General features: G+C 44.1%; 2 protein-coding genes across 11 annotated transcripts; one reads left to right on the forward strand and one right to left on the reverse strand.

The window, feature by feature from the left end:
• The first annotated feature begins 13,282 nt into the window (after positions 1-13,282).
• STK25 (serine/threonine kinase 25) lies at positions 13,283-34,634 on the forward strand. 3 transcript variants are annotated; one of them, XM_065673804.1, is made up of 12 exons: positions 13,283-13,551; positions 14,322-14,448; positions 20,241-20,471; positions 21,865-21,921; positions 23,028-23,136; positions 24,350-24,507; positions 24,778-24,963; positions 25,179-25,324; positions 26,197-26,311; positions 26,603-26,674; positions 30,356-30,492; positions 32,461-34,634. In XM_065673804.1, the coding sequence occupies exons 2-12, from the start codon at positions 14,398-14,400 to the stop codon at positions 32,498-32,500; spliced, it is 1,302 nt and encodes a 433-aa protein (XP_065529876.1). In that variant the 5' UTR covers positions 13,283-13,551; positions 14,322-14,397; the 3' UTR covers positions 32,501-34,634. The 3 variants fall into 3 exon arrangements, with proteins under 3 accessions (XP_065529876.1, XP_065529875.1, XP_065529874.1); XM_065673803.1 differs by having other exon boundaries at positions 13,283-13,546; XM_065673802.1 differs by having other exon boundaries at positions 13,283-13,432.
• Positions 34,635-35,343: 709 nt separating this feature from the next.
• On the reverse strand, positions 35,344-109,483 carry FARP2 (FERM, ARH/RhoGEF and pleckstrin domain protein 2). Of its 8 annotated transcripts, none has more exons than XM_065673810.1 (28): positions 109,399-109,483; positions 104,670-104,903; positions 85,763-85,867; positions 84,336-84,378; positions 82,155-82,233; positions 80,430-80,527; positions 78,144-78,258; positions 70,054-70,201; positions 68,607-68,696; positions 68,042-68,205; positions 67,827-67,895; positions 66,655-66,712; positions 65,105-65,345; positions 53,739-53,917; positions 49,672-49,761; positions 48,464-48,597; positions 47,396-47,477; positions 46,632-46,869; positions 45,457-45,587; positions 44,567-44,635; positions 44,100-44,189; positions 43,701-43,721; positions 43,347-43,429; positions 41,908-42,026; positions 41,063-41,226; positions 38,711-38,818; positions 37,790-37,941; positions 35,344-37,041 (listed from the first exon to the last, which is right to left on the reverse strand). In XM_065673810.1, the coding sequence occupies exons 2-28, from the start codon at positions 104,871-104,873 to the stop codon at positions 36,951-36,953; spliced, it is 3,165 nt and encodes a 1,054-aa protein (XP_065529882.1). In that variant the 5' UTR covers positions 104,874-104,903; positions 109,399-109,483; the 3' UTR covers positions 35,344-36,950. The 8 variants fall into 8 exon arrangements, 7 of the variants coding, with proteins under 7 accessions (XP_065529882.1, XP_065529877.1, XP_065529878.1 ...); XM_065673805.1 differs by having other exon boundaries at positions 68,601-68,696; XM_065673806.1 differs by having other exon boundaries at positions 68,601-68,696; positions 109,394-109,475.
• Positions 109,484-109,965: the final 482 nt, after the last annotated feature.

A 109,965-nucleotide genomic window follows, 5' to 3' on the forward strand; every position in this document is an offset into this window, starting at 1 on the left:
TCTCAAAGGTGTTGATACCCAAGTACAAGCTTCACCACTGCCGGTCTCAAAATTGAGGGATAAAAACTGAACTGCATAAAAAAAGCATTATGATACGATGCATCAAATACTGTGGCCAACATCCAGCACACAACTCACGCACATGTCTTGACACATAGCATGTATTTGTCTTCCATTAACTGGATTGCTGGAGACTGCTTTGCTGCTTTGGGAAAGGGGCTGCAAGGAAGACTCTTCTCCCTTCAACAAAAGACCCTCTTTCTGACCTGGCTTCTTCTGAGAAAGGATCAGGGTTAATGAGAGGTACACAGTGCAGTCAGCAGGGGCTGCTGAAATATATGATGTGATCATATTAAGTTGGCAACAGTGACTGTGTATCTCCAGTTGAGAGAGTTGGGCTTGTTCAGCCTGGGGAACAGAAAGCTCTGGGGAGACCTTAGAGCAGCTTCCAGTGCCTAAAGTGGACGACAAGAAATCTGGAGAGGAGTTTTTCACAAACACATACAGTGACAGGACAAGGGGGAACGGCTTTGGGCTGACAGAGAGGAGATTTAGATTAGACATTAGGAAGAAATTCTTCCCTGTGAGGGTGCTGAGGCCCTGGCACAGGTTGCCCAGAGAAGCTGTGGCTGCCCCATCCCTGACAGTGTTCAAGGCCAGGCTGGACGGGGCTTGGAGCAGCCTGGTCTAGTGGAAGGTGTCCCTGCCCGTGGCAGGGGGTTGGAACTGGGTGAGCTTTAAGGTCCCTTCCAACCCAAACCATTCCGTGATTCTATTTGCTCAAAGCTTCTCTCAGATACTTGTTTTTATGCACCAGCCTCCCTCAGATTTAAATGCAGTGACAATAGATGCCTGTCCCATAGAAGCTGAAATCAAGATTCCTGAGATCCTGTGCTCCTGCCCATCGCTCACCCACCGCTCCTCTGCAGAGTGTGCCTGATGGTCTTTTGGAAAAATCATATTTGTGCCTTTGCAACTCTGATGGCTGAAAAAATCATTAAAAATTATGCCTTAGCTTCCAGCAGCAGCTGACAACTTGAAACCTGAGTCCTATTTAAACTGTCCCTATTCAGAAGGGCTCTGAAACAAAGATGAATGCTTAAATATCAGTTTCGTTTAACTAATTATGTTTCCCAGAATTCTGGCAAATATGCAAGTGTCACGGTGCCTCCCAGCTCTCTGCGGATGCCAACCCCATCCCACGTTGTTCCCTGCAGGATGCAGCACCTGCTTAACTTCCACCCTGCAGCAAACACACAAAAACTGGAAACATGAAGGCTGTGTATGATAAACCAAATGTTATATATAAAAAAGCCCCATACAGTGGTGCATGGTATTCTGGTTATATTATTTACACACTAAAAATACAGCTTCACACTGAAAGGTAGCAGTAAAAATAGGTGAAATCACAGCACGAAGTGTTCAGCTGAGCTCTAAAGAACAGTGTTACAATCCTGTCAGTGGATTGAGCTGCCAGTGTCATCTGAGCCCCTTTTTCCATAGTATGTTCAGGCTGTAACACTTAAGAGGCTGGATCTATACTGGAAAACCCTTGTGGCAAAGAAGTATCAGGAGACAGTGCAGAAACAACTTTTATCACCCCAAATCACTGTTCCCAAGGTGCTGGCATTACTGGCTTGAAGAACAGGATCCACACCACAGTTCCTGCCACATTCGGTCACCCACATCTCATATGGGGCGACCAAACCAGCTTGGAGCATTCATATAGCTTTCATCACAGAGGTACCACTACATTTTATAAGTATGTCAAGTGGAAACAAACCTAGGAGAAACCACATCAGCAAGAACACAGCAATAGTCTAAATGCGGGCAGCTTATGCGCAATATTAAATAACTTAGCTGTTAGAGCTAGCTGTGAGCACACTAAGCTTATGAAAGCCTCTGCATGATATGGTTTCCTGCAAAAGCACAAGAATAACCCTGAGTGCCCTAGGAGGGAATTTGCAGCCTTGTTCGCACAGCCTGGTTTCTATCAGAGGTATTGTTTTGTTTCACCTCTCAGTGCCAACCCCAGCTACTTCACACAGCCTACAACAACTCCAGCAGGAACTGCACACTGTAACACAGATCCGATGTTCTAAACCACCTGCAGAGTAGGGACTTAGAAAGGCAGAGGGATGCCAGAGAGCCTGGGAACGAAGCCCGCTAACCCCTGCCTGCTACAGAATGTTTCCCTTCAGAGAGAAGATGCTCTGGCACTGTAAACAAACCATCCCTGAACCTTCTGCATTATCTCACCCAGTTATATCATACTTCTTTCCGCTGCCTCTTTCTGTCTGATTTTTGCAGCAATACTTCAGTTCTGTGTGTGTGAAGTTATCGCTTTCCACAGCAAAAACACCTACGATGTCAAGCTTTAGGTTGCAAAACCATACAGGAGGAACAGGGAGGCTGGAAGAAACACTTCTTTGTGTACAGAAATATTCTGCCAGCTGCAACAGGAAAACAATACATGGAAGTAGCAGCTTAATGGGACCCAAGCAAAACACTGAGGCGTTTTGAAACTTTCTCTTGCTTCTGAAGGACTTTATTCAAAACCTCCTAAAAGCCAAGCAGTTGTTTGTATTACAGGTGATAGGAACACCCTGGAGCACCCTTCCTGGAGCAGGATTTTGCAGTGCCAGGTGTCACATCCCGTACTAAAGAGGCTGTGTCACTGTGAACGTATCTTCCACAGCCTTTAGACGGTTCTCCTTCATGAGAATATGGGTGTAGTGACTTAAACACATCAAATTTAGCTATCAGTCCACTACTTAGATCTCTGACAAAGATTAGCACTGATACACAGTATTTTCTTCTCTTAACCCTCTACAGTGCTCACTGCCACTGTAGACACAACTTCCTGGTTATACGTATGTTTTGACAAAGGCAGAACAAAGATACAATGTACTCCAGAACTGATGGACAAACACAGTGAAGGGGAAACCACAGCATGAATTTGGTGTTTTGTCTCATTCTAGCCATTTATCACCCACAAGGTTTGGGGATCATTTCACGCTTACGCACAAGATACGCACACATGGACAGGTGAAGATAGGCAGGTGCCTCTGCCTGCAATGACCCTAAAATCTCAAGAGCCTGAAGTGGGTGCAGACACTTCTGCACTAGCTCAGCAGCATTTATGAGCTCTGACGCATTTATCTGCTGCTTTGAGACACGTGCTGTGCATAGACATGTCCTACACAGGAATATGAATTTCTGGATCTGATAATCACAAGGTAGGACTCTTTACCCTGCACACATCTTCGTGCCCTAAGCATGCTCCAAGAGATTTAGACTCAAATTTTGCATACCCAGAATGTAACACTACTTTTGATTAAACCCTTTACTGATTTCAGAAGGGCCCTTCAGGCTCTTCACTCTTGGCCTCTGGTGCTGGGCAGGGCAACAACTATGCTTTTAAAAAACCCTGTCTTTTCAAGTTGTCAGACAAAGAGGGTAGGCTGATGCCTCCAGTCTGCACAAAGCTTGGAGTGTGATTGCTTCATACGCAGTTGATTAAACCGTACAGCATTTAGGCCATTAGGATGGAGTTCCACCCTGATTGCCAGCAAGGTGTTTCTACACACTTGATACACCTCAAGACTTTGTGGAGCTCCATGTTGACAAAATCTTTCTTCAGGATTGCTTTGATTGACAAGATTTACCCCTCTTACTCAGTGGGGCAGTACAGGGCTTTTTGTTTGGCAGCAGTTAGCTAAAGCAACCTTCACATCCAGCTGCTCATACCCATTCCCAAATTGTCCTTCCTCATTACACTGCTATAATTTTGTGGTTCCTGGCTTGCTGTTTTTCATCCAGATGCAATAAACCTTCCATCCAAAGAACATCTGCAGATAGCGTTGAATTAATATTACCAAGGTAGCTGCAAGCAGAAGGAAACAATTTCAGCTTTGCCATCAAGACAAGCATCCATGAAACTGTAGCACTAGTATGGTTTCTGCATATAAAAATGCAGGTGTGGTAATCTGGTCCACTGCAGAAGATGGAGAAATGCTGACAGAGGTTATTGACAGATCCTTCTGCAAGAGCAATGATTGCTCCTCATGGGTGGGTTTCCCACCTCTTTCAAGATGACAGCTTTCATGGCTTCTGATGAAAGAGATTTTAACGAAGAAGTGCAGGGGAGGGAAGAAGGAAGGGGGAAGGGGGGAGACATATAGCAACATTTTGTTACCTGACATTGAGATACCTGGATCAGGCACATACAATAGGAATTCCTTCCTTCTAGCTGAAACATGAGCTTGATCAAGCAGGTATCCAAATCAGGGTTGCCTTACATTTGTTGGCTTTGAAATCCATCATCTCCCCTCCTTCAACTGGAAACCTTTGGGTCAGAGTGCTTACATGTCTCTGAAAGACAGCTGGGCGCAGTAGCTGCTCTAAGTGTTCGGGATGAGGTGAGGCATGTGCCTTTCCCTGGACAGGGAAGGAGGAAAACACCACTGTCATCTTTAATGGCTCCTTCCTAAGCTCCGCGGTGCATCCTAGTCATTTTTCTGGGCTCTCAGGAAAGATCTGCTACAGGTCTTGAACCATCAGTTCAGCAAGGAGGCTCATAGTGCTCTGCTTCTTGCCTAGCCCGCACATCTCTTCCAGTGCATCAGACTCCAGCACTGGGCATGGGCATGACAGCAGCAAACATCTGCTGAATGTTAAAAGACACTGCAGAAGATGGTCAGAATGGACCCACTTCAGTCAAAGCGATCTAAGTCAATTTTAATCATATTTAAAAATCAGCAAGCAGGAAATGTTGCTTGAGGTCACAGATTTTAACCTCAGTTTATATTTGTTTCTAAGAGAGGGTGAGTCTCAGACTTGCAGGAATTAAGACCTGTTTATTTGCATCTGAACACAGTTCAATGCTACAGGGTTTCTTTTTCTCAGCTGTAAAGTGATGTATATGTAAACAATACTACAGCTGATACAAATCAGAGAGCTGAATGTGCCCAGGATGTTTTCTATTATGTAGGCTACTTTTACTCCACATTTCTTGTGTATGACCCTTGAACATCCATAAAAATGCAGTTTTAAAAAATATAAATGAAATCATGTCTTTATGTGCTACATTAAACTCCCAAACATGATGTCGGAAAGGTTTTCAGAATGCAGAAAAGCACCCAAGACAAAAAACAAAAAGCAAAACAACAACACAACGCGTCTCCTTCAGCTGCTGAACTGAGTCAGCTTTCGAAAGGGATAAACAGCTTGAGCCCAGTAGCCTTTTCTGGGGATGAATGCAACTTCTCTGAAATTCTGGCATCTCAGAGAATTCTTTCTTACGGAGCTGGTTCAGTTCAGAATTTGATTATGGAGAGCCAGCAACGCAAGGGGAGGGGGAGAAGTAAACCTACAACACACTGGGCAAGGCCAGTTAATATTCACAAAAAGCCTGAAGAACAGCCTCAACAGAAGCAGTTCTAGTTGCTTGTATTTTGCAAGACACTCACACTTTGCTGTGCTTTATGTGACTTCAGAATTTCAACATATGCTCTCAGTTCTAATAGGTTTGTTTTACAGCAAAGGGCTTAAATGGGACACGATCTTGAGGGTCTTTTCTAACCTAAATGATTCTATGAAATAGTAACTTAACTACATGAATAAACGCTAAGAGAAAACTTGCACTAAAAGTCTCCTTTAACATTCCAGAAATTTCACCCGCAGATGGTGCACATGAACTGGCAAGAAGAATGCAATATCCCACAGGTCATACAGGGGAGAATACTCTAGCTAGCTTAAATCTGAATTCTCAACAGCAAGGAAGAGGTTGATCAGTGAAATTAGAATTAGGGGAAGTGTTTTCAAAGAACAAAGTAGAAATACCTAAAACTGCAGTTCTGGGGAAGAGAGGTCTCTCATTCAAGTGACTAGTTTCAGCTGAAGTGTAGTTCAGAACTTGCAAGTGAAGGGTTAGTGGTTGTAAGAGGAGTCAGTGGTGTTTAGCATCACTCTGTGTGGCAAAACCAGTGAGAAATCATCCCAGATAGTGCGCTTTCCACTCCAGCCAAGTGAGCAGTTAAGCACATGGCCTCTCACAGCCCTCTGAGAGGCAGATAGGCAGACACTGAACCCTCTTTTAGGCTTCCTGCCAAATGTTGGTTGCTAAAGGGACAGAGATGTCCCTTTAGTAGAAGTGGCAAAGTAAGGTAGATGTATGGTGTGAGTCATTTAGCAGACATAGCTTCTTGATTTAAAAGAAGTAGATGGTAATCATTACGAGCTATCAGCGCAAAATCAGCTTCATACAGACCTGCACAAGGTCTGTGCCCTATTTGTCTTACATACTCCCAAAAAAGCATATTTTCACTTGAGGTCTGGTTTCTCATTTCCTGGTAACCACAGAGCAGTTTCTCTGGATAGAAGCCAAAGCAGCACAAAATGTCTTGCTGGCACTAACATACCTATAGCATTTTGTTTGGAGAAATATAATCTTAGTGATTTAAGGAGAGCTTCAGTTCCAGAAGCAACCATGAGATCAGGCCACTGCAGTGTGAGACTGGTCAAGTGATTATCACAGAACCTTGAACGAACACATGTAAGGGAGCCATTCATGGTAGGTTTGGTTCAGAGAGTAGAGGGCAAGGAAGTGTTCATTAATAAACAGAAGTTTGATACTAGCATTAAGCCCCTCATCAGAAAGAGGCATACAACCAGGTAGCTGTTTTACAGGAACCTTCTGTTTTACAAGAGGACAGAAAAAGCTTTTCAGAATCCTAATTCAAGCAACTATGCACTCAATCAACTGCATCTTCCTGGTTAAAAATGTCTCTGGAAAAATATGGGCAAAGAGGAATTTTTCCTTAACAAAACATGGATTGATATTTTTCCCTTCCAGAAAGCATCTTGGATGCACAAGCATGGGAGATTCTTTCTCTGAAGTACACACATCAAAGTAATTGGTTTTATTTATTTAGCGCTAATTTAGAGTTATATTTTAGTTTGATGGCATGATAAACACGTACTCCAAAGAAAACATTTCCATTAGCAAGGGGAATAACAGCTGTCAAGTCACCTGGGGAGAGAAAAAAGGGTGTTTTCTCTGTAAGACCTTGAGCACTGAACTCAGACCCAGGGATCAGCACTGCAATGGGTTTACTCCACTGTTGCTCTCAGCACACAAATGGAATTGTAGGTTTCTTTTCCAAGGAGTGTCCAGATGGCTCCCACACACTGCAGTTGTGCTCACAAACCAGGTCAGCACAGACAGTAAAAGCTTCAGAAAGGTGCAGTGAAAATTTCACAGAGGAAAGCTTGAACACGGAAGGGCTCAGAAGCATCTCAGAGGAATGAGTTAAGCATCACTTTGAATTGCAGAGATCTCTGTAAACACAAGTGTGAACACACTGTGGTTTTATCGAAATTACAGCTGACTATTCCTGTTCCCAGTTTGGACATGGGTGAGAAAGCAGGTGTTTGGCTCATCTGCAGTGGCAATAGGCAGGCAATTAAACAGAGCTTTTTTTCTCTAGCAGTTCTGGATAGTGCCATCTCTTTCTCCCCATTTTCTTGGGTGGATAACTGAGTAGATTCAACCGCATTTAGCAGCTCCAGTTTAAATGCAGGTAGGGAACTGAAGCACAAAGTCACGCTACCAGTTCTAGCAGAACATTTTGTTCTATTTCAAGGAGCATTTACATTAATTTCCATAGGTACTCTATGGATAGTCAGAAGAAACTAGCAGGAAAGCAAACATCTCTCCAGGAATGACATTAGTCACGTATTCCTAAGCCCAGCAGAGAGGTCTGCAAGAGCCCAGGATTCAGCTTCATCACCTTAAACTGTCTTCTACCACTAGAGAGAAACATGGCTTGGAAGAATAAGTAGTTCATGCTCTTAGCCTGGAAGAACTCTAGTTTTATTTAGGGATTAGTCGCTGTGGGAAGCAAAAGGATGCTGAGCCAACAGGGGAGTCAGCTGCACTCTGAGCTTTACAGCTGCAAGCGTCACTCTCACTTATTCCACTTAGCCAGCAGAATTGGGAGATAAAGGCTCTTTTCTTTGCTGAACACTCAAGACAGCCTTAAGAGCCATAATATCAGGAGAAAGAAAGCCCCATGCAGCCAATATTGCAAGATTTGTAGTGATACAGTCTGAAAGCAGGAACAAGACTACTGTGGCTGTAACATTCTGCTGCAGCCTCCAATCAAGCAGGGATCTCATGAAGAGCTGCCATCAAAGCAAGTGGATTTCAACAGTACCAGCTCAGTCAGATCTATCTTGTAAGGGTATGGGCTCCTCTTTGAATTCTCCCTTGCATTCCTATCAGGAGCAAGGTTTAAGGCCTGGAGCAGTACACTACTGCCAAGACAAAGCAATCATTTTATGCTTATCAGCGGCTGTTATGCATGAAGGTAGAACAGAACTTATCAGCCCTATGCCTCACGCTGAAGGGAGAAGAAATTTAGAATTAGAACACTCTCTGCTACTCCTTTGCTAAATTCAAATAAGGTACTTACTGATACAATTCAAGACCTTCACCAAAAAGAAAGGTGAAGGAGAACATCTCCATTTCCATATTTATAGTTGTCAAGGTAGCCTGCAAGTTCAAGCAGAGGCTGCTTTGGCATGAGGTCGAATAGTCGAGTAGCATCTGGTGCACAGAAGCTAGTATACACAAGTGGCCAAGACCAGATGCAAACCGTAAACCACAGCAAAGAGGAAAACTGCTGGTGAAGTCCAGCTCTTGCTTCTTTGTGAAAAGTGCATTCTTTCCTAGGGCTTGAAAGCTCCACTTTGCACTGGGCATATGCAAAAGCATATTCGTCACCTTGGGAAGTGACAAACTGAAAAGGATCTTCTTGATGGAAAGATAACTTTCCTTCTATTCTTGCAGTGTTTCTGTTTAACTGCATAATGCAGCAATAGTGCTCTCCCACATCACTGATCTCCAGAAGTACAATACAGAAAACCACTTCAACCTCTTGGCATATTAATGGGGCTAGAAATAGCTCCTCTGCAAACAAGCACTGCAGCATTGAGGGAGTTATTCTGTTGCTCATTTGAGATTCAAGCTTTAACCCCTTTATCCTACTAAGGAACTCTACCTTCAGGGGCAGCACTTAACACCCAGCACACTCCCTAAGGCTAAGTGCAGCGCTCCACAGCTCTGCGCTTAGGAAGCACTACCACTTCTAAGGGCTCTCCAAGCTCAAGGTGCCTAAGCTGCTGCTGCAAATAGTGCCCCATAACGACTCCACAGAGCAGTACAGAAGAGGCTGAGGTGCCACACCTGATGTCACCCAGCCACCACTTTGCAGCTATTTCCATCTCTGTGCACAGCCATTGTCACCCTATGTGCCACACACTTTACTCTCTATTTACCTTCAGTGTGCCTGAAGTACTAGTATCATACCCTGAGCAGACATGAGATACTGAACCAGACTTGGCCTCAGCCACGCAGCAGGACACTTCAGAATCCCAAAGTAGAGGTCTAGTAGCCATCAGCCACCACCTTCCTTGCTCCTCAGCCAACCTTCTCCTTTGCAAGCAAGATCTGCATACTCCAAAGCTGAGTGAACAGGACTGAGTTAGTGGCTATGAGCACCACTTCAAGGCCAGGCTTGACGGGGCTTTGAGCAACCCAGTCGAGTTGACTAGGGTCTAGCTGAAGGTCTCCCTGCCCATAGCAGGGGCTTGGAATTGGATGAGCTTTAAGATTCCTTCCAACCCAAACCAATCTGTGATTCTATGATTCATGCACCGCCCGAAGGGCTGCAGGAGGCAGATGCCGTGACCCACTCCGGAAAGGAATAAGCAGGAACAGAGCAACGGGGATTCGGCAGGAGCGGGTGCTGCTGCGCGCTCCTTTCTGCAAGGAGCCTGGGGCTGAAATGCGCTGTTGCCACCTGGTGGCACCAACAAACAGCAAATCAGGTCTGCTCCCAAGCCTGCTTCCGAGCCCCGGGAGCCGCAGAGCCCTCAGACAGCGCGCTCTGCCTGGCGGCGGCGCTGAACAGCCTGCTTCCGACGCGTGGCAGGGAGAGAACAGGGCGCAAAACCCTGAGCTGCTGCAGGCTGAGCCAGCCCCAGGAGTCGGAGAACAGCCCCAGGCTCGTGTACTTACAGACAGCTGCCACACACGCCAGGGACCAGAGGACACCCCACAGCAGGCCGTACCCCAGCGCTCTGCTCAGCTCTCCAAGGGATGCTTGCATGGCCTCTGGTGACAACAGGGCTGCAACAAGTTTCCAAACAGGTACAGAACGATGTGAACCGCAGAACGGTTTGGGTTGGAGGGGACCTTAAAGCTCATCCAGTTCCAGCCCCCTGCCATGGGCAGGGACACCTGCCACTAGATCGGGTGGCTCTAAGCCTTGTCCAACCTGGCCTTGAACACTGCCAGGGATGGGGCAGCCACAGCTTCTCTGGGCATCGTGTGCCAGGGCCTCACCACCCTCATAGTGAAGAACTTCCTAGTATCTACTCTGAATCTCCCCTGTGTCAGCCCAAAGCCATTCCCCCTTGTCCTGTCACTACAGGTCTTTGTCCAAAGCCCCTCTCCAGATTTCCTGTAGGGCCCTTTAGGCACTGGAAGCTGCTCTAAGGTCTCTGTGGAGCCTTTTCTTCCCCAGGCTGAACAAGCCCAGCTCTCCCAGCCTGTCTCCACAGCAGAGGTGCTCCAGCCCTTGGAGCATCTCTGTGGCCTTCTCTTGACTCGCTCCAACAGCTCCACATCCCTCTTGTTTTGGGGCCCCAGAGCTGGCCACAGGGCTGCAGGGGGAGTGTTTTGAGTAATCCGTGTGGTTTGAGTAATTTGTCTTTATTCTGGATGTTTACGCCTCTGCTTTAGCAGAATAAGTAGAGAAGGGAGAAGAAAAGAAAACCAAACAAAAAAGCCAACCAACACTAAAGCAGCTTATGCCTGTGAAAATAATACAATAGAGAAAAAATGACTTTCTAGAAGTGAGAAGAACCCCAACAGCATACACAGACATGTTTGGTTTTTAGCCTCATTTCCCCACAACACGTAATTAACTCTCTGCTGCTTGCCTCTAGCAGAAATACTTCCTTTTTTGTACTTGCTTAACTGACTTCTTTTTAAGCACAGATCTCTTGGAAGCAGTGACTGGGTTTTCTTGCTATGGAGGGGTTGCTCTTAGCACAATGTGCAGGTAGCTTCTGGGTGCAGAAGCCACAATTATATGTATATATATGCACATAGTCAGCGTGGTTGTTCTGCAGTCACAATTGCTAACGCTAAGGAAAAACCAACCCAACAAAAGAGAGAGAACTAGATTGCTAGGAATACAGCACTGACTGAAAAACGGGAGCAAGGAGAGTAAGAAAACACTTCTATTTTCCTTTGGCTCCAGTTGATACATTCTGGGAATTAAAAGGAATTGGTAATGGACACAAATACACATCAACAGTCATGGAGAAGGCAGGGCAGCCTGCTCCCCAGGGACAGCAATTTGTTCCTGCATTCTTTTGGAGCACATTAATAACCCTCTCCCCACACAAGAAAGTTACAGAAATAACTGCTTTACAGCACAGCGGTCATCTCCAGACCTCTGCGTGCAACATGTCCAAACCACAGTGACCAGCCACTGACCAGCATGTGGCTCCTTCAAGGTGGCGCCCAGACCACACACTTCCCATGCAGCCTTTCCTGCCTGCCCATGGATGCTATTGCTACAAGGAAGGCTGCCCATGGGTCCCAGATGAGGAGGAACACCAGCCTACATTTGAATCCCCTCCGACTCCTCTGCTCCTGGGGCAGCTAGAACATCTGGACAGCATTTGTGATTTAAGATGGGCATGCCACGCTAAATCCCACATGCTGATCACCTCTATTAAAGACTTACCCTAAATTCAGCTGACAGAACAACTGAATGCCCCATCCTTGGCAGTGTTCAAGGCCAGGTTGGATGGGGCTTGGAGCAACCTGGTCTTGTGGAAGGTGTCCCTGCCCATGGCAGGGGGTTGGAACTGGATGAGCTTTAAGGTGCCTTCCAACCCAAACCATTCTGTGATTCTATGAATTGCTGTCCCTCCCTGCAGCCACTAGCGGCTCCGCATCACTATTATCTCGACACTGTACTAAGGTCTACGGGTGAGGTTAGTGCAACAGCTTTTTGGTGTATACTCAGACTTGACATATGAATTAACATAAACATTGTTGATGAGACTTTTGCCCTCTTGCCTGATGCCAAGAATGAAACTACCCAGCTAAATTAATGAGTCTCCATGGCTGGAGGTAGAGAGCTGAGCCACTGGGGTGAAAGGACTCATAAGTAACATACGCAGGAATTCACAACTTAGCTCCTGTGTGGGGATTTGTACATGTGCAAACAGTGAATGGTTCACCATTGGTCCTCGGGGCAGCAGAACTGGAACGGAACTCCATTCTCCTTTTCCTGCTTCACCAGGAAGCTTTGATCCTTCTGTCTGCTCCTAGGTCTCAGCCAACGTGTTGTGCTGGAGTAGGGACGTTTAGAAGACACGATCACAGTACTCTGTGGGCCCGGACGGCTGGTCCTGCAGCTATCAACTCAAGCAACCAGGGATTCAACAGGCAAGAAGACGTTTATTGAAAACCCGACAACCGGTCATTTAAACACACACGTATCATCTCATCGCAGGGGCACCCGATACCAGTCCTCCATCTCACTGACGCTTCTGAGGCACCCTGCACCGCTACAACGCCAACGCTGGGAGAAGGGCGATGAAAAGCCCTCGCACCCCGCGCCTCACCCCTCCTGCGCCCGGGAACCCGCCCGCTTTGCACCGCCGGGCTCCTCGCAAAGGGGTGGTGCGCACCGGCCGCCTCGTGCGGTGTCGCGACCCTCACGGGGCCAAGGGGCAGGAGACGAGCTGGCACCGCGACAGGACGAGCGCAGAACGGCTCGGGGACACCCGGCCCCTGGGGGGGCAAAGGGGACCCGTCCCCGCCCCGCCGGGCAGGCCCGGCCGGTGCAGCCCCGCCCGCTCCGCGGTGTCCTCTGGGATGTGTAGTCCCTATCCCACGGGCTCCGCCGCGCTGCGCGCACAGGAGGACTTCCCGCCCCAGAAGCCCCAGCACCAGCGCCCCGCCCTCCCCTTCCGCCACGCCCCCTCCCGCAGCCTGCCGGGCTTTGTAGTCCACAGAGGAGCCTCCGCGGTGTCCGGCACTGCGCGACAACTACGCCTCCCGGCAAGCAGCGCGGCGCGGCCTGCCCCCGCCCCGCGGCCTGTCCCCGCCCCGCGGCCTCTGCCGCGCCGTGTTGTTGCGCCCGGCCCGGCCCGCCCCTCCCAACCCCTCTCCCGGTACCCCCCGCCCCCCCCCCCCCCCCCCGCGGCGGCCGAGCTCGGTGTCCCAGGGCAGCCCGGAGCGGCAGCGGCGTGGCGGTGGCTCCGTGTGCCGGGGTCCGGTATGGCACCGCTCCGCCCTTCGAGCGGGGACTGCTGGCCGTAGGTGCAGCGGGCTGCCCGGGTAGGTGCGGCGGTGCCCGCAGCCGGGAGGACCCCGGGGGCTCTACGGCCCGAGGATCCGCCACAGGAGCGCTGAGAGGGCCTTGCGGGGCGGAGGGAGGCTGTGGACGGGCTGGTATGGTGCGCTCTGAGGAGGCCGTGATGGGGCGGGAGGGTCTGAGGGGACGGGGGGGGGAGCCGAGGGAGGGTGAAGGGTCCGTGAGCGGGGCTAGGGGGAGGCCGTGGGACCACCATGGCCGGGATCGCTGGGGGGGGCTGAGGGGGCCGGGCTGGGCTGAGGTGTCTCGCTGGCTTAGGGCTCTGGTGTTGCTGAGGTGCAGGGGAGCCCTGCGGGGAGGGTTGCTGAGGAACACGGGGTCTGGGGAGCACTGGTGGGGGGTGCCCAGGGGTGGGGTAGGGTTGGGGTTGGGTTGGGGTTCCTGAGGAAGAAGGGGTGCACGGGGCAGCTGAGCTTTGCAAAGTGGGTCTGCTGGGGAGAGTGGGAGCAGAGGGGGGCTCTCAGCGAGAGGGTTCCTGGGGAGCGGTAGGAGGAAAGGGGTGTTTGAGGATAACGTGGGCTGTGCTGGGGAAGATGCTGGGAGCGGTGATGAGGGGATGGTGCTGTAGGGACAGCTGTAGTACTGGGGAGCACACTGAGGTGATGGTGGGGAAAATGGTGCCTGAGGCTTTGTCAGTGTATAGCATTACAGTGAGGTTCCCTGATCTGAAAGGCACGTCTGGAAAGAGCTGGGAAGTAGGGCTTGCGAGGAGGGGCTGGCTTGCTTGGAATGGGCTGGTGGGTTCAAATAGAACTGCAAATTAAGGGCAAAAAGATGCAGGTAGCTCAGTTGGTGAATGAGCTGGGCTCTGAGGATGTCAGGTTAGAGCTGTTGTGTTCTTGCTTGTTGCAGTTGACCAGTGGATGAGAAAGCATCACTTTTCCCCTGTGCTACGACATCCCAACCCTCCCTGATTCTGGAAGAGCGGATGTCTGACCATCCTGTAGGCATGGCTCACTTGAGAGAATTTGCCAGCCAGGTAAGTGGCAATTAAAAATTAGTGTCAAACTCTTGTATCAAGAGCAAACATTCTTTTGCTTGTTCTTGAAAGGAGTTAAAAACAAATAACCAGCAAATCATTTTTTGACACTCTTTATCTCTTTTTTGCACATGTCTCAGCTTACTCCTGTTAGGCAGTTGATTTGTGTCTTATTCCGTGGTGGTGCTGCACTGGTAGTGTTAGGTTGCCAGCCACATAGAAAGGGAATTCTTTCCCCAGTATCATGCCTTTGTCTAAGGTTAACTTTGCTCTTAGGAGGACAGGAGCCATTGGCTCTCTTGAGTATTTTTTTGGAGGGGAAGCCTAGAAATGGGGACAGAAGAGCTGCGTGTGCAGGCTGTGCCAGACACACCTTACTGAAGTGTTCATAACAGCAGCCTGAGAAAACAGTGCTTATAACCTTCATGGGTAAGAATGATATTTGATGCTGAATGTTTAATTCTTCTGAGGGAGACACCAGCCTTGTGGATGTGGTTAAATCCTGTTTGTTGTGATGATGTTTGCACAAAAGGAATGTGGAAGGATGATGTCATGACTAAAAGCTAAACCACATTAATGATATTGGATTGGATTTTCTTTCTTCTGATTTGGCTGTGGGGTGTGTTTGATTATTGGCAGATGTCAGTACTGAATGTGGGTCCTGTTAAACCACGGTTTGTGTGAATTTTGGGGATTTTCCTGTTCTGCTTCTAGGTGTAGCATTATGATACTAAAAACCTTAGCATTTGAGATGATTCTGTCTCCAAGCCTTTTCTGATTTAAAACTGATTTGCAATGCATCTTATTTTGCATGCTGGCTTTCACATAAATTATTTCCCCAAAGTGTGTATGGAATTAAATGCAAATACAGTACCTGAGTGAGTCATTGTACAGGGAAAGAAATGAAAAGGAAAGGCTACTGTCTAGTTAGGGCTGAGAACTGAGTTCTGTAGTTACAGAGGAGGTTGCCCTAAAGCTTTTTGTATACAACATTCACTAACGAAGCTTATCATGGTTCCAGTGGTCTTGTCTCTGATTGATTAAGGAAATGTGAGGCATTTTCAGATTCTGTCATCCCATGACTCTTTATCTGGTCGTGGAACAGGAAAGCAATCTGTGTTGTCCCTTTGTCAGGTCTCTTTAGGACTCCTTGATGGGACCTTGCAAGCTGTGTAACTGAGGCTTGGTGGGAGGGCAGCGGCAATTGGCCTGATGTTCTGTTCAGAGTTCAGGGAGTGGTGGGAAGTGCTGTGAAAATCTAGAGACTAATACTTGGATTGGAATGTCAGAGGCTTGACTTGTCTTTGATTGCCAGTTCTGCTGCTGATCTGCAGGGTTACCTGAGGCAAATCCCCAGGTTGCTTTATGTCTGTGCCTCCATTTCTGTGCCTCAGCTAGTTGGCTCTCTCTTTTCTTGACTCCCCTTTGCTGTGTAAATACAGCACAGTGGGCCTCCGGTCTTTCTGCTAGATGATGTGTTTGTGTTAACTATGTGTAAAGTTCTGATCTGAGCTCTGCTTCTAGTTTTGTTGTTCCTTTTGTGACCTTGAAGAAGCAGTTCAAGTTCTCTAGCTAAGTAATGTTTCCCTCCCTTGAAGCAAAAGAATGCACTCTGTGGAGCAGGTTGGGGCTCAGACAAATTCATGTGTTTCAAAGTGTTGAACTCAAACTTCTTGTCTATACTTCAGAAGTTCAAAACTCTCTCAGGTTTGGCAGTTGAAAAGAGCTGTGCACAGATTTCATAGACACAGGGAAGCTTTCAAACGTTTCCAGATACAAAGCTGATATCCCCAAAGAGAACACAGTACCTGCTGTGGATATCTCTGCTGGTGGCCCAGAGGTCAGCAAGTAGCATGCAGTGTGGGTAAATGAGTGTAGTTATTTCACCTTCTTCTCTAGTCTCCTCTCAAAAGCTATGGATGTCATGCCTCTGCAGCTGGAGGTGGCAGAGCTGCCAAACCCATACTTTCCCCATGAAGCAGCTGGTGTTACTGCCAGGCTTGCCTCAGAACACGCTGCAACTCTTAATTCCTGATGTTTGCAGTGAGTCACTCTGTTTTAAAACATGGCATCACCAGTCGTGATGGCAAACACCCCCACACCTGTCATGACGGAGCATCCTTCTTTCCTGTGCTATGAGATTAGGTCCTGGAGGGCAGAAGTGGAGCACATTACCAGTAGATTGTCCTCATCCCTCTCATACTTATTCCCTCCCCTTCCTGCATGTACAATTGAGATGATGCTTTGTGTGCCCTCCCTCCCAAGGCCTGTTCATGCCCAGCTGAGCCATCTCTAATGTCTGACTGTTCTCAGTGGGGAGAAAGAACACGAGGCTTTTTGCTCCGGAACTGCTGTGTAGCTGACAGTCAACCAAAAAGGTGTGAGGTGGTGACCATCTTTTAAAGGCTTCATGCATTGCAGTAGAAGAAGAATCAGCAGATGGTCAGCTAGCTCTTCAGGCTCTGGCCTGCAGCTCCATTTTGCAGCCCTGGTGGGTTCTGTGAATGTGGAAGAAAGTGGAAAGACCCCAAGCCGGTGAGCAGTTGCACAGTTGACAGGTGCTAATAAGTTGCTTTGGGTTAGCCGTGCTCATTTATGCGGGTGTAATGTTCATTTCGTCTAGATTCTGATACTTTCTGGTAATAAAGTTTTTCAGGTGTGTTTGTAGCTGTGCAGTCACAGAACATGGATCTGCAGCCAGGATGGTTCTCTTAACAACACTGGCACTGAGATCAGTTCATATTTAGAAAAAGGACAGATTGTGCTGGTTACACTCCTCATTGCAGTGTCTCTAATTTATTGGAGTAGGGGTGAGTCAGGCTACACAGAATGCTGCCTTCTCCTGCTCTGCTTCTACTGCTTGAGCCCCCTGAGTGTGGCAGTGTTCTCTTCTGATGGAGCAGTGCTCTTGCAATGCTCTCCATTCCTGGCATAACTGCACTTGTCCTGCTGCCTGGTGAGTGCTGAGGCTTGTGTGCCCATTGATCTGAATGTTTGCTCATCGTCAGCAAATTAGCATGTGGCAGCTTAAATAGGAACCTTTTGAATGGACAGTTGAGCAGAGGTCCTGCAGAGGAGCATAATTTTATCTTATTTTGTCATGGGAATTCAGGGTTGCTTCCACAAAAATGCCAACTGGCAATGCCTCTGCTGGGCAGACACTGACCTGCTTGAACCAGGGATGAGCTGTTTCCTCCTCCCCGTTTACAGAAAGTGAAAAAGATTCCTTAGCAGACTCTGGTCCTGCAGCAAGCATCTAGGAGCATGTAACCATGCCTGGAATGACTCTTCCACTTTGCCCGTACTAGGTTCTGGCTGTTGCTAGGTATGACTTGTGTGATTTTTGGCAACTCTGTCAAGGACTGCACATCCTCAGGCCTTCCACAGAGTCATACTCTTGCCCTGCCACCTAGGCTCTGAAGCATTTCCAAATCAGTTTTGAGGTGACAAGTACTGGGGTGGTAAATCCAGTACTTACAAACAAAGGTTCCTGTTCCAGTTTAGTGTGGTAGTTCTCTCTCCTTTTCCCCCCCAGAGTTATATCATCTTCCTGAGTCCCCTGGGCAAAGTTTCCATGTGCTTGTTAGGAAGGTTTGATTCCTTCACTTTGTTCCATAGGAAATGGGATCAACTGACATCAAAGTATGGAAGCTTGATTATAAAGCTGTCTGTCATTACAGAGCTCCGTACATAAAATAGTGGCTGTCCCAAAACCTGCCTGCAGTAGCCGGTGTTCTTCTGTTTGATGTTGCGTTCTTGACAGATCAGTCCTGATTCTTTGATGTGCCATGCTAGCGTGAGGAGGGACACAGTAACTTACACCTTGTCATTTCTTTTCTCATGGCAAAAATACTTACATGGGGGAGGAGGAAGGTTTTCTCGCAGGGTTGCTTCCCTGCAGGATTCATGTGGATAGTTTTTTTTTATCAGCTGAGCCAGGTACTTCTAGGAGATGACCCTCTTGTTCTCCCTTCTCCCTGATGTGTGATGGTGGCTGCTATGATGAGCCACATTTTTATGGTGCAGTAGTGACTGTGCAGGGTAACACCTGGGCCACCTTGTTGCCCCTTCCTGTAAGTTGGTTAGGAGGTGGAAACTGCTTCTGGCCTCTCGTGAGCCTAGACTAGCCAGACTGTTCTCCCTGTGCTGCAGTCATCATTCTTATGTGGTCTCCTGGCATTTCTCAAGCTCAAATCCTCTTCCTTGCCACCGCCTCCCTCTTTCCAGTCCCTCTCATGTATCTCCAGTTGCTTTCATCTCTGCATATCCCCTCCAGTCTGTTCCAGTGCATTTATTCAAAGTACAGCCTGTTTCAGTGTTGCCATGGATGCGCAAGGATATTTGGTTATCCTTCTGTATCTTGGACTGGAATACATGGGGAAATCCTGTTGAGTGAGCTGACTGTAAAGCTCATTCTGGGCCTGGCTTATTCCATATAGAAATGTACGGGGTGCAGAATGCAAACAACCTGTAATGTCTGACTGGCTTAATCATTAAGCAGCACGTGGGGCTGCTCAGTGATGGCTCTGCTGCTGGAACCTGGTGTTAGATGGAGGAATGCAGCTCCCTGTTCTCAGATAAAATATCTGCCAGCTCAAGGTCCTCACAAGGGAGCGGTGCTCTGGGTGACATGTTGGAGGTGAGACTGAGATGTTCTGGGTGTGGGAAGCTCACTGTAACGGCTTGGCTGCCTCCTGGGCCAGGCCATGTTTTACAGGTTGGTTTTTTAATAGACTTGTTTTTAAAGAAGACAGACTAATCACAAAGAGCCTTTTAGTGGTGAAGAGCCTGAAGCAGAGCAGGACATCCTGGTCTGCAGCTGGAGAGAATGAAATAGCTTCAGAAAATGATTCTGATTTCTTCCCTTTCTTGTCCATACTCGTCTTAATAAACAGTTAACTTTGAAGCTGCTGTTACAGAGTCAGTATGCCTCTGATGATTGTGTCAGTAGCTTCCCCGCTAATGTGCTTATCTAATGAGGGAAATGCTGTTTGCTTTTGCATCTGGGTGTGCCAGCCAGAGGAGAGGCTGTTCCAGAAAAGCAGGTCTGCAGACTGGATGTCCATTCAGCTCTCGTGTCCCCTCTGGGGCAAGCAGGTGCTCCTTGCTGCTGACCTTCCAAAAGACATGAGGCTCCCTGTGCAAACATCTGAAGAGAGCTGGGCCTGATGCTGCCTGGAAATCAGGCTGCGGAAGAGAAGGCAGCTAATGTGAACTGGTCTTTATATTACTGTAGTATTTCACCTTCTAGACAAGTCGGAAAGGGTTCAAATCTTTCAAATCATTCCATTCTTCAAGTGCAGGAAGGCAGACTAGGGAAACATTTCTGTGAACTTCTATGGCTTCTTGCTTGTGCACATTTTCTCATCTGGCTCTTCAAAAGAAGGCTGGTTCTGGTACACCTTTGCCTGTCTTTTTATTCCAGTGTGAACAAGTGCTTGCTCATGGAGCTGCTTGGGTACCAATTTAGTGCCTGGAGTTGAGCAGTCTTCTCCCAAAGGAGCTGACATTTTCCATAGAGATACTTGCTGACATTCTCCTTCTGGGCTTCTCTCCCCTTCTTCTCCTACTATGGGCTGTAGGGGCAGAAAGCCCATCCAAGAGGTTTCTTGAGTTCTAATCTTGGATGTGTTTCTCAGCATGTGAAGACCTTTTAGGATATGTGAGTTTTGGATGAATTAAACAACACAGTAGATGCACAAATAGGGAGATGAGCTGTATGTGTGTGCATGGCACTCTGCAGGCTGCTGTAGGACTTAACGGGCTTCTCCTGTCTCTGCTTTCTGGTGTAGCACTCCAGGGTTGATCCCGAGGAACTGTTCACCAAGCTGGAGCGGATCGGCAAAGGATCGTTCGGTGAAGTGTATAAAGGGATTGACAATCGCACCAAGGAGGTAGTTGCTATCAAGATCATTGATCTGGAAGAGGCTGAGGATGAAATTGAGGACATTCAGCAGGAGATTACAGTGCTCAGCCAGTGTGATAGTCCCTACATCACCCGGTACTATGGCTCCTACTTGAAGGTAGGGCAAAGCTGTGGCAATTCTCTTGCCAGCAGTTTGGGAATGGGGTGGGCTTCTCTGTGGGTGCTGCAGCTGATAGTAGCATGCATCACTGCAGAGTGTGCAAACTGTGAGTGTCAGTGTGGGAGCAGGCACTGCAGTGGCTCTGCTCACTGTGTGTATTTGGTCTTAATAGGAGCCTGGGCTTTAAGACACTTGGTCCCAAAAGCAGGCAGTGCGCTGGGTAGAAGATTATTTGTTGAAAAAGCTGACCTCTCCCTGGTTTGACCATTCTTGAAAGGAAATTTGTGGAATACTTTTCCAATATACCACAGTTTTAAGGGCTTTATGCCTGTGGAAGGAAGTGGAGTTTGACGCTGTACTTTGTGATCCCAGGGGAGGGCCACGAGGATAAGTGGGTTGGAGCACCCGCTATATAAAGAAAAGCTGAGAAAGTTGGGGCTGTTCAGCCTGGAGAAGAGAAGTCTGCATGGAGACCTCATAGCAGCCTTCCAGTATCTGGAGGGGGCCTACAAAGATACCAGAGAGGGACTCTTCATCAGGGACTTAGTGATAGGATAAGGGGTAATAGGTTTAAACTTAAACAGGGGAGATTTAAGTTGGATATGAGGAAGAAATTCTTTACTGTGAGGGTGGTGAGACACTGGCACAGGTTGCCCAAGGAAATTGTGAATGCCCCATTCCTGGCAGTGTTCAAGGCCAGATTGGACAGAACCTTGAGCAATCAGGTCTAGTAGAAGGTGTCCCTGCCAGTAGCAGGGGGCTGGAATTAGATGATCTTAAGGTCCTTTCCAGACCAAGCGATTCTGTGATTCTGTGATCTTGTGATGATCATTTCATCAAAAATCATGAAAAGAATAGGAACTGATTCTTTGGAGGCAGACTGGTACCACTTGCATTGAGAACAGGTTTAGGAATTCCAGCAGAAGCCGTTAGTAGTGAGGACCAGAAGAGGTATCTGCATGCCAGCTGCTGGAGGGGCTGAGTCTGTAGCAAACAGCTCCTGAGCTCTATGGATCCTGATCCATGCACATTTTTCAAAGGCTGTAATGCATGTTCTCAGCCTTGAGCTAAAAACAGCAAGCAAGCTGAGGCTTCATGGATCTGTGGCTTATCTTCTACCAGGACCCTGTGAACCTCAGTCTGGAAATCTTTTCTCTGACGAGTAAGAGAGCGTCTTGATGATTGAACCCTTCAAGCTGGCAGGTCCATTGCTGTAATGCTGGATCATCAGAAAAGACAGAGCTGGGAGCTCCCTTCTTAAGCCTCCGAGAGCTGAGGTGTTGTGGATTGTGTACAGGCCTACTGATGTGTCTTGCTGCCTCTAGGGTCTTTGACTTTTCTGTCTGGTTTTAGTATTGTTTTTGATCTTGATTTGTGCTCTGGTTTGCAGGGCACTAAGCTCTGGATAATTATGGAGTACCTAGGAGGAGGTTCAGCCCTGGATTTGGTAAGTACGTGGTAAGCTTTGGACCATGAAAAACATTGGCTGAAGCCTTGGTTTGTGAAATGCCCGTAAGCCAGACACTCACTTGCCGCGTACCATCTCTTTGACAGCCATGTTCCTGCAGGGTATGTAGTGCAGGACAGACACACTGGTTATGCATATTCTTGAACAGCAGAAAGATTTGCATGGAGCTCAGCTGTCAAAGCACTGTTCCCCAGTGTGCTCTGCTGCTTTACAATAGGAAGATCCAGTGAACTGAAGCGTAACAGCAGTCGGTTGGTTTTGAGTAGTGCAAATCCATACGTTACCTAATAAGAATCCATGGTGTTGTTCAGTGCTTGCATGGCATCAGGCTCAGCAGGGACCTGGTCTGTAATCCGGGTTCTCAAGTGTTTGATGATACAAATGATGTCTAACGAGTTACCCCAGATTTTAAGGGAATACAGATGCAGAATAAACACAGGAGTGAAGTTCTGCTGTTCTGTATTCTGTCACAGGATCTTGGCTTTCTCCTTAGGACAATAAAGCCTGTTTTTCTGGAGCAGTAACTAAGGTCATGTAATGAAAACTGCTGAGCCTGCACTGACTTGAGGAAAAGTGTATTGGGGGGGGGCTGTCATCAGCAGAAGTCATCATAGTGTGAGAAACTCAATTATTGCACTAAGAAGGCAAGACTTGTTGAGAGGAGAACTGATGGAAAGGAGAACTCTGATATAAGACTTCACAGCCAGAGGGTAGAAGTTGTCCTCTGGGCTGTTGCAGTGGCTAAAATTCAGTTCTTGCATGCTGGCAGAGAGACTTGAACAGGAGAAACTGTTAAAATGTTCTGTTCACCAGAGTATTTCCAGGCCAAAGCTGGAGATGAGCATCCTGCTGTTTGTCTAGGAAGCCTTTAATAGACTAATAGAAAACCCCCAAAGATTTTTCTATTTAATGTTGCCAGGTGCCGAGTCCAGCATTCTGCTTGCAGAATGAGCACCAGGCCTGCAGTAGGTGCTTCCTGCTGAGTGTGACCTGCTCGGCCAAAGTTTCCAGGAAGCAAACTGAGAGGCTGGAAAATCCAAGGCATCCATCACCCTCTTTTAAGTAATCTTTCTGCCCTTTATCAGCTGAAGCCAGGACCCCTGGAGGAGACTTACATAGCTACTATCCTGAGAGAAATCCTAAAGGGTTTGGATTATCTACATTCTGAGAGGAAGATCCACAGGGACATCAAAGGTAAGCAATGGAGAGCTCAGCTCTCCTTCTTGTAAGGGATGTTACTAATATCAGATTTAGCAGTATTGTACAGCAGTAATCTGAGAAGTTTCAAAGAGTTTCTCAGTGCTGCTTTCACCGTTGGGTGGCTTGTTTCTGAATCTGATGCTTTTCCTTTTATTGCAACTCATGGTTTTCATGTCTTTAGGGTTTAGAGTAACAGTAAGGATCTGTAGCTCTTCTCTGGTATTTGCAGTTTGGGCAGGCAGGGGACTAAAGGAAAGGAAATGAAAGGCATGCTCACATACTAGCTGACTGTTATGTCTGGACAGTTGCTTTACTGCTGGACCGCAGGCGTGTGTATGCTGATTATAACTTACTGTGAAGGTGAGCTGTCCTCATGCAGGGTTCACAGCACTAGAAAATCAGGGCAGCTTGTGTCGGCTTATCCTATTCCTGATTTTCATAGTCATTGGCTGTATGCAGTGAGGGGAGACCTGGCATCTGTCTCCCAAAGAGCGGTCTACGCCAAGCACAGAGCATCAAAGGACAGCAGGGGGGTGGGAGGACAGTGCTGTGAAGATGTGGCTAGTGTTGGATGCTGACTGCTCTGACCCTCTGCAGGAGGGGATGTGAACAAGCAGAGCAGAGAAACCTCATGCAGGGGGCATATGTTGAAAAGATTCTGTTGCGTGTGTGAGGCTGCACATTTCTAGCAGGTTTCTAGCTGTGCAGGACTGCTGGCTGCCAGCAGAGTGGGGAAATGCTGAAAGCTTGTAGGTAAGGTCTGCCTCAGAACGAGAAGTCCTACAAAAACCCCTCAACCCAGACCTGCACAATATCACTGTCTTAAGCTGAGTGAGTCAGGAGCAGTACAAGACTAGGACTTGAGAGCTCTTTAGAAGGATCTGCTGTTTAACCTGTGCTGATGCTACTCTGAAAAAGAAATAAGACCTTTTGAAGTATCTTGCTGCCCTCTGGTCTTTGTGTGGCCAGGGACCACATCTAGCAGATTGTGTGGCCCTTCACGTCTACTTCTTGCTGCTACTCTAGAAATATTTCCTTTCTGATCCAGCCAAGTGTAGGAACTTGTTCCATGTTACCCAGCAGAGGTAAATTCTGAGCTGAGGGTTTTCACTGGGGCAAAGGAGGATATCACAGAAGGTCCATTCTCAGTATTCAGTTCTGCATGGGCTGGACATGATTCAGACTTAATGCTTATTTGTGTGAACAGCTGCCAATGTGCTACTTTCGGAACAAGGAGATGTGAAACTGGCTGACTTTGGGGTGGCTGGACAGCTGACGGACACACAAATCAAGAGAAACACCTTTGTTGGGACTCCATTCTGGATGGCGCCAGAGGTCATCAAACAGTCTGCTTATGACTTCAAGGTGAGCTGGGAGCAGGAGGATTACTACTTGGTGCTACTTTATATAAGATGATGCTAGGTTTAATACAGAGGTTAGAAGTGTTGCTTATTGCAAGAATGATACTTTCCTGTTATGGTTCAGGATCTGTTGGAGAAGTTTGTCTGTTGGACCTGAAACACCTCACCTGATTTAATGTGATCAGCCCTGCAGCTGTGCTAGAATTGCATGCTCCCATGTTGCAGAGTTGCTCCCTGCTGTTCTGTGCTGTCACTATTCTTGCTCTTCTTTCAGGCAGACATCTGGTCCCTTGGAATTACAGCCATTGAACTAGCAAAGGGAGAGCCTCCAAATTCCGACTTGCATCCTATGAGGGTTCTCTTCCTGATCCCCAAAAATAACCCTCCAACACTTGAGGGTCACCACAGCAAGCCCTTCAAGGAGTTTGTGGAAGCCTGCCTCAACAAGGATCCTAGATTTGTGAGTATTGCTGTCTACCGGTGAATTTGGGTCAAGTAGTGCAGAGGTCAAAGACTTATTTAGCAGAAGACCTTTTGGTGCTAGGTTTCTGGAGAGAAAGAAGTACTGAGCTTACAGTATGGACAGGCAAGCCTGGCAAGAACTGAAATCAGTGCACTTGCTTGGTTAGTGTGCAGAGATGGTTACATGTAGCATGCTTTCCTTATTTGCTCCAGAGGCCAACAGCTAAAGAATTGCTAAAGCACAAGTTCATCACACGCTACACCAAGAAAACCTCATTCCTAATGGAGCTGATAGATCGATTCAAGCGCTGGAAATCAGAGGGCCATGGAGAAGATTCCAGTTCTGGCGATTCTGATACGTATGTACATGCTCTGCATGGAGGAGTGCCCTGCTCTATACCCTTCGTGCCCTGGGGTAGCCTGCATCAAACAGCTTGGGTTCTTTTCTCCACCTGGGTTGGAGCTCTTACAGTAGCTCAGGGGGAAACATGAGAGCATCTGTTTATGGCAGTAGGTGACTGCTGCCTGAAGAAACAGGCTGTTACCCAGTATTCTATTCTAGTATTAATCTGTGGAGCCTCTTTTCTTAGTGTATAGAATCAGAAGTACTAACAAGAAACATCTAATCTGTGCATAACTAATAACCAAGGCTCGTTGCCTGTATTTTATGGACATCCAGTTAAATAAAAGACCTGCAGGGTTTAGTAACTGTGGCAACAACTGTGATTGTGTGTTTGTGTATTCATGGGTAGAGTGCTCTGCTACTGATGTGGAGGATGAGCTTTGGGTGAGGAAAGGGCACTTCGTTGCCAAGCTGGTGTTGCAGAGCTGCTCTTTGCCTGTAGTGGGAGGACTCAAGTGAGCAGTGAGTCTGGGAGGTTAGTTTGCAACGTTTAACCCTAACCCCTCAAATTGTGAGCTGTGTTGTCTTAAATTCTCCTAAATTTAACTCGCACTTTAAACTGTGTTTGAGCTGGCTAGAACAGAAAGGTGGTTGTGGTGATTTAGAAACATGATGTAGTAGTTAGCTCATGTCTCTGGTGCTCTGTGTGGGCTGTAGGGACAGAAGCAGTTTCTTCTTAGGATTTTTTTCTGGAAAAGGGAAATACTTGGAGCCCTGTGGTGGTACGACAGGCAGGTGAGGGGGAGCTTGTGACTATGGGAAGGCATGGGTAAAACACCCGGTGTGTGGAGTGAGGCTTATTCTTGATTTTCTCCTTTTCATTTGCAGTGATGCAGACACAGAGGATGGAGACCAGGGTCCAATCTGGACATTCCCACCAACTATTCGCCCTAACTCCTTGAGCAAGCTGCACAAAGGAATGGCTCTTCATGGTTCCCAGAAGGTCTGTTTGCTGTCTGTTCTTTCAGAAGTGGACTGAACTAATACAAGTTTCAGAGGGTCTCGGGGAAGCTACCAGTCACTTGTGTTCTGTCTAAAATCAACTGTAGTGTGGCATCAAAGGCTAGTACCCAAGACCTGCCTCTTCCACATCGTCAGGGTACTGCAGTTTGTGGCTTTTCTGAGATCTGGTGAGGGGACTGCCATGAGATGCTGTGAATTTACTAAAGACTTTTTAGTTTGTGTGCTTTAGGAGCCTTTCTCTGCACTTGTAACTTCTCATCTTGCTTTCTAGCCTGCTGAGCCCATCAAGAGGCAACCGCGGTCACAGTGTCTCTCCACGCTTGTTCACCCAGTTTTTGGGGAGGTGAGTAGAACCTTCATGGTGTCTGTGATGGTTGGAGAAGAAGAGATACCTGACATGGATCAGTAAATGGGAAAGATTTAGGGAAGGGAGGTGCAGTGAGGTACCTAGTAGGATTAAGGGACTATGAAGTACTTGTGCCTCTGTTCAGAGGTTTATACTGAGGTATGTTGGGAAAGTAAGTATGTCCCTGGAGTGTCTTCTCCAATACACTTGTGTTCCTAGAAGTATAGCACTACTGTGTTGTCTTCTGGTGAGGATACGGTAGAGGAGTACCTGTTCTGTATCTGTGTTAGGTTTGCTAATGCCTTGACTCTGGACACTGATGTCCCCAGCCTCTGTGGCTGAAGTTCAGCTCCTGTTAGGGCAGGCAGGTACTGGAACTTGCCTGTCACTACATGTTCCCTGCCCTCGTGCTATGTGCAGTTCTCCACAGCAGAGTCACTGAGGGGAATGTGGGTGGGTAAGAGCAGGAGTTGGCTTTGCCAGTTACTAGGCCATCTTCTTGATTTGTATATGCCTGCTATTACTGGCATACCAAGGCCAAGGAGTTACCTACCTACCATATGGCCTGTGGCAGGTAGACTAAGAAACTGTGTTTGGAAAATCCACCCTGTTTCCTTGCCTCGTGTTCTGGGTGGGGATGTGGAATTAAAAGCTACCATTAATGATGATGATGGGATAGTGCCTGTATCAGCAGAGAGCTGAATTGTCTTTCCAGCTGGGTGATGTTTTAAGGGAGAAGAGGATAATCATAAGGAGGCTACTGCCTGTGGGCTTCAGCTGCTGTTTCCAGCAGGAGTGTGGGAGAGTGTGGGAAAGGAGGTTCTGCTTCAGAAGGAATCACTTGCAGAAACACTGCATGTCAGGGCTCTTTTCTCGGGGTGCTGGGTCACAGAGACCCTTTCTTTGGTCCTGATTACTTGCTCTTTTCTGGATCCTGATGCTATTCCAGGGGTGGTCCAGCAGAGTGCTGTGCTTTTTCAGGGATAGTCTCTGGACTTAAATCTCTCTCCTCAGGTCTAGTGCTATGTGGAAAGAGGGTTTGCTGCAAGGCAGAAAGCAGAGCTCATTCTGAAAAGCGGGCTGCTGGGACAGCACACCTTTAGAAACTGAGACTTTAGCTAAGCAGCCTCTTCTGTACTCCACTGGGCCTGGCTTCCAGAGGTTGGAGCATAAGACACGTGCTCTGGGTCTTGTAGGCCTGGGCCTATGAGGTAGAAGTGGATATAAATCCCATTGGTTTCTGATGCAGGCAGTTTGTTCGTGCAGCATAACAACTGATACCTGGTTCTCAGTCCTTTCGGTTTAGGAGCCTCCTGGGGAAGGGAGTGCTGAGCTGTGAGTTCCTGAAACCAATGAGTGCTTCTTCATGCTTCTCCTTACCAAGCTTGCTGCACCAGTTCCAGGCAGGAAGTGCCCGCTTGGACCTTTCATTTCTGTTGGTTTGACTCCCTTGCCCCCGATTTGCTGATCCTCCTTTCCTTTCATTAGACTTCCCTGCCAGGTTTCAGTAAACCTGGCACATTTTCACCTCTTTCTAGAAAACGCTTGAAGCTGGGCTTTGTAAATTGAAATCTTACTGAGATGCTGTTCATCTTTTCTGTGCCTTCCCTGCATGTGTATTATTGGAGTTGATAGGCTGAGGAAGTTGGGGCTGTTCAGCCTGGAGAAGAGAAGGCTGCGTGGAGACCTCATAGCAGCCTTCCAGTATCTGAAGGGGGCCTATAGGGATGCTGGGGAGGGACTCTTCTTCAGGGACTGTAGTGACAGGACAAGGGGTAACGGGTTAAAACTTAAGCAGGGGAAGTTTAGATTGGATATAAGGAGGAAATTCTTTCCTGTTAGGGTGGTGAGGCACTGGAATGGGTTGCCCAGGGAGGTTGTGAGTGCTCCATCCCTGGCGGTGTTCAAGGACAGGTTGGATGAAGCCTTGTGTGGGATGGTTTAGTGTGAGGTGTCCCTGCCCATGGCAGGGGGGTTGGAACTGGATGATCTTGAGGTCCTTTCCAACCCTAACTATTCTATGATTCTATGTTAATATTGAAAATGACCCACGGTGCTCACACAGATGCGGGCAACTGCAAATCTAGAAGCCCGTTTGCCCTTCCTGGGCAGGGAGGAAAGGTAAGGTATTTGGGCCTGAAGGGCCAAGCAGTGAATAAAAGCCAGCGGAGAGGCTTTGTGCAGGCCCCCTGCTAACCTCCAAGGAGCTCTTCTGCGGTGGGAAGTGACAAGATCAGACTGCTCACATCACAGGTTGCTGTCAGTGGCTTGGTTGATAACAGACTGGCACCTTACCTGCAGGACCTGTGTCTCATTTGGCTCTGGGGCAGGCAGTCTGTGATCAGGTAGACGTCAAATCAAATCCTTCGCTTCGGCATCACAACTATTTTTGGCCTAAGAAATCTGTATCCTTGATGTGTAATTGAGTTGCCCTCCATGCCTCTTCCCCTGCCCCCACTGCTGCAGGAGCAGAGGCAGAGTGAGTTACTCCCCCAGCTGAGGCTTTGTGTTGATGAGCAGCTGCCCCACTGAAGAGGCAGCAGCTCTTTGTGACTAGGAGCCATTTGCTTCCAGTGGGTGACATGGAGCACAGGGACAGTGCAGTTGGGATTAGCATTCACATTGTCCTGCTTTCTGTACCATGGAGAAAAGGTGAGCTCCAGCAACAGGAAAGGCTGATCCTAGAACTGCAGGCAAAGAACTGCGAGGCTTATGTAAAGCCCATTAATCAGCATAGCCTAACAGGAGCTTAATCAAACTTGACAGTGGTAGCTGGCAGATAGTGCTTGTTCCACAAAGGGTTTTCATCTCTGTTCAGCTCACTGTGCAGTGATGCACACTAGGGAAGGGGTTGCCACATGAGCTGCTTGTGTGAGAAGCTGGGGAAATGCTGCAGAGGATGTGGCTGGGTTTTCCAGTGACAGACTCCTTCAGGCTCAGCATCAGTGACCCGTCAGGAGCTCCTTCGTGACAGAGGTTTACCTATTTCAAATTAACAACTGGAACCACGTGCAAGCAGACCTGTGGCTGGTGAGGCCTAGTTTTGGCATGCACTGACCATGATAATGCAGCTTTTCACCTAGGTCAGATGCTGCATGTGGAGGTCTTGCTGCAGGGGTTTCCTTCCTCTATCCCTCTGGAAGGGTCTGTCCTGGGGAGGAGTGGCTCAAAATCCATAGTGTGCCTCTTCCTCCCAGTCACTAGAAGCAAGTCAAGCTTTGTTGTTGTTACTCAAAGTGGTGGCAAGTGGCCCCTGGTGTTAGGGTATTTTCTGCCCTGCCTGTCTGCAAGCCTTTAGCCTGGGTGCTAAGTTGTCATTAGCAGCAAAGGTGACTGTACTGGTTCAGATGCAGCAGAGTTCTTTGTTCTGTTACGGGTTTTCAGGGCTGTTGATCCATTTCTAGTATTGTTTAGTTAGTTTAAAAGTACATGAAGGCCTGTTTGTTAAGGACTTTAATTGTTATTAGTACCTGGAGGAAAGTCTGAACTCCAGACGTTGGACTTCATCTTCTTGACCTACGAAAAGAGCCCTTCTTGATTGTATTCAGAAGAATCCTTATGCCCTTCTGCACCCTTGTGGAGTCACACTACAAGGGAAAGGGACTTAAAGTCTGTCCTGCAGTGCTTGATCAGTGCTTTTCTGAGATAAGGAACTAACGCACTGTTTCTGGGTTGCAGCTTAAAGATAAGCACAAGCAGACTGGAGGCAATGTGGGAGCTATGGAGGAGCTGGAGAACGCCTTTAGCTTGGCTGAGGAGTCCTGCCCAGGCATCTCTGACAAACTGATAGCACACATGGTGGAACGGGTACAAAGGTGAGTGTCCTCTGGGGTGCGACCTGGGCTGGAGCGGGCAGTGAACCGATCCATGGTCAAAATCTGGAACTGAACATTCAAGACAACCAAAAAGTGAATGTTGATGACAGGGGTCTATTAGGTCAGCCAAGTCACTTCTGACTGCTTTACATTTAATGAAGCAGTTCTTCCTGCCTCAAGTCCTTTTGCACACTGAACAGGTTTCTGTAGTGTAGACGAATGTTGCAGAGCACAGCAAGGTGCTGCTGTTCACCTTCCTCTTGCAGACAGTCTGAGAGAGCTGGGCTTTTTCAGCCTGGAGAAGAGAAGGCTTTAGGGAGTCCTCATAGCAGCCTTCCAGTGCCTAAAGGAGCCTGTAAGAAACCTGAGGAAGGACCTTTTACAAGGGCCTGTTGTGACAGGACAAGGGGGAATGGCTTTGAGCTGACAGAGGGGAGATTTACATTAGATTTAGGAAGAAATTCTTCTGTGTGAGGGTGCTGAGGCCCTGGCACAGGGTGCCCAGAGAAACTGTGGCTGCCCCATCCCTGGCAGTGTTCAAGGCCAGGTTGGACGGGGCTTGGAGCAACCTGGTCTGGTGGAAGGTGTCCCTGCCCGTGGCAGGGGGTTGGAACTGGGTGAGCTTTAAGGTCCCTTCCAACCCCCTTCCACTCTGATTCTAAGACATACATTGTGTGTGTGTATACATATATGATGTCGTGCTAGTCCCATTACTCAGGCAGCAAGGACTATGCAAAATATCATAAGATCACTTCTGGAATAGGGAGTATCTGTTTCATTGCACGGAATGTGCTTCACAGCACTACGTGCAGCCAGTCACTCTGCTTGCACAGCTTCAGGTAGCAGGAAAGGGTATTTTTCCTGGAGTGAATTACTTCCTAAACCAGTGAAGGAGTATAGTCTAGTAGAATTAATTCTTTGCTGCTCAGCAGGTGCTGCATCAAAATTGCCTCCATTACTGGCACCAAGTTCAGTCACATCCATGCAGGCAGCAATGTCAGATCCTGATCACGCATTTCTCAGGCTTTATTTAACACTAATGTGACTCACGTCCCTTTCACAGCAGGCTGTCCTAAATCTTGCCCTTTTCTCCCTGGCCGAGAAACTTAATATTTGCTGCCTCACTGTTTAGAAGGCTGGAAGTATTTCGCTATACATATGACCAAAGGAGCCATTCTCTGCTCTGGTTGCTAATGTAAATGCCAGCCAAGCTTTACAGTCTTTACACCCCTGAGCTTGGGCTTTCTAAGCATTTATTTCTGATGGGTTTATGCTGGTGTAGTTTGTGTTGTAGCTCAAGTATCTGTTGGATGCTGTCAAGCAAAGAAGAGCCTTAGATACCAGGCACTGAAAATACCGGCCATTCTTTAGGGCTTCTAAGTTATCCAAGCTCCCAAGCAAATATGCTATGGGTATGTTCATATCCCTCATCTAATAATCACTTAAAGGTGGAAAGAGAACACTCTTGTCTCTTCTGATTGACCCCCAGAGGTCACAGAAAATGTCCTGGTGATGCCTGCAAAAACTTTAGCCTCTAACTGAGCAGGAGGTACTTGTAGATGTGTTCTGGGTGACTGCAGGGCAGCTGTTGCGGTATCATTTGCTTCTACCAGCCTAGAAATGGCATTACTGGATGGTGCAAAGGGCAAGACACTGGGGTTTTGTTTTGGAGGCCTGCAAGAACCCAGAAGCCTTGGTTAATTTCTTCTTGTAAAACACCAGTGCTCAAAATTTGTTAGCCTAAAATTAGGTCTTAAAAGTCAGCAAAACCCCACCACACCTTGGCTTCTTGTTAAACGGCTTGGGTTTAGTTTCAAGACTTCTTTATGTAGAAAACTGTCAGTGGTGATGGGAGTGGGGAAAACCACATCCACTTACCCCTTCACCTGCAGTTGCATGGGTCCGTGCAGTGCGTGGGGCTTGCAGTGGACAGCAGTGCCCAGTTCCATGTATTATTCCTTCCTGCAGGTTTTCACACAGTCGGAACCACCTGACCTCTGCCCGCTGACACCGACATGCCCTGCTGCTGGTTTGAGGGGGGAAGGATTTTTTCCAGCTTCATAAGAACTACATCTCTAATCCAGACCACCATCTGCTGTTGGATGCAACATTGTGTTACGGACTCCAGGACATTTCAGAGCCTCCATATTACACGTTTTCATGATAACCCAGGGTGGGGTTTGCAATGCAAGTACAATTTAGACCTTTTGCAGAACCCAAGATGGGTGGTCTAATTGTTTTTACAATGTAATCAATGCAGTTTTTAATTGTTTCCCTATGGATGTATCCATTTTGGCTTGGTTTGATTCACAGCTTGTTACTGGTAAATGCCCAGCTGCTGGAAAAAGAGGGAGATTCTCTTCCATTAAGGTATATTTTAAAGGCGAGTCCAATGGTTTTAGCCTCCTACGCTTCCTAAAAAAGTGTTTGTGAGCAGTAATGTGTATGTGCAGGTATGTTTGGAAGCTCTTCATGCATGGAAAATTTCCGTGCCTCTGGAAGTTTGAGCAGCTCTCCAGTTGTTCGGGAGGTTTGCTTCAATTCCTTCACACACTAGTAGTGAAATGCTGTCAAGTACAGCAGCAGCTGAGCTAATCCACGGCTGCTCTTTCCCAGCGTGTCCTTTCACAGGAGGATGGGTTTGCTGACTGTACTTTTTTTGGCTCTGGGACACATTTTGTATTAGGCTTCGGTTCACCTCATTCAGGCAACGGCAGAACTTGCCTTGGGTCTGCAGGGACTGGAAGGCAAAGTGGTTACACTTGTTTTGGGAGCTTGTGGAGTTCCTTTTCTTGGTGCTTTCTGCAACTTGAAGCAACTAGATACGCAGTGCTAAGTCTCTAAGTGGAGCAGACACCCTCTGTGCATGCACAAATGCTGCAGAAGGGTTAAAAAAAGGGGGCAGGAAGGGACACAACTGCCGAAGATGCTGACAGGGCGTCAGTTTAAAAGGCAGCTTGCCACTGAGGCAAGAAACCTGTCCTCTACAAAAAGGTATCAGTTGGATGGCTAAGCAGCAACGGTATCTGTGTGGTTGGGGGTTCACAAACGCTTCCATCAACTTTCCCTTCTCAGCTTTCCCTTTCTGGCTGTTCTTCAGTTTGGGATTGGAACTTGCTGAAGCCAGGGCTGTGATTCAGTTGCCAAGCTGTGGTGGTGTTTGCTAGTGGAGAAATCAAAGCATTGACAGCCCTATTGGCTGCTTAAGGTATTCATTCCAGTGGAGCCATCCCTAACTAGCTTTGCATTCTGTATAATACTAGTTTATAACAAACACAGATCTTTAATCCAAGTAAATGCACAGATCTTAAAGCTATGGTAAAGGTCTAGAAAACAGACTTAGGAACATAACTTTGATAGCTGTTTGCCTAGAGATCTGCTCTCTAATTGCCAGGATATTCCCATTAGGTCAGCAGGACCTTAGCTATCCAGATCTTTGTTTGGGTGTCCGGGTGTGAATGATGTGGCTCTCCCAGAGCCACTGAGAATAAAAGCTGTAGCTGTTCAGCAGTTTTTTAAAGATAGGCCACTTTGTTAGGAACGAGGCGTGAGTTTTGGTACTTTGATTCAGACCTGCAGATTGTAAGGGCTGGGCTAAAAGTAGCTCAAAAAGACCCTACATTCCCTAACCCCGGTGCGTGGTGTTCACTTTAGCTTATGACTATCCTTTTCTCTTCATCTCTGATTGATAAGTTCAGGCTCAGCAAACACTACGAACAGGTCCAGTAGAGAAGAGGTGCTGCTGTATGATCTTGCTGGAGCTCTGCTGCAGCGTGGTGTTTCTCTGGGATGAGCCATCTCAGAGCCTTGCGTTTATGAAGAACAGACCAAACCCATTTTTTCCTCAGGAGAAGGAGTTAACATGGAAAACAGGAGTTACTGAGGCCAAAGGCAGAGGCTGCAGCCCAGCAGAAAGGCAGCTGAAGGGCTCCTGCTGCTTTTGAAGTTGCTGTTTCATGATGGTAGCAAATTATGTCAATAAGGTACCTTGTAGTATTACTCACATGCACTGCAGTGTAATGAGTAAACTTTTTAAAGGAAACAATCCCCACAGACTTCATCCAGTATTGAAAGCAACAATGGGTTTAGTTTTTAAAAACGTTGAAAGGGATCTGCCACTTTCAATAAAGTAATAAAACAAATGAGGCTGCTGTAACATTGTATTATTAGGGGAAAAAGTATGGGTTCAAGCTGCTTTTCTCTGCATTCTTTTTTGGTCTTCCCCTGCATCTTCCTGCCTCATGTAAGTCCAACAGTGCCTTGTGAGACAGACCTGTTGACGTACTTGTGCAAGGAGGGAATACAGCAAAAGACAGATTACGTTAGTCCTTTGCTGGTAACTAGATGAGCTTTAAGGTCCATTGCAACCCAACCCACCCTGTGATTCTATTAATTTCAGGCAGTGTTTGTCAGTCCTGGTGCTGCTCTCGCAGCCTGGTGGCACTCACAGGCCCACCAAAGGTGGCCCTGCCATCTCCTCCACGTCATTCTGACTTGGTGCTTTCCCTCTGCTGCTTGATGCTGTGTGAACCGCAGACCACAGTCTTGCTGAGTAACTTGAACACTCTAAAAAGACAGTATGTAAAATCCTGGTGCTAGAAAGCCCTGCTCCTGTAGGTGAGTTCTCATGAAAGAGGAAAACGCTCCTGCTGACAGCCTCCAGTATGTGACCATGAAAAAACAACTGTCACTATCCTCCAGGAAAACCACTGAATGCACTCACTGATCAAGTGTGAAACCTCTTCCCTCAGTCCTGAGGAAAAGCAATGCTTCTGTATAGGTGCCGTCCATTCTTCCATGAGCGTGGCCATGGATGGGGATGATGGGCTCAGGAATAAGAGGCTGAGAGAGTTTTATACCAAGATGCTGTTTACTTCCAACAGTCATATTCAGCTGCATTATAACATATCTAAGCAATCCACATGTATACACCTACAACAGTTAATAACATTTTTAAAAAGACACTAATAAATTAGGTACATTTAACTTACACAATGGTCATTGTGACAGTGGTGGACAAGGCTGGATCTGATCTTCTCTAGGATGTGAATGCCAAGTGAGCAGTCTGGAAAATCCCTCTGGAACCCACAGTCCTCATCCCACACGTTAGACCACAACCTGAAACAGCCTTGGAGAATGCACATGCTGGCCTCTGTAGTTCCTGTTCTCACAGGATCTCCACATTCCTCCATCCTCCCAACGTGCGACACTTTTCTTTCACTGCACCATTGCATTGTTCCTTCTAGTATGCAAATACTTTTCTCTCTAATACAAAAGCAGAGTCCCTAGAGCCCATCAAAGCCACATCCAACAGCATTTTGTGGCACTTTGCTTATTTCAGTCCTTCTGCGGAGGCAACCAAATGTAACAGCTTTACAAAAACAGAACAAACCGCCAACATTTCAGATTTAATACAGAGATTTAATGGAGTCCACAGACACTAATGCTCCACCTGGAATCCAGTGACTTTCACACCTTCATGAGAAACAGAAGATGGATCCCGCCCCAAATTTAAAGGTAAGAATAGGGATTTTCAGGAGTCTTTGCGTGACACAAGCACAAGTAAGTGACTTTCAGAGAAGCTTGTTCTCCTGTATTCCTTAAATGCCTTGAAAACATCACCTGCATCAGGGTGGAGAGCGTGTTCGTCATCCCATGGCTTAAGTAACGCCTACTACAGGATAAAGAAACTCCGGAGATGTGAAATGAGAATAGTGACTGACCCTCTCAGCATAGAATCATAGTAGAGTTCAGAGGAAAAACCATCACCCTACCTGTACCGACCCGCAATGTAGCAAAACCTCAACAGCTCAGCAGAGGTTCATTCCTCCCACTTCCCATGGAAAACTGCTGCCATGGCAGCTGCCAGAGAGCAGAGCTGTTCTACGAGAGCTGCAGTTTCTGATCAACATGGACTGTGCTTAAGCTAATACAACCGTGGATCCCCCGTTAGTCTGAGCCAACTGTGCCAGCAGGCTGACATGAACAGCAGCAGTACAGCCAACCATGCTGAGCGTCAGGGGAAAGGGAACTTCTGGGAGCCAGGAAGCGCTGGCACCAGCAGCTGCGAGCCAACTGCAGCGCTGGCTGCTGCTATTTTTCTCCCATATATGCTGGCCATCCAGTCAAAAAGTAAAACCAAGAGGCATGTGCCTTCAAGGCAGGCAAGGGTGTTACTGTACAGGTACAACTGGAACAATAAACCTTCCGTGATGTGTGCACACTGAAGCTCTGCAGCTGTTAGGTTCTCTCTTAAGTAGGTTCAACTGGAGCAGACCTGACCCTCTTCCGTACCATTGGTAGTGGATGTGATCACCATCTGCAACTCCTTCAACTCCCACTTTCCATACCAGGTAGAAATGAGGCTCCTGGTTCTTTGCTTTATCAGCTCCAGAGACTCCTGTTTCCATCTGCCTCTTCTGTTGATGTTTACACCAGAGATCCAGCTCTGCCCCACGTCAGTCTGTGTGACTGTCCTTCTCATCCTTTGGAAGCAGCAGGCTTGACCTGGCTGGAGAGCTGGTGGCTCTCTTGATCACCTCCATCCACCTGGCAAGAAAGGACATTAGAAATGCTCAACCCCTCACTCACAGATGCATCATCTCTTCCTTCCGTTATGAGCTGTACCCCTTTTGCTAACACCACAAAACATCTACTTTTCCACCTTTCTTTAACAAGTCTTTTAGGAAATTAATTCTTCAAATGAATAGCTTGAGATGTGGTAAATACACTGTGGAATGTGGCTGCCTGTCCTAGCAACAGCTCTGCAGTGCTTTGAGCTCCAGAGAGCTCTTGTAAAGAGCACACTGTATTCTCCTGTAAGGGTACATCCATTGTGAATTAGACATTCTCTCCTTCATTGAAATCACACGAAACCAAGGGATTAAAAAGCACTACCCTGCTCAGGTAGCTGATACATACATTGCTTATGAAGGTGTGATGCTCTCCCAAGGAAGGGAGAAGTATGTGCCACCTTCTCCATAAAAACACACTCCAAACCAGCCAATACTACCCTGCACGGCAGGACACAGAGCAAGGGTTTTCAACAGCCAATGTAACAGCAAAGCTTCGTACATGATGTATTTGAAACATGATTCACTTTGGACCATGTGTGGAAGCTCCAACAGTGCTGCTAAACATTGTTACAGGGAAAGTAAAGTGAAAAGCAGCACTGCGCATGTTGCTCTCAGCCTTGTGTTGCAGCTCCTGTTTTCAGGAGGAAAGAGTCGGATGATGAACCAGTGAGTTAACAGTATATTGTCATATACCTAGACAGACAGAGAAAGCAGAAAATTACCTCTCAAAGGTGTATTTGCTCTCAGCCCTGAAGAAATACACATGGGACTTGAACTGCAGCTTGAAGACATAATCCTTCTGAATACCGTCTGCCTCCACAGGAGCACTGACTGCATAGCCAAGCAGTGGGAGACTGGCCAAGGGATAATCGTCCTGGAACAGCCCAACAGCCCAGCCCTTAGTGCAAGGCATCCCCTGCCACCCAACTCATCCCAACCTGCACTCATTCTTGTGTATCGTACAGCTAATACCTTTGTATTGTTTAGGAGCAAACAGGAGGAGAAGGAGCCTTTATCTTTTGCAAGGCCTCTGACAGCTTATAAGGAAACCTTCCCCCGTTGCTTTCACTGGTTTTATAGTTACTTGCTTCTATTCCCCTGCCCGCTGCTGCCTCCCGGGCTCCCCCTTCTTCCTCCACTCCCTCTCTCTGGAACTCCAAGCACAGATCTGACACAAAAGTTAAAATATCCCTCCCAAAATAAATGTGCCCTCAAGGCAAGAAACCTGGATAAAATAAACACAGTTTATGGGGTTAATAAAAGGAAGAGGCACCAGTTGCACTGCAGCACCGCTCCTTACGAAGCAGGCACTGACTGTTCCCCAGGCACGAAAATCCCTGATGCCTGTTTAAGTGCTAAGCCCAGCAGGGAGAGAAATGGACAAAATGCTGCTGATTCCCTCACCTCCATTAGTCACTGCAGGAGGTGACATTTTCCCCCCCACTCACAGAAGGTCAGTACCATCAACAGAACTGGAAATCACAGAATCCCAGACTGGATTGGGTTGGAAGGGACCTTAAAGCTCACCCAGTTCCAACTGGTGCCACGGGCAGGGACACCTTCCACTAGACCAGGTTGCTCCAAGCCCCGTCCAACCTGGCCTTGAACACTGCCAGGGATGGGGCAGCCACCCACTTGCTCACCTGGTGTGTTTTGTAGAAGAACAAGCAGAAGTTGGTGAAGACGACCCACAGTTTCTGCCAGCCGTTGCTGTTCTTGAACTTCCTCAGCAGGTATCCAGAGAGCTGGTTCTAGCAGAGAATGAAAACTCCTGTGAAACCATGGGCCACTTGTCCTTCAGGAAGACAGCAGCTGCCATAGATAAAAAGCTTGAGGCTCCAACAACTGCTCCTGCACTCGCTCCCCTGTTGTGAAAGGCCTCCCAGATATTTCACATGGCAACTGAGTGACTGTATCTTCAGTTCACTAATTCACAACTAACTTCTTATAAACCAGGCAATGATTTCTCTCCATTAACAGCAAGTTCCCCTTTATGTTAAGTTCTCGCTGTATCTCAGCGCAATGTCAGGAGGGTGCTGCACCAACTCATCTCTCCAGCAACCACTCTCCTTTGTGGTCAGGGGAATGGTAACAGCCATGACAGTGTCCATCCCTTTAGCCACCCTTTTTATGTGCAGAAAAACCACATAGAGCACACTGCATGAGAAGGAAAATTAAGCAGAAGAGGAAACAGAGGGTGCCATGTGGCAGCTGTGCAAAGCCAAGCCCAGCGTGGTAAGCAGGCTGCAGGGAAGTTGAGCACTGCTGGCCTAGAGTCAGTCACCCAGTGCTTGTGCAGTGGGATAAGGAAACCTATGGCATGGACTGACAGCAAATGGATTTTCTAATTAGAGAAGACAGGATACACAGTAGATTTATACATAGAGAACAATTTGGGGAAGCATAAACAAGAGGAAATACTATATCAAAGTTATAACTCTGCTGCTGTGACATCCTCACACCAGCATATGTAGGCTCACTGAGCAATTACAAACGGAGCAGCAGTACATTTTCCTTGGCATCTCATGGCTCCTCCCCACCAGCACAGAACTTGACAGGCATTTTACCTGGATCATGCACAGGTAATCAGACAGGGCTAGGCTCTGGTTCCGGTACCAACAAACATGGGTGATTGTGTTGGGCCGTTGGGCCTGACCCAGCAAATAGCGAGGAGGAAGCTCTGGAGAAACAGCAAGAGAGCAGAAAACTGAGCAGAGAAAAGGGGGAGAGAAAGAAAAACAGAATGTTAGGATAAGAGAAGTGATGCAAGAAAGGCATCTGTTAAAGGAAAATGGATTGTGAAAAATAAAAGATGGATTAGAACATGGAACAGATGAAAGTGAGAAGGAGCTGCAAGAACTCACATGTTAAATCCCAGAGTCTGTAGCAGGGTTAACTAGTTATCCAGATACGGAACAGTAAGATGGTGCCTTTCACAAGGGTATCAGCAGGGAAAGGAAGGCCTGTTCCCCCCAACAGAAACCACTTTCTTTGCCAGCTAGAACACCTAACTTCTGTATCCTAAGCCAATCCCTAGGACCTCTTTAACTGAGCGGATAGATACGCTTTCTACATTATGAAAACCCAGGAGCTTCAGTGCCCAACTTTTAACTCCTTCCATTAAATAAAAAGTGCCTTAACAACAGGGCAGGGAAGGTAGAAAGGAACAAATACAAGGATGCAGCGCCCTGCCCCATTACTGTTTGTCTAGTTAGTGACCTCCTTTTTCTCTTCATGGTATATAGGGTCTTCCCACTTCCAGAAGTCTTCCAAGCATTCCAGCCTCCAGAAAGGAGTCCTACCCAACAGACCTTGCCAAACTGCCACCTGAAGTGAAACTGCAGTTCTGGTGCAACCAGCGCTCTGCATAAGGAGCGCTGAACAGACATGTCTGTTGAAATCTGTAGGATTCAGTGCGAAAACATGCCAGCAGTGTACCATGAAACCATGCTGAGTGGTAAGACCCACAGTAACAGCAGATTAGCAGACACATATTAAGTCTCTGTTCAGCATAACACAACACTGCTGCAAAACGGCACTTTCTAATGCTTGCTGCTCACCCCTGCCAGTGAGGGAAGGACAGAGAAGTCAGATTCTCTTCTTAATTCTAGAGTAGCAGAGTAGCTAACCAGACCTCAGTACAGCAGAGTCAATCTCTAAAGGCAAAGATCATGGGTAGGTAACTTATCCTCCAGCAAGGCTGATGAAACCCAAAGGAACAAGTCAGTCCTAGGATAGCCTGGGTTTCCTCTAATATTTGCCTCCTTCAGTGCCTCTGTTGAAGCAAAACCCTGCTGCAAGGAGACAGGAGCAAGTGTATGCAGACACAGACATGCACAGAGGACGGCAAGCATGCAGTGGCCTTTTAATAGCCCATGCTCTCCCATGGATGCAGAGATGCTGCCAAGGCAAAATGGGAGGTGGAGTGGAGGATGAGCAGTGGCTGAGAGAGCCAGGATGGACAGTGAGACGTGAGAGCTGCTCCCTGCAGGTACCTCAACAGCCACACTGTGGTCAGTCATGGAGACGCTCGTGTTGCGGTACCAGCACACGTGCATGGTTGTGTTGGCACGGTGGTGGCTCTGCCTGTCCAAGGAGCTACGAGAAGAGTGTGTGTCATCTTCGGACTCCTGTTCTAGAGAGACCTCATCAGAGGATCCTGAGGGAGGAGAATTCAGTACTGGTTTAAGAAAACTGTGCAATACAAAGAGCAAGAGAAGCAGGGATTCCTGAGAAAAAAACCTATTTTAGTTCCTATGGTCCAGGTTTAAAATACATGAACTTGGTTACACAGCTCCAAACGACCACTCTGAGCAGACTGTTGTGCCTTGCATTACTCAGCTCTGCTTGGGGCAGCTGACTCAATACTGTGTAAAACAAACAAAATACCCCCCACATTTCATCTTCAGTTAATCCTCAGTGATAAATAGGAAGAAGTGCTCCAAGAAGGTATACAACATGTTTCAGCACATCCATAACAACACCAGAGACAGGCACAAGAATGCTGGACTATAAAAGCTGATCTCCAAACCCACCCCATTTCTGGGCAAGAAAATGTACTACATCTTTAAATTGAGAAAAATCTATGCAAGAGATGAATAAAGGACATTATAAAATCAACAGCTCTGTAACAGGAGCATCTCTGCTGCATTGAAAGTTACCAGGAACATCAGTCTAGGAAGACAAGCATATTTCTTTTGATTAAAACAAAAGCACAATCAACTCCCAATTACCATACAAATTACAAACCCACACCATCCGTGTAATCAAGTTCACAATAGGAAAGATGAAAAGTACATGACAACTGATGCTTTTGAAGAAGGCAGAGAACAGCACTTACTGTTGGAGCGATTGCATACTGAGTTCTCCAGAAGCATGTCAGATTTCTCAGTAGATTTCTTGGCCATTTCAATTGCCATGTTTAGGTCTTCCATCCACTTCCCCATCTCCAGGCGGGTACTGCAAGATGAACAGTGCAAACGGAGATCACCTCAGCCTGGAGCTGTGACAGAGTGCTAGTGTGCTGATGGCAGGCACAAATCACTGCCCACGACTAGGAGCAGCCCCTTTCCATTGAACAAATAAAAATAAAATACAAATTCCTCCAACGCATGAGCTTTCCATACAGAAGCTGTCCTCATACAGCCTTCACCTCTATTTTCAGCCCTTGAAACAAGACTAAAATAACCATTTAAAGCCTGGAGTTCAGAGCAAAGAGAACAGACAGCCAAAGGGTCACATATTCTCTGGAACTATCAGCCTCAGAAGAGGAGTTACACGGTCTAAGGCATCACTGTTCTTTATGCAGACAGCTTTGTAACTGATGGGTTATTTCAAACATGAAATCTTGTTTTCACTCCAAAAAGCATTTTGGAGATGGGTGGCATGACCATCCTGGACATGATTTTTTTTCAAGGATAAGAGGCAACCTGAAAGACAGTACAGCTTTTAAAGGGGACATAGGATTTATTACATGATATCTTAACCCCACATAGTTTCCATTACAAGATCCATGGCTCAAGCCATGATTATGTCATAAGAGCTTTACACCTCAAATATATGTATCTATATTCATTGGTATGCAGCAGCATAAGGTTTTCCTTTAGAAATGGCCACAGCATTTCTTTTTTACCTGTGGCTACATTCCCTGTGTGCACAACTGCTGTTTGAAGTGCTATATGCAGTTACACGCTCTCATGTTTGCTGATCCTGAGAGAACAGGCATAGTAGCCACCCTAAGTATATTTCAGATATAAAGTAATAAAAGGCACCGAGCTCACAGTACAGGGACAAGTTACACTGAAAAGAAGTCAGTTTTCTCTCCAAATCAGCCTTTAATTTTATCTCTCCCTTCCCAGCTTCCTTCCTGAGATCCATGCGGGAACTTTCCCCTCCTTATATCCATCAGCATGTTCTTGATTTTAATTCTTTTTAGGTCTCTCAAATATTTCTATGTTTAGATATCATTTTGTCTCCTGCTTTATAACAGTTTAAAGGACTGCACTGTTAGCTAACTAGAAAACAATACAAGGGCAATAACAATACAAGTGTTATTTGCTGCTGCTGTGTGCTTAGTAACACACTGTTCCGTGAGGTAAATTATTTGTTCCCAAAACACAACACTGATAAAGGAGTTGTGAAGCATCCTGTGTTTGAAGTCATGCTTTCCAGAGGATGCACAAAACACCCCCTGGCTCTGCAGCAAACAACTGAAAAGTAACTCCTTGGAGAACGTATCTATCAAACCTACAGGCAACCAAGGAAAAGAAATGTTGTTACCTTGCTGCCACCACTATGGTTTTTTGTGCTGAATAGATGGTGAAGCAGTGTGGGACAGCCCATTCATTCTCACTCTCCTCCACCTGCACAAAAAGAAAAGGTTTGTCTCATCGCTGCTCGGTGACTGATAAACACTAAACCTGCCCTCCTTGGCTAGCTAGGCATTTGAGTCAACCGCTTGCAGTAAGTGCAAAACAGCTACGTTTTTATGAATACCACCTATTTCAAGTCTAATTTGGCTCTCTATGAAAATCTACATTGCGTGTTTCTACTGCCGCAGCTCTAGCAGCACACGACCACATCCAACAGGGCAAGAAAAAGAGGGTTCTGAGCAGGATTCAGCTTATTACTTACCGGTGGGTCGAGCACTATCAGCTGCAAATCAAACACAGAAAGAACAGTCCCATTAGAATAAGGGGGTGGGCAGACAGGAGGGCTGATTAGATGCCTAGGTGTGTGTACAGGGAGAAAATGCCAGGACAAATCCCTATTTCCAGATCAGCCTCTTTCAGCAGCCTGAAAACGAATGGTCAAAAGGTGTGCTCAAAAGGTCAAAAGGGTGTGCTCCAGCTGTTTTGCTAAGGATGGAAGGAACATGCTTACTGCCTGCAGACAAGTGTTTGACACACAGGCTGCTGTCACTGGCCTGGGAGCAAGCAGTTCATGGCTCTGGACCTCATGCCCTGAAAGAATGCCTCAACCTGCTTCAAGGTGAATTTCCCTAATGTTGTAATGCAACTGGAAAGCACTTACCAACATGCCATGCAGAGGAAGATGTCCATGAATTTTGAACTGATTTGTCCCTGTAACCCCTTTGCTTGTGTACAGTAACATATCCGAGAACTGAAAAAGGCAGGAAGAATACAGTCAGTGCTCTGGAAACAGCACGCAGGGCCAAGTTTTTTTGGTATCTTTTTAAACAATCTGTTGCTTAAAAGCCACTGTAAACCCATGAAAAAAACCCCAACAACTGCCACTTCTCAGTCAGTTTGGCCCCATTTCCTTAAAACCACTCTTTACTTAGAGGAGAGGCAATTAATCCATAAAATTCCATTAAAACTACATGCCGTTAAGAAAACGGCTGAACAGACAGGGTCATCACAATCACACCCGCTCTAAAAATCCCATAGAGTGAGCTGTCAGTTCTGGTTGCTGATTTTCATCACACCTTCACAACAACTTTATCTTGAAGAGTTTGGATTTATGAAAGCAACACCCACCAGAAAGAACATCCGCTGCTGTAAACCTTTTTTAGTGAGCTTGTACAAGCAACCTTCCCGGATAAACTCCTGCAGTGGAAAATGAGAAGTTAGATAAAGCTTCACCTTTCCCAAACACAGAGAATTTTAATAGTTCTTTTTTTCGTCCCAGAGTATACAGATGTTGATTGGTGCCCAGCAATGACCACTAAACAGATTTGTTAAATGCCAGATGACACCTTTCCTTCTGTTTTGTAACATGAATCAGCTCCTTGCTGCAGCCAGCATTTAAATCAATGAAGCAAGAGAAGGAAAAGGAGCGGAGTTCCTGTTGGACACCAGCAGTTCACCTATCACACTTACATCCCACTGCAGTGGTTGCCATACCATCCCAAAAACATACGCGATGCTCCTGTACTTATGCTCAGTATATCTATCAAAAACAGAGAAACAAAAAAACCAAGCAGGAACTAGACAAAGTACTAGAAAACAAGAGTCGCTGATACCAGTTTTGCCCAGTGACGTGGCTCTCACCATCGTTATGTTCTCCATGCAGTCTCAGTACATAGACAGAGACTGCACCAGACAGACATAAGCCGACCTGGCAGTGGATTTCCTACAGAGTACATGACATACTGCTTCCCACCCAAACACAGAGCACGGTACCCCAGCGTACCCAGTATCTGTGGCACTGGAAACACAAAACTATAGCCAGAGTCTAAGCAGAAGCATTTTTGATCTATTTCCTAGGCCATCAAGACCTCCATGGGACCTACTATGAAGACAATTATATAAAGCCTTTACAGTTGTTCCATAATACAGAGAGGCAGTGATGGCAAGTACATCATTCAAAGGCACTTCCTTGGACATAAAAATAATAAAGGCTCTGTAGACTATGCAAAGGTACTTACTCTACCAGGTGCTGTGAGATTATCTATACCAATCAAGTCATGCTGCAGCTCTGTGAGCTTCTGGAAATTCTCCAGGCGAATGAGACTGTGCTGTAGCTGAGACGTCATTTCTGTGACTTCCTTCAGTGCATCTATAAGGAAAATGGCACCGAGGGGATGAGAACAGAGCAGACAAACCCAGGCCGCCAATTTTATCCCTGGAAAACTGAATCTGAAATTTATAGCCAAGTTTAGAACAGGACAGAATAGTTTGGAAGAGACCTACTGCCAACTTCTTAAAGCATATTTTATAGCTACCTAGGGGCAAAATAGAGACCAGCAATCAACTTCATAGGGCTCCTATACTTCTTATATGCTTCTTCTTATGCTTAACTCATAAACAAAGAAGAGTTCCTAAAAAACCTGCACACACACACCCTGCTGAAAAAGGGGACAAGAAAAGGACTGATTTCCAGCTTTAGCCGAAACACTAAGATCCATCAAGATTAGCCATGAGAAAAACACTTTGAATGTTCAAGGCTGAGCAGGCTGGTGCTCTGAGCAACCTGGTCTAGTGGAAAGGTGCATGGGGCCCCCTGTGGCATGGGGGCTGGAACTGGATGATCTTTAAGGTCCTTTCCAATCCAAACCAGCCTGGGATTCTATGAATGCCAGAAAAAGCATTAATTCCATGCAAAGAGAACAGTCCATAGCTAAGTTATCTTTTGCATTTTCCAAACCAGCAGTTAAGGCAAATTTCTATCTATTGCAAAAAGCTTAGAAGCCCTGCACCGGAGCATAGTAGGAGAGTAGGGAAACCTGGTACCAAATCCTTCAAGGAAAACAAAGTTAATCTTGAAACATAAGCTAAACACTATTTTTTTTTTATTTTTTTTTAAATTAAGCTGCCTCCTGCCAGTTTTCTGCTGTTCTACTTGGTATATTCGAGTTGGGTTTTTCTTTAGGATGTTTAAATTACAGTATTCACTAAGCAGTTGTGTTTTCAACAATCTAAATTAAAGTTCCTGTGTATTCCATGAAGTTTCATGTGAGAGTTAGAGGTCCTGAATGGAGAAAAAGCATTTACATTGAATTTGTAGATGTAACGCTTGTCTCTCCCAGGGTACAGGCAGAACTTAGTGTGTACATGGGAATCGGTTTCTGCCTAGCACATATACAGCTGAGAGCTCACTCACTCCGGCAGTCAGCAAAGTCCCGGTGCTCTGCTGTGTAGTGCTTGCAAAGCCTTCCCAGGATCAACTTGTAGTGCATCAGTCTCTGAATTGGTTTGAGCAGAAATGTGTTGAGGGGCAGGTAGCAAACCTTCTGCAGCTCAAACTCCTTATACACCATTTCCAGCTTCTTTAAGCGTTTTGTTGCTTTCTCCAGTTCTGTCAGGACCTCATCATGCTTCTGCAGATAACTGGTAAACTCCTGTTGAATCATACAAAAATTTACTTGGGTCCAAGCAAAACATTAATGTAATAAGGAAAAGCAACCACTCCCTGATGTTTATGGAATCATTACTCCACTGCGACAGCACAAGTGTTACTTGTCCTATATGAAGGCACTCCAAGAGAAGGTGACCTCACTTCAGAAGCTACTCTGCAGTTAAAAAAGTGTTCGTATTTTGCATTAAGCTCCCTTATGAAACAGTGTCTCCACTGGGGTGAGTTCAAGCTGTGCAAATAGAGGAGACACGGTGAAGCTAATTAAATAATTGTACTTTATCTTCTGCTGAACAACCTTTTCTGTGGGTAAACATAGGTGGTTAGATAAGCAACAGTGGTATAACACCTTACTGTAAGTATTCACGGGGTTTTTACTTGCTTATCAACAACAATTACTTGCAAGTCAGTTCAGGTTCAGTGGAAGTGCAAAGCCTCAAACGCCCATCACTGACCAAATAAAAAACTGACTCAACAATTCCAAGAGTCCATTGTGTTAATCCTTTATCTACCTTCAGAGTACGCATATTCCTGAGCATGACGTCCCCGATGCGTTGATAATCTCCTTTCACATAAGCATTGGTTCTTCCTTCCCTGCAATACACATAAGGGGAAAAAATAAGGCAGCGCAGTACGTGGGAGATCAAGAAATTTTGATTTTCTCCCTCCACCTTCCCCTGTTCTTCAAGACATAAACTTTAACAAATGCTTCCTGGGTATCTGTGCGTTTGAAGGACTCCTTTAGTAAAATTAAGGGAAGCAGTACTAACATTAACACCTCCGCTATCCATTCTTAGCCACTTGACATTCCCATCTCACTGTTTGGGTTGAAAACTTGGTACAGAAATATGGAAGCTGCATGAAATAACAAACAAAGGCATGCTTAGAAAACCGTGAAAGGAACAGAAATGAACTTGTCTGAAACAAAAGTCTGTTTGGGAGTTCAACCTCTCAGACTTCTGAAAAAATATCGTATCATGATCCCACCCACATGTATTTCCCTTCATACTTTGTCAGTGTTAACTACTCCCTTTTGAAGGGCAATTGTATTCTAATACATTACATCTCAGGTCAGGAGAAAGTAACACAAAGATTAAAAGACTGAAAATATGCCCTTCGAAATAAATTGTGCTGCAAGAACTGAACTCAAGTCTTAATTACAAAAGTGTTTCCTAGATTTCACCTGAACATTCATTAACCAGGTGTTGAAAAACACACACATCTTTTTGGCCTTGTGTTTCCTCTCTTTTCTAAGGGTACAGAGACAACACCAGGTTATACTGATGGTTGGACTCAACGATCTTAAGAGTCTTTTTCAGTCTAAGTGATGATAAAAACTTTGGTCTGGTTTACAATTCATATGATTCTATGATATTATGTACAAGGCAGTAATTGAAAAATGGCCTTTGAAAAATGTATTCAGTACCTTTTAAAAAACTATAATGTATTAAAAGACTTTTTCCTTGATTCCACTTACACAGAAATACCAGTTCAAAAAGAGATTAAGTACAGTTTTGAAGTGAGGACATAGGAAAAGGTCACCCAGCTCACTGCCCATGCATCACACTATTAATGCTTACCAGAGCGATAGCCTTTGCTCAATCTCTTTCAGAAAGCCTCGATGAAACTCATAAATCGGGTCTATGTTAGAGAAGAGCAATGTCATCAGGCCCTCTGGCATAGCATTCTCCTTGATGACTGCACTGCGAAACCACTGCCGGAAAAACCATACATGAGACACGTTTCTCCGCTGAAGAAATTAATTGCTACCATGAAACTTCCTGCTCCCGCAGCAATGGGGGAGGAGAAAGTGTGTGCAGAGGGAAACAGCAGGAAGGAAGGAGAAATATTAGGGAAGATGTAATTTGGAAAAGCTTAAAAGTCCTGTGCAAGGTATTCAGTAGCTGGAGACATCTTGTTGCATGTCACACACTGCACTTCTTTATTGCTTTCCGTTCCCTTTCTGGGAGGAGTGAAAATACTTAAAACCCCAAACCTCTGAGGTACCAGATGTTCCCCCATCTTTCAGGAGAAGTGCTGGGAAGCCTCTAGGAGGAATCCGAGAGAAATGATGCTCATTGAGCATGCAGAAAATACCTCAACTGAAGACATACAGAATTAAGGGACTCATGCTTCTCCTTGATGAAATTAAAACTAGAACTTATGGGGATGCAACAGTCAAAGTGTTCAAACCTGGACTACATGAACAAAGGCTTTTAAAGAAAGGGAGTTGGAAGTTCAAGCTGTCCTCCGAACAAGGATTCACTTGTCCATTCTGGGTAAAAGGAAGGGAAAAGGAAGAGAAAGAAAAAGAAGCAACAAAAAAAGACAAAACTCCTCAAAGCCCTAAGGGTCATTAACACCCTCTGCAATTGCCGCCTGCTCTCACAATCTGAAGGGACAAAGACAACAGCTCCCCAGGGAATTCTGCAGAGCTGATAGAACAGATTACAAGCAGAACTGACAGCAATGACTATCACTGAAGTTGAATGCAAAACATATTTGCACATTTGTATCCTCTTTCACAATTTTCCAAGTGAAAGTTTGCCTAAGACATCAAAATGACACGTGATCTAGCTGTTGGAACTAACCACGGAGGTCCAGAGAAGGTACTGCTCCCTCACATGAGGGCCTATGTAACAAGAAAGGTAACAGCTACATGGCCCATGGATTATGCTTTATCATAGGACTTCCTTCTTCTGATATCTGGAAGGAATTCCAAGTTTTCCCCAATTAACAATTACAAATCTGTTAAGGAAAATCATTAAAGAACGTTAAACCCCCTTACCACTGTAATAACTTCCAGATCCTTTAAATACGTCCGTTCTGTGGCAAGAATCTCCTTTGCTATGAAGTATGCCTTGTCAGCTGGGCAGCGCTGGATAGAATACACAGTAATCAATCAAGTATTAAAATACAAATGTTCTATTTATTACTAAGCACAAGCTCAAACCTTACATACATTTCCCTTTGCCGTGTGCAAATGGAGCAGTTGATTACTAACATCTCTGTATTCAGTATCATATTCTCCAATACTGACTTTACTACAAAATACTATTTATATTACAAGATTATGAAAAAAATAGTCAATTATATATCAGTTACGTGAACTTTCAAAAATCAAAGGAGCACTTTATAAAAATATGGAAACAGTTATTCCAATCTTCCGAGGTTTTAAACAATTCCCTAATCAAAGAAAGTACAGCAGATTTGCAATACACTCCTCTTCCAAAACTATTCTATTTCCACTTATAGCTTTCACTCAAACCCTTTGAAGACTGTAATAATTAGCTAACAAAACACAAAAATCAAACTACATCAATCGCAGGCTCCAGGGCTGCTATTTAAAGAAAAGAGAAGACAGAATGGACAAGGAAGCACGAAGGAAGGAAAGAGTGAAAAGAGATGTTCTGCAGCTGCAGTGAACCAAAAGCAGAGCTAGCCTGAAAACATACATTATGAAAGCAACAGCAAAATAAATCACATAACTAAGGAAATAATCACATTTCAAGCTAAGATGCTGCTTAGTCCCTTCAGTGCACTATGTTGTGCTGCAGTTTTGTGCCACATCCTTGCTTGGTGAAAATAAATGACAGCAAACCCATTTGAGTTATGTCAAAATTTGGCGTCCATCTTAGCTCCTCCTGAGGGTAACAAAGCTTTGACTTTTTTTTCTCCCTTTTCCTTGTATGAACCAAGTTAATAAAGAATTCGTTTTTGAGAGATACTTTGAGATGCCCCTTAGCACTGTCAGCACAGCTACTCAATGCTTCCAAATCCTCCATTTCAATAATGCTCATGGAGGAGACGTTTTCCCGGTTGCTCAGTGATACATCCATTGAGTCCATCTTCGTCACATAGAATCCCTGGAGGTGTGTATCCTCAAATAATTAATTTTGAGAAACTATCCAGCCAGTTTCAGGTTATTTCATGAAAGATTCCATGTCCCAACATCAGCACCCTCCCTAGAGGAACCAGAGGACAAACTCCCACATTCTCACTTCTATTCACACCATAGCCATCCTCTTAACTTTAATGTACCTGTCTCAGGTACATGGTGGAAGGGAAAGTCCTAACTCATCTTGGCTTCAGGTATTATCTTTATTTTCTTGGGCTATTTGCCTGACGGTAGTGTCAAAAACCTTCAAAATCCTGTTTAACCTCACTTAAGGACTTAAGTCCTTCCCAAGCAGACTCTTCCCAAAGGACAGGACCATCATCTTCCTGACCTCCCTGGAGACAGGTGACAGAGCCATTTTATCTTGCTCACCCCCTTCCTCGTGCACACTTACCTGTCATGGAACACCCTGCTAATAAATCAACAGGACAACACACACTGGCCTGGCTGGAACTTCAGAAGTCTCTTACCTTATATGAGAATTACTGCTTATTGTTTTTGTGTAACACAGCTCTGCGTACGCTGCCTCCTGGGCTCTGCAGAGGATACTATAGCACACAATGCCCTTAAGGGACTAACTTCCATGGAAAACTTAAGAGCTTCCCAAGGCAAAGCAAAACTGGGTATGGAATCAACCACAGGCTGTGACAACAGATCACAGGGAGCCTCATCTCTGTAGCCACAGCAGAGATGATCCAACTGCAAGCTCTGAACTACATCACTGCACACATGCATATCTGCTCGTTTCCTGTCCTCAGCATCATCTCTCCACTCTGGGGACTCCCCAGCAGCCTCCTAGCTCACCTGCACCTGCCACCGTCTCTTACTCATTTAAACAACTGCTGAAAGAGTTGCTCTCAAGTGATGTACATCATTCACTACATCCCTGAGAACTCCGGAAAAGACCCTGCCTGTCCCCAGTTCACATCTTGTCCTTTGATCCTCACTTGATTGATTTTTTCCCCCCTCTCAAAAACATTTTTCTGTATTGTTTCTTCCTTGAAAACATACAGAGTGTGAGGGCGCGTGCAAACGCACCATGCCCACAGCCTCACACTTCCCATAGCTTGCACAGGCTATCTTTTTCATCTCCTTTGAGCACTTCTGCACATTTTCACTTTATTCTCCAGCTGACTGCTTGAGGCACAGAGATGCTTTTCATCTCCCCAGCTCTTCTTCCTTTCTCCTTCCCCACTGCATCACCCCTTTGAGTTTATTCCCTGAAGTTCCTGCTACTTCCTTAATTGCTCCCTGCTGAAATCTAATGCCCTTAATTTTCTTTTTTTCCAGTGTTTTGGGTCCTAACTGAACCCCCTGTGCTGAGTCCTGGCAGTAGCTGTGAGGCAGACCCTGTACCAGAAGCACCAAGAAGTGGAAGGCTGTCACAGTGTAACAGAGGCCCTGCCAAACAGCTTCACTACTGGCCAGGCACTGCCAGAGGAAAGCAAATCAATTCATGACTGAAAAAAACAAACACAAGAACTCTCTAAGGAATCAGTCTGCTTCCAAAGTCCAAAGAAAACATTCCTACAGCCATAGCAGGCATCTAGGCAAACATCCCCACTTGGAAAAACTAGTGTTTCAACATACTATGTACACACAATCCTACCTGGAAACCTGCAAACACTCTCTAGATGCAGCTCACACCAAGTGAACTGCTTGTGTTGAGTGAAAAGCTCTATTCAGAACTCATAAAGGCCAAAATCAAAGGGTTATGAGACTAAGAAAGACCATCCTGCCTGCCTTGTACACACATTACAATGTCACAAAACCACCAACTCTGGAAATAAACAAATAAAGAGTAAATCCATGCACAGAAAAACTGCTCAACTTTTGACTTCAGCAGTCATAAAAATATCTCTGGGTGTGGGGAACTCACAGAAAAAAACCTAAACCAAAACCAAACCAAACCAAAAAAAACCCACACCAGCTTCTGTGCACTTTCCAAGTAGATCGCTACAATCAACCTCCATTAGAAAAGGAGACATTTACCAGTAAAGTGAAAGAAAACAGTGACTCGAAAAGTAACAAAAAACTGCAGCTTTCTACAGCAACAGCAGCATCAGGGCAGCACGGAATGGAAAGTCCACACGGTAAGAGCTGAAGAGTTTATATACAAATGCCCTGATTAACCAGGTGGAAATACAGTGGCATCACTACCCTTAAAATCTGTCCCCTATTAACAGAGCTATTGTTAAGATGTTTTCCTTGTACAATAAAGCTGCAAAACTGCTGAAATTCAATTGGTTAAATTTAACCCATTTAACATCAGTTTCTGCCTGGGCTTAAGTTAAAATACTGTACTCTAATGGGCATCAATGCCTTAGAAGTCTCTGAAATGACCAAGCTTAAGACCAATTAAAATAAAAAAGTTCTCTTTCAAGATTCTTTTATAAATTCATTTCAGCCTGAATGAGAACTCAAGCTGCTGAAATATCACACTGGGCTTCAGCATTTAGGAGAGACAATGCAGTCACTGCATGTATTTTCCATGTATATCCCTGCTATAAGGATAAACAAGAGGAGGTATTTAAAAAAGAAAAACCACTGACAACTAACAGCAGAGCGATTTGCCAATGCTATAAACTCTATCTCAAAAAGTCTAAATGAGATAAGGAGGCTGAAAATTGGGGGTAGGTGGGTGGAAACAACCCACAGAGTTGGATTGTTTCCATCTCAAATCTCAGTTATTGGTTAAACCGTCCTCTCTCCTACAAGCACTTAAGCACACTGGTCCCAGCAGCAGAAGCCAAGACAAGACCTATGCCAAGACATCAGTGGAGATTGCCATCACAACAGTGAGAAACACAGACCTGACCAAACCTTCAGCACTGGAGTTTTTAACACTGACAACCAAACACATCTGTTCTACTACAACATATAACGCAATCAATACTAAGTGACCAGCAGGCACAGCTCCTCATCTGAAACCATCACTTGTCACATTACTGTCTTACCTTACGTTTCATTTCATCATCCTCTTCTACCCTGGCACCACCAGCATCACTAAGGACAGGACTCAGAAGAGGAGATGAACCCTGGCCAGCTGCATTCAAGTTCACCTGAAATGTCGGGTTCAAGCCTAGGGGATTCTTCAGCACGAGGGAAGAGAGCTGAGAATGGTCCACTGGGAGGCCTGGTGGGAAGAGAACAGGAAGATGGAGTGGAAAAGGAGAGAACACGGTTTTGAACATAGTTATTGTAAAGCATTAATTGCAATCACATTATTAAAAGGCAAAAACAAAAAAGAAGGAAGAAGACATACACATCCAAAAACTGAAGTATGTATCTCAAAGCAAACTGAATGTTCCTTGCAACTCAAGTGTTACCTGGCAGCACAGAAAGGACAGACACCTTTACAAGCTCATTTAAGGTAAAGGATAAATTGTTCAGTGTCTCAACAAAATGCTTACATTCCACTAGATTTTGCTGAGCAGCACCAGGGCTTGCAACATTGGATTATACTGCAGTAACAAGAGCACGGCTCTTAAAAATGAGAATTACTTTTCCCTCCAGCAAAAAGCTGGGACAAATCATTCAGTTGCTTCTCCATTCCAGCAGGTAAAAGTTCATTATTAAAAATACGTTCAGAAATCTCCAAAATCGTACAAATGGGAAAGGAAAATCGATGGCTATACAAAAAGGGAGTGCGCAAGAGATATGATTCCTGGCTGTTCTAAGTATTTGATCAGAATAATCTACTGATCTCAAAAGGACAGCAATTTTGCAGCACTGAGTATTAATTGGATGGACACAATCCTCCTGCATGGCACAACCAGTCTGAAGCAGGAGCAACCTGTCCTGCTTTGCTTTTATTAATTGTCAAGATTTTTTATTACTATTTCATTTGTGGACCCTTTGGAGATTTCCGATACCTAAGGTACCACTACAGTGAATTTAAGCCTTGGAACAGGAGCTGCTCTCCTCTCTTCTGCAGACTTCCCTTGGGTGTTCACTGTGAAAATAACTTTTCAGGAATACCTCCTGCCTTCTGTGACCAAACGAAGGTCACAGACACTCCAGGTACTTCCACAATGCCCTCAGAATTCCTACCTAACATCATCTATGGGTTTTTTTCCTTATCTTCCCTAAGATAAATAGACAAGCTTTGTCAGATCAGGCCACTGAACGGATATCAAGCACTTCAGTACCTACAGCTTTCACTACCCTGCTCAAACGCTCAGCCATGCTCACAACCCTCCCCACCATGATTTTGTTGTGTGCTACAAGCAGGAGCAAGGGCTAAATCGCCTGCCCAAATGAAACCCAGGAAAAATCAACAGCGACGCAAAACCTGCCAACTCATCATTTCCCAGACCTGCTACAAATAATTCCAAAAGGCTTTAAATGGAAAACCATTAATAATCGGCCCCTATAGCTCTCCAGTGTCTCCTGACACATTGACAGGGCATGCGTGCTGGAGGAGAAGGAGTTAGGAGCTGTTTGATTCCTTCCTGGCAGGAGCTGCTGCTGCTCTCTGGCTCAGGAAGCAAAACCACCGCAAGGCGCCGGCAGCTTGACAATGGCGAGGGAGCCCGAGTGCGTGTTTTCACATTGACAAATGCAGGAAGCTAAACAGTGCTGCACTCAGTCACCTGGAAGAGATTCAGATCACCGAGGCGGAGGAGTTAACTATTAACATACTGGCCGAGCACAGTCACTCTGGACCAGATTTTTGTGTCTGCCTGAGCCTTTTCTTTGTTCCCACTACTTTTAATATTACCGCTCCAAAGCAACAATGTCTGGCATTTGTTTCACGTCTGTGGGGACAGGAGTGGATTAGAAGTTTGCTTTTACATGCCAGAGATCCTGAAACAACAGCTTAAGAACAAGTAAAGCAGCAAGCGAGGAGCTTCTTTAAATTCTTGGAGTTTAACACGATGTTGCGACATGTTCCAGAATTTGTAACTTGAATTGCTTCTGGACAAACAGAAGGTTCAGATAGCAGGGGAACAAAAGGGATGTAACTTGCTCCAAACTCCGCCGCCTGCCTATTTCAATCAAGTTATTCTAGTTTTTATCATCTCCAACAGAAGTTGGCCATTAAACTCATTTCAAACACTTGCTCATTTGCATCTGACAGCAAGAACCCTGTTGCTCAAAACCAGAGTGATTTATGAGAGGCACATGAAGCTCCTCAAGAAGCCTGAAACAACCACCAGCACCCAAGATGCCAAAGCACAGGGCTTCTCCTCCCCACCTGAGAGGGGGCAAACCTACAGATGCAAATGCCTATCACTTCTTCAGGGACAAGAGTGCCCCTCCCCTGCACACCAAGAGTTAGAGGAGGAGACCCTGTACCCTGATGTGTACTTCCCTAAGACAAAAGCAGTAAAGAATTCAGGAGGGAGCTGTGACAGCTGCAACTTAAAGCTGTCAACTTAAAATAGCAAATTCTGCAAAGGATCTTTCCAAGGTCCATGTGACTTCTGAAAGCTGTCTTTTCTAGAAAGGACTATAAAACGTCAGGAGCAGTTGGGTTAGCTTCCTGCTAACGTTTAAGTGTTTGATATAAACTCAATCTGATGGCGTATCTTGGCAGATGACATTACAAGCGTGTACTGAAATTTTCATTCTCATAATCCAACAGTACTTCTCCACTAGAGCAGCAAGAGGGGAGCTCCCAGTCAAGCAGTTTAGATGTACAGCAAGCCTCTATTCTCCTGAGGAAGGACGGCAAAGGAAGAATCCATGTAACAATCAGAGCAGTCGTAGCCTCTTTCAACTGCTGTCAATGTAGAAAGCTTGTAGAATTATTTGTGCAAAGATGAAAATGCAGGAATTATTTCCTCTGACATCAAATCCTGGTGCACCAAGTTCTCCCCTGCCTCGCAGGCACCAGCATCCTCCAGTATATTAAAATGGGCTGTTCTTCAGAGGGATGTTTCCATGTTTCAACGTATTGCACTCTCCAATCTGAAGTCAATCTCTACACAGAAGTTCGGATTTGAGTGCAAACCTTGACAAAAATCAAATGCAAGTACTGGTTCTGTAAGCTTTATGCCTGAATGCGTAAAACAATTCAAAGACAGAAAACAAAACAGTATTCCAATAACAGAGCATTACTAGATGTCCTAAAAGCTATGTGAAGTTCAGATTTCGCTCCTTATCAGAAAGGTGAGCCTCTGGTTGATTCCCCTTAAAGATGTAACTTTATTATTACTACTACTACTTGTTCAAATAGATGACATTCTTTTTATGCTAAAGCAGTGGCTGATGTTGAGACAATGGGAGCCTGCCCAGAGTTCCCCTGTGCCCAATGCCCTGCTGAACCCATCGCACACACAGACCAACTATTTCTACAGTGCAAGCATTCTGCAAGCTGATGTCACAGAATCAAGAGTCAACTACAGCTGAAATCATGGAAAATCCCTGGTCTTATTTCAAAATATCACAACTAATACATTTTTCCTCTGCAAATCTTCTCTTTATGAGGGATAGTTGGGAGTTAGAGAATCTTAATCAAAAACAATCTACGAGCCTAAAAAATATCTAAAATACTTCAAATTCAAAGATCTCCTTTTTTTTGTTATCCTAAAATGATCACATTAAATGTTAAAGCATGTCTATAGCACTTGACATGTGCCCCAGTAAAACTGTATGTACCCATGAAGATATACCTCCCTGTGAGATGCTGTAGGAGAGTCCAGTTTTACAGTTGTGTCAGGACCTGAAATGACCACCCTTCTTTTGCCACCTTCCCCTCCCCATGCAGGCAAGAAAGAAAGTGTATTTGTTGTTATAAACTGCAGATTGTAAACTTTTTACTGACACAGTGAGTATTCAGTCTGGCTGCAATAGGGAAAATTAACTCTATTTCAGACAGACCCAATACAGCAGGAATCTCTCAGTGCTGCACTGACAACTTTGATCTGCTGGGGCTCAGATTACGACTGCACAAACTTCGTTTGCAGCATCACTGAAATGAATGGTTAGGGTTTCAACCTAAATTAATTCTCCACTATGAGGGTGCTGAGGCCCTGGCACAGGTTGCCCAGAGAAGCTGTGGCTGCCCCATCCCTGGCAGTGTTCAAGGCCAGGTTGGACGGGGCTTGGAGCAACCTGGTCTAGTGGAAGGTGTCCCTGCCTGTGGCAGGGGGTTGGAACTGGGTGAGCTTTAATGTCCCTTCCAGCCCAAACCAGTCTGGGATTCTGTGATAAATCACTTACTTATGTTAGCTACAGATTTTCCTTGAGTCTATACAAAAGTAGTTTAATTTTGCAACCAAAACTATTGAAGTTTATCACTCTATTACAGGGTTTGAATTTGATTTAACTTGCTATGTTCTAAAATGTCCTTATGTCCAAAATGAAGTCAGAGACAATTCTGACCCATAATTCCTCCTTGCTAAAAAGCAAAGTTTTTAGGAGTCAGTGTTTTCAGTGTGTTATAACTCAGGAAACAGAATGTGGAGAATAATTTAAAAAGCATAATAAAAATTCTCAATTCCAAATAGTCCAGAAACCTGCTCTGTTAACGTAGGCAAGTACTGCTGACTTTTTTTAAGCAAATGTTTACATGATTCAGAAAAAGAGGATTTACCCATACATTGTTCACAGACTCCTGAAGGAGAACTGTCATTCTAGATAACACGCACGTGCCTCCATACCCTATGCTTGCAACAAAGGACAGGCTTCAGTAAAGCCAAATGTATAGGAGAGAGTCTGAGGGACATACCCAGCTTACGAGATGTCTCCATAACAGACATAACTGTGATAATGAATTCTGAAATTCTAGTCCCATTTGTAACCCAAGCAAAAGGTATGCACAAACCAGTAATTTGACAACCACACACCAATATTTGCCCCAGCTGTGCTCTGCTTTCAACAAAGGGATACAGGAGGAAAACTGTCTGAAGAAAACTGGTAATAAAACTCTAAGATGCCTTGGCTAGAAGAACAAATATTTATTCTATTTTAAACACAAGGGTAATGAAAAATAAAGCTAAAAAGCCCATGTTGTCATTTATATCAAAGTTGTCCTTATTTTATTGCATAAACAATTCAAATTATGAATTAGTACAAATCTGTAGGTTCATAACCGGCAATCTGAACAGACACAAAGAGAGTAAAAATCCCAACAAGTAATTCATTAAAACATTTATGGTATAAAGAGACAAAGTTTGAGAGATCAAGAGATCAATTTAAAAATTCCAGCCCTCTGTTTTCTTAACGTAACCCTTTCCTGAAAAGAGTAGCACCTATTTAACTGGGGAGTCGCTCTAACCAAGGCACCTGTATGTACATGGTGATAAATGGGCATTTGGATCCCTACTGACCCGTGGGCATTTGGATCCCTACTGACCCGCAGGACTGTCACAAGCCGTGCTTTCAGCGGCCATTGAGCAATGGCACGCTACTGTGACCTTGGAAAACTGAGAGAAACACCTTCCCAGAAACCAGGTCCAATTAAACATGCTCTAAATTTGAAACCTGCAAAGCTACAGCTCAACTGGTGGACTAACCCTATGAAAGCCCAAAAGCAGATGACCAATAGTGAATGTTATGGTAGGTTTGGAACATGAAGTCTCCCCATATTCATACAGAGAATGTATATGTATACCCATACATATACACACAGCATTTGTGATAAGTGCAATGTAAGATCTACTAAAAACTACAGGTAGTGACAGCTAGAGGACTACAATGAAAATTGTACTGTATACCCATTTATTCCATTAATACTGGATAATTATGGCTTAGAACTTTTTGCAAAATGACAATAATGGGAATGACTTACCGACAGGTTTGCACCAAAAAGCATAAAGTTAGAATGACTTTTATTAGAGTCTCCACAAAGTCTTACCTTTATCAGGACTTGCAACTAAACAAAAACTACCACCACCAAAACAAAAAACCCACAAAGAAACCCAACACCAAACCAAAACCAAGGCACCAACAAAACAAAGCAAACTCAAAAAAAACAAACAAAAAAACCCTGAACAAAATCACTTATGACCACAATACAAATATACACAGGAAAAAAAAGAGATCAATACTTGGTATTACCCAGCAACTCTAAAATTCACTGGAAATTAACATGAAAGTTGAGAGCAGATCCATACATTGCCCTATTCCATCCTAAGATAAAATATGGTAAGTCCTGGAAAATACACAGCATGTATTACTTTAATAATGAATGAGTACTTTAAAATCACAAAGTCTACATGCCATAGGTAACACAGGCTAGTAAAGTTTACCCAAGTTTAACCGGGTGGTAGACGGTTCAGGGAATATTCTACAACCCGTGTCTTGTGCAAATTAAGAGTTCCACTAACTGAATACATGAAAATCAAAATTGCTCTGATGTAATGCTTTACATTTCATAAATGTGTTAAGCATAGAATGGTTGTAAGTATACATATATATAGTGTGTATTTTACACAGATGCAGAAACGAGGTGCAGATTTACACAGGTGCAGATTACGTTACCCACTCAAGACACAATTCTCAGTGTCTTTCAGTTGCACTGCAAGAGAGCTAAACCCTAACTCATTTTGAAAAGCCACTAATATTGCCATGCTTTCTATGGCTACATGTATTTGCTAAAGTAGGAAAACAGAGAAGTGGAAGGATGGCAAATAGCAATAGCTCCAGCACGCTCCCTTCACTGATCCACCACTGCAAGAGCTGGTGGATGCACAGTCTAGAGCAGGAGAACAAGCCTGGCAACCCCAGTGGCTGGCTGTACTGAAGAACCCCCACACTAAAACCTGTACCTTGACTAGAAATATAGGTACCTATATATGTTGTCCCCCCCCAGCCTCCCACAGATGGGGGAAGAAAGCAAACATGAAAGAACGTACCTGCAGAAGTGAGTGTTGGGGAGAGGAGAGGATGACCACTCACTTGCCATTGACAAGTGAAGGTTTGCACCTATGTTTTCATCTACTCCTACCACAGAAATCAGTACCAGGAACTAAGTTTTACTAGTATCAACACCATAAAAAGAAACCAAAACAAACCACAAGGAGTAACACTGAAAGCTTAAAAGCATGCTGGCACTTGGGACAATAACCACACTGCCCCAAAGTTCACCAATTCCCTTAGACTACCCAAAGACAAATTATATGGGCAGAGAACAGAAAGCCTTTCCTTCTCTCACCTTCTCTGCCACCTCAGGAGGCAGCTGGGGAATAAGAGGATGCCTGGCATGCCTCTGCTGCACTAAAGTAACTCCCAATTGGTACTCAAGTTCACTGTGAAGCACCAAGCTTCATCTCATTCCCTTAAAGGCAGGCTGGTTTTCTCTCCACCTCTATTGGAAAGCGAACCTGAACTTAACACTTTAGAGGAAATGATAAAGAACCTTTTCTCACAGCTTTCTTACTATAATAAAAAAACTCTGCTTATAAACTATGTTTTTTCCCCTTTTGTGCCTGTCTGGGAAACCATGAATAAAACAACAGGGCTAAACATGCAACTATATCCTCAGAAACCACATCAGAAAAGCCCAGAAAGAAACCACGACAACTACATGCTATCAATTAGCAACAGCAAAGATATAACAGGCAGCAGCACTGAACTCTCACACAGCCTGGAAGTACACCATGGTGTGCACTCCCCACAAAGGTATCAGCTTGTAGGTGCTGACCAGCATTGCCTTTGCTCAAGCACCTTAAATCCAGGTATACAGAGGAGTCAAGATGATGTGAAGGATCAGTGTTCCTGGTGACACCGTAACCAAAACCTTCATCTGAGCAGCTCTGTACACGTACATCCTCACCTGTGGATCCACACATCTTGTACTAAGATCAAGATCCTAGTCACACCCATTCCTTTAGAAAACAAAAGGGGCATTAAGACTCTTATTACCTTGTATTTCTTTAAAAAAATCCCTGAGATTTAAAATTGCCAATAAAAGATCTGCACAGTTGCAAAATACATGAAGAAAACACTACATACGCCTTTTCAACTTAACTGTGGTGCAAGACAGCATACAGGCAAGCCGCCTCTCAGGATTGCCAAGCACGGTTTCTGAAAATACAGGCGGCTTCTTCCTAAGATCCTTTGAAAACCTAGACAATTCAGTTGGATTTATTCCCACACTAAACAATTCCAACACATTTAGAGAGGATGCTTGTGACTTAGAACACAGAACATGAAATGGAGGCAGACATGATTATACACAAATAGTGGAATCCTGATTCTTTTTCTAAATACATTAACGGTCTTTCTTGGAATCTTTATCCATGTATCTGTCCCTGGCTCTACCACCTGTAAAAGAGTCTGCGGGCAGATTTCTTTCTTCTGTTTTGTTTTCCTTTTTAAGTTACACAATGTAGTCGTGGGAAGGAAATCAGACAAACCACCTAAAACATACTTAAAGGTACCAGCTTCGGGCACAACTGAAGACCTCCTCCAAGCGCCTATTTAGAAATGCCACATTACACATCCACAACATCACCTCCACAGGTACCAATAAAGCCACATGAAGAGCCAGAACACACATTCAACAGAAGAAAAAAAAATAACAAAAATAAAGTATAGCACTTAAACAAAAAAGAGCAATCAAAGTGCTGCACATTCCTGTAGGTCCAAACTAACACTTTGTGCTAAATGTGCTTTGATTTCCTGTGCCACTGACAAAGGGGACAGGTTTCCCTGTGGAACAACAGTGGAACCACTCAAACACAGCAACCACAGTGTAAAAGTAAATGCTATGAAGAATAATCATACCTTGGTAAAAGCTAAACTGGAAGAAATGGGCGACTAAAGGAGGTTTTACCTCCTCATGTTCTACCACTCACTGAGAGGAGTTCTCTTGCAGTTATCAGAATTTTGAGAAAGAACAGGATTTTTTCAATGTTTGAGCAAAGAATTGAGGTCTTGTAACAATATACCAAGTCCACATTTAAGAAAGCAGATATGAATAATATGGAGCATAGAGTTCTGCTTGTAACTGTAAACTGCTTATTTTGGAGGCATTCACTGTACTAGTATGGCACTCTCTCTGCAAAAGACTGAAAACTGGGCAACAGGGAACCCCAAAACCAAAGTGTTGAAGGAAATGAAGCCTTCCATCAAAAGGTTTCAGACAAGTGTTCTATATTTCATGTTCTTGCTCATACAAAAGCAAAGCACTGTAAAAAATTGCTATTATAAGCTGCAGCTCAGAATTTCACCCCTCCAATCCATCAGGTTGGCAGGCAGGAAGGGCATTTCACAACTTCTAGTGTTTCACCCCAATAATCATTGCTAAATTAGATGTGACTGGTTCAGTAACTCTCTTTTCAGTTACACTCTCAAACTTACAGATCAAGTCTCACATCAAACCACCTGACCAAAAAAAAAATCATGAAAGCAGTAAAGCTCTGTTTTCTACAGTATTGGCTCCTCCTCACACCTCAATTGCTCAGAAAGATCACGGTATGTTTCTGATTGTAGCCCAAATTTTGAAGAGAAAGTTAAAGCTATCACTGGGTTTACCACCACCATCTGTCTTCCACAGATAAAGGACACTTTCATGAATTAATCTGTAAGCATTTTATGCAGAGTGATTAAATAAAGGTGAGGCAAAATGCAATGGGGATTAAGTGCTTTTATAGTCTATGCATATATCTCCAAACTGCTGCAAAGCAGAAGGGTACTTGTTTGTTGCTAGACTGCTGAAGGCACTTTGAAGTCAGAAAATACACTGATTGTCTTCACAAGATGTTTTGGCTCCTTTCATTTGATTGCATACACAGTTGCTCTTCTAAACTACCACGTAGGTTATTTATTCTTCGAAGTATACCACAGAGACGTTGCATAGGTTGATAGTTTAAAACTTTCCTTCATAGCTGAAGATTGTCCTTTTTTGGTTTTTGATTGTGAAAACAAGCAAACAAATAAAAAAGCCCCAAAATGAGGACTCTCACCACAGAGCAGGAAAACAGCTGACTTATGGGATGTGTCTGCCTGTTAACAATCATGTGCAAAAGTTACTGTTGTATTCAGATGCTGGAGGAACAGTGTATTATTCCAGACTCTTACAGGTACATTTGCAGTCAAAGAAGTCCTTCAATATATTGCAGTCTGTGATGGCTACATGTGCCAGTAATGACACTTTCCTGGAATCAATGGGTTTTCATAAAGGCGGTATTTTATGAACATTGTAGCCTATGGTAGCACATTCTGGATGCAGTGTGAGGCTTTTAAGGCAGCACCAAACCTAGGATGCTTTGAGGGAAATTGAGGAAGTACATGAAAATATATAACTAAAAATCAACTATGTTATGCAATTACAAATCCAGTCACTGGATTAGAGTTTTCTTGCTTAAAGTGACTGACATCACACCCTTTTCAGTTCTAAGCCTGAACAGCACAAAGGGATCCATCACAAAAATCAAGCATCAATTGACATGTGCCTTCTCTGCCCAGTCTTCTTGAGTGAGATTTTTTAAATTGTTCTGAAAGTCAAAAGCAAAGTTTTCACTGGTGGCTTGAGCAAAAGGGTTACTAAAGAAAAGGTTTACATCCAGCGGCGCAGCAGTTTCAGAGTCCCAGGAATCCGTGTCTGTGCTGCTGGAGTCTTCTGTGGTGGTAGGTGGACAGCTCAGCTGTTCCAACTGGTCAATAATGTCTGTGAACTGAAAGGCTGAGCTGGACTCGGAGCGCACCGAGTAGGCAGGGAAGTTCACCATGGAGCTGGCCTCCGAATGGTTCGCAGAGCTGTACGCATGCACGGAGGATGCGCCGTTCAGCACCAAGTTATTGAGGGAGCTGCTCTCGGAGCGGTTGTTAACAAGTGAACTCGTTTCGGACGGGCTCAGGAGGCTTTGCATTCTGCTTGCTTGAGCCTTCACCTTGAACAGCTCCGAGGTATCCGATGGTCTCTCATTGCCGTTGAAATCGCTCCCTTCTTCAAATTCAAACTCATCTTCCATATTCATATCTACAGCTTCAGTTGAGTATCTGTCAGGGCTTGACTGAGGAGAGACTGTATTTTGCTGAAGGGCATCTGTAGTTAAGCCAGGCAACTCTGACATATGCTTAGAGAAATCAGAGCCTTTTAACTCTAAACCACTGTACACATATGAAAATGCCTCAGAGCCACCAGCAAAAAAGGAAATTTCTGCTGGGTCATCATCAATAAATTCCTCTGACACCTGTAACTGTGAATTTGTCAATGTGAAAAGAGGGGCACCCCGACTGCCATGCTGATGCTCTTGTTCAGCAACGAAAACACCTGTGGTAAAGTCATCCTCATCATTGTCATTTTTACAAACAGCAACCCTGCTCTCCTTACTACTCCTCTCTACATCTAGATCTAAATGGCAACCATTCTCAACAACAGGACAAGCAGGGTTACAGTTTCCTGCAACACTACCAAACCCAACACCTTGGAGCATGGGAGATCCAGGCTGCTGCATCAGTTTCCTCCCAACTTCTTCGGCTGGTGCTGCAGTGTTCTTTTCTGGAATCCTTGTGTATGGCTCTCGGGGGTTCGAAGAGGAAGGGCTGGTTTCTGCAAAGATGGGCAGGACAGGAGTAGGAGTGGCTGATGAGTGAACTGAGTGGAAGGGGGCAGCCGCTGAGGCAGGAGACCCTGGGCTTCTCAAGCCCTCAATGAATGGGACACTCTAAGAAGAAAATTAGAAACACAACAGAAAAATAGTTTTACAATACATAACACCAAATGTAGCATCCAGCTCCAAATGCAGAAGGAATACATGCTTCAAAAGAGCTCATTTTACACTGCATACAGAAACAGATCCGGCAGCCCTAGTAAGAGGCAAGATCAGTTTTCCTGAATTCTGATAACTGGATGGAAGATTAAATCCATGCATTTTATAGCCTCTGCTGAAAAGGCATACACAAGGGGAAGTAGCATAAAACAGTGACAGCATAACCCTGCGATGCTTCCTTAACGTCTTGCACGTAAAGCAACTGCATTCAACTTGCATCATTTGTTTCTCGGAACTGACTATGGAAGGCATCTATGCAATAAACTTGAGACTTCCCCAGAAAGCAGTCAGATAGTACTTAGAAAGTATGACATTTTCTTTTCAGTTAAGCTGAACTCTGAAAAGGAAAATATGACCATGAGCCAGCAATGTGCTCTTGTGGCCAAGAAGGCAAATGGCATCTTAGGGTGCATTAGAAAGGGAGTGGTTAGTAGGTCAAGAGAGGTTCTCCTCCCCCTCTACTCAGCCTTGGTGAGGCCGCATCTGGAATATTGCGTCCAGTTCTGGGCCCCTCAATTCAAGAAGGACAGGGAATTGCTTGAAGGAGTCCAGCGCAGAGCCACAAAGATGATTAAGGGAGTGGAACATCTCCCTTATGAGGAGAGGCTGAGGGAGCTGGGTCTCTTTAGCTTGGAGAAGAGGAGACTGAGGGGTGACCTCATCAATGTTTACAAATATGTAAAGGGTAGGTGTCAGGATGATGGAGCTAGGCTTTTTTCAGTGATATCCAGTGATAGGACAAGGGGCAATGGGTGTAAACTGGAGCATAGGAAGTTCCACGTTAACATCAGGAAGAACTTCTTTACTGTAAGAGTGACAGAGCACTGGAACAGGTTGCCCAGGGGGGTTGTGGAGTCTCCTACACTGGAGATATTCAAGGCCCGCCTGGACAAGTTCCTGTGTGATGTACTGTAGGTTACCCTGCTCTTGCAGGGGGGTTGGACTAGATGATCTTTTTAGGTCCCTTCCAACCCTTGGGATTCTGTGATTCTGTGATTCTGTGATTACTCTCCTTACACTCCACTGGCTACAACTATTGAAATTGATACCGCTCACAAAAAGAAGATGTGCATCAGGGACAAAGATCAAACAGTGAAAGTAATTCCAGACAAACAATTGACTCAGAGCACCTCTCCTCCACTGTTATCCCAGAAAGCTGTTTGCCAACTTCTGTGACTGCAATATAGAGTGCTGCAGAACTGACCTGCTTTGGCACATCTGTGTTTGAAGCACGAGTGGACGCTCTGACTTTGCTGTGCCTCCTGCAAACAGAGAGCTTTCCGTGAGTATCCAAGACATGAACCAGCCTTCTCCCTTCCCAACTCAGCTACTTCCATTCTAGCAGCCAACAGAAACATCTCAAGCTGTATTTTATCACATTTTTTAAAATCTTGAACCAGCCACAAGAGTTGTAAATTAAACAAAGCAAGAGTAAGAAATATACAGAAAATGGAATAAAGAAAGATCCAGATCATTCATACCACTGAAGGAGAACTCAAAAGCAACTTGGGGCAGAAGACTAGACTAAATAGTACTCTTAGTTTAACTTCTTCCTTTGTCATCAGTATAAACATCTACAAATGAATGGCTTCAAGAACAGAATGAGTTAATCTGCAACAATTTTACAAACAAGTTACAATTCAGTTAACCATATAATTTATGGCATACAAAATGCTATGTGGTATCCTGCATCACACTCATGGCTAGAGTAATTCTATGTCAATAATTTACAAGAAAAGAAATCAATCTTTCATATTAAAAAGGAGCTCAGCTGGAGTCTAAGACATTAAAAGTACATATTAATAGTAGATAAACAAAGTTTTATAAATTCCCACGAAGTTCCTATAATCTTTCAGATTGAAGACTATAAGGAATTTCCCACATGTAGACTGGATGGTTTAATCATTAAGTAAGTAAATGGCAATTTTATAATTAAAATGCACATTCTTAACTTATTTAGTTATATGTTTAGAAATTCATTAGTATTTAAGGGCACAGTTTGAGGCTTGCAGCTCCAAAGATCGGTTATGCGCTCTACCACTGGCTACTTGCGCAGCTACAGTGACATACAGACAAGTCCTCACTGATTTCAGTGAATCTTCAAAACAGGAACTGAAGATGCTAACTCACACATTGTCCATGGACATTAAAATGTGATGCTGAAACTTTCCTAAGCTCCATAAATCATCACAACAGTATAATTATTTTTTTTTTCAATTTATTTCAGCTACCTTAAATCTGAGGTAGACCTCAGTAACTGAGAACTCAACCAATGAATATGCCTCCAAGCATTATTTGAAAACACTGAAATTTAGGAAATAAGGGCACCATGAAAGTGTCAAATACATTTCACCTTAAAAAAGTACTTGTATGTACCTTTCATATGGGGTTTTCTTCATCCCACTGTCCTTAATATAATCCACTAGCTGCTTCTGTGTTCGTCCGCTGTGAACCCAACAAAAGTACAAACATTATGAAACACTGGATCAGAATGACAGATGGAATGACTTTAGAATACTTTTTCTTTTTGATCTCATTTTCTAAGATATAAGGAATTCAAGCTTTAATGAATCTGTTATGTTTCTCCCTACCTGTATCTGAATGATGACCCTCTGGTGAATAGCACTGCTTTAGCCTTTGGCTTTGGCTGATCAAGGAGCCTAAAGAATGTGTGATATTCAACACAGATTTTCCAGAAGTTTTTACACTCATCCCTACTTCCCAAAAGGAACTCCAGCGTATCTTGATATGGGCCCTGGGAACAAATCACAGAAGTTAAGTAGCACACAAAATGGCAATGGAAGAGAAATGGAAAAGAACAAATAGGTACAAATAAAAATGCTCAGCATTTTCAGAGTAAAACTACTGAGACAGGATGTACCAAATACGTGGTTTTAATTTCTTTTTCTATCTTACATTTACACATGCTTATGCCTATGTCAAGGATAAGCTTAGGCTGATACACACAAAAAAAATCTAAGAACACAGACATGGGGTGAGAAAGGAAAGATTTTTACTTGAAAACTGAAGCCAAGGCTGCCCCACTGAAGCTGTTTCATAGAATTACAAACTCTAGAATTTTCCGTAATAAAACTAAGTGTATGCATTTTTTTTCAACACCGATCAGCCTACTATTATATTAAAACTTACACAGACCTCTGGGTGGAGTTTAACAAGGAATCTTTTCCTCTTGAAGCTTAGCTTACGGACCTTCGACCAGTTGAAGGTATTGATTTTCGTATTGCCCTGAATTAAAATGGTAACAATTAAAAATCAGCAAAACTTTCTAAGAGCAACAAACAAAGTGTCTGTTCTGCAGGTATACAGACATGTGCATGCAGACACACATCACCCTCCCCAGTCTATTCTACTGGATTTTTATTTCTGGTGACAATATTCCCTTAAGCAATTTTATCTTTCAGTACAAAGACAGCTACAAGTGCGTGATGCCTGTGATCTCTGTGCAGACACTTAGAAAACCGAATGAAAACCTAGAAAACCAGATGGGAAAGGAACATTTCAACTCCATCAATATTCAGGACATTTTATGGTACAAGGAAGATGGTTTCATTTTATTTCACTTGCTTGCCTTCTGCTCTGGACAGAACTGCAGACACCCTCCTCCAAGCTGATTTTCATAATTCAGCAGTACAATATATGGAGGACTACTTGCAAAATGTGCAAGGAATCCTCCTTGCTCACAAGCCTGCTTCTTTGGCTAAAACCAGGATAAAACCAGACTCTGCCTTCAACCTGCTGCCCTACATCAGACATCCCTTCTCTGTACCACTGACTCCCGAAGCCTCAGGGAAGGACCCTGTCAGCACTCACTAACGCAGCAATTCTGTTATCCTCTATAAGGAAAGGGAGAGGAAAAATGGGAGCTCAAAAGAAAGACCCAAAAGAGCTGAAATGATGGAAAATTTGGGGGGCTGAGAGGCCACTGAAAAGGACTGAGAGGAACTGCAGTGGCTGATGCATCTCCAAAGAGAAGCTGACCCAGAGTAACAAGAGAACATGAGACACAAAATGAATGGAGAGTTAAGTGTCCAAAAGGAAATATTTAGTAGGTAAGCTGTCTTGTGTGTTCTGGAGGAGGAAAATAGTATGATCGCATTCATAAATAGAACTCTGATCACTGAATTGCTTATTTAATACAACAAAACCAGTACTTCTAAGTGGTCTGATCACTTCAATGAAACAGCAGTTCTGTAAACTAAGAGCAACACTATCCCAGCAAAACCACATTGTAACATTAAACCAAGGGAAACTGAACCAAAATTCCAGAATTACAGACTTGAGTTCCAGGGCTGTACCAAACAAGCTGATGATTTTCATTGAACACATACATAACTTTCAAACAGGCAACAAAAACCCTTCTACTTTGCTGTCACTGTTGGGTTTGATACTGCTCTCTCTGCACCAACACGGACAAATTGCACCAAACACCACCTGGGTGGCTTAACTGACACTCCCTTAACCATAAAAATTTGCTATATTTAAAAATAATTAGAGACACCTGAAGTTATAATGAGAGACTTACTCCCAAGAGGTGCCAACGGAAAGGCTAACACATGTACCCAGCCTGCCCTCCCCACGTTACCTGGAATACCAGCACACCCATGTGTGAGACAGCTAGATTAATTTTGGTGCCCTCACGGTCAGATGCAAGGTGAAATCTGATGCCATACATCTCCAGTTTCCGAGCAATTTCAAGCACTTGAAAGTCTGATTCAGCAGGAGTTTGACCCCTATAATGAGGAAGAAGAATAAATAAAGTATGAAGAGCAATCCGATTCTGCAATATTGCAAACATTGCTAATGCAATGTTAAGACTTAAGTCTTAACTCTGGCACCAAATGAGAATTCTCTCTCTCAGTTAGGCAGTTTCACTCCAAGTATCACACCAAAACTTTTGTAATAGGAAAAATATGCAACAGCAGATGACCAAACTAAAATTTATCTCTCAGACAGAGGCACTGAAACAACTAACTAGTCCACAACTTTCAGTTTAGATTCAATAAGTTTAACAAACCTGAATTCATTCCACAATGCTCCTTCTTCTGCTTGCTTGCATACACATCAGTATTAACCAGATAAAAGTAGAGATGAAAGAGCTGCACACCCAGCACAACAGAAGCAAAACAAATACCGCAACAGAATGACCCATTTCAGGTGGGGTTTCGGGACTGCATCAGAATTCTTATGCTAGTACTACCGGGTGCAACGCATCCCCCCAGTCTTTGGCTGTGTAATTTCTTCCTTGCCAAGGAATCCAGAGAAGGATTTTAAAAAAGAAGTCATCTGCTGTTGAAATGCCTTTGAAAACAGGAGGAAGATGTACACACATGGAGCACCCCTTTTTGAGCGTGCACAAAGCCCAAGCAATCAATACAGCGACTGTTACAGACTCTGGCTCACACCAGTCACAAATTCAGCCTTCCTTTACCTCTCCACAAGTCTGCTGAAATGACACAACTGACATTTTGTTCTCCTGCACAACAAAACAGCTCCTTCCCCCACCCCTCCACACCCATTTTTTTTCCACGAGGGGGAGTTTACTGGATTACAGTGCATTTTCAGCTGGTGCTCAGGGAAGGGAGGGGTGGCCATGGACCATGAACTGGAGCTAAACAGCAGAGCCTGCACACAGACGGGAGCCCGCGTGAAGACAGTCCACTTGAACTAGCTACAGCAGGAGACCCTTCTCCTTTGCTAACTCCACAGAAACACAAGCAGCACAGGACCTGCCAGGACACTAGCACTGGTGACACTGCTTCAGCCACAGTTGTATAAAGTGACCCCTGCATCTCCACTGAAAATGATTAGAAATAATAAATATTATGTTTCTTCCACGAGCCACCTACACCAGTGCATTGACTGATTTTTTTCCTGCATTTCCAAGTGCATTAGCATGTAAGGTACAAGGAAGACAAGGGGAATGAAAATTATTCCTCTATTTACAACCAGCTAGTCCTGAAACCAGATTAGATCCTGCAGAAAGACAAAGTTTAAAAATCCTGCTTTCCAGAAAATGTCCTTCCTTCCATAAATCTGTGTGTCATTTCATTAAAACAGATGATGAGCTACTTGTAGTATGATCTATTTTCACGCCCTATGTAGTGCCAAGCATAACGTCGGTACTACATACATTTTCCTGCTACCCTGACTTGCTTTTCTAGGCATGCTCCTTAAAAAATACCTCCTACTTACCTACAGTCATTTTTCAGACTAAGCAATCTTTTTGCTCCATAGAGATTTCTTTTAAATATATATTGAGAATATTAAAGTGAATGATTATTACATTTGAATTTATCAGAAACAGGGACGCTGACAATACATACTACCTGCATGTAGGAATGAATTATGAAACTTACTTAGTATGTTAACGCTTGAAAAATGGGAGCTGTTAGCAGAAACAACCCTTCTTTGATTCTTAATAAAATGCTCCTCAGACTACAACTCATACACACACAAAAACGTACTGAGAAAGTATGCCTGAATTGACATACACTTCACGACAGGATTTCAACAGTTTTCTATTGCCTTATTCATTCTGGAGGGGAAAATAGTAATCTAAAATACTACAACAGGAAATCCAAAATGTATTTTGCCAACCTCAGAAAGCAGGGATTCAGTGAAGTTCCTATCTTTACAAGTTCAGCCCATATGCCAACCTGTCCAAACACCAGTGTTATATGACCATGTATGCATAAAGGGATTGCAAAGAACAAACACAGAGGAACAAAAACCCGATCTTAAATGGAAAAAGAACTGCCAAACTACATAGAGATTCTTGTAGCTGCATTTCTACCAGTGTTACCACATGAACTGGGTACGTTGAAAAGCTTAAACAGGTAAAGCAGATTTCACCTCCTGTTAATGAAATGGGTAATGCTGGAATAAGTGTTTTTATACTGGCTTTACATGTTACTAACACAATTTCTCCCATAGACTCCTTACCTGCATCAAAATAGCTCAAATACCATGGTCCCTGTTTATTAAACACTTCTAAGATAAAAAAGGTAGATGATAGATACTAATTTTGGCCACAGCTTCTTAGAGTTACACTCTAAGAGCACTGTGTTTAACTTCCACCCACACTAATTCCTGCTGTAATTCTTCTGAAAAGAGTGACATTAAGAATGAAAGTGGTGCTTTGTCTTTTAAATAGGGTACTGCTGATGCTAAGGTCGCTGAAGGCTGGGACGGGAAAGGAAACAAAACTGGTGACTAGAAAATTGGAGCCATATAGTACTAAAAGTTCTTCATAAACAGTCAAGTGATGCAGAACCACTGACGGCTATTTTATGTTCCATTAGATTTGAGCCAAAGCACAGCGCATCTCAGAAAGAACTAAAAAACCACCCCAGATTTAAGAGTGTTTTTATGCACAGGACCTGCCTGTACCTACCAAACAAGGAAGAGCCTTGAGTGGGGAAAGCTGGTAGCAATGTTGGGCACTCACCCTGCATCACAAACAGTTACAAAGGAGAAACAGTTTGAGAGTAATTACCCTCAGATGTTTGCTGCAGACTAAGCTGCACAGACCAGCCTGAAAACAATCTGGTCTAATTTTGCTCATCCATTAAGCAGATAAATCTACTTAATCTTCCCCAGGTCAATGGACAACAAACTATCGATTACATGTGTTTTCCAGCAAAAACTGCTGTCAATGCAATAGGTTTTAGTTTAAAGGTCCCTTACATGCATACATACATTTAGACAAATACCGACTGTGTGCTACAATACTCGCGTGGCAATGGATTCAAAATAAATGCTGTTAAACGGTGATTTACACAACATTTAAAACCAGTGATTTATAGAGAAGTTTAAAGATACAGTGTCAAACACTGCATGTGTAGAAATTGTTCAGACTACAGAGCAACCCGAAGTTATCATTTTTCTAATTTACAAACAATTTAAAGAATTTAAATCACGGACAACTAGGCTAACAAGCCGTGACAGGACATGAGGGATAACAGTAAAGGTAAACATAAATCTATCAAGCCTTCAATTTCTTTCCTGATTTATCTATGTACACACAAACAAAAACCCCACAGCCATCTGAATGCAAGCAAATCATGTTACCTTTAATTCTAGAACACACTCCCCTTGAAGCAAGTATTCTACTCGCACTACTTGCAGGACTGCAAAACCACTGCATTTTGAGTGTCCGGGGTGCCGGGATTTAACTGCACCACCACCAACACACCATCTTCAAAATATAAACGACTTTTTTCTTTTTCTCCCTTTATAAACTACAGAAATAAAATCAGTAAAGTTAATTCAGGCTGAAGCAACCAGGTAATGTGCTATACCAAAACTATAACTCCTCCTGTTTACTGTCACTACGTTTGCAAATTTAAATGTAAACCTCATCTTTCAATATTTGTGGAATTAAAAGAAAGTATTTGTACAAGTGAAAGAAACAAAGTATATTTAACAGAAAATAAGTTTTCAATTCCCATCTTTATGAATAAACATTCCTGATGTATTTTATCTGGATTGGATACACACATTCTGTTTTTTTTTTCAGGTTTATGTTCTTCTGCCATTTCTAACGGTAGCTACAGTGAAACAATAAAAAGAATAAAGATTAACATCAAACCACAACTTTCTAATGTGAAGAGACACTCCATAGCATCATCCAAAGGGCCTGAACACCCTCTGCAAAGCCATACACATCCTCCTGCTCCTCCAACTTACGTACAGCACCGGAAGGATCCTGCTGCCACTCTAGCCCAAGAAAGTCAAATTGAAGCTCCCGGCTTGATACAACACAGAAACCCCCTGTACACTGGTGTATGAGTAAGGGTGTTCAAGGCAAAGCAATGGCTGCTGAGGAGGAAAACTGAGGCAGAAATAAGACGATGCAGTCGCAATGTAGAGATGAGCGATCCTACCAGAAATGTTTTTTTATCCCTGTAGGCTCTGTTTATATAAGAAGCCTCTGTCAAAAGCAATCATCAGTGGAAGAAAACACCAGTCTTCTGAAGCTAGAGTGGGGAAATAATGTCAACTGAAGGAAATAAAGATAAAAAAAAAAAAAGGAACATGATGCACAGGGATAATGAGAAGCATTTTGTCCATTTAACTGAACCGCCCATCACCAAGGAGGCAAATGCCCAAGGTCCACGCTCCTGCTTGCTCCTTCTAACAGAAACAAGGGGAAAAAAAGTGGATGTGCTCTGAGAAAACACAGGACCTTCACAACTACTAAAAATGGAAAAGGGTGGCCAATACTCCCTGGGCAAGGGAAGCGAGAGGAGACGTGTAAGGAAGTCACAGCTATTTTTAGGACTGCAGTGCTTCCAAAATTACGTCTCTCTAACAAAAATTTTTCCGAAGGCGCAGGGCGATTGGAAACATGAGTTCAAGATACTCAGGTATCACTAATGTTCTGTTGTAACTGTTTCTAACCACACACGTCAGTTTTTAATCTTAACATGGTTTGAATGCACACTTCCAAAACACTGCCTTAAAATAAGATTTGCAATCATTTTAATAACATGGCTGTGTTAGATGCAATTCTCATTAAGCTAATGAAAAGTACACATACAAAACATGGAATCTTTTTGTATTAACCTTCCACTGGCTTCTTCCTGACAGGCAAAAATACAAACTTTCCTTACTGTAAAGAACAATTAGAAGTCACTTGTTTGAAGCAACAGCTCGACCCTAATTAGTAGAATTACCAGTCCCTCACTGACTCAGAAGACAGTCACGACCTTTCCATCAAGAAAAGGAAGCCAAGAAAATTCCCTGCGAGCAAAAGCAACTCAACCAGATCTGGGCACATGCTTAACAAAGGGCTGTTCTGTGGATGGTCTGGATGTAACTTACCCCAGAACTACAAAAACCACATTTCTTCTCAACTTTTAAAGCAATCAGCCTGTACTGCATGATGGTGCCTAAACCTTTCATGAAGCCATTTGTACCTTTAGACTCCGCAGCATCTTGAATCAGTAAGTTTCACAACAGTCTTACGAGCTGTATGAGGATGCAGTATGAGATGAAGTCGTTGTCTAATTGTTTCAGTACTTTTGACATGAGAAAAATAATGAAATATTTCTATTAAATTAGTGGTTTCCTTTCTCAAGCTACTGTCTCCTAAGGTGAAGAGTCCCAGCATACATCTTATTTTACTTCAAAATCACTTCAAAACGTGTTTGTTCCTTCACTGTTTCCACATGCACCTCAAAGGTTCAAAAGCAGAAAAAAAAGTAGCAAACACTTGATTTCATCGAGAATTGAAATGGAAATCACATCAGTACTGGTAATTCAGTATAACTGAAAATGAGTGATCACAAAAAGAAGTTATCATTGAAGTTCTTAGGAACTGATTTTCTAATAACACAGTATGTTTATTAGCCTTGACACAGATGCTGCCCTGAATAACGTCCTTGTTCTGTCTTAGAAGAAAGTCAGCCAGCAACAGTCCCGGAGCAAAAGGAGAATTTAGATGTCTAATATAGTATTTGGATTAAAACATACAACCGTAAGAAACTGTGCAGGTGGATATTTACAGCTAACAAAAGCACTTCAAACTGCTGAATCCTAATACGGAAGGTCTCAAAAACTACACTCGATGGGTGAAATCAAACCTCCGTCACCATTTTATCAAACACTTTATCTTAATTTAACCTATTGCCTCCAAGAACTGCATAACCAACGTTAGGGCAATTATGGTTGGGAACAATCAGGAATTTCTCAGCAATATTAACCCTGTGTGCTTAAAAGCTGTGGCAAATATAGAATGCAAACCCTAATCTTTCAAGTAGTATTTTGGTCACAGCAGAACCTCCCTGGAGGTTGACTACCCTTCCACAAGCATATGTTGACTTGTCAGTCTCACCTTGGTGCCTGGCAAGATCATAGAGCAGATCCTCCTGGAAACTATGATAAGGCACATGGACAACAAGGGGCTGATCGTGACAGCCAACAGGGCTTCACTTAAAGGCAAATGGTGCCTGACAAATCTGGTGGTCTTCTGTGATGGGGCCACAGTACTGTTGGATAAGGGAATAGCAACTGACATCATCTACCTAGACTTGTGCAAGGCACTTGACACTGTCCTGCATGGCATCCTTGTCTCTAAACTGGAGAGGCATGGACTTGACAGATGGCACACACGGTGGATAAGGAATTCGCTGAATGGTCACATTCAAAGAGTTGTGGTCAACAGCTCCATGTCCAAGTGAAGATCAGTGAGAAGTGGTGTTCCTCAGGGGTTGATATTGGGACTGGTGCTGTTCAACACCTTTGCTGGCGACAGGGACAGTGGGATTGAGTGCACCCTCAACAAGTTTGCCAACGATATCAAGATGTGTGGTGTGGCTGACACACTGCAGGGCAGGGATGCCATCCAGACAGACCTGGACAGGCTGGAGAGCTGGGACAGTGTTGAACCTCATTTAGTTCAACAAGACCAAGCTCAAGGTGCTGCACCTGGGTCAGGGCAATCCCAAGCACAAATACAGGCTGGGCAGAGACCGGATGGAGAGCAGCCCTGAGGAGAAGGACTTGGGGGTGTTGGTCAGTGAGAAGCTCAACATGACTTGGCGGTGTGCGCCTGCAGCCCAGAAACCAACCATGTCCTGGGCTGTATCAAAAGGAGCGTGACCAGCTTCTGGTGCTTAAAGGGGCCAACAAGAAATCTGAAGAGGGGCTTTTTACAAGGGCCTGTAGTGACAGGACAAGGGGGAATGGCTTTGAGCTGACAGAGGGGAGATTTAGATTAGATATTAGGAAGTTCTTCCCCTTGAGGGTGCTGAGGCACAGGCTGCCCAGAGAAGCTGTGGCTGCCCCATCCCTGGCAGTGTTCAAGGCCAGGTTGGATGGGGCTTGGAGCAACCTGGTCTAGTGGAAGGTGTCCCTGCCCATGGCAGGGGGTTGGAACTGAATGAGCTTTAAGGACCCTTCCAACCCAAACCATTCTATGATTGTCTATTCTAAACCTGCTTACTTATCAAGCTTACTTACTTACTTACGCTGCATGCACTGAGTAGATCTTCACATTTTAAAGCCAGCCAAATTAGACTGTGAAACACACGACCTTACTATATATTGAATGTGCACAGTGGATGAAGTTGGCATTTCAAATCATAAAGCATTCATTTATGCAGTTCCTGACCGTGTGTTGGAATGAATTTTATATTTGTGGCAAATAGTTTCTTTGTCCCAAAGAAACTTTACTTATCTAAAAATACTCCAGCTGTAAGATGAGGTATTGCATAAACTCTGATAAAAGCTATTTCTCTACCACTCCCTCCATCCTTCTACATCTTCATTATGCTTAATACATAGAATGAGCACAATGTAATTGCCTTTTCATAACTTAGAAAAAAGCAAGGCCTATGCATTTGATGACAAGCTGAACCTAAACTTTGTAGATTGGATACTCTGAAGAATGATTTTGCCTAAAACCATTCTTATAAGCTCACGATAGCTCTCTGTGATATGTTATTAAAGGTAAACTGAAAAAAAATCACTTGAGAGAAATTACTGCCCAATAACTTGGTCCTAACTATGTAACTATCATTACACCCAACTTTATTTGCTAGGTGTAACTAGTATTTAACTTACACAACCTTAACACCATCCTATTGTGCAGCATACTCAACCTCCACCAAGCCCGTCCACCTGCTTGCCAGGAGTACACAGTAAGGGTATACATTAATTCTGACTTACACATGTTTCCTGTGGAACTCCAGAATCTTTCCTTCAATTCTTTCCTGGTTTGGAAAATACTGGTTTGTTTTAAGGTGTTCTCGATCCTCTGATTCATCAAAATCTCCTATTTCAGCTATTACAGAAAACAAAACCATGTTAGAATACTAAGAAATAATGGAAAAGGAACAATGACCGAAAATACTTGGTAAGGAATTACAGAGATCCCAAAAGCCAGAATGTGTTTTCCTTTAAGTGCTACAAATCTGTGCATCACACTTTGTATCCAGCTTCATTTTACAAAACATCCACATTTATCCCAAGCAGACTTCCTGGGGATTAAAGCAGCATTTCAACATTGTTTGGAAAATTCAGACTTTGACTTCTTTACAGTCAAAGATGTGAGACTTGTAGAAGACCTGCGAGGTGGTCTAAACACTTCTTTGTTACAGATATCTCATACCAAACCAGCATATTTCAATTTAAGTTTTCTAAATAAGATGTAAAATAGTTATGAACAAGCCTACTTGGCAGGAGGGCATATTGCATGTTGAGTATTGTATAAAATAAATACATGGCAAAAGAGAAAGCAGTGTTATGTGACTGTACATTCCCACAGTGCCTACATCTTGAATTTTGGTCTCCCCTTCACACACCCAACCTTTCAGAAATTATGCTGTGGATTTAGGAAGAGGTTTACAGAAGAAAAAAGCACACATCAGAAGTGCAGAACAGCTTCCATCTGGTAAGACGTGAAATGACCAGAAGTCTTGGGAAAGAAAAGCATGAGGCAGGCAGAATGTATGGCACATGTATATAAAAACTACAAGTTGAATAAATACATTTTAAAAAGCTATTTATATTTCATTATCAGGAAAGTGTAAAGTTACAATATTGAATTAAAATGCAAAAGTTTTAAAAAGACAAAAGGATATACGTTATCCTACAAACCTCACAAAAAATTAAGCTGTGAAGCTCATTAGCATGGAAGGATGCCAGAAACATAAGCAAATTCAAAAGTTAGACAAATACATGGAAGCAAAATTCATCAAGGGCAACTTGAAGAGATGCAGAGTCAATCTTCAACTTACAAAGGCCACATGCAAACATTACAGGATGGACAAAGCAAAGGAAGTATTGCCACACGCTTGCTCTGTTTCGGAGGCCTTCCCCATAACATCTGCTCATCAACTACTGTCATAGAAAGGAGACTGGACTATGTGAACTAATAATCCCATCCAAAGCAGCTGTTCTTTAAGAGAACACAGCAATATCCTGCTTAAAATCAAGCCAACATAGGAAACAAGAGAGAAAATTGAAAGGCACTTCTGTAAAATAGTTTATCTTAAAAAGAATCATATTCTTTCTCACTTCTGATTTTCTAGTATAGTAGAAGCAAACTAAGCAAGGCCAGAGACTGAGATTTGCTCACTAGCTCCACACTGCACTGCTGGAAAATCATGAGCAAAGTTTAACCATGTCGCTCACTGACAGCATACAAACAACTTAGATTTGCTCTCGTAATGAAATCACTGTAACCAATATTATTATAATTGTATTATTATATTACAATGCAGAATTAGATAATTAATAACCATTTAGCAGCACAGCTCCAGTTTGAACCTAGCAAGGAGGCACAAAACCCCATTTCTGCAGCTCAGGTTACAGATTTGTAAACACTATCATTTTGCAGCTGCTCTGGCTGATTTGGTGTCTGAACACATTCATGTTTTTCAACCTGCTCATCTTAAAGGCCACGTTTTAGGTGTTTAGGCATGTACAGACTAAGCAAGCCGCAATATGGGGAGCTCCCAAATTAATTGCTTCCCATTTCCATTTTCACTCACAGCAAGGAGGAAAGCTGCTGACGATCCTACTGTTGAACTTGTCCTGGCACATGTCTAGTTTTACTTCAGCCTAGTCTCTTTACGCTTATCACCCCCAGCCACAGGGAAAGAAAAACAAAGCCAAGGATGCACAGAGGCAGATGGGAACAACTGTCTGGAAGATAAAGCATGCTAGTGACCCAGTTTGCAGAGCCAGGGAAAGCAGACAACATGCAAGGTGTTTGGTTTCGTACAGTCTCCATAAAGCCAAAGTGATCTCATACATAAGCATCAGCTGTTCTTCACCACAGCAAGCCCTGATGAGAATCCCAGTGCTCAAAATCAACAGGTTTACTACACGCAGAGAAGGAATTACCCTTGAGAAAGAAAATGCTTCTAGTTATGAAAGATTCTGTATGCTATTTAACTCAGGTTAGCAATGGCAACATCACCTGATGTCAAACACAGTTGAGATACTCACATTGGAGAAGGTGAGAGACCAGAAGAGCAGCTGTATTGTCGCTGCAGGTCAGTCGTTCCTCTGCCAAGTCTCTCTTGATTTGCAACGCAAACAGGTACCTGAGAGAGAGTTACAAGTACCGGAGTTATACGTACCACCCTGACACATGAAAGAACAATGGAATGACTGAGCAAGGTTTTATAAAACCAGAATCTCCTAATTCTTCCTCTCTCCAAAAACAAGATAACACAGAAGTCTTGCTTGCAAGAATGGCCATATCAAACCAAATAACCCGTGACTAATCCAATGCAATTTATCAGCACAAATGAACACACAGGAACAAGGAAGCAGGAGCACAGTGCTTTTAACAAGTTTGATTTTTGAAGTAACAGCAGCTGTCATTTTTAGCTGGAAAGAAACTTAGCACTTCACCTGATTTTATCTATTGGAAAAAGATGGAAGAACATCGCTAATTCTAATACTCCGTTAGGAAAAATAATAAGCACTTCTGCTAGCACTCAACTAATTTACTCGTATTTTCCAAGACTACAATGTCCGCAGCCTACAAAGACAGTAAGAAATGAAATTTCCTTCTCTTATACTCCTATACTCATTTAACTAAACTATTTCCCAATCAGTTGTTAAAGAGGAATAGATCTCTGTCAAACAGTTTTGTGTAAGTAATAAATTGCCTGCAAAACATACAAGGATAGAAGATGAAAGAAGAACATGGAAGAAGATAGAAACATGGCAGCCTTGAAAGTATGCTGGTAAGGACCAATTTTGTAACCTAAACTAATTTTAATATATTTTTATGAATGTATGAATGAATTCTTCAGTATAGTTACTATAAAGTGTACATAACATTAACAGCATTATGAAACACACAGATGCTCTAAGCACAGACCAGAATTCCACAAAAAAATGCTTCAATAATGGGCAAAAATACAGTTCCTGTTCCCAAAAGCTGTGTTCCTAATTAAATTCTTACAAGAAACACCAATTAACATAAGAAAATTGGGAGCAAATGAAATATTTAGGTATTATTTATCATTAAAAGAGACAATTGTACATATCACAGCAGTTATCATGCTTCTTTGCTCTAAAGTCAGTCTGAATGATAATAAGGAACCTCTGCAGACCCCTAAAAGGAATTCCAATTAAAAGTAGCACAACTGGGAGAAGCACTAAATGAGTTCTTTAAACACTAAAATCCTGAGTAATGTCCTTCTTAGAGGCACAGACTTCAAACCATGTTCCCAGATGCTAGCAAGCAGATTAAGGTCTGCTTAATTTACCAAAGATTAATTGCCCATCAGCAGAAGTTACTCATGATGAGCACCAGCAAAAAAAGGTGAACAGTAAAGCATGTTTGCTAGTTGTAGGATATTTAAAGTATGGACTTCAGAAGTTTAAAGATAACTCATTTATTAAAATAGGTACTGATTATTTTATATATGTCCTGTTTATAAATTTTAGTATTTCCTCTATATCCTGTCTCTTTTGACACCATGGTGTTTGGCAAACCCTATTCTGGCCTGTTTTTTGTTTTGAGCAATATTTTTTCTGGTAATGGTCATCTGCAACATGTGCATGATAAATCTGTGACACTAACTAATGAAAAGTGCTCTTTTGCTCTCACTTCAATGTAAGTTTTGTTTAGCAACAGATACAATATCCCTTTGCCCTTACCTTCCTTTTATTTCAGTAAGTAATGCAAATCAACTTCTGCAAAAAATACTTTACCTAGTATATTCCTCTTGCAACTGACCCGGGTCTGGAGGGAAAAACTTTACAGCTAGACGAAGCATTGTAGTCTTTGGTCCTGTAAGAAAAGGTTGTAATTTCACAAAGAACTCTCCTTCATAAGCACATGCATATTATGTTTTCCAGCAAGCAGAGAAATAAAACACACATGAAGTCTAGCCAGCTTTCAGCCTGCTGGCTAACTATAGCGGGACTATGGGGTATAGATTGTCCACATCAACAGGGATGCTGCAGGTAGTTCCTCTAAAAACTACCCATACTACTTCCAAGGTAAGTCTGGAGTCTCAATGCTGTAAAAATACGCTTGTGTACCACTAAAGCTATAATAATACCTCAAAGCAACAACTTGACTCCACACAAAAGCACTGCAGTGAGAAGTTCCCAGAAGGGGAGGAAGGTGGAGACACATCCCACAGACTCTCTCAGCACCAACCACCACCACCAGAGTGGTTGATGAACTGAACCCACAAGTCTGGCTGGATTCAGCTGGCTCCACATGGCTCCCAGCATGCCCGCTAATACCCATATCCTCCCATTTTTAACACTGCCCTTGTCAACCCTGACTACAGGAAGAAAACTAATTTATCATTTTTATCTGAACAGAATCCTAAATAACTATTTGGAATAGTCGGTAGTGTAACACTTTGCAACAAGAAAACCCCATATGCAACTATGCAGAAGAGCAGTCATAAATTTTAGCACATCCCCATTGTTTTAGACCATTTTAGAGCAATATACCGTCGTATATACCATCAGGAAATACATGGACATCAGCCTATGATCTAAAGCCAAGTTTTCCCAGTGCCATTCTATACCACTTATATGGTATATACTTATATATATAATTTATATATTTATATATAAATATATACCATTTATATGGTATAGAAGAGGATATGGAAACAGTAATCAAGCAACATTGCAGACCATCAGACCTTTTGACTAAGACATAATTCTTTCCAGCCAGGAGCACTGGAAAAACAAAGCAAGCCTACTCTGTGGAGTATATAAAAAGATGCCACTTGAGTTGAACTAGAGTTCATTTGAAATTGGGTGAAAATCAGAGTGGAAGTATTATATACCCATTCTAAGAAAGCCTTCTTCTATAGGTGGTTTAGCTCTTTTGCTGAAAAACAATGTCATTAAGAGTTAAAAATATGACCTTAAAGTTAAAAAACAAATCTAGGTGGAATTGGTGATATTTTTATTTTCTAGCAATCAGTTTTAGGCAGAAGAGTAACTCAGAACTACCTCCCAGTACTAATTTTCCACATTTCTCAATTAAGATTTTGAAAGGAGTAGGAATCCATCACACCTCTCCTGGTCTTGTTCTTCCACAAAGCCCTACACAAACAGAAAACAAGGAAGCAGCCTAACCCTGTTCTAAGGGGAAAAAAGAAAGTTTGATCTAATCTTTCAATATCTGAAGAACTATCATGCTGTATTCTTTAACTATTTTTAGCCTTTAAAGTGCATCTTGCATTACTTTTTAGAGCAGCATAAAGCAAAGATAGCACTGCTATTGCAATATCCTCCTGGCAAAAGAGCAGAAACAAATTTCACAACCAAGGCAAAGAGGACTCTGAAGCTGCAGCCGTGCACAGGGTGGGCAATCCCTACCTCTGCTCTCTTAGCAAAAGTGCTCCAGAGCACACTGAGAGAGTTTTTGAGAATGACATGGGAATACCCACCCCACCGAAATTCCCTGTGTGTCAGCAAGCTCTGAATGCAGTTTTGTTCCAGCCCTTCTGAAAGGTGTATCAGCTCTCAGACAGGATTTCACTACTGCAGAGGCCGTCTCCTCCCATACAATGGGTGTAATAAGCCAGAATATTCCTTTTTCTTTCCACCATAAGACAACACAACTTACAAAAGCTCACAAACATCAAGTGTTATGTTTCCCTTCAATGTAACACCAGCTGATCCAATCTATCTAGATATCACACAGAAAGAAGCCTACCTTCAGTAAGTTTCCATTCCACCCACCACATACTACATATTAAAAACATCAGGTTTGCATGCCCGAACAGGAACCACTATCACCCCTACCAAGTACAATTTTCAAGGAAGCATAACCAGTAAATCAAGTAGTAATTGTGAAAGCAACCCACGTAAAGCAGATGCAAATTAAGGAAAACTTCCTTTTTAAAAAGTACTTACGTCGTACTTGCTTAATAACAGGTTTCATAGGCTCCAGCCAAATCTGAAATTAAAGAGAAAAAATTACAAACTGACATTGCTATTTGAATACAATATGAAAACATCAAAAGGAAATTCAAATCAAGCAGAAATTTATGCGTAGGTATTTCTTCCTCACTGCAGTATGGCAGCAATTCCCTTGCTTTAAAAAAAGTGTACTTATCTATTTGATTTGACATTTATCATGCACCAATAGAAAAACCACCGATCTGTGCTTAAAGCTCATCTGGACAGAAGAAGAGCCAAGTCAGCAAAAGCACACCAGCCCTGCCAAGAAGACAGAAATCGTGCCAAAACACACTGTGCACAGGAGCCAGGCTACAGAATTACAGAAGGTCTGGAGAACATGATGATGTCCAACTTTTTTTTCCTTTCTATCTCTCTTACTGGCTTAAGGATTTTCACTCAGTATTAACTTCCCAAATTTTTTTCTCTTCTGACAAGCACATTCTTAAAGAAAGACAATTGCTGTTCTTGAAAAAGAATCATCCATAAAACTAATACTGAAGTATTCTGGATGTTCAACTTTCCCTCCATCCCTCTAAACCATAAATTGTAACAAGACAATTATGTTTGGTCCTTACTAGTTACTTCTCTCTCTGAGAGAGAGGTGAGGATCTGAAGAACATTATTAGATGCAGAAACACTTTGGATGCTCTGCAGAAGAAATAGAAACTAAACAAGCTTTACTGTATTTCCTTGGCTCAAGAACAGTGTGTATTAATGCTATCAGCATTTTTTATGTTTCAGTAACATTTCCTGCATGTGAGTCCTAAAACTAGAAAAAGTAATAGGAAAAAAAGAAGACAAAGACACAGTTTAGGAACATTTTCTAGTTTAGAAGCCACATTGTCCTCTTTGCATGGTACAGTATAAGCAACTAGGAGGCTTACAGAGTGTCAGTATTTATCTAGATCAATGATTTTAAAAGCTTGCAGGTCTATGTTTGCTGAAGTTTGCATTTATTAGAAAAGTGCTTCATAATGACTCTTTAGGGAAATTAACTGAAGACTCAATTAACTGAAGATACATACAAACACTACCAAAATCGCACATTGTAATGCCAGTTTCTAAGTGCTCCACAGACTACACTTTGAGCTACGTTTCCCCTGTCAGAGGGAAGGAGGATTTTATTCATGTCCCTAAAAGGGGGAACACCAGCAACTACTTAACTGCTTTATACATTTACTTAAGATTTAACAAGCAGGAGAATCTGATTCCTCACCTCTGCTTTGTTAGTTGTTGTTCTGGTGAGCGAAGCAGATTTACAAGAATGAAAGCAATAATCCTACAGGAGACTCCAGCAGGCTTTGAAACTATTGACATGCAACCAACCACATTCACCCCATCTTTGTATTATACCAAGTTCATCAGGGAACTGTACATACCCAATATGACTGGATGTTCTGGAACTCAATCCCAAAGTAGTCTGATTCAATCAAATTCAGATGCTTGTAAACTTCAGCCAATAAAGCCTGACCATAACATTTTGACTGAAAAAGTAAAAAAAAACACAATAAAAACACAATGAGATTAATATGAGTAAGTTTACAGCAAAACAATAATAAAAAATTATAGCATCTTTAGAAACTACAGAAAAATCTCTCAAAGGTTTTTCCCTTTATTCTTCTTTCTGTAACATGCAAACATGCAATACACAGGCATGACCCCATGCAAGCCACTTCCACAGAAGGACTCAATCTGGAAGGGGTCACTGGAGGTCTACATCCAACCTCCTGCTCAAAGCTGGGTCAGCTATGAGACCACACTACATCAGCTGCACACTGTTTGCAGCTCCTTCCATAAACCGGCATCATTTGTTTGTGTAGACAGACAGTGTAGCTCTCCCCCAGTTACAGTGGGCTGAAGCAGGGGCCAAAACCCCCTTGCTTATACCAACATCAGGGACCACATGGCCCCCTGCAACTTTCACACCAGAAAGACTTGAAACCTGGGCAGATGCTCTGAGAGCATCCAAGACAGCCAACAAAGGCTGGCACAGGGCAGTTTGCACCCAAACAGGATTTCACTGCTGACCTAGAAAGCCACAGCCGGCCTCAGAGGAAAGCAAGAGCTGCACAAGCAGCCTCCACAGGACCAGCCTGACCACTGCCAGGGACCATGAGAACTACGCGGAGCTGCTCATCACAGCACATTCAATGCCTTTGTTCATAGCACTAGAACTCGGCTTCTGCAAGAGGAAGTGGCAGTGTGCACTTGCAGCCCAGAAACCAACCATGCCCAAGGCTGCATCAAAAGGAGCGTGACCAGTCAAGGGAGGGGATTCTTCCCATACTCCAGTCTCAAGAGACTTTTCATAACGGCCTGTAGTGCCAGGACAAGGGGGAATGGCTTTAAGATAATAGAGTGGAGACTGAGATTAGATATTAGGAAGAAGTTCTTCCCTGTGAGGGTGGTGAGACACTGGCAGAGAAGCTGTGGCTGCCCACCCCTAGCAGTGTTCAAGGACAGGCTGGATGGGGCTTTTAGCAATCCAATTTCGTGGAAGGTGTCCCTGCCCATGGCAGGGGGCTGGAACTGGATGAGCTTTAAGGTCTGTTCCAATCCAAACCATTCCATGATTCTATGAACATCTTAGAAATACCCTAATTTTTTCCTTATAACAGTGTTCAAGAAAAGCCAAGGTGATAGTATTTATTCTGTTAATAACAGGAAGGCTACAGTTCCCTGCAAAGAAACCAGTGGGAACCTAACACCGCCCTCTCACACCGTGATTTCCCTGCAGTCATTTGCTATGAATCCCTCAAGAAACTATGAAACTAGCCCTGTTCACAGTCAAGTTAAGGGCAAAGTCACAAAGGCTACCAGGGTACAGTGGGAGGTAGCATGGTCACTGATACCCATGTTCTACCTTGGGCCATGGAAGTAACCCTACAACTGTGGCAACTCCTCCCTCCAACAGAACATGCCTCAGGCATTCATGCCACTGAAGTCTTGTTTACTTGAGAAGTCAGAGTGAGGGAAGACTCTATCATTTTCCCATCAAAGCAAGCACACAGCTCTGTAGTTGAGTCTTTAAATGCAGAAGTCTTTAAAAGTATGAGGCAGTATAATAAATTAGTAATAGAATTAGAATAAATTAATAAAATGAAACAATCTAGTAGAGAGAATGGACCACGTCAGGTCAGAACAAAGAGGGTTTTAAAAAATAAAAATGATGAAAGCTGTGGAAATAGTTTCACATTACTGAGATGCATAAAAATTCAGGAGTAATTGCTTCTTACAGGACAGAGATTAACTGTTGATGTTTTTAGAACTGTGCAGTACAGCTAAATACCTCTGTACCACTTAAAAAAGTAAAAACTTTGATGAGGAAAAAGCATGACAGCTGTGGGGTACTGCAAACCTGACATAGCTTTGGTAGTCACACTGATGTGAATGGAGCTGTCTGAATCCAAGGCTATTAACCATGGACGAAAGGACAGAAACAGGACAGAGAATAATAAGAGATTGGCTCTTTCTTCTCATACCTTCATAAGTCATGGTTATCTGTAAGGGCAACCATGGGCGTGAAGCATAGATCAGGCAAATTCACCTGGCATAAACGCCATTCATTCAGAAAGCTTCTTGGTATCATGCTATCATCAGGCCCCTGATGCTGAAAACCCCAAACAAAACTGCAAGTCAGGAGAAACGATACAGCTCTTCATCACTTCAGTGGATACAAAGCTGTCTGGCTGGGAGGTGACACAATGGGATGAGGAGTGCTCTCCTCTTTCTGGGCAAGTTTTGTAATGTCTAAAATGCCTTTTTTTTTTTTTTTTGTAAGAACACAATTGAATTTTTTTAGCCAAAATCTGTGCTTGAAGAAGAGTCTGTTGGTATGGGTTTTACTTCTTCAATGACAGCAATGAAATGAGGAATGATATGGGCAATGGTAAGCTGCATCTTCAGTAGATAACATTCTTGCTGTTCTGTCTACAGGCACGTTCCTCAGGCGTGTTACAAACTCTGTACCACAAGACACACATGCTCCTGGAGAAAGGCACTTTGAAAATTAAATCCTTAACTTTCAAATGAAATACATTTCTTGCTTTGCACTTGTGAATAAATCTTAAAACACTAACCAGGAAAAAAAAAATCCTTAAATACAGTAGCACCTTTCTTTTTTTTTTTTTTTTTTTTAAGGTACTTATACCCATGCATTTATTATTACTGTATGTTCACGGGCACCAGAGATTTGAGAAAGGAATACTTTTTAGCCAGCAATATTTGTGGGGATGCAGCGATACCATGACCCACCTCACATACTTCCACCTGCAGAAGATGGGGCACGCCAGTCTGGCTTTTCATAGATAGAGCTATTAATCCCTAGAAGCGATTGAACAGATGTCTTGTGACCTCAAGTCTCTGGCTTCTCATTTGTGAAATAAGCAGTAATTCTGGTTCCAAACACCTTCTGTTAGCACTAATAAACTTGGATTAATTTGTGAAAGTCGTCTGCTAACAGACAAGTTTTACAGTCAACTGTGTGCTCTGTTGATTAAGGAAACCGTGTCGTGTCCATGGCTAGTTATACACAGGCATTAATATCAGATAATAATAAACGGGTTTCTCCCATGTGCAGCATTTAAACAGAGTTACACGTCTGTGGCTCCATCAAGTTCCATGCCTGATGACAGTCCAGCTACCTTCATTCTCCCAGGAAGGGAGCCTGTATGGCATACATACCCCTGGCACCTCTCTCCTTCCATTAGACATGAAGAAATTAAGATGGTTGGAGCCAGGAGCACTTTGAAACTGATTAAATTACAAAGGTGTCATCCAAATGCTAGGAGTGTAAAATTATTTTGAATGGTCCATCAGCAATGATTTTGGGTTTTACTTACAATAACAAGTTAAAAAAACCCTCATTCTAAGTTGACTATGATTTCATAGTACTTCCTTCAAAATATAAAGCAACAATACCAATGTCCCATTTTAAAAGAACAGTATTGATTTGATTTTATTTTAAGATTAAAATGGGTTGCAAAAGCTTGAGACAGAACACAAGCTGTTATTATTATGTCTCAAGTGCTGTGGGAAAACTCTTCTTAGAGCTGTTTAGTTCCTCAAATTGCTTATTACATTTATAACCACCCTTCCCAAAAAGCTTTAAAAAGTTTTGAAGTGGACAAAATGAAAGTTACAGAGTGGGCAGCTCCACGTCACTGTTTAACCTGCATGAAAGCAGCACAAAGCAAAATCTTTCCATTAAGTACTTAATTACTGTAAGTCTGACGTCAGGGCAAGAAGCTGCATGAATGTGTCTCAGAAAGGTCCTGTTTTCAATACAAATTCCCAACGCGGCATACTTCCCATTCCAAACTTCTCAATTACTCTTTATATTCTGCCAAGACAGCAACAGCTGATATTACTGAATTACTCATTTATTCCAGCTAAAAAAGAAACAGGGGAAAAATTAAATAGGCAGCTACCAAAAGCCTCCTCTAGTAACCCAGCTCAATGGCAATTCCCTACCTGCACACAGGAGGAGTAATGCCTTAAGACCATACCCAGTGCTAAGCCAGCGTCAGGCAGGAATGGAAACTAATAGGAACAAACATTTCAAGCTTATATTTCTGGACTGAAGGAGGTGTCTGTAGTTTTTACTCAGAAAAGTAAACACATTCATTGTTAACAATCTGTAGCACAGAACAGTAAAATAGAAATCATAACAAAATAAGTTAAACAACAGTTATTTTTATCATCCCAGTTATTTCCTATTTGCCCAAATATCACTACCTACACGGAAGATCCTCCATCTGCCATAGCATTTTAGTTTAGGAAAGACAGAAAAAAACCCTAGGAATGCACAGCCTATGATTTTCAGTAGACCATAGTTCAGTATTATCAAAACCAATTCTTTCTCTGTAACTCCCATGTCCACTTATTTTAACTTAAAAACCTAACCCCCCAGTATTTTCATAATGAGTAGTAATCCCATATTCCAAAATGGACAAACTGCTCTTGCTCAGACTTTCGAAAGCCAAAATCCGCTTCTGGCAGCAGTCAGGTTGGAGAGGTGGAAAATGTATGTCAATCCAAACCCAATAGTTTGGGAACAAAAGAACTGTAAAGCAGAGGAATAAAACAGAAAAATTCTGATGCAGACAGAGGAGGCACTTCAGCAAACCCCAGCTGACCTTGGAGTTTGCCTTACAGAATCTGCAGTCCTTGAGAGACTAAATCCTCCAGTAAACAATGTATCTGCATGAGAGTTAGAAGTTTATATTTGACATCAGCACTGACAAGCAGCCAACATTGAGCCCTCCATGAGCAGCCAAAGAGGAACACCAGCAAGGAAAGAAACCGAACTGACTGCCACAAAGACTCCTTCACCATTCACAGGTATGTTTATTTTTCCTTCTTTTGGTGCCCTTTAGTGACCTTCATGAAAAAGTGATTTCTCACCTTTTGACAAATTAAAAAATAAAATAAGATCAGCAGCTAAGCACAGTGTTACACCAGACTTGTTATTTCCTTTCTTAACCAAAAATACACAAACATCTCCGTGAGTTTATAGCTGTTTATCTAGAGCCCCTTTGTAATCTGTTAGATCTCTGTCCAAATGCAGTGTGATACATAAAAAATGCCTCCAAAACTCCCTATTAATAACTATCATTGATGCCACATATAAACAAAATCTGCATTTATGGATACAGGGTGTACGTTTAAACCACATTAGAAAGAAGGAAATAATACAACATGGGCAAGGAAGCCCATTCATTAACTTTCTGTTTTCACGACCTTAGGGCTCCACGTCAAGTTTTTAATCCACAGACTGGAAAAGTAAGAATTGACTTCTTTTTCAGTACTTTATTTGTTCCTTCAATTTTGATTGGAATAAGTAACTTGGATGAAAATGGCTCCTGCCTCCTTACAAAAATGAGTACTGGTAACAACAGATGTATCAAACTCTGGTTTCATGTGCTCAGCCAAATACTGCTTAAATACTATCTCATTTTGCTTATCTGAAACATTTAACTTCCAGCTTCAATTATTTCAACTTTTCTTTTAATCCTTTGTGAAGAAAATGGTATTTTAAATACATGTATTTGTTTTATTCCCTCATATACTGACAGGTCCCAACTACAGATTGTTTTACTGTATACAACACCAAAGAGTTTGCAGTGCATTTAACAACTCAGAGCACTGCATGCACACCCTGTGATGCAGGGGGATTTGACAGTCTCATTCAAGGTGCTCCACACTGCTTCACACCCTTACAGTCTCTAACTGCCACTTACTGAAGACGACAAACCTGACTCCTTCCAGAACTGGGTCAAGAGCTACAGGAGCCAATGCAGCACCCACGTAAGTTTGTGAAATTTCTTCCAGTTTTCTACCCTTGTCATGGGGACAAACCTTTTTCTGCACCTGAGGCAGCACAGCCCAGCTGCCAGCACACCAGAGCTTTCCCATTTGCAGCAGAAGCCTTCCTATGCTGTGCCAGGTCAGACTAAGCTTTGAGTAACCTGGTCTAGTGGACGGTGTCCCTGCCCGTGGCAGGGGGTTGGAACTGGATGAGCTTTAAGGTCCCTTCCAACCTAAACCATTTGGTGATTCTATGAGCCCTGGCTCCTCCCAAGCCCATCACCAGACCTCAGCTCCCACACCCACAGTCTGCACCAGCGTGCCAGCAGCACAGCCACCAGAAAGCGCTGCTGTCGGAGCAACATGGACATCCACATCTGCCCCAAGCTGCAGCCTCATGGCATTTCTTACTTCATGGTGACAAGAGTGAACTTTGGGAATGCACTGCATCTTGAAAATTATTTTGTAACTTCACAAATTCAGATCGCTTGTTCAGCCTGGAGAAGGCTCTGGGGAGACCTTAGAGCAGCTGCCAGTGCCTAAAGGGGCTGACAAGAAATCTGGAGAGGAGCTTTTGACGAGGGCCTGTAGTGACAGGACAAGGGGGAATGGCTCTGGGCTGACAGAGGGGAGATTTACATTAGATACGAGCAAGAAATTCTTCCCTGTGAGGGTGCTGAGGCCCTGGCACAGGGTGCCCAGAGAAGCTGTGACTGCCCCATCCCTGGCAGTGTTCAAGGCCAGGTTGGACGGGGCTTGGAGCAACCTGGTCTAGTGGAAGGTGTCCCTGCCCATGGCAGGGGGTTGGAACTGGATGAGCTTTAAGGCCCCTTCCAACACAAACCAGCCTGGGATTCTGTGATTTTTATCTTGAAAACACACGCTGGGGTTTTTTGTTTGGTTTTTTTTTTTTTTTTTTAATTATTGTGTGTCATAGTATTTCTACATGGCAGTGAAATCCAATTTACTTGCATACGGAAGCTGTAAAGCCAAATATAAATTTCTGACCTATTTTAAATGACATTATTACATTGCATATTGGGGATAATTTTTTGTTTTAAGAAAAATAATTGCAAGACTCCCCCCTCATATTTGCCAGACAAATTGTTCTAGAAATTAAAACCTCTGTCTCATTTGCATATAGTTAGCTTTAAAGCCGGTGATCATTTGAAGGCTCAAGCAGTGTTAAAGCACTTCGATGCCAAATGAACTGACTCTACCTAACAAACATGCTTTTCCAGAGCGGCTAGACTTGCTGGATGCCTGAAAGCAAGAAAACAATATTTTCTTGACAAGGGAAAAGATCCTCAAGACAAGAGTGAATTATGTGAACAAGATCGGGAAATGTATACTTAAGTAGACAGCATGCAGAGACAGAAAACGTTCTCAAGTTTCAAAACTGCTCTTGTGCTGAAATAACTGGAGCACTCGATATAAAACACATTGCGCCCAGGGAAAAACAAAATGGCACCACTGTTAACACGGTGATCAACAAACACGTGTCCCTCAAGTGCTCTATACACAGCACACAGAAAAGCCACACATCGAGCAGAAATTCTTAGTTGCTTTCATTACTTGGAGAGGAAAACGTAAACCCCCAATGCCTCTCATTCATACACTGCTCTAGACTACCTGGAGAACAGGTAAGTCACCCAAACTAAACCCCTGTACCACATCACTGGGAAGCATTGCACAGGATGCTACCGCTTGACAATTTGGCACCAGAGTTGATGCTTCCTAATAATTAAACATTCAGACTACAGTGGAAACAGTATCATGGAAAGCAGCTGCTTTGGAGAGGCTGATCCCATGCTGCAGCCAGGATCACAGCAGTGACAATGCCAGAAAACTGCACTAGCTGTGATATTGGGGCTTTTTTTACAACATGTACTATCTTTGGGCAACCTGATCTAGTTCAAGATGTCCCTGCTCATGGCAGGGGGTTGGAATAGATGACCTTTGAAGGTCCATTCCAACCCCAACTATTCTATGATGCTATGATTCAGATAATCTGCAAAAGGCCAGAGCATTGCAACACTCAGAGTCTTCCTCAAACATCGCTTGCATGCTTGAAAGGGCTCAGCATCGTCAGCATGCTATGCTATGTTAAAGACCTGCACTATTTCAAGCCTATAAACAACTTGGTGGCTGAAATAACCATGGACAGATACAAGTGCCTAGTTACAAAAATTACCTGCTGTCAAAATGTGCAGTATGCCATTGTTAGCCATTCCCAAAACCAAGCCTTTTTCCACTTCAAGAGTTTAAGGCTTGTAACATAACATCTAAGCACCTCCTTTGTTCATGCAAGCTGTAAATCAGTATAATAAAGCTAAGAAACTAGAAGTTAGAAGACTATGAATCCACTTCCCCCTCCACACCCTGAACTTTGCTACACACTTGTGCAAACCACTAAATCCATTCCCTCTAACATGCCTGGCCACTTCATATATTTAGACAGTAAGTAGAAACTTGCACTGCATCATTTCATATTCTTCTATATATCTGTAAATAAAACCACTGAGCTTTAAGTAATTTTAAACACAGGCAATACTGTGCTTCCCTTTGTCCATAAAAAAAATTACTAAAACTGCAAGTCTTTCTCCACTAATTATCTTGTGCCTCAAAACCCTCATCCGTGCCCACATCAACCAGATTTGATCTGAGCTTTCCCTGTGAGGTGTTCTGGTACTCCGCAATGGCACAGCACTTTGAAGAAGCCTTCCTGAAGGAAATAGTTTAAAAAATATCAAGGAAATAAGATGGTCATGAAAAATTCTTTGCAGAAGTTAGGTGTTTGTGCAAAATCAAAACTGTACCCACTAACATCACTCCCCACTGTACTTTGATCAGAAGTTCAATATCATGGCAATGGGTTAATAAATATCTACAGGCCAAGATAAGGTCGAAGCTTTATTAACTTCCCCCTTGCCAGAAGTTTCTCCTACGTCTCTGGCTTCGAGCTAGCTAGCCGAGAAGCAGGCCAAGAGGCGCAGTGATGCTCATCCCTGCATGATTTCACTTCACACAGCTCTAACCCAGAGTCTCTACAAAGCCTACTTTCCTCTTTTTTAAACTAATACAGGCATTTTACCACTGCCCTTTTGTGCTCGGGCTCCACCCCATGCTGTGGCCAAGCCTTCTGCCAAGGGCGGCCAGAGGAAGAAACAGCAGCTTGGGTAGCAGGTATGTCAAACACATCAGTCCAGATATCAGCACTGGGAAAGTGGAGTGGCAACTGAGCTCGCATGGGTTCTACCACTGGGGAAACATCATCTCTGAAGGCTGGCCTGTGCAGTTAAAAGGCATTAACAGTTAAAATACTTCACTCCCCTTCCTCTGCCTGAGGCTGCGAAGAAACAACTTCTCAAGTGATGTTTTCAAGCTTGCTTTCACCATCATGAGAGCACTCCAAAAGACAGAAGCATGTGTGCAGAACCCAAAGACGGTGCTACAATTATATTCAAAAGGCATCACAAGTTCTACTACACCTGAAAAGAGAAAACTAAGAAGCAATATACACCAATGTAGACAGCCTGATTTTTTGTTTCCCCTCGACATTTTGTACCTCTGGGTTTTGACCATGCAGCTCAGGTCAGCAACACAAGGCAGCAGCACACGCAGAAGCTGTTCAAAGACTTCCAGGAGTTTCTGTGACCTCACAATATAGACCACTTGGCTTTTCTTTTAAAACTCTTAACTTTATTAATGAATTACAGATAAATGGATCTTCCCCCCTCTATATCCAACATCATAGTCTTGAAAAGTACATCTTTTCCACTACATATCATCACCACATCACAGGGGTTTTTAAATATTCAATATATATGGTCTGCCTCTTACACAAGTAGGCAACACTGCCCTTGCATTTTGTTGCACGGAGAAAGAGATGACACACAGGTATGCTTTTGTAACCCTATCTATTTAAATGCACATTCACAAGGCCGTGCTTCTCAAGTCCTTTTTTTTTTTTTAGTAGACACTAACCTAAAATTTCTCTGAACTGCCCCTTAGCACACTGCATTTCTGTGGCTGTCTTTAGCTGCCTGTGGGTTTCTTGGGTTTGGGTTGGGTTTTTTTCCCTTTCAGGCTCTATATATTCTACAGAATTATCCATCTGCTGACCCAGTTTTGAATGTCACCCATGCCCAGAGGAGGCTTCCAGAGAACTTCCTTTTATTTTTCCCTTTAGCTCCTGAATACAGCATTTCTTACAGTTGTTTTGCTAGAATCACAGAATAGTTTGGGTTGGAAGGCACCTTCAAAGATCATCTAGTCCAATGCCTCTGCAATGAGCAGGGACATCTACAACTCTATCAAGGTACTCAGAACCACATCCAGCCTGGCCTTGAATGTCTCCAGGGATGAATGGCTGATTTTCACTGTCCTTCGATTATGAAAAGAGAAATGAACACATGCACTCTGCAGAAGTGTTTAAGAAATTAGCACTATTTCCTTTCTTTATTAGTGACAATGACACATTACTGGAATTAGTAAGGAAAGTGACATATTTTTTCTTTATAAGTTTGTGTATCAATTACTTCAGAAGCAACCTAAAGGAACTAAGTACAAGAATTGTACTACTGCATGTATGCCAACAGCATTATGTTATCCATTGGTTTACTTCATCACATCTCATCCAGACAGAATGATTACAGGCAGAAAGTTCTCAGTATGCATATAATAAATTAAAGAGAGCTTAAAAAGAGTTCAGCTCTACACCAGCTCAGCGCTAACTAAGCTAACTAAATGTGGCACTCATACTGTTCCTCAGGAGACTGTACAAGAGCAGCTTTTCATCTATGAACGTCATGTCGTGAAGCAGACTCGCTATAGCATAGCACAGCACAGCCATACAGTTACGAACTTAGTCCATCATTCATATTTCAAGGACTGTGATAACACTTGACCACCATTTTACTAAATGGTTCCTGTGCTTTCAGTTACAATATGCGTACATAATAGACTTTTCATACAGGAATATTCAGTGTTTCTCCTTTGCTGCAGTGTAACTCAATTTTCACATAATGGGACATCTCATGCAAAGAGAACTGCGAAGTACTAAAATTGTTTTTATATTGCAATTTAAGTTCACATCTTCCCTTAAAACAACAACAACAAAACCCAACCCAAACATCTGGCTGCAGTTTCACCTTTCCCCACCCAATACCACATTCCTACATAGCATCAAAAAAGTCAAGCCCCCAAACACAAAATAACAGGTCTTAAAAAATATATAGTACAATCAAGCAGTATACAAATTGCAAAGCTTCAGTTACTTTTTTTTAAAGCCTGTAATAACTTCAAATTTTCAATAGTGAATTACTTACTTTCTCTTCTGAGGTCAGACAAAAATAAGTCTTAAGGCAGCTTATTTGCCATATTTAGGAGAGTCAAACCGGAGCAATGACAAACATCTGGCTATGATTCTTTCTGGAATTTTGACTATTTCTTCCTGGCCAGGGAAGAAAACACACTGAGCTGACTAACATGGCATCTCGATTCCTTCAGCATAGTGCTTAATAGGATTCAGAAGCAGCCTGTCCCCCTGCTTCCCACATATTTAAGCTGTTAATACTTTTAGAGCACAGAGGGGGAAAAAATGCCTTTATGAAAGGAAGGGCTAAACAGGCAAAGGGAGAGGCAGGAGGGCAGCTCGTGCCAGGCTCTGCCAGACAGCCAGCAGCAGGCTGACCCATCCTGCTGGGAGGTGTAGTGTTGTAACACTGGTGACACGCTCAAGGCTTGCCATGGCCCACCATGAGCATGGCCTCTGTGAAACAGCATTTCAGAGTAAATGTTTTTCGGTGCCCATGACACGCTCTCCATTTTTAGCAGATGCATCTTTCCTACTTAAAACTGCTCAGTAACAGCATTTTAAGCTGCAGAATTTCTGCTTCAGCCCCAGAAGAGTTCTTAGGGATACTACCATTGCTTTAAGAAGCTACTGATAAGCAGCATTGTCCAATATGCCTTGAGCTGTAAACACTCTCTCCAAACCACAGGAAGTCACAAGGCACGTACAAGCTGTTAGATTGCTTCCTCTTCTGTCCCAAAAACCTCCCACGCTCCCAGCCCAGCAGCTCTTCTCAGGGCCCCCCACTGCAGTGAGTCGTGGGCACAGGCTCCAGTGGCTGGTCAGAAAAACAGGCATTTGAAGAGCATTGTCACGACGCTTCTTCAACTACGGATGCCTGCAAACTGCACAAACACCAGAATAACTAAACACAGCTATTCTATTCTAAACCTATGGAGAGAAAGTAGTTTTGTACTTTAAATAATGCAGTTGTAAATTTAAATAAAGCAAGGAAGAGTCGCATAGGTGGTCAGCAAAGACAGTGCTGCTATCACAGCAATCATCGATTAGTTGTTTTCAAGTTAATATACAGTAAGTCACCTAAACTTCGTAGTAATATAACAGTGAGTTTCACAGGTTGGATCAGTAAACTTCAAAATACATACGAGCAGTGAAAGGAGAATACCTAACAAAAAAATATATGGGAGGGGAATGTAATCTTATTTGATGAGCCTGTTCCCATGAAGGGCAGTGGAGCCGAGTGTTTCTCTCCCAGGCAGTCCGCTGGTGTCAAGAGAGATACACACTGCACAGCACTGCAGGGATATGGAACATGCTCTGTCTTTCATGTATGTGGTGAGAAAACGAGAAAAGATACAGCCACCTTCAAGAAACAGTCATGCAAAAGGAAACAACAGGCCTGGCAGAAATACAGAATATAGGAAAAATCACAACAAAACCAAAAGCATTTTCCTAAGGCCAAGCTTCACGCTCTGAGGCACCAGAAGGCTTGCACTAGCCTAAGCCACAGAGAAAGCCTTCAACAATACTTAACTTCACAGCATGGTGAGGCGGCCCGACAAAACCAAATTCCCAGCACAAGAAACAGACATTAGTTGAAATCTAAGGCAAATTCAAACCAACATAAAGCTAACTTGTATTATTAACATGTGTACAACAGCAAGACTCATGTTTTATTGAGAAGCAAGTTACTTTGTTATATATACAAAAAAGAACAAACATACTTGTGTGCTCAAAGCAATCTGGCAAGGAATAGCATGTAAGGAAAAAGAATCTAGTTTAAGTTTTCCCACTGAGTACAGCAGGCAGGCAGACCCTCTTGGTCTTACTGAGTGCAAAGAACTGTGCTATGCTTTTATGATGGCTATTACAGTTCTGCAGAATTCAATCTCCAGTAGGTGAAAAGAGAGCTGAATTCAACTATATTATGATTCGTAAGTATTTATCACTCCCAAATTTTATTTTATGTTCAAGAAGAAGGAGAAGAGGAAGCACATGCAATTGAAAAGGTGCTGAGGTCTCCCCAGAGTTTGGTAACCTTGAAGCATAATAATCTAAACTTCTTTTTCTGGGGCACTTCCTCAAAGCACAGAGCATAATTCATGAAAGAAAGTAAGCACACATTTCCTACACAAGGAGCAACACAAAGACCAAATATGAAACATCACATTACGGCAGCAATTCCATTAAATGTCCTGTAAGTTAGTGCAAAGAGAAAACTGGGTCAGAGAGGCAGATGCGGCAGTCTGCCTGCCTACAGGCCCCCAAAAAGTATTGCATCTGAGAAAGCAGCAAGCCTGACCCCCTCCTTGTTGACTAAACCTGCTACTTCACTTACCAGGATTTTAACACAGCACCAGGCTCTCACCTACCATCAGTGCCACTGTTATTCAGCTATGCTGTGTAAAAAGACCCCTTGTTTCCTCTAACCCAGGGGCGCATGCAGTACTCCATACCTTTGACAGACCATATGTCGATGTAATACACTCCTCTTCCAACCCTACCACAAATCAGTGCAAAAACTTTCAGCAGGTATAATTCACAGCTTCCTGTACCGTAAATTCTTATAGCCTAAGTTGTCCTTTGTTACAGTACATTTTGTTTTCTGTAGCCAGCACCTGACAAGTATAATTTCATCAAGTGGTCATTTTGGTGAATGAAACCCAGTCCAGCCCCTTCTACTTAAGACTCTGTCATATTTCTATGCTGATCAAAGGCCTCTGAGTCTAATCTCTTAAGAAAATCAGGAAAGCTGGCAGAATTCCTATGGTAAACCCCTGATTACTTTGAAGTGTGCCACTGTCTGAATTAAACTGAATTTTCCGATCACACATCTCATAGTCTGCAAAACCACCCAATTGGACAGACTCCACCTGGAGTCAGGAAGACGGGTATCCCACGATATGGCACATGCAAGGTTTCAACTGACTACACAAGCTGGCTGTAAAAAGGGAAAAAGGAAAAAAAAACCAACTCATGAAAATAATTACTATTCCAGCCTAGCTCTGGATGAACGTTTCATTCTCTTTTCCGTTTTGGGACAGAAAGGAGAAAACACACATACCCGCTTTTCAGTTTTTTATAGTCTAGAAAACATTTGAGCACTTCTCCATTCCCGAACATTCAAAACAGATTCCCTGGAGAAGAGCGGTGCCCTAGCACACTTGACAGAATAGCTGCTCCTTACTGATTAACAAAATACATAGCTAGAAAAAACCCTTTACAATACAGATGGTGAAAGCAGAGGCAGTGGATTTGAGATCAAAGGCAATGACATGTAGCTAGATTGAACTTTTAACACACAGTTCCAGATGCAATAACATCATGAAGTAAAGACTGGCCTTTCTTATTTTGTTCTAGTCCCATCCACTATGCCACTTTATCAGCCTTTCTTCTTGCTCTTTGGCAAGTTAAAAAACTCAAGCTATGGGGAAGAGCTACCAAATGAGAGTATCCACCAACACCTGCCAGGAGATAAGCAAGTGTTTTAAGTGCATCTTGGAGAAAGGAGGCGATAACAAGAAAAAGCTGCATGGACTAAATCCTTATTGTGGCTACTATTTATCAAGTAGGGTTAAAATTGCTGATGTGGCTCATGTTAGCTTCACAAGCAAGGCAGTGAACAGGGCTCCTGCATCAGCTTCCTTACTGCATTGCACAGAGAAGGTCCCTCTCCAGAAGCTGACCACTTTGCCACATCTTCTCCATGGACACACCCCTTTGCTCAGTAAAAAGTTATTTGCCATAGTTCTTTAAGACAGATGGAAAACAACTTGAACTCGGGGGGAAGGGAATGCCTTTTTGCCATAAGCTACGTCTCCATCAGAAAGCAGTGCCAACAACATCTATGGCAAAGGCCTCAGTGTCCCACTACACTGAAAAATCATTGCTGAGCTGAATCAATAACCAGAAACCCCATGATGCAGGTATTGAAGGGGACACCACCTCTTGTTTCCACACCCAGGGAAAAAAATTGCAAAAGCAAAGAGGAGTGGGCAAGCAGCACTGCAACCACAGCTTCAAACCCTCTGGGACAGATGCTTAATCATTGATTTCTCTCCTTGCTGTTTTAAGAACGTATCTCTGCCAGCCCACACCCCTATTCAGCAATGCGGCCAACTTTTCCTAATTCTTGCCCTTAATCCTCATGTGAAAAAATCAATTTTCCGTCACAAGCAGCAGTCAGCAGTTACTGCTATCCCACCAGTCCACCGGACAAACTGGGCAGCAGAGGGTTACAACTTAATACCTCATCCCTGTCTGCCATCCTTTGCTACTTCAAGTGGACAAAAATGAAAAGTAATCTAGGCAGTGTGTAGCATGACTAATGCTGCAGTTTCTGACCACAGACCTCTTCATTCTCGATGCTCTACAGATGAACAAAGGATGACCCTTCTAACCACACGGTTTACATCAGGCAAAAGTTTTAAGTTGTTCAGTTCCCCATAAAGTAGTACAATATTAACTATGGCCTCAGAACACTAGTTGCCCAAATTCGGGTGTTTCTGTGGATGTTGTAACAAGAGAGAGATTTCCAGGTAAAAAGAGAAAACTAACACAGTTCCTAATTATGGGAATCCTCTTGTCATGATGGGAGAAACCAACAAAGGTACAGCATTGTGGCCCCATTAGGGAATGGAGCCAAGTACACGCAAGAGAATACAGGTAGAGTGCTGAAGGACCTTCAAAGCAGAGATAAGCAACCTATGTACAAAGCTACAAAGACTGGGAGTCAATGAAGCAATGCAAGAAATTGCCAGGCAGTAGAAGGAACTGCTGGGAACAACCTGGAGGGTAGACTCATACTGCAACAAGCAAAACAGGTACATATGCAGCAAGATGGTGCAATGTCCTGCACCTGGGTCAGGGCAATCCCAAGCACAAATATAGGCTGGGCAGAAACTGGATTGAGAGCAGCCCTGAGGAGAAGGACTTGGGGGAGACCCCCCTGCAGTCCTGCATCCAGCTCTGGGGCCCTAACACAAGAGGGATGTGGAGCTGCTCGAGTAAGTCCAGAGGAGGCCATGAAGATGCTCCGAGGGCTGGAGCAGCTCTGCTATGGAGACAGGCTGGGAGAGCTAGGCTTGTTCAGCCTGGAGAAGAGAAGGCTCCAGGGAGACCTTAGAGCAGCTTCCAGTGCCTAAAGGGGCTGACAAGAAATTTGGAGAGGGACTTTTTACAAGTGCCTGTAGTGACAGGACAAGGGGGAATGGCTTTGAGCTGACAGAGGGGAGATTTAGGTTAGATATTATGAACTAATTCCTCACTATGAGGGTGCTGAGGCCCTGGCACAGGCTGCCCAGAGAAGCTGTGGCTGCCCCATCCCTGGCAGTGTTCAAGGCCAGGTTGGACAGGGCTTGGAGCAACCTGGTCTAATGGAAGGTGTCCCTGCCCATGGCAGGGGGTTGGAACTGGGTGAGTTTTAAGGTCCCTTCCAACCCAAGCCATTCTGTGATGCTATGATGATGAGACTGGAGAGGATTTAAGCCAACAAGGTGATCACAGCAACAAAGGCATGAAACGAGGTGTTCCTGGATGGTATGAGTTTTAGCTGTTTAGTTAAACAGTAACACCCTAGAGACTTTACAGAGTGAATGAGATGAAGGATTTGGAGGTGAATAGAAACTACATTATTGGTCAGAGAGGTGAGACTGGAGTATAATTCACAGTGGTAAGAAAAAAATAGCGTGAGGAATTTATGTTTTTTACAAGTGGAGACTGACGTTGACATGTAAGTATCAAACCTAAGTTTCACCAGACAAAGGCTGATTTTATTCAGAGCTGAGAGAGAGTCAAGAGTTAAAACATGCAGCTGAGCCACAGCTGAATCTACATTTGGCGGCAAGACTAACAACAAAGTGCTGTAGGATAAGACAAGGGGTTAAGGATGGAGCTTAACTGGACCTGCAATGGAAGCCAGAGAGCAATGGAAGATAGATGGAAGCATACACCGTCAAGGCTGTTCCAGCAGGCAAAGGAGAATCAGGTCATGACAGTCTCAGAATACATGGTATTGTGAAAGTAGTGAACTTACCAAGCACAGAGAGGAACCAAAGGGAACCAAGGAGGTGCTCAGAGGTTAGAAGTTAGCAGAGAAGATAGCACAGAGCTCCAAGATGGGACCGCAGGGCCACCCGAGTATCAGCAATTATCATCAGCGTGAAAAAGGATTCTGAGGTTAAAATTTGAGTGTAGTCAAAGGATTCCCTTCAGACGTAGATCAAAGCCAGTAAAGCAGGCTTTGACTGTCAGAAAGAGCCAGGTGAGAGTTAAAGATGAAGACGGTAAGGAAAGTGGAAAATTTGCATGAAAAGAGCAAAGTTGCTATAAATGTGGCAAGGAAGAGAAGGAAAGCATCTATGGTAATATACAGGAGATTTCCAGTCACTGAGTTCATGTAAAAAAGCAGGAAGTAGGAGTTATAAATTCTTTCTTGATTTTAACAGCTTCCAGTGGACTTGCACCAGTTTTAAAAGTTACAGGGCTGGAGGGGTGGGTTGCTTGAGTTTTTTCTTCTAAACTCAGAACACAAAAGCACCGAAATCTACACCAACTTTGGGGAAAAACATCCCTAATCCATACTTCAAAAGACCCTGTCAGCAGAAGTTCTTTAAATATTCTAACATAATTAAAGCAAAACAACAACAAAACACACACAAAAACCAGCTTATTGTGTGCTATGCAGTAAATGAGGGATGGAAGAGTCTGCTGCAGCCTCTGTGTCCTCAGGTGGGAGGATACAGGCACAGCCTCACACTTAACCAGAAACTAATCGGATTTCATGTTTGAGAGTTGAACAGCTGGACAGCAATCTGCAGAAGACATCCCCAAAAGCCACTCATTCTTCAGAGCTCCACAGACATCTTTTTCAATCTATTTGACTTCATAGAAAAACCTGTTTAAGTCTATGCCACAAACAAAGGACATGAGTGCCATTTATAAAGTCAATTTGATACTAATGTAGAGCACCCAATAACTGATTATCTTTACTAGAACAGGCTGTTTTCTAACAACACATCTTTACTCAAGCTACAATTAAAGCTGAGAATAAAACAAGAATTTGTAGAACAAAAATTTTCCATTGTTTAAAACCAGAACCACCCAACTTGAGCACGGTTTGTATTTCTTAAGACAGATTTCCCCAGCTGCTACACAAGCATACTTTTAAATACAAATCTTCAGAAACATCCCTCTGCCTCCCTCCCAAAGTGTGGCAACAAGCAAAAACTTTTAAAGAGGAGGAAGTTTACTTGAAAAGGATACAAACCTCTTCAAGTAATTAATGAAAAGTAGTAACTAATAAAAACCCCTCTTCTGCTCTCCCAGCTGCCAGATAGACAAAGCTGCACATGTCTCAGGAAGCAAGAAGTTCAGGAGAAGACAAGTGGTGGTCCCCCAAAGCAAGCAGCAGTTAAAGCTTTTTATTACAGTACGTGCTTATATTTAAAATCTGTTAAACACACAAAACAACTGTTAGATTAAAAAAACGAAACAAACAAGATGTGCTACTCATTTAACTACTGGTAATTAGGTAAAATCCCTACAGGAATCTTCATTGAGATGTTGCCTCAAAACATCCCAGCTCCGTATAGCAGCACATCTGTGAACTTTACATTATTAGAGGCCAAGTGTACTTGAAATCAGGCTTAAACCTCTCTTACCTCAATGTCAAGTACTTCCACTGTGTTGTCCAGCATCTTTATTTTGATCGGCAGGTCCCGCTCCTGTGTTTTGGCAGGCAATGATGCCATTGCAGTGGAGAGGTTCTGTCCTGGCTCCAAGGTACTCACTCCCATAGTTTTCTGGACACCCAAACGAGAGCCGGGAGTCTGCAGGACCCTATACGTTCCTTCTATCTCTCCCATCTTTCAACATTGAGAAGAGTCTAAAGAAACCTGGAAGAAAATGGAGGATTACAGCCTGAAAGATAGTTTTCCAACAATATCCCATATGAAAATACTACCCACTGAAGTACAATCGCACATAAAGTCCTTATTTAACACTCTTCTTCCCACTATCAAAACCAGTAATAAAGCTGATGAAACTCTGGTCAGAAATCCAGCTGGTGGGAAGAAAAACAAGTGGCAAAAAAATACCTATTACAAAACACGGTTAGGAAACAGGACACTCAAACCTGTCACCTCTACCCTCCTTACACATTGACATTTGCATTTCCAGTTCATTTTTCTGCCAATTTAGGTCCCTAAACCAGATCACCACAAGCAGCATGAGCGCTGTAGACAGCACAAGGAAAGATGCAGGCAGAAAAGGGTAAGGCAGGACTCTGTCTTTCACTGGTACCTGGCCGTCAATTGACTTTGTGACAACAAGGTTGGACCACACCCCAAGATAACAGGAACAATCAACTTTCTTAATCCCCCGAAATGATGAGTCATGCAAAACTGTAACTGCTTCAACCAATGCTGGCAGCTCAGAGCCTTCATCATGCAGATTTCTGCACAGATAACAGTTCTGCACCTTATTAGCAAACCTCTGCTGTACCCAGATTAAGTCAGTAGGCAAAAATCTCAATTACAGAAATCCACGCTAGTTCAAGCAGGCCAACTCCTACATCATGATCCTTACTTCCATGGTTTGGTGGCAGTTGTTGCAGAGCAAATGTTTAATTTGACATGGGGGAAAAAACCAGCCTGCATGTCTCTCCCTGGCTCTCCCACACCACAGGAGCAGAGGCAGTATTTGGACATGGATTGCAGTGGGTCTACATGAACAAGAGGCACATGTGCTCAGGATGCAATGTGCCCAACAAAGCCACTGGCCCACTCTCACCACTGGCATGAAGGATTTGGCAACCATGTGCAAGGCATTCAGCAGAAACACACAGAGGAACATCTCAGCTCCTCAGTGCTTCTGGGTGCATTTCCCAAATACCATACTATGCCTAAACAATCAAAAATATGTGGATACTGACACTGGGACAGCCTTCACATGGCCACCACACTATAAAAAATTCAGTGAAGCGTTAGATTGTTTCCTAATAAACGTGTTTTGTCTAAAAAGGAGAGAGGCAGATCATGAAAACATTCCTTTGTCTCTCTACACTTTGAGTAGGTAGGCAGCCTGCTGTGGGGATTTAAATGGAGCCAGGGTTACATATTGTTAAAAACTGGGGAGTGGTGGGGGTGGTGGTGTTAGGTTTTTATCCTTGCACACATTGGGATTGGTCAAACATCTTCCTGGCTTGCAGACCAGTGGGTTTCAAGGTTTCTTTTTACACTTGCAGACCCCCTCATGAGAGGGGACAGATGCCTCCTACCTGATTACGCCTACCACAGGCTTGATTGGCTTAGCAGTCCCTCAGAGGCTATGTGAGTACTGCAGAGCCCTCCTGAGCAGCAAGCTCAAGACCACCAGAGAGATGCCTCCAGTCTCCCAGCTGATGACACACACAAGAAAGCATGAAAAGGACAACCTCAACCTTAGAAGTATGTGTACACAGCTCAGTGCGCAACCTGCAAGTTGTAGACAATTTCTACTCCTCTGTCACCTTTCACAGACCACCTTGTGCACACCATTTCACTGAACTTCCCATTCCACTGAACTTTCAGATCTCAGACTTTAAAACCACCAGAAGAAGAATCAGCAGAGACAATTGCTCAGGTTACGCCTCTAACTGCTAACCTGGAGAGAAACCAACAGAATCATAGTATGGTTCGGGTTGGAAAGGACCTTAAAGATCATACAGTTCCAATCCCCTGCCATGCGCAGGGACACTTTCCACTATACTAGATTGCTCAAGGCACCATCCAACACGGCTTGGTGTCATCTATATCCCCTTGACACTGCATCCCTTATAACTTAACTGTACAGTAAGATTTTGCTACTGCCATTCAGATGCTCACAAGCAACTGAAGTTGCCCAGACTCAGTTATGCTCCTCAGCAGGCTATTAGACAACCACTCTTAAAATTAGCACTCTGTGACCACATCCATCCCGCTCTGAATAAACGTCTACTAGAAGGGATGGACACTGCAGGAACCCAAAAGGAAAAGGATGTCAGCGCTGACAGAGGCTGTGCAAGGAGCAGCCCCATGGCAGAGAGGCTTCTGCAGCAGCCCCTCTGGCTGAAGGCAGCTGGTTCCTAAAGGCAAGGCAGGCAGACACCCCAACTCCACACTAAATGAGGAGCTCCTGGGTACTTTTGCTAGCTCTGCTTACCAGCCAGGAGGGACCAAAGTCATGCCAAATGGAAATTGCGGATGCCAAAGTCCTTCCCCACAGGAAAAGTGAATTCAGCAGCGCTTGGCCTCACATCTTGCTGATGACACATTTCTAAAAATATTTACCACTGGACTAGTCCCCATCCAGCATATACCCACATTTTGGAGGTCTAACAGGCACCTAGGCAGAAACACAACATGCAGCAGAACTAAGCCACGTTTCCCAGAGAAAGCAGTGCCGGGCTGCTGCGGGGCAGCCGAGAGGACCTGAGCACATCCAGCTCCCTCACAGGGCACACTACCAATGCAATTGCAATCAGTACAAAACCCCAAACAGCCTGGTCTGCTCCAGCTGCCTTAAAAACCAAAACTGGAAGGAATATTAATCAAACCAAGCACTGTTTCCAGTTCATAATCAATTTTAGCTACATACCATGTTTTCTGTAAGCTGGCTACATACAACACTTAACAAAACCCATCATGCCGTGATGTAGGAAGCAATTCAGTTAAAGGAGCTGACTAAATGAAAGGCAGAGGAAAACTAACGAGCGAAGCCTGAGGTAAGCTGCAAGCACTGGGAAGAACAAGAGGCTCTATGGACAATGGGCAGAGCAGAGAAAGTGTCCAAGAGCACTGAGAGCCTCCTATCGACCCCAGGCCAGCCAGAATGAGGTCTCATTTACCTTCTCGCCAATGCAAAACTAAAGTGCAATGTTAGTAGTTCTACAAAAAAAAAGAATCCCCCTTGCACTCACCCACCCTGAACTTCTTTGCACCAAGTGCTTATCCCAGTAATTTCCTATTAACCTGGGCCAGGCATCAAAGCTAAATCAGCCCCCTGAAGCACAGTGACAAAATGACTGCCACTTTCGGCCTCCAATGAAAGAACAAATGGAACAAAGCTTAGAATATTTAGGTAGCTTTTTTGTTGCCTTTCTCAAATAGCTTTGAAGCCACGATGAATTTTATCTTCTACTTGAATGAAATAAACTTACTTTTTCAGAAGCAAGACAGGTTTTCAGCCAGCAGCAAATCTGGACAGGCAGCTCACACCTGCACATATGCTCATGCAAGATGCCAAGGACTTTCAAAGAAACTCCTCCAAGTACAGTGCCTTTTGGTCAGTGACAGGTCACTACGATGCTCCATTCCTCACCTATGCAGAAGGCTGGACTGAAGTAACATCAGTTTCCCAGCTCCCCGGTCGTTCAGACCAATCCCTGCTTCCCATAAGAAGGGATCCCCTCCATCTGCACATAGTGGGACCCCATATGGAGCAGCAAGGGAGCACTCTCAGAGGGAAGTGCTTCCTGAAAATTTCAGAGATGCTTTCAAATCAGGTCCTTTCAGTCCACCAGAAGCAAAGTTTCATCTTTTACCTTTTTTACTAGGCAACAGCAACCATTAATGTCACTAAACCAAGCTGGCACCAACTGATGCATCAGGAATCCAGCAACTGCAGCAAAGAGTGGTGAAGACTGAGTGCCCAGCTGCACCACGAGAGAAACATCTCCTTGAAACCCAGTCCCCTAACAAACACCATCCCATCCCTCATCACAACCACAAAGGGGGTCTTACAGCTCTTTCCTGCACTGCTGCATCCCGCAGCACTGCTTCTGCGGAAGGAGCTGGAGGCACAGGTAGGACGGAGGTCTGCGGATGGTTCCTGCCAAACGATGCGGCTTCAGGCACGCTTCTTTAACCTGACCACAGGCAATCAGCAGGGCGGCGCCGCACGACCCCTGCGCTGCGCCCGGCGAGCCCCGAGGGTCCGTCGCAGGGAGGCAGGGCCGGGGCGCAGGTGCTCCAACACTCCCAGCCCGAGCAGGAAGTGCCGCAGCCGCCCAGGCCAGGCCCTAAGAAGCATCCCCGGGAAGGCGCTCCCGAGCCCGCCGGCCAGAGCCCCCCGCCCCCAGGGCTGCAGGAGCGGCCGCCGCAGACCCTCCGGCGGCGCGGCCAGGGCCGAGCGCGGCCCTCATGCGAGAGCTCCTACCCGGTCCCGCAGCGCACGGCAGCGGCCGCGGGCGGCGGAAGCGTCGGACGCGCGGACAGGCCAGGCCGAGCCGAGCCGAGCCGAGCCGGCAGCCCCGCTCCACGGCCCGCCCATGGGCTGCGGGGCCCGCCGCCCGCTGCCGCAGCCCTGCCCGCGGAGCCCGCTGTCAGGAGCGGCCTGGGGCCGTCCCGCGGGGAACGCCGCGCCTCACCTCACCTCCGCGCCGACGGCCGCGCCGCGCCGGGCGGAGCCGGCCGCCGTCCCACCGCGCGCCGCCGCAGCAGCCCCGTCCCTCGCACCCCGCACGCACCGGCCCCGCCCACTGACCGGGCGGGGCGGGGCCTCGGTTCCCGGCGGCCCGGCCCGGCCCCAGCCCCGGCGCAGCGCAGCTCCTCCCGCCGCCGGGACCCGCAGGGGGCAGCCGCGCTGTGGGTGCGGGAGTCCCGGCCTCTGCGGCCGGAGCAGCGAGAATGAACCCGACCCCTTCCTCCGAGCATGTCGTGCTCCTGCTCCTGCTCCTCACGCAGGGCTGTGTCCAGCCCCTTCTGCCAGGCTTTTCGTATTATTCAAAACGCAAACACGAAACCCCACCAAAATGTTTGTTTTCCGGCATGAGCGGCGCGCCGCGGGTTGGAACCTGTAAAAGGATATTTATGCCAAATCCTTTCCTGCCGGAGCTGAAGAACAGTTTGCTCGCAGAAAGGCTGCCCCTTGCCCCTGCCCTAAAGAAGGGAACATAAAATCACACAGCCACACGTACCAAAGCACCAAGGGCCCGCGGAT

The sequence above is a fragment of the Lathamus discolor genome, chromosome 3 (genome assembly GCF_037157495.1).
Source record: "Lathamus discolor isolate bLatDis1 chromosome 3, bLatDis1.hap1, whole genome shotgun sequence".
In the NCBI taxonomy this organism is placed as follows: domain Eukaryota; kingdom Metazoa; phylum Chordata; class Aves; order Psittaciformes; family Psittacidae; genus Lathamus; species Lathamus discolor.

Bases quoted from the DNA above. Each gene is read 5' to 3' on its own strand.
- STK25 (XM_065673804.1), top strand. From the start codon at position 14,398: ATGTCTGACCATCCTGTAGGCATGGCTCACTTGAGAGAATTTGCCAGC. The intron at 14,449-20,240 runs GTAAGTGGCAAT...TTTCTGGTGTAG, and splicing joins TGAGAGAATTTGCCAGCCAG to CACTCCAGGGTTGATCCCGA. The intron at 25,325-26,196 runs GTATGTACATGC...TTTCATTTGCAG, and splicing joins AGTTCTGGCGATTCTGATAC to TGATGCAGACACAGAGGATG.
- FARP2 (XM_065673805.1), bottom strand. From the start codon at position 104,873: ATGGGAGAGATAGAAGGAACGTATAGGGTCCTGCAGACTCCCGGCTCT. The intron at 68,697-70,053 runs GTAACGTGGGGA...ATTTTAATTCAG, and splicing joins TGGGTGTGCTGGTATTCCAG to GGCAATACGAAAATCAATAC. The intron at 45,588-46,631 runs GTGAGTGAGCTC...TTTTCCTTATAG, and splicing joins GGACTTTGCTGACTGCCGGA to ATGCACTGAAGGAAGTCACA.